This window comes from Pangasianodon hypophthalmus, chromosome 16 (assembly GCF_027358585.1).
Source record: "Pangasianodon hypophthalmus isolate fPanHyp1 chromosome 16, fPanHyp1.pri, whole genome shotgun sequence".
Lineage (NCBI taxonomy): Eukaryota > Metazoa > Chordata > Actinopteri > Siluriformes > Pangasiidae > Pangasianodon > Pangasianodon hypophthalmus.
In genome coordinates, this window is record NC_069725.1 from 5,760,071 (window position 1) to 5,897,566 (window position 137,496).

The 137,496-nt window shown below is 39.5% G+C and overlaps 4 protein-coding genes and 1 long non-coding RNA gene across 17 annotated transcripts; 2 read left to right on the forward strand and 3 right to left on the reverse strand.

The window, feature by feature from the left end:
• Window positions 1–459: 459 nt before the first annotated feature.
• Window positions 460–51,434, reverse strand: huwe1 (HECT, UBA and WWE domain containing E3 ubiquitin protein ligase 1). 8 transcript variants are annotated; one of them, XM_053240538.1, is made up of 82 exons: window positions 51,354–51,434; window positions 45,572–45,621; window positions 45,321–45,390; window positions 44,831–44,929; window positions 44,541–44,747; window positions 44,299–44,451; window positions 44,033–44,095; window positions 43,364–43,441; window positions 43,186–43,233; window positions 42,922–43,090; window positions 42,703–42,803; window positions 40,121–40,271; window positions 39,895–40,022; window positions 39,669–39,809; window positions 38,631–38,736; window positions 38,323–38,430; window positions 38,130–38,231; window positions 37,291–37,371; window positions 36,725–36,831; window positions 36,141–36,333; window positions 35,306–35,397; window positions 35,001–35,203; window positions 34,815–34,872; window positions 34,429–34,605; window positions 33,384–33,629; window positions 33,083–33,216; window positions 32,238–32,362; window positions 31,867–32,055; window positions 31,095–31,311; window positions 30,871–30,993; window positions 30,528–30,765; window positions 29,758–30,096; window positions 29,244–29,366; window positions 29,013–29,108; window positions 27,804–28,073; window positions 26,707–26,859; window positions 26,429–26,556; window positions 25,826–25,907; window positions 25,548–25,724; window positions 23,945–24,095; window positions 23,402–23,811; window positions 22,781–22,976; window positions 22,089–22,256; window positions 21,819–21,967; window positions 21,220–21,286; window positions 20,854–21,077; window positions 19,800–20,011; window positions 19,162–19,344; window positions 18,885–19,057; window positions 17,999–18,138; window positions 17,784–17,859; window positions 17,582–17,680; window positions 16,895–17,022; window positions 16,625–16,784; window positions 16,267–16,495; window positions 15,218–15,396; window positions 15,023–15,112; window positions 14,303–14,460; window positions 14,065–14,110; window positions 13,108–13,458; window positions 12,455–12,662; window positions 12,216–12,340; window positions 11,801–12,024; window positions 11,212–11,606; window positions 10,463–11,117; window positions 9,386–10,061; window positions 8,704–8,795; window positions 8,418–8,574; window positions 8,201–8,333; window positions 7,741–7,943; window positions 7,028–7,278; window positions 5,073–5,175; window positions 4,698–4,847; window positions 4,373–4,618; window positions 3,969–4,086; window positions 3,739–3,879; window positions 3,299–3,586; window positions 2,953–3,058; window positions 2,739–2,856; window positions 2,431–2,612; window positions 1,515–1,705; window positions 460–1,314 (listed from the first exon to the last, which is right to left on the reverse strand). In XM_053240538.1, exons 3-82 carry the CDS (start codon window positions 45,363–45,365, stop codon window positions 1,212–1,214), a joined length of 13,704 nt encoding a protein of 4,567 aa, XP_053096513.1. In that variant the 5' UTR covers window positions 45,366–45,390; window positions 45,572–45,621; window positions 51,354–51,434; the 3' UTR covers window positions 460–1,211. The 8 variants fall into 8 exon arrangements, with proteins under 8 accessions (XP_053096513.1, XP_053096517.1, XP_053096515.1 ...); XM_053240542.1 differs by lacking the exon at window positions 51,354–51,434 and adding an exon at window positions 49,144–49,302 and having other exon boundaries at window positions 32,259–32,362; window positions 36,141–36,318; XM_053240540.1 differs by lacking the exon at window positions 51,354–51,434 and adding an exon at window positions 49,144–49,302 and having other exon boundaries at window positions 36,141–36,318.
• Window positions 51,435–58,146: 6,712 nt separating this feature from the next.
• tmem107l (transmembrane protein 107 like) lies at window positions 58,147–62,597 on the forward strand. Of its 2 annotated transcripts, XM_026921237.3 has the most exons (6): window positions 58,154–58,338; window positions 58,598–58,688; window positions 58,898–58,965; window positions 60,195–60,295; window positions 61,430–61,526; window positions 62,219–62,597. In XM_026921237.3, exons 2-6 carry the CDS (start codon window positions 58,602–58,604, stop codon window positions 62,286–62,288), a joined length of 423 nt encoding a protein of 140 aa, XP_026777038.2. In that variant the 5' UTR covers window positions 58,154–58,338; window positions 58,598–58,601; the 3' UTR covers window positions 62,289–62,597. The 2 variants fall into 2 exon arrangements, with proteins under 2 accessions (XP_053096522.1, XP_026777038.2); XM_053240547.1 differs by lacking the exon at window positions 60,195–60,295 and having other exon boundaries at window positions 58,147–58,338; window positions 61,419–61,526.
• A 25,070-nt stretch (window positions 62,598–87,667) lies between these two features.
• Window positions 87,668–96,565, reverse strand: LOC117599212 (uncharacterized). The gene is made up of 4 exons (XR_004579659.2): window positions 96,452–96,565; window positions 96,158–96,204; window positions 95,377–95,526; window positions 87,668–87,749 (listed from the first exon to the last, which is right to left on the reverse strand). It is a non-coding gene; the product is annotated as an uncharacterized LOC117599212 (long non-coding RNA).
• c1ql4a (complement component 1, q subcomponent-like 4) lies at window positions 96,434–113,116 on the forward strand. The gene is made up of 3 exons (XM_026920087.3): window positions 96,434–96,946; window positions 97,664–99,169; window positions 109,680–113,116. Exons 2-3 carry the CDS (start codon window positions 98,633–98,635, stop codon window positions 109,857–109,859), a joined length of 717 nt encoding a protein of 238 aa, XP_026775888.1. The 5' UTR covers window positions 96,434–96,946; window positions 97,664–98,632; the 3' UTR covers window positions 109,860–113,116.
• Window positions 113,117–117,703: 4,587 nt separating this feature from the next.
• Window positions 117,704–129,396, reverse strand: zgc:153867 (uncharacterized protein LOC337226 homolog). 5 transcript variants are annotated; one of them, XM_026920088.3, is made up of 7 exons: window positions 129,205–129,396; window positions 126,040–126,067; window positions 123,258–123,401; window positions 122,933–123,106; window positions 121,371–121,448; window positions 121,132–121,174; window positions 117,704–118,253 (listed from the first exon to the last, which is right to left on the reverse strand). In XM_026920088.3, exons 1-6 carry the CDS (start codon window positions 129,379–129,381, stop codon window positions 121,146–121,148), a joined length of 630 nt encoding a protein of 209 aa, XP_026775889.1. In that variant the 5' UTR covers window positions 129,382–129,396; the 3' UTR covers window positions 117,704–118,253; window positions 121,132–121,145. The 5 variants fall into 5 exon arrangements, with proteins under 5 accessions (XP_026775889.1, XP_034167639.1, XP_026775891.1 ...); XM_034311748.2 differs by having other exon boundaries at window positions 121,106–121,174; XM_026920090.3 differs by lacking the exons at window positions 126,040–126,067; window positions 129,205–129,396 and adding exons at window positions 126,254–126,281; window positions 126,734–126,904.
• Window positions 129,397–137,496: the final 8,100 nt, after the last annotated feature.

The following is a 137,496-nucleotide window of genomic DNA, read 5'->3' on the forward strand; positions in this document are numbered from 1 at the left end:
ATCATTTAGATCAACATACTTTCCCTACAAATCATATTTAAATTGAATGTCTGAACCCACCTAAAAGTAAAATCTTCTAGCATGTAAGCATAAAGTCACACAAGACAACTCACATCAACATAAAGGAAACTTTTATAGACAAACCTCCTGTCCAGGGATGCTTCGGCTTTGACCTACCCAAGGGGAACTCACTGTAATGAAAAGAGGTACACAGAAGAGTATCTGGTGTTGCCCAGAAGTGGATGGGTTCCATTTTGAGTCTAGTTCCTCACAAGGTTTCTCTCGTTTGCTCAGTGAGGAAATTTAGATCAGGATTTCTAGAAAGCTGCTTTGTGACAATGACTATTGTTAAAAGTGCTGTACAAAGAAATTTAATTGAGTATGCTTCTACCTGTAATTTGTGATGTGATGCACAGTCAAATCAACAATTTTAAAATAATTTTAGTAGACACAACAATATCCTTTTTTATGCATTTATTTACGTAGCAATTTATTCTCTGTTTGGCTGCTGTTTCAGCAGTCTCATAACCACATGTCAGAAGGCCCGTGGTTCTTATCAGTCCTTCACTTTCACTAATCTGTGTGATCCTTCCCAAAAATACCACAAAAGTTGCCTAAAAATGTCACCTTTTGAAAAGTCCCTGCATTTTCGCAAGTTCATCAAAACTCTAAACTCCAACCCCCCTCCCCCCAGCTCCCCATTTTCAAAGCTAGTGAGGTCACACATTAGCAACAGAGGACAATCAATCTTCTCCATCCCACCCCAAAGTTTTATAACCATCCTTTTCACACACACAAGCAACCTTCTTATTTTAACAGCCAGAGAGGAACAAAAATGATTAAACAATAAACTCCCAAACCTTTTTTTTTTTTTTTTTTTTACAGAGAAGAAAAACTAAATGGGAAAAGGTCTTTGTATTAGTCCACGTAAATCCTCCAGACCGTCTCAGGCCGGCATTTTAATTGGGATGGGAGACACACAAATATACCAAAAATACAGTTCTGTGTGTCGATGAGAGGCTTTGTGTGTAGTAGGCAATGTCAATATGTCTGTCTCACTCACTCAGTCGTCCTTTTACACGGATTAGAAAGAAGTAGGTCTTGGCCGTCTCTACAATAGTGTGAATATGTCTGTGTGTGTCATAAGTTAACATTATGTGAGTCTAAATCAGTGTCGGGTGTGCGCGCGCATGTGGATTGAGGAAAAGTCCTTAGGCCAGTCCGAAGCCCTCTGAGCATTCCTGAATGGCCAGCAGCAGCATGTGTCTCAACTTCTCGTAGCTCTCATACGCTGGGAGATCCAGCTGGTTAAAGCTGGAGAGAGAGGAGACAGACCACAAAACCATTAACAACTTCATCTCAATGATTAATGCACACACAGTTTTCATAGATGTCACAATAAATGTTCAGCACAGATGTCATTAGATGATTTTTAAGTATTTGAGAGCCACAACATCTTTGCATTTTTGTTCATCATGTGTGTCTATGGCAGATACATTATTTTTAAATCTTACCAAGTGTGTGCAGAGGGCAGGCGGTCGGTGGAGCGGTCATCACGGTGAATCTGAAACTTTTGGATGCCGTTCATGCCCTCCAGTGCAGCGAAGCCCTGCAGAGGCACTTTGGACGTGCCTGTGACGAACTGCAGAAACTTAGCACGGTCTGCCTGGTCGAAGGAGCGCAGTGCACGCCAGAACCACTGGATCTGCACACACAATAACAGAGATTAACTCCCGAACCACCCCAGCATGTGCTCGCAAATTTAGGGTGGATGAAAGACATAAATGTACAATGTTTGCTGAGAAGGGAAATAGCTTGATATGATATTAAACGTATATATATATATATATATATATATATATATATATATATATATATATATATATATATATATATAAAATGTTGAACTCACTTTTTAAAATATTTTTTAAATCATGGTAACCACAAAAACACTGCATTGGTTGTCGGGGTGCAGTAGAACAGGCAGTCTGTATATGTTAACACACTCGCACTATAATTTTCTTGTACATTTGACTCAGAAGTTGCCAGCTGAGAAGTAAATTGCATCAAACCTGCATGCATAGCAAAATAATGGAACCAGAGAAGCCCTCTACATTACTTTTTGTTCCAACTTATATTGGTCTCAAATTATCAGCTTTTGGTGGAGCAGTTTCTGTTTTCTATTGCATTACATCTTGTTTTATGTTCAGCCTTGTGTGTGCTCTTAATCAGCTGGGTAGGAAAAAAAAAGGCTTTCACCTTCTATAGCAGTATAGAACTGCAGGCTCAATAATACTCAAGTGTACCTGAATATATAATCTATAAGTCTTTTTAATTTATAATCTTTAACTAAAAATCGCACATTTAAATGGATTTGACAGCTCTACTACTAATAAGCTGTATAATTTTAAACCCTGTGTGTAGACTTACTTGGATAGAGCTGGACTGGTACTTGTGGTACTCTGTATTGGCCTTAAGATCATCGATGTCAATGGTTGGCAGGCCTGAGATGAGCAGCTCCAGCTCCTGCTCTGTGAAGATGGAGATGAGCCTCTTGGGGATGATCTCATAGAAGCCCTCCAGAAAGGCTGCCAGCTGTTTACGAATTGCACCTTCAGCCACAACAGGAGAAAACAAGTAGGTTAGAGATTTTCTACACATTACACAGTTCTACACTTCCTGATTTGCTGAAAATCTGCAGAATGTGCTGACGCCAGTGTTGTGGATGCAACACTCACCAGTCATCTTCATCTGGCAGACCAGGTGCACATACTCCTTCTTATTCTCTTCAGTCACCAAGATGTTGGCCCCATTGGGCTTTAGATCTCTCACCTCACACACCCCAAACTCCTGGACCTGCAGAAGAAGGGAAAGGAATGATTCTGTCTACCTGTCCAGTGGTGTGGATCTCTACATATGTAATCACCAGTCAACAGTTTTTATAAGCAGTACCTCAGTGCTGAATGTCAGCTCATAGCCCAGTGTGGACACATCATTCTCCAGCAGGTAGACCAGGCCTTGGAAGAAAGGATAATCCTCACTCTCCATGTCAGTGTACCTGCACAAAATATCAACACAGCGGCTTAGTCATAACACAATGAGGCCAGTATTGCAATGAATTGTATTGTTTCTACACTCGTAATCTAAGTATGAAGCAAACACTTTAAAATGCATCATTTAAACAAATAAAAACAATATATGTTTAGTGTGAAATTTCACATTAACAACTATGACTTACATACAAAAATCATGTTTTTGAGTAAAATAGCAAAAAGTTTATTAAGTGAAAACAGTCTACCTAACACTCTTCCCCAGGATGTGTTTGTAGAAGCTGCGTGTGAAGTAGCATTCCAGCAGTCTGTTATCGTACACAGCCTTGGCCACCACCCTCCCCACAAACTTGAAGTAGCTGAGATGGTTGGGATTGCAGTGAGAGGACGGGTTGATGGTGTAGGTGACCCGGTCTCCAGGTGATGTGCGGAAAAGAGCATACATGGGGTTAAACATTTCTCGGGAGATGATCATGTACCACTCTCTCAACAGACCACCAGCATCCTGGCCCTCTTCTCCTTCAAACACAATGTACCTGAAGAGTTCAAAAAGATTATGTAGTTTGAGCAAGAGACAGTTAAAATTAAGCCATAATAAATTACAGTTGTTTTTTTTGTAACATGGTAAATTATAAGTAATAAAGTGAAGTATGCAGTTTGATAGAGCAGCTCCCTATTAAGCACTCACAGTCTGTTCTTCATGTCCTCTGGGCTCTTGCGGTGCAACTCTCTGTAGGAGTCCTCAAAGACATGGTCTCTCCTCACATGAACAGCCATGTCCTCCTTCCTCAGACCCTCATCCAGGCGCTCCAGTTCCTGACGGAAATACCTGAGGAACAAACACACATTAACCTAAAGCCCAGAGGCACTCAACAAGCCTGAAGGAAAACCACTACAGGCAGTGCATTCGTGACTTACTTGCGCTTGACATCAAAGTCAAGAATACGAATGTAGTCCACCAGGACAGCAAAAGGGCCATCAGCCAGGTGTGTGGTGGACTGGCGCAGGATCTGGTTAAGCACTGTTCTGTGGGTCTCTGTTTCAGGAAGCGAAAAAGGGAGAAAATCATTATAACCATAACTTGATCAATGATCAGTAATTACAGTTGCCACAAAGAACATTTAAGAAAATTAAGAAATTAATACTTTCTAGGAAGAGCTGGCCTGTAACTTCTAAAACATCCTTGTTTTCATAAAACTTCATCAATGGTTACAATAACAGCCCTATTAATGATCATTACCGACTGATCTCGTGACTAAGACTGTATTTCTTCTCAGCAGAACATTCGAATGATATTGTTGTGATGTATGTGCTGAACTTACCAGCGAAACGGAGAAACTTTTGGGTGTCTGGAGGCAAGTTGGAGGAGATGTGCATGGAGGAGGGCTCTCTGGAGAAGAAGGGGTCAAGCGAGGATGGGGTGGCGGGTGTGAGTGGGGCGGGGGACAGTGGAGGAGGCTCGTCTTTGATGTGGGACAGTTGGCTCTCTCGAGTGTCTCGCACAGGTGGTTTGCTCTCGCGCTCTGTAGCATGCACCAGAAAGAAGGCCTCCACCGCTGGCTGCAAGACTTTAAAATCAAACCATAGTGTGAATTTAAATCTGCTTGCATTATTTTATCAGTAAGGTATGTAGTGTTTTGTGATTACCCAGAACAGCATGCTGATCATGTGACTCCTCCAGCTCTTTGAGACACTCGCCCAGCATGTCCCACAGCTCGTCCAATAAGAGCTGCTCGCTCAGCAGGGGCAAATCGGGAAGCCGCTCCTCCTGCTCCTGCTGACTACTGGTCTCCTCACCTGAACACACACAAGTTCCTTAGACCTTTCAAGTTTTTTCCAAAAACACAAACACCTCATCAGGTAATAGTAAAACTAAAGTCTAAAGTAAATGAATTCTAAAGCCATTGACTAAATTTGTAACCGTACAGCAAAATGTACTCCAAATGTCCTCATCCAACAGTATACATGAAGGGCTACTGTCCTGAAATGTTAGCTAGATACCCCAGTGCAGTGAAAACTCACCAGACGGGGCCTGGTCCTGCTCCAGAGGCGAGGGCTGGTCCACGTCCATGGGAGAGTCATCCCTCTGTGCCGCTGGGGGCTCTGCTGCAGGATGCATCTCCGACTAGCCCAGAAAAAAAAAAAAATGAAACAAGATGAGATTCCACACAAACAGCTGCAAATAGCATGTGTAATAAGGGAACGAGGATGGATTTTATGCTAACAATAGTGTACATCCTCAGTGAGAGCACCATGCATTAATGGGAAGCGATCAGGGAAGGTGCTGGGGCGGGGGCCAAAGCACTCAGCCATAACAGCCAGCCAAAATCAACACAGGAGTGGAAAGCTAAAAGCACATTCAAAATTCATACCACCACAAAAGCCATAACATGTACACAAACATCAGGCTGTCAGTTGCTATTGCATGTACAATGCAGTGAATGTTTAATAAAATGTGTGGAACAGATTGCAGAGTTGTGTGCTGGAATAAGTGCAGTTAACCAAATAGGAGGCATAATGTCAACACATAGAAAACTGTGGTAGGAAATATCAGTCTGGCGTACGAACCATACAGAAAACTTGTAGGTGTATAGAAGTGGTTCACAAAGTGGGGTCCATGAAGCATAGCCAGGAAGTCCATGATTTTAAAAAAATTTCTTAAGTGGTGAAAATCACAACCCATCACTGTCAGAGTTATTATATTTATTCTTGAGTGTTGCAGATATTAGCCTGTTTGACTGGTCACGTGAATTAAATAAGTTTAATCCAAACCTCCATAACTCAAAAACAAATCAGCCTATAAATAATGTCTTGAATATAATGGCAATTTTAATAAAGATGTGTTCTGTGAGTGGAACAATCAGGAATAAAAACCTCTATGGCTCAAATAGCCACAATATTACTGTAGACCAGTGGTTCCCAACCTACAGGAGGGTCGCGGGAGCTGATATGATTTGAAGTCAAATAAAGATGCATAAAATGTTTGTATGTTTTTAAAAAAACATATTTTTGTATGTTTTTAAAAAATCATGTGCTCACAATAAGGCATTCAAAAAACAATTATATAAAATATTATTAACGATTCTCTTTTACAGTAGCCAATTGCGTTCACGTTCCAAGCTGGAAGGACTGTCATTGGCTGTTGTCGGTTCAGATAACTTGCGTGTCAACACAATATCAAAATCAAATGGAAAAATGTCAGAAACGAAAATGCGGTGATTCTTCATCAGATGTGAAGAAAAAGTTTAGACACTATGACAAAACCTACTTAAATTTAGGTTTTATTGAAGGTCAAGACAAGTCCCGGCCAGAATGTGTGTTCTGTGATGAAAAATTGGCAAATGACAGCATGAAACCAAGCAAATTGAAAAGACACCAGGAAACGAAGCATCCAGAGACAATCGGTAAAGATCAGGAATTCTTCGAGAAAAAAGAGATGGCTGTCAAAAAGACTGACAGACATCAGAAAGGTTTTCAAAAGAGCAGGTAATGATTATACTGTATACATGTACATGTGTGAGTAGCATTTACATATATTATATACACACACACATATGAGGGTTGGGGGGCTCAGATTGTATATGTGCGGGGGGGCCCAAGGAAAAAAGGTTGGGAACCACTGCTGCAGACATTTGAATAATGAGCCTAATATTTAAATAGTTGGATTATCTTCATAAAACAAATATGTGCTCAGGAAGGCCATGAAATTTATGTTACAGTTAACTGGATCCCTGGCTGCAAACTGTTTGAAAACCCCTGGTGTATGGAGTGCTGCACACTATCAAGTTTTGCTAAACATTTTGCTAATATACTTATTTATTTTTATTCCTGATCACAAATATTTTGCTAAAATATTTAGCAAAATTTAGCCCAATTTTATCATCCAGCTCAATTATTCTCCCATCTGCAAGGTGTTACATAACATGGTGATTAGTGCGAGTAGCAGTATGCCTGCTGTAAATGCGGCCCATGCTAACCGTGGCAGAGCTGGCTGAGCCGGCGGGCGGGGTGTTGCTTGCAGCAGTGCTGGGGACATGACCAGCCACCACAGACGATCCAGAAGCAGCAGCAGAGGAAGTGGAGGAGGAGGATGCAGAGGGCGGGGCAGCCTGCTGGAGGCGGCGTGCCCGCTGCCCCTCTCTCACCATCTGAATAATAGCGTCTGCTTCAGCTTCCAGTTGGCGAACCGCAGCCTGAATACTACTGGTAGAGCTCAGACTACTGGAACCTGCAACCGCAGAGCAGACAGAACACACACACAATCAATATTACAGTCAGAAACCGCACATCTGTTACTACACATCAGAGCCAGACTTGAGAGGGTAAGTACTTAAGCATGCCATTTTAAGCACTTAGACTATGTTTTGTGTAATATTACAGCAGTGGTGCCTCAGCAAATCGGGATCTGAACGACAGAACATTCAGAGTTAGTATTCCGATACTGCCAAGCTGTCACTGGTGGATCCTTTATAAAAGCCCTTAACTTTTCACTTGTAAGTTGCTGTCAACTTTCAACTTTTAATTGTAAGTTGCTGTCAATAAAAATGTCTACCAAATGAATATTCGTTATTGTAAATATATAATACAAATTAAATGTTTCTGATCCAATAGTAACGTAGTTAGAAAATAGTCACAGATTTAGTTGGCTTCAACAATGTGATGTTCCATTTTTCATTATGTTTAATCTCACTCAGTTTTCCAGTCTGCTTGGCCTTCTTGTTGGCACGGCGTGTGTCCTCCCTCAGCTGTATGATGACCTGTAGCACTCGCAGGAAGAATTTCTGCGTAGAGGTCTTAGAGGTAAGTGAGCTCATGCAGGGCAGCTGGAGCTCCCGGCCACCCAACGTGCGCTTCTGAGCAGCCACAATCACCACACTCTCGGATCCGTCAAACCTGCAAGCAGCCCATCGAGAGTATAGTCAGGGTAGTCCTATAGGGATGTCAAACTCAGTTTCTGAATTAACACTGGCATTTTGGTGAGGCGTTGAAGTGCCATAATCTAGAGAAGTGCATCGAGACGGCAAAAAAGTTGCAGAAGTCACCGGAAGGCCACGTTTGTTAAAATGGGAATGTTTACTGCATTCATTCATCTCCAGTAAGTGCTCTAGTCTGGTCAGGATCAAAAAGATTTAGGCTTCTTGAAATCTCACCTGCTGGTCATCTTGCCCTTGAGGCGAGCAGTGATGGAGGGGTCTTCATGAGCTGCCTCTGGAGACTGGGCATCAGCCCGTGCTCTCTTCTGCTGCTCCAGGTTATACTCCCGCAACTCCGCCAGTAAAGTGCCTAAACACACAAACAAACCAAGACATGTAAGTGGTTACTTTTAAGCTAAGGCTTTAACGAGTTAAAGAGTATTGCTGTACTAACCGATTTGTTTGCAGAGCGTGTAGCCTAGGTGGCGGGCCCCGCTGAGCAGCAGTCTGAGCACAGTGTCTCGGGTCTGGCTGTCCCCTCTTGACAGCTGCAGGAGGATGTTGGCTGCGTCCTCCAAGCCCTCCTCTGAACATGAGTGGGACGTCAGCACCTGGTGTAGAACACACACACAACAGGGGGTCTCCTAATCACACTGCTGTTGCTGGGTCAGAGAAACCTAGTAAGCCAAACATGAAGGTCATGTGTGTGTGTGCATGGGTGGATGTAAATTGTCACAAACCTCTACAGAGAGCTGCAGCTGTTTCTCTGTTAGTCCAGTGGAGGCCAACTTGGTGTCGATGTCTGTGCTGCTCCCACTTGCTTTCTGTTTGCCTGCATTGAGAACAGTTATATTCACCTCAGTTATCAGATCCTACCTTGGCAAAAACATATCTTGGCAGGCATTTGAATAAAGTGATGTAACGATGAAATTATAGATCTTTCAGTGTGTATACACAGAATTTCAGGGTTATTTTAGGAAGAAAATCAACTCTAACAAGCCTAATGAAGGACTACAATTAATCACATTTCAACTTTGGTTGCAATTTTTGCTAAACAATCACCTATGATATTAGAGTTTTTAGTGACTCCGCTACATTAAATCAGGAGCTCTTCATTCAAATGTTTAAACAATATGTGGTTGCATATGGTCCAATTTTGGTTACATTTATCCATCACAAGAGCCACTCACAGTTAATGTGCGGTCTTGTTTTGATTCAAAGATCTATAGATTTTAAGGAATACAAGTATGCTTCCTGTAGATTTCCTGTAGAAAATGTAATAAAACTATATGTTGCAACTGTGACATTATAATGGGAATCATCATGATGCACAGTTATAACTTCAGTTATATGAAAAATAATAAGATTTTACAAAATATACAACTTTTAGAAGGTAAACATTTGGATCTGTAGCCCTCATACCAGCTGTGGTTGTAGCTGCAGTAGCTGTGGTTGTAGCCGCAGTAGCTGTGGAAACTGGTTGAGATGCGGGCACCGCTCCTGCTGCCGCGCCCTGGCTAGCCGCCGTACCCACTGATCCGGCAGTGACCTGAGCCGTGGGAGCTGCAGAAACAGAAGAGGGTGCCTGAGGCACAGGGTGGCCAGCTGGCACCTCAGTGGCCTTGTTGTCAGGCAGAGCGATCGAGATGAGCGAGAGCAGCCGCAGGAGCTTCTCAGTGAGCAGAGAGCTGCGGCGGATAACAGGGTGAGACAGCATGTTCATCAGTTGGCCCAGTGGAGATGCTTCCAAACTCAACTGAGCTCCCTCAGTCTCTCCAGATGCCCCCAGAGGCACGGTCTTCATGGAAGCCTTGCCTTTACGACTGACATTCATGTTGTCCAGCTTGACTAGTAGGTCCCAGAAGTCGGTGGAGATGCCCAAGGACTGTGGGGTGCCTGTACAGGAGCTGAGGGAGTTGTGGGTAGAGGAGGGGGTGTTGGGTGTACCAGAGATATTTGTCTGGCTACCACCACCTGATCTGCAGCCTCCTCCAGCTGTGGAGGCAGAACTACTACACAGGCGAGAGTCCAACTCAGAGGAGGAAGAAGACGACTGTGGGTCCTTGCAGCGCTGCTGCGTGAAGTGGCTGGGGAAAACCTGCACAGAACAAAACAAAAAAATTAATTATATTAAGAAACCTCACACCGACCATATTACCAGTTAACAAAACAAAAAAAAGGTTTTTGTACATACTGAAAAAAAAAAAATCTACAACCGGGAAGCAACCTTTTTTTTTTTTTTTTTTTTTTAAAGACATGAACGTTTTTCTTTCGTTCATGTCAGAAGTTCTTGATGTCCTCAGGCACAAAATAGCCCTTTCAATCTGTACTCAAACTAAAAATTACTAAGAACAGAAACTAAAATATAGAAATACAATATGAATATCTTTAAAAATAATACTAATACAGAAAGCTAATCCATAGTAAGATCTAAGCCAAAAAATATAAATAAATAAATAAATAAATTTAAAAAAAAACACCACACTGAAAATCACTCACCTTGGCCAGCTGAATAAGGGTATCCAGTACGTGGCGACAGACAACAGGGGCAGCTTGTGGGTGAATGTGCACTGTAGAACCTCCTCCTCCTGCGCAGCCGACTCCTGCTCCAGTTCCTGAAACTCCTCCACCCAGACCCGCAGAGCCCACAGCTCCTCCTGCCGAATGTCTGTCTGCATGCTTCCGGCCAGAGGCCCGCTGGATCTGGAAGATGTTGGTCCTGCAGCCCAGCGCCGCATCCATGGACACAGAGAGCCATGAGAGCTGACTTGAACTGCGCGACTCCACTCGGTTCAGAAGCTCCAGAGAGGAAGAGGAGGATGAAGAAGAGGACACTGAGGTTGAGGAAGAGCCCTTGCTGGCACCAGATGGCCCCTGACCTTGTGTGCGTTTGCCTCGAGCCTCATCAAGTCGGGCTGTCTCCAGACAGAGCTCGCTCTCACTGCTGCGCTGAAGGATGGAGAGCAGGCTGCGGATCACCCAGCCACGTGTCTGTGAGTGGTAGCACAGGTTCCTGAGCACACGGTGCAGCCTACTCGTGTTCAGCTTGGGTTCATCCACAAAAAGAAGCACCAGGAGGCATGACAGAGCCTCGTGGTCCAGGAGGAGACGCCCTCTGAGGCGCAACAGGGAATCCACGTTGGAGCTAGATGGGCTGCAAGCAAAGTTCATAGATCACAGATTAGTAAACAGGTATGAAATGAAATGACAAAATTACCCTCTGCTTTCAACCACTTCTACACACTGACCGACTGTGGTTGGAGCTGCCGCCCATCTGGAAGGTTCCGCCTCTCTGCACAGCCAGGCGAGTGTACTGCACACCACGGTTCCCACCTAGACGGCTAGTGAAGGCAGGTGAGCGCAGAATAGCTGAGAGGGCAGAGGAAGAACTGTGGCCGAACAAGCGTTCATGCATCATTTGCCTCTGACGAGCTTCCTGCTCCCGGCGCAGCGCTGCAGCCTCGGCCGCAATGTCCGGGGGCATGACGGCCAGCACGCTGTCCTCCATGTCCTCCAGAACAGAGCGACGGAGTTCGGACGGCAATGTCTGTATGAACGTGACTGGGTCCAGGGGCTGGTCTCCCTGAGGGGGCTGCTGGGACTGCTCACGCCGCTGCTGCTCTGCCCTCTGCTGAGCCAAAACCTGACCACACAAAAAAAATAAAAAAATAACAGGAATCAATCAGTCTCAATCTTCTGGTTTTGAGGGAAAAAAAAATGGAAAAATGGACATGATCATTTATGCAAAATAAAAGGTAAATTAAGCTTTAAAAACTGTACAAGTCTTTCTTTCTACTTTTTCAGCAACCAAAGGCAAATTTGCTCAGTGTATCGCACCTCCTCCTGAATGGCAAGCGGCAGTGCAGCCAGAAATTCACGGCTGACTTCGGTCACCCCAGGGCTTCCTCCCAGTACTGCGGCTGCTGAGGAGGACATGGAAGAGGATACAGAGGGGCGAGAGGGGGGTCTGATACCCAGTTGGTTCTGCAGCACCTCTCGACGGATGTCCTCGGGCAACGCAGCCAAGAAAGAGGGATCCACACCTTCTGGCAGACTGATTCCTATGCACACAGAAACAAAAGCAAAAAAATGTTGAAGGGAGACAGGATGGAATCTACTAACACAGGGTTCTTGATCTTTCTTCATAAAAAGTTCCATATTCTGGATTGCTTTAATATCTATACTTTTTCCAAAATATTTTCTGAAATTTTCCAGGGTCTGGAAATTACACAAGTTCATTTAAAACACACACCTGCAAGTGGATCATCTTCCACGTTGCTGGTGGATGGGAGGGGCTCCTCTTGGATGGCCTGGGACTGGCTATCAGCACTGTCACTCCGAGGCATGGTCTCACCAGGAGAGGACACAGAAGTTGAGCTAGGAGGATTGAGATTTCAGATTTATCACAGTAGAACAAAAGCTCTGATTCACCTCTGATCAAGCATTCAAATATGGCCCGTAAACAAAGTTTAATACATATAGGTTGCTTACCCTGTATCTGCATCTGTTTGCCTGTCAGTCAGCCCACTTTCGCCACTTCCTGACAGTTCTTGAGACATGTGATTGGGCTGTGCTGAACTGGGGGCAGGTTCTTCCTGTGTTGCAGAGGCAGGGCTGCTCGTATCCATAGGTGAACCCTCTAGCTGCGATACCACTGGCACAGGCTCAGAACTCTCTGCTATATCTGGGCTCAGAGAGGCTGAGGAATAAGAACAGACTGTGTTAAGTGACAGGGTCTAATTATCATTCCTTTCCTAACAGACAGATATGATGACAGTTTTTCAGGAAGCAAAATTTTACATGGAACACAAAAGAGTGATAGAAATAAACAGTATAAATAATAAAATTCACAGTATGAGAAAAGAGTAATAAACTTAATAAACACAGTAAACACCAAACTCGCCGCACAGTATTCTTGAAAATGAGTAAACAGTTAAACAGTTAGAGTGATTTTCACATCTGGAATTGGTTCAGTGACCAGTGCAGTAGGTACAGTAAGTAGAAGCTCAAATGGCCTAAAAACTAACATGGACAAATTCCTTTCAAAATACAAGAAAAAAAAATAAATAAAAATGCATATGAGGAAGAATGATCTTCTGTTTAACAATGAAGTAAAATTATACAAGCTTTAACAGTTAATCTACCTTCTCTAACTGTGTCCAAGGCTGCTCCTCCTGCCCTCTCACCCCCAGTGGAGGCAGGTGACATTTCCATCTGAGAAGCTTCTGCTTCGCAGTTTGGCCTATCAGGAGCTGAGAGCTGAGGTACAGCCCCCGCCAGTGCCCCAAGAGAATCAGCACGTGAGTCAGCGAGCAGGAGCTCTGCGATTGGCTGATGTACTTGCTGACTGATGGCCGTCTCTAATGAAACCAAAGCCTGTTCGTGAGGGGCAGTGGGGGTGACGTCTCCTGAAGGGGGCGCTGTGAGGAAGCCCTCAGAGGAGCGGGATGGATCCACACATGAAGACACCCCACCCTGGGCTCGCTCTCCCTCCGCTATTCAAGACAAGGAATATGTAAGTGGAACATTCAGAGATGGCTTTACATTTGCCTCATTTTAGTCAAACTGGATACATAATGTGTTGTTAAATGTGGCTCAAGGGCTGCAATGAGGAAGGCAGTAAGTTGTATAGTTATCTCCTTCGAGGGCTGCGCTATCCTGATCCCCAACAACACAACTTACTACCTCACCACAGCACAGCCAGAAAGACCTGCTATAACAACTTACACAAAACAAATCGCATGACATCAAGTAATTAAATATGAAAACTTGGCCAGCTAAAACCATAACAAACAAATTACTTTATAGCCTTTGAGCAAAGACAGGCAGTGTGGTGAGAGTTCATTCTGTTGACAAGCGAATGCCGTGGGAAAGACAGTAGGCTGTATAGTTATCTCCCAGATCTGGTGTGATCCTAAAACTATACAAACTACTACCTCATCCCACAGCCCGCAGAAAGACTGGCGCAGAAAGCTGGTCCAACACATTGCTGATTTAGCCTGGATGCAGCAGTAAGGGGACAGTTTAAATCTAGGCTTTAGGTTTCTAAATAACTAGATAACTTTTACTTTCTGATACGAATGTAAAAGTAACTAGAGTACCTGCTGAGTTTTCTCCTGCTCCATTTACAGTTCCTATTGTAGTACCCTGGAAGACACACACAGAGAAAAAATTCAGACACCTATATAATGCACATGACCACAAGGGTTTCTAGGTCTGGCTGAAACCCATGTTCTCGCTCTGATTAAATGCTGATACACTTTAACAGCACGAGTCACATCCCATCTGTGCCAGGAATCCCCCGGCTGTTACCCGTTCCCTGTTTCCCCTCTCCCTAACCTGCAGCGTTTGCTCCCTGCTCTCTTCTCCAGAGGTGCTCCTCTCATTCTGCTTGGCCTCTTCCTCCTCTGCCAGCTGCAGTCTCCTTTTCTCCCTGCGCTCCTCCAGCTCCTCATCACGCAGGCTCTCTAGGTGTTGCAAGATGGGGACCTTAACCACTAATGCAGAAAGAATGAATAAGTTTCAGTTATTTGAGAGTTAAAGCATTAAAAAAAAAAACACTTCACAAATCAGAGCAACAGTTTATGAAACATTTGGCACAAGAACACTGGAACTGTGAATTTTTTCCCCCACTTATCAAATACCATTTAGATGTCTGTTTTTGGTACAACAGAACCTATAAGGGACTAGAAGTTGGGGCTAGCCAATCAGATATGTGTAATAGATCATGCAAACTGAGAAAAACTGTAATACTGGCTATTTTTCCCCCGTGCAATGCTTTTTTATTCTTTTTTTTTTTGTATATGCTGTCCAAAGCACCATTGCGCTACTTTAATTCTTGATGTGCACACTTAATTTAAAAAAAAAAACAAAAAACAAAAAAACAGTTCAGCTGCAGATGTCAGAGATTTTTAAATGCACTTGTAACAGCAATGAAATGTTAATTTTGTTTCCTTAATATGGCTTGAAATTAAAATCCTTTGAACCTGTTTTTTATGCTGCCTACAGCAACAACCTGAAGAAAAACAGCATTTTATGAAACCTGTTTAGTTCTCCTACCTGCAACGCAATCATGCATGCTTTCCGCATCCAGCACTTTACATTCATCTGTCCATCTAGTTAAGGCTGTAGGAATACTTGAAAGGGTGCCTAAAGAAGAAGGAAAAAAGTGAATTAATAAATGCTGGAGAGAGACTGCAGGACTGGTTCACTATGTTTTTAATACTGGTTAAATATATTCCTGCTCTGACTCACCAGCCTGCCCACCAGCACTACTCTGCTCGTGGAAGAAATCATCCAGTAGCTCGTCATCGGAGCGGGCAATGATATGCACATCCTCATTGCCAACCAGTAGACGGGCACGTCCACGTGACTGCAGGGGCAAAGAGCTTGACAGCTGCAGGATGTCTGCCGCTGCACTGGGACCTAGCAACCTGCAACACAATCGGAGATTCATTCAGAAACCAGTGCACTTGATAAAATAATATAAATGCAATAATAGCACCTTAGAATTAATGGACATCCATGCTGTGCTTATGAAGTGACCTCTTGCAAGCTAAACACAAATCTTTTTAGGCAACTGTTTTCCACAACATTTTGACTCTGATCTGCCAACATCCTTAACATTAAAATGATCAACCCTTACTGACCAATGGAAACACACAAATTCTCAACCAATTATTCTTTGATCATACGGTTCACTGAAACATTATAAGTTTTAATCATAGGTTTTCCTCCAGTTTTTTCCAAGACAAAAGATGTAGAATTACTGATATGGTGAAGTTTTCTTGATACGGAGACATTTATTTGACTTTGCGGTTTCTCTGTAACATGACAAGCTACATTTTCTCTTATTAACTTCAACAGAGAGAGACAAAAGGGAGTCTGGTGAGGGAACAACTTGTTTCAACATTGACGTTCCACAACATAAAATGTAAATAGATATGGTTAAACATACAAAGTGTCACACTAAGTACTGTAACTGATGGCACATCTCAGTGGTATAATAGGAAAAAAACACTTTGAGACATAATGTGTAATTATTGGGAAATAATCAACTTTGAAATTGTAAATGGACTTTACATCAAATGACTCCATCTTTGATTATTTTCCTAGAAACAACCCCACCTCGTACAGTTCATTTCTTATTTATTTGGCATATTTCCACATAAATGTGTATACAGACATTTAAGTCATTTCTCCAGACACTGATATTTTAAAGGCAATTTTTTTAAACATTCCAGGGCATGTAGGAACAATAACAGTTTGTCATCACAGTACTTCACAACAGAAGCCCATCTCACCTCTGCAGAATGAGTGGAGGGTTGGGTTGGCGGTTTCCTGGATAGTGCACATGGATGGTGTGGCCCGTGTTAGCGGTAAGCTGGCGGAGAGTACGCTGGCTGCGGCCCATGCCCTGAGTCAAGCGGCTACTGGTGCTCGTTCCCCCCAGGGTGAGGGATCCGTGGTCAGCATGGCGCACCATCAGAGGGTGTGAGCTAGGGATGTTTCCTGGGGAGGGAGGGATGTCAGCTGGGAAAAAGAGAGAATCCACATTACACACATTGGAGGAAAATGAAAGCAGGAGAGCATTTCTGTAACACCTATAACTGAGATTGCAATAAGTATGCAAACTTTATAACAATAACTAAAATCACTTACCAGAATTGGAGAACATGTTGTCAAACTCTATGATGAGGTCATCATCTCTATCAAATCTCTCGAATCGTATATGTGGGGCTGCATTGATATCTGGAAAATCTTCATCCAGTTCCATCTCTGAGCCTTCATCATCATCATCCTCATCTCCCTCTTCATCATCCTGATAATAAGAAAATACAGCAAAGATTTAGAGCAAGCGAGGACGGAAAAATAAAAAACATTAAAAATGAACAAATAAAATTAGCCCTTTAATTTCTTCCAAACTCATACCGGATCTTCTTCCTCCTCCTCCTCCTCCTCTTCTTCTTCATCCTGACTATCTTCATCTTCATTACTGCCGCTCGAGTCTTCTTCCTGAGTGTGCTCCTCATCCTCTGGCTCCAGGATGTTCATGGAGTCTGAAGGATAGAAGGGAGTAAGAGGAAAGATTATTAATTCTAACAATATTTTTAGCTTCACAGAGTTCTAATATTTGATCAGATTATTCTTTAAAAGGTATAGTTAGCCTTTTTTTTCCCATTAAAATTGTGTTTCTTATGCCTGAAAAACAAGAATGCTAGTGAAAGAATTTCCTGAATTAACAGGCAACAAGTCTGCCAGGCAGGCAGAAACATTCTTATTGTGATCATTTGTTTCTTTCCCTTTCACAAAGACTGGAGCATTAAAGGGCCTGAACTTTTCCTCTTAGCAGACATTTTATTGTTAGCTGCTAGAATGTGACTTAAAAATGACAGCTCCTCTCTTTAATCCTACACTTAGTAAACCAATCAGTAGAAATATTCTGTAATTTTTCATTCTAGCAACCTACCCTAAAACTGGAAAAAGCATTAAAAATTTACAATAAAACCCAAGTTCAGATTTCATTTGTCCCTCTCACTTGCACAAAAACATGACACCCCTAACAAATATTCTGGAGGTGAGTATGATTGATTGCACACTTGTAAAAACCTGTCCTACCTTCTCTGTTAGCCTGCAAAGTGGAGGCTTGACTCATGTTGGAAGGAGCTTCATCCATCAGCACATCTTCCTGAGATTCTTCGTCTCCAGAGCGACCAACTTCAAAAAGATCACAAAACCCTATTTGGTGAAAATTGTCCGTCTACACCCATTTCACTGATGTACTCTTTTACACTGGGAATTTAATATCTGAAGAGCTTACCGATGATGGTGCTATTTACAGTTCCTGCATCCCTTTCTAAAAGTTCATCTATCAAATCTACCAACTCATTCTCCACCTGCAAAGCAAACATAAACCATATAGCAAATCACACAGTAGGAGAAAGAACTCATTTCAGCATATAAAGAATCCATTTTTATCACCCAGCTGCTGTCTGAACTGAATGATTCAAGACTGTATAATGAAGATGAACCTACTTGCATAGCCTGGGTGCTGAGCACCTCTGGCTGGCCAGCGATGACCACAGTGTCCCCTTCCGCCTCTCCATCCATCAGATCCCCATCTGTAGCCTGGCCTCTGTGACTATTTTCCACTGGCTCTGCCTCACCTGCCTCTCCTGTGGACAAACCATGTTTAAATCTCCTGTTAAAACCATTACACACATTTCTTCCACCCCACATGCTCTCATTGACTGTTACATGGATATGAACATACTATAACATCCCTATATAACATGTTTATATGTACATGTTTTTTTTTCCTGAAGAGAGAAACACTCATTCTTTTTATCATTTATTATTTATTTATTAGATTTAGAAATCGCTTGACTAATGTCCTTCATAGAACACGACCAACATTTATACTGTGCTGGAGAGCAAAGAAAACAAACAGCATTTTAAATCACTTTCTACAATTATTTTTAAAGCAGTAAATTTGACAGTTTGCTGTAGGATTATTGAACCTTTTTTTTTTTTTTTTTTTTTCTTTGGTCAAAATTTGCAGTCTTTTTCTCTTTCAGCCAAAATCCAAGTGCTGTTTTTGACCACCTTTGGCCAGAAGGGACTTCTGTGCAGCGTCAGTTAATACAGGAGAGACATTACCTATGATAAAATACCTATGCAACTGTTGATTCTTCTATATTCATATGTTGATGGCTCATCTGCCAGTCATTTTTATTAAAATGAAAATAAAGCCTGCTCTTATAGTGTTTGAGGATTTTTAAGTGATAGTGGATAGAGGATACCCTGCATGAAAGCTGGCAGGTCTGGCAAGTTAATTCCTAAATAAAGACATTTATTATTTAGCAATAGCACTTCAAGTACAGTGGTGCTAATATGCAGTGGCAAAATAGTATGCAGTTACCTTGATCCTGCGTATTGCTGTTGCTGTCCCTGGTCGTGCCCACAGTGTCATGTTCAGTCTTGCTCTTGCTGGAGCCTCCTTTCCCTCCAAACAAGCTGCTGGGCTGGTTGACAATGCGTGAGAGCGTCTCCAGTGGTTTAAGAGCAGCATTGACCGTGTTTGCCATGTTAGGACTGCAAAGAAGAAGAAAAAGCACGCCCACATCAGCATTAGAGTGAAAATAAATTAGATTGCACAATGCTCAAGTACACAAACAAGTGTGTGTGAGAAGCAGCACCTAGACAGGTCAAGGCTGTGGGGCACACGAGCAAGGTCGTTAACCAGGCCTTTCTTCAGGAAGAGACGGATGATATTGTTCATGCCATTGTGCTGCGTCTTGGCAGTGGCTGTGCTGTAAAAACTGGAGGTGGAGGGGCACGACTCCATAATGGTGCTGATGATGCACATCACCGCTTGAAGCCTGCAGAGAGGACAGAGAGGCGAAAAAGCAAATTAAGCTACAGGAAACTAAGAATGCTGACCAAACCTTCTGGAAGAATTCTGCACAGGAAAGAAAAAGAGAACGCTTATCTTCATGTACTATAGGATTATGCCTAGTTTGATTTTAGCATTATTTCCTCAGCTTGTGAATAGTCCTCAAGCTAAGTAGTCAAACACACACAAAAAACGAGAGATTGATTACTTTATCTAAAACAAAATATATGCTGTGCATATCCAGCACCACTGCTCCAAGTAATTTAAAAATTTTACACTGAGCCAACATTCATAAACAATAATCAAACATTTTAAGCTTCTGATGCTCAATAAGAGCAGTAGTTTTTGAATTTAACTATCTTTAACTGGTCAGTTAGGTGCTTATTAGGTGCTGATTTTTAGTGCTCGCTAGTAAATGCCATTAAAGCCAGCTGGACTCACCTAGCATGTTTCTCTGTGCCCTCTGCCATTGCCAAAGCTCGGCTCAGAGCAGCCTTCACCTCGTTGACCAGGGTCACCTGGGCCTCTGTGCCAGTGCCTGCTGCTGCCAGGCTGGCCAGGAATAGGCGTGCAAGGGCAGGGGTGTCCTTATCCTCAGAGTTCTGAGTGTGTGGGAGCAGATGATCCAACACAAAGGCCAGCACACTGCAGTCCTGCAAACAAACACACAGCCGCAGACCATTAGCCTAATTAAAGAAAAAAATCTACAGCAACCACAGGCATAGAGGTCTGCATTCCCACGGGACCCGATCAGATTTCTTGCGGTGCGGGATTAAATTTCCGAATTAAAGAAGGTAGTGGTCAGTGACTCTTGTGTATTTTGTGCAGAAGCGGGCGGTCTGACAATTTTTTTTTTTAAACAACAAATACAAAGCGTGACTCTGAAAGCACTCGTCCGTGCGTGCAACACGTGCATAATACAGTCCTCAGGGCAGGCTATGCAGGTGGTCGATAAGAACGACAGAGCAAAGCGCGGGTACGCCGTCGTCAAATAATGTTGAACTTGGATTGGAAAATGGTCAGTTTAGTGCTAAGAAGCTAACCTCAGGCAAGATGTATGGGTACCATTTTCACATGAAATAATCTACCCTTTGCATGACGTGATATATGTCTAAAAGTTGTCCCAAGTATACAAGATAAAAATCTCATATACACTTGTATATTTGTTTCTCCCCAGCGCTCTCTCTTTCTCTAGGGAAAATTAAAATGTGAGATTCTGGAAACGGGTCAGGGAGAAAATCATTCTAAGCAGATTGTGGGTGTACACAGAGTGAATTTTAAGCGGGAGCAGGAGGGTGCGGAACAGAACCTAGCTCGAGCAGAAAGGGGGGAAAAAAAAAAAAAAAAAAAAAAAAAAAAAACACAGTCCCGTATAGACCTCTAATTCTGTACACAAAAAAGCATTCTAGTGCTTTCAAGTAGGATATTAAATCTGGCAATTATTTTAAATAACTTTCCATTTCAGCAGATATTGCCTCTGCCTCTAACCACCCACCTCTTTAATGAGCTCGGACTGGCCAGCGGTGTAGTTGTAAGTGGCGATAAGTGTGGCAATGCCCACATATGAGCGCACCAGCTCTGCTAGCAGCCGCAGAATAGTGGAGGTGGGCATCAGGGGTTTACTGGCCTTGGCCTTTGCCGCCCTGCTTTCTTCCGAAGAGCCTCCCCTGTCACCTTCCTGCTCCTTCTTCTCTTCTCGCATTTCCTCGGGAGTTGAGGCTAGTGAAGGGATTGGGGAAAAAGCAAGAGTCAGAAAACAAAACCACAGACAGGGCATTGAGCGGACAATGAAATTTTAAGTTAGATCTAACCAAGAGGTGCATCACAGAGGGCTAAAAATGTACATGGGCAAAGTTATTACCCTCTCCCTGAGGTGTTCCAGACTGGGATGACTCTGCAACTGCACCATCTGCAGCAAATACCTGAGTCTGAAAAAAAAACAGAATATTGCTTACTTGCTTCATCATGCACATGCAACAACACAGCAAGAGTTGGGTAAGATATCACAATATCTCCCTGGGTTCTGTCTTGGTATACACATTTAAACAGAAATGAGATTAAAGAATGACTACCAAAAGGCTGTTTGGGTTTAAATTTAAACCAAATAAGTTAAAAAAAAAAAAAAAAAAACTTTTACAAAGTTATGGGATCACACACAATAAACTGAGTTTTTATAATTTTTATAAACAGAATGTACATCTGGCAATAAAACAAACCAGAAAATAAATTTATCAAGAATTTTTTTTTTTAACTATTTTGCCACAGCAATTTATGGGAAATCAATCTGTTGTCTCTTTGTTTTTCACTCAAACATGATTTGAAATTCCCTACAGGTTGAGGAACTGCTGTCTCGTATACTGGTATACGACCTACCACTTCACACAATTATATAAAAACAAGGGTAAAGCACATGTTCTACTGAATAATGAGTGAATTTTCTGTGCTCACATGGAGACTCACATTTATGTGGAAAGCAGACTGAGAGTCAAAGTCGCTCCCTTGCCGTGTGAGTCTGTACTGCTGATAAACATCATCCCCAACATCCTGCAGGATCTGACAGAGGTCCTGGCTGCCAGGGACCGTCACCAGTCGCTCCTCTCCTCTCTCTGCTACACCCAGGAGTGATGAACGTGAACCAGAAAACAAAAATAGCAAAGGTATTAGCATTGTAATGTTTCTGTATCATAGGCATATCAGAATGACACTTATAAAAAATTCTACTGATGTTACCTTCCTCAGGAGCATGGTATGCTGCCAAGGCATTAAGCATGTCATAGATGACGTCTTTAATGGTTTCTGGGATTTGTGGCAGTGGAGACAGTTTCAGAGGTGTTGTCTTCACCAACTGTACAGCATTTGGACCCTTAATTCTGAAGTTCTCAAATTCATCATCTGAAGCTAAGGCAATGGGATGGGAGGCAGATTAATAAATAAATAATAAATAAAAATCAATAAATAAAATAAAAACATTAAGTAAAACAAATTACAAGCAAACAAACAAATAAGCAACAGATAAACAGATAACGAACATACAAAACACATAATATTATACTGCTGTTGTCCCACATAATGTTGTTCAAACATGAACGGTTGGGTATCGCTTTAAACAGTTCCAACTCTGGAATCATTTATGGTCATTATTGTTAGAAGACATTATAGCATGCATTTTCAATAAGAAACTCGGCTCACTACTCAGCAGTAGCTTGTTGTACTGTTAATCTCTGGCTTCCTTCTGCATTAGCAAAAATAAATAACTAAATAAATAAATTATCTATCCCGCCAAGAAATACCCACCACTACAAAAACTTTTGCATTGCCACTATAAGAAGGAAATAAGCACTCTGAACAGATGTACTGATGGGCCAGAGTGCCTCTTCAGTTGATAACGAAAAGGCTGTTTCTGTTATTCTGTAATCTCATACCTGTTCCAGCCCCTCTTGGAGCTGGGAGAGCGATGCGGACACAGCTGTTGGCAGTTTCTGTGAAAACTTCAGGGTTCCGGCAGGCCGCTGGTCCCAGCACTCGCAGAATGTAATTAATCTCCCGAGACCCTAAACTACCAGACACCACACCAGACGTGGTGCTTCCTGCTCCACTGGTCACTGCAGAACGAACCACCTGAAACAGGACCAATTCAGAAAAACAATGTGAGAAGACAGCACACACAACTCAATATTTGAAACATTTAAACACCCTTAATTTTAACTGCCTACAGAAAGATTATGGTAAAAATTATCTTTGCCTTCTGATTTAGGAAAAGCATAAATACATGGCATTTATGGCATATTTTCACTTTTTTTTTTTTTATTTCTGCACAAGCATGGCTTTATATAGCTTTAATGTATTGTATTGTAGTGTTGTACTGTGTATGACATTATGTACCTCATGTAGTTAGCATATACAGTAAACAGGAAGGCATTTGTGATTCCTTATATTATCAACTGATTTTCAATTAACAAGTTTCATATGAATGAATTCTGTATTGCTACTGCATATGCTGACTCTGGGTGCTGCAGAGTAATGACAGAGAATGAGTGAGGCACCTTTTCCATGGTGTGGCGCAGCGTGGCTGGGTCCTCAATGATGTGGCGGAAGAGCAGAGTGACGAGCGGTGTGAAGCCGTTGAAGCCGGAGCTTTGGGTCAGGCCCAAGATCATGCGTGTACTCTTGAGCTCAGCGAACATCATGGCATAGTGGTGGACACGTGTGAGGCGCAGGCATAGGCGAAGCGTGGCGTGCAGCGTGTCTGGGTCCACAGGCACACTGATCATGCTGACGCAGGCACGGATTAGGACCGTGGTCATCTCCTCAGTCAAACCCTGCACTACTATGCCACTGGATCCAGATGTGGAGTCCTGTGAAGCAGCAGGAACGGTGGAACTGGATGAGGACGACTCCTTCTGCTCCGTTTCCTCTTTAGGGGGAGCCATCTCGACAGCTACGGGTGCTGGGTCTGTACCAGCAAAAAGATTCAGTATTAGCAGAAGAAAACAGTAATAATTTTATTTTATTATAATTTTAAAGTAAAGTTATTGCAGAGCTGCGGTATATGAAGTGAAATGCAGGAGTCCTGGTTTGGTTCTAACCTGTATCAGCCTGGGTCTCCTCACTCTTAGCTCTCTGTTCTTCCTCTCGCTCAGAGTCAGCTGCATTGCCAGATTTGCTGGGTTTGGGCATTCGAGGTACTCTCTGCACTGTTAGCATGACAGGCCGCCTGTTCCCTGTCTCCTCATTCACCTGCACAAGATGGATAGAGAATGTTGGTTATAAATCGGAAAAATGTTTAGGATAATACTGAATTGACATCATGCTGTAATCACTTCAAATGTGCAGCTAAAGAGTCTTTGAGCTGTAAAGGATTTATACTAGACATTCTGCAGACTTACTCAATCCTTTAAACAACGCACACCAGCAGCTGCATACATAAATATGCAAAATAAAAAGCAATTATTCAGTGAATGCCTTTAACTGTAGCGGCCCAAGGGAGTCAGTTTTGTGTTCCCAAATCGCATTTCAATTTTTCCTATTTTCCGGATTTATTCAGAATGTAATCTAGATTTTAATTTTGATCCTCTTATTTTTACTTTTATTTATTTCTTTTTTTACTTTTTATTGTTTTGTGAATCTGTTGTAATCATTATTCTACATTTCTGTCTCTTAAATTTCTGTCTTGCTTGCCCCTTTATTATTTATTTCTGTTATTATTGTACTGCTGTAGACTGCCTAAGCCTCACAAAAAGCATTTCAAGTTACATTGTCAGACACTTGTATATATGACAAATAAACTTGAAAACTTGAAATGAAAAGATTTAAAAATGTCAACGCTTCCATATCTTTACTTTTCAATAAAGCATAAAGTAAAATAGATCACATGATATCTGTAGTCCCATACAGCCAAACACAAAGCGCTTAATACATACATATGTATGTATGTATGTCCATATATATATAGGGGGGTGTTGATCAGTACTGTTTTGGGATGGGCGTCATCACGCATCTCAACCAATGAGAGCATTTGGGGTGGGTCTAAGACTGCTGAAGCGCGCACATGAACCAGGAAAAACGGAAAAGAAAAATGGAGAAAGGTACCGAACTTTTACAGGGATATTTTCAGTTCTCTTCCCAAATCTCTTCCCTGACATGTTCAGAACATGTTCATTTATAAATGTTAACTTGCTGTTGCTCTGAAGGTGTTATAATGTTATGATCAGGGCTCTGGGCTCTGAGCATAACTTGTTTTTCTGTAACAAACTAGACTAAACGTTAATGCCCTGGCAGTGGCAGATAGCTTTGGTTTTATATTTAAATTGATTACATTAATGTTTAAGTTTTATTTTAAATTAAAATTTTTAACTGCTACTATGTAAAGGGAATACTGCTGTAAAAAGCATCTTATCGGTTTAAAGTGTTTGCAAACCAAATGTTATTGCACTTTTGTTCATATAGTGCAAAACAAAAGTGCACAATACACTAATTTTGAATTCATTATTTAATTTTACGCTTAACAATGCGATTAATCGCAGAAAAATTATGCGATTAATTGCGATTAAAATTTTTAATCGTTTCCCAGCACTAATGAATATATAAACTTTTTTTTGGTTTATATTTGTAATTATATTTTTATTTCACAAATACAGCAAATACAGTCAGTATTATCGTATTATAAGCTATGTCTTTAGCTTTAATCACCTGAACCATGGTGTTGAACTGTACAGTGTATCTCCTACGGCCTGCAGTGAAACGGACGCTGGTCTCGCCCGCTCTCCAGGCTGAGTCTATGGTGCTGTTGTTACTGGCACTGTAGCTGCACCAGCGGCCCGAACGGTCATCAAACCACCGCCAATTATTCCCATTGGGCTGAAGGTACTGATGAGGGAAAAAATTTCAATTGTTTAAGGTACTGCATCACTGCAATCCCACAATAAATACTGTACCTTGATAAGAGATGACATTTCAACTGCACACACCTTGCTCATCTGGGCTCTTCGTTTGGAGGAAACGGCCATTTTCTCATAGAAATCAATGAGCAGGAGCACTGGAGTGATCCATCTACAAAAATGAAAATGGTAAAAGGTAAATAAGACTCAGATATTCGCAAACTGGACAAGTAAAGTGTAGATATGTAATTAGAATGTCAGGACAGAACCAAATTAATCAAATTACACCCAACAGTGCCAGTTTGCATAGACTTCTAATGGACAGATGATGACAGGAACACATAATAGCAAAGTAGCATTAGATAATGGCTTTGATTCAAAAAGCTAGGGATTTCAAATGAGTAAGCACCCAGGTGACCACATTATGAGTGTTAATATTGTTAAGAGCAACATTTTCCAGCCACTGTTTCTGCAAAAGTTGTTAAACTTTACACAAGTGCCACAATGTCTGCCCTGCCCTGTACTGAGTTGGCCAATGGGAGTTTTTTTTTTTGACTCCTAGCAGTTGCTGTGGAAAAGTGGTAAAATATGTCGCCTTTAAGGCTCTGAGCTGGTAGCTAGGAAACACCATTAAAACCCTTGTATGTCCTTCTATCCTGGACTACTTCCAGCCGCATGATGGCTGGCACTCACTTAGGTGTCTGGATGTCTTTCTGCTCCTTGGCCGCCTGCAAGCAGGGCTGAACCACCTCCAGCAGCTTTATCAGCACCGTCAGGACTCCACTACTCTCCACAATCCGTGCACACGACAGCTTCAGCTCCTGCAACACAACGTTTCAGTACTGTTACAGCCACATGATCAGTATAGGCATCAGAAATTTATGAAACATGCAAAAAGGTGAGGTGTTTCAGTTCCTATGAATACTTGTTTAAGTGAGAGAATTGCAAATGAAAATTGCAGTAGCATGTACCTCGAAGAGCAAAGTGAGGAGGAGAATACGTGTGGCCAGGTTGGAGGCCTGGGGCAGCGTTGCCATCTGTTTGGTCCACTCAGACACTGTCTTCGTGTCGCTGGTGGTGAGTGGCACAGCAGCTTTTATTAACACATCGGCAGCCTCCCACACCTACCAAACGGGCACAGAGTGATGAAGACAGGTGCTAACTCACATATGAAACCATAAGGCTGTATTCAGGTGATAAGTTGCAATGTCATCGTTTTGCTGGAGATGGAGAGATTTGCAACTTTGCCACTGCTCTCAAAGCTTAATCAAACTGAACTCCGACACGGATTTCTACTGATGTTTCATAAACCAGCCAATGAGATAAACTGCTGAAACTGCACTGGTGAAACGCAGCCTCACAAAAAAGAAAGAAAACCCTCATCTGAACACAGCCCAACATTTCCACTCACTTTAAAAAAAAAATTGCTTTCCAAGACGTTTTACACAACTGCTAGTCATGTGAGTTATCGCTCACGGCTCATTTTAGAATGACTCATCTGTCCACAGCCTTAACATTCAAGTCGACATACAACTCTTAACAACACATTCCTCACAATAATCACAACTTAAATATTAAAAAGTATACTGGCTTACTTGCTGTTACTGAACTGTAGCAAAAGAACAAAAGAAAACATCCTTAGATTCCATGCCTTGCATAACCCTGTAAGAAAAATTTGACACCCAAATCTGTTTAAATAATCTCAGATCTGTAAATTTCATCTTTGCGGCCTCTTGGTCAGGTCTGCTTTTCTAAAGATATCTCAGCAGGATTCACCTACATGTATGATGTAAGCTAAGAAGGGAAGAAAAAAAAAATGTGGAAATGTGCCTTCTCAGTGGCTTAATTGCTTAGTTTTACACTTCCCACATTTATTCATAACGTCTGGGTGTTTTCCAGGATGCATGGAAGCCCTGCATAATCAAGTCTTTAATAATTAGATACTCAGAATCCTGGCTTTGGCTGATTTAATTATAACTTATAAAGCATTAGATATTCTGGCTCCCTGTAAGTGTTATGTATGAAATATTCTCATACATTACTTTGTGTCCATCTGTATGTGACTGACCTGGTTGACAACTTGGCGCAGGATGAGGTCTCTGTACTCTGGGCCGTTCCTTTTAATGGCGGTCATAAGCAGGTCACAGAGGCGATAGACGGTGTCTGGCAGCTCGTCCAGCAGGTGGAAGCAGCCTGGCAGCATTGTGTCAGTGAAGGTATGGAGCTCGGCGCTGTCCAGGGGCTCAGCCTCCAGAAAACGCTCCAGACAGCGAGCCTCCTCTTCCTCAGCTCGTTCTCGTGCTCTCCTCTCCTCCTCCTCACGCCTGCGCGCTGCCTCCTGAGAACACATGCACACACGCCGAACAGAATTATAACAACACTGTTTCTTATAAGAGCTGGAATACCTGAAAGGCCTGCTCATGTGTGTTTTTATAACAATGTCCACAGGACAATTTATGACTTGGTATGGAACCAAATGACAATTCTTACACCCTACATACTAAAGTGTAGGAATAGAATGTAGTACACAGTGTATACCAGAACCCAAGTAGACTCACATTTTCAAAATGACAGTTAAAAAATCTACTTGAGCTCTCGACTAAGTAATAGTGTTTGAAATAGCATACTTATATTCTGCACCAGTATATACTGTATAGTACATTCTATTCCTACAATTTAGTATGCAGGGTGTAAGAATTGTCATTTGGTTCCATACACAGTCATGTCAATACCAGCCATTTAAATTCACTTGTGAATGCAGTTCCCTCAGAACTACACTTTAAATCATAAATTGTGTGAACCTTTGGTGTTTAAGGCTGAAATTGACATGAGGAGGTACCAGAGAATGATTTAAGGCAGTCAGAAACCACATTAGTCTTTATTTTAGAGCAATGGAAATACAGGAGTAGTCCATTTAGCTAATTTTCTGTCTGTATCAAATAATTTTTAAGTAATTACAGCCAATGTAGAAAATAATCAGCTATACTTTTTTTGTTATGTGAAAAAATTACATGAAATCAGTATAACCACGGTCATTATACATATATAGGGTTACTCCGGCTGTTGGCCTTTTTGCCAAGATTTGTCTTGAAAGTGGTTATACAGCTGTGGCTGCATGCTAAAATACAACCTATGGAGTACGTCATCCAACCATCTGCTGGAAATATTCCATGCAGTTCACATACTATACACTCCCTAAAAGCTGTATGTTGTACACAGTATAAGTCATATGCAGAGTATGCCATTTATTTGTATGCATGTGTGTCAGTCTGCCCACCTCAGGAGAGTCTGAGCGCTGCTCCATGCTGACTTCCTGACCCAGAGACATGGCAATGGCCCTCATCATCTGGTCCTCTTCAGACATGGTGAATTCCTTCAGTGACAAAAGCCAAAATGACTAATTCTAAGCCTTATGTGTATGTGTCTATGCTTGCCTGTGTGTGTGTGTCTGTGTGTGTGAGAAGCAATAATAAACTCATTTTTATTTAAACATGTGATGGTTTCTTACCCGAATGGCAGCACTGAGTAACGGTGGTGGATGGGTGAGAAGGTACTCGGTGGCCTGCTCCATTGTGGTGGTGTTGAGCAAAGCCTCCATAGCATGCTCTCTGGAGAAGCCCATGTCTATCAGCTGTACAAAAGAACATACATCCAGTATTTTATTACATAGTTTTGAAAAGATTCCAACAGTTTAGAGCTATGTGAATCAGATTTAGGAATTTAGGTCAGTTAAAAAAATAAATAACTAGAGGACCTTAAGTTGTGTTTCTGACTTCAGGAAAAATATTTTAGAAATAATTTAGCTTCTATACACAGCACAAAAGACATCACGGCTACTGTTAGAATTAGCACTCTGTTTTGTAGACTCTATTTTTGTATTTAATATTTTAAAATATTTTTTGCATTGATAATACTGCTGGCTTCTTTTTCAATGGAAAATAGCAGCACCTTACAGGTGGTAAAAACCTAACAAACAACTGCGCCAGAGACAGAAATTGTCAGCCGTGAAAAGGACCCGTTACCTGTGTGAGTTGAGCCTGGTTGACCTGTGGTTCTCTGCGGGTCGTGGAGCTGCTTCCGTCATCTGCAGTGCTTCCACCCGTAACAGCACCACCTCCAGACCCAGAAGCACCTTCCCCCACTGCTCCAGTTCCTGGCCCTCCACTAGCTCCTCCAGCCCCTGTGCCTCCATCCTCCTCAGCACGAGAGGTGCCTTCCCTCTCCTTGGATAGACGCTCTTGAATGACTGGCTCTCCGCGTAGTATGTGGCAAAGGATTGCAAGCATGGACTCGGCCATGCGCCCGCCATACACCTTTAGTGGCTTGCGGTTCCACAGGCTGCGGATGCAGTTAAAGGCGGCCTGGATGTCAAGGAGTCAAACAATTAGCAGTGTGTCGTAAAACATTCATTGCAGCACACTGCTGTCACATTCATTTTTGCTGACTCCACAAGAGGTACAAAAAAAAAAATAAGTGTCTGAATGAAAAGGTCCAACTTTTTACTATTCTTGGAAGTTTTCATCTATATAGAGAAACAGTCATAGACTGTTTCTAAATACTGAACTGTACAATACCTGTAGTTCTACACAAACAAACAAACAAACAAAAAAAGGAAACTGATCCATAATTCTGTCCAGATCTATTGATTTTTCAGAATTTTTCTGAATTTGTCCACCCCTAGTGCCACATTGAGTCATTGTTGTCACTTACAAGTACTTGTGCTTATTTCTACCAAGTATATTGACCATCGTCAGAAATTTCATTAGAACTTTATTCAAAAAGGTTCTCTCACTTTCTGGGTGACGATGAGGAAACGCAGGGCGCTGAACTGTGGTGTGGTTGTTGTTGTTCCAGGCACCTTGGCAGGCAGAGAGTGGGGAGAGTCCAGCACTGTGCTGGGGTTCACCATCTTCTCCACAAGCATTAGCCAGGCATCTAAAAACTCCCCAGTCCCATCAGGCAGTTCAGCATGCTCCAACCCCTCAGACACTGGCACCTTACCTCCCATGGACAATGCCCAGTTAAATGTCCTGAGCAGCACAGCACACAGGCACAGGAAATAGGAGTTAGAGAATTATAATGACACTTGAGTACCATACCAGGGTTAGGAATATAAAGACACTTCCACCACTCACTCAAACAGAGCATCATGGCCTCCAGAGCAGAAGAACTTCTGCAGCATCAGGTGGTAGGGGTACTTCCTCTCGTCAAATAGCATAGGCGAAGTGAAGCCAACGGAACAGATGAAGAACGTCAGCCTGAATAGAACCATATACGTCAGTGTATTTACAGGCATATGAACACATGTACAGCAAGAGACTGGCTATTCACACTGTAGGTCTGGCTATTCACACTGTACCTGAAGCGAGGGGTGGGGGTATACGGAGGAGGCTGCCAGCTCAGGCCCTTGGTGAGCAGTTTGGTAAGTGAGGAAGCAGTTGCACGAGCAGCTGGTGTTGGGGCAGTGCCTGTGTTTGTTGTGTGGTGGGAACGGCGCTGACGGACAGGTGAGCCCACACAAAGCTTGACCAGCAAACCAAACAGTTCAGCCAGAGCCCTTCCTAAACGAGATGATGCTGCAGAAGACAAGTATAGGAAACAAAGTGTTTTAGCAAGACACTTAGTACTTACATACATGGTAGTCAAATTCATTTAACAAATGTATTCCAATTTTTATTAATAAAGAATTTAGCACCTGAAAGTTAACCTATAATTTTATACTGCCATAGACAGCGTGAACACTGATAGCAGCACTTCATATCAGATATATAACCATATAAGACAAACTATTATTATACTAGGAAAACAAAATCATGCAGAAGCGACTTTACCACCATCGTAAACTTTGATGATTCAGAATCATTTTTTATTTATTTAGCCATTGCAAAATTAGCCTTTTATGCCTTCAAATACATTAAGGACCATAAAAATTTAAATAGAGTTTAAAACCTAGAACTATTGAGCTTACTAAGATTGAAATGCTATTTTGTTAGTGCCAATTAATGTAGTAATAACACCAGTCATTTGGCCTGACTTTATGTATTTATTTCTCCTTAATGACAAAACTGCCAAAATATTTAGCCAAATAAAGCCATGCGGAAAAACTATTTGAGATTGACGCAGGGACTGACCAGAGAGCAGAGGTTTGATCTGCTTGATGCGCGTTGCCATGGCAGGAGTGAGTTTGGACTTGGCTTTCGGGTCAGTGGTTGTGGGCTCATCCGTCTCCATTGGAGCGAGGGTGTCTCCATCCAGACCCATGCCCTCCAGCAGCCCCTGTGCAGAGGGGTCCACTCCCACAGACAGAGCCTCCGCCTCAGCTAGAGGAATCACCAGCAGAGAGAATTTAGTCGAGCATGAAGAAACAGGACACTCACAATGGCAAGTAAAAATATAGGAATGAAAAGCATGCAAAAAAAGGAAGTACAACGATTCAAGGTAGAGAAAAAGGAGGACAGACAGATAAGCAGAGGTTTATAGGGAAGGATTTATGCAGAATCACCATGGGGCAGTGTTTTTTTACCGGTTCTCCGGCCTCCACTAGTCGCAGCGCTGCTGGAGGGTTTCTCTTCTTTAGGCACCAGTTTCTGCATGTCAGCCTGGCCGAATTCACAGCCAGGAGGGAGACTGCACAAAAACAAAAACAACTCAATACTTAAAACCCAGCCATCTCTGCCCTGGAACAAAGGCCCTGATTCATGGACAAGATTGTACATCAAGGACCCTAAATGTGGGCTGCCACAGTGGGTCTGTTTTCTAATTAATAGTAAAATCAGTGGGAATTTTTAGCCAATTGAGTGACCCCAAGCCCCACGCATGAGTGGAGCTTCCCAAGGATTTCATGTGCTGTACATCTTGAGATTCAAAATCAAAATATGTCAATGGGGCACAATGGTGCATCTGCCAAAGGAATTAGAAGAAGTTGTTAAGCAGTGACTGGGAGACCAACAAAATTAGTCATGGCTTGGAGTCAGTCAATTCAGTCAAAACATTATAAAAATATTGTATAGGCTCATGAGAAATAAAGATCATGAGCAAAGGAGACATTTTTAGCAATTTTCCTTGCAATTTGAGGACTGAAAATTAGGCATTACATGATCATACAGCACCAAAAATACAACATGACTAATCTAATGGATTTGTACTGAATCAGTGCTCCAGAAGCCATTTTGTCATTTGAGCAGGTACATTCTGATACAGGTTCAATTATTTTAAAAGTCTACTGGTTTCAGTTTTCAGTCAATGGCATGGCACCACTACATTCACAGTTTCAGCCACAAGAGGGCTGATGGCAGAAGGCTTGCTGAGTCTAATCCGAGTGTAAGCCGAGTGGAGTGCGGTGCTGACCTGTTGGGTGTGCAGAGGGACAACAGCACGGTGCTCTCCCACACCAGCGAGCAGTAGAGCTGACTCAATTTATTGAGTACACTCAGCCCCAGCTGAGAGCCCCACTGGTTCACGGAGATCGCCCGGATCTCACTCTGAGGGGAGGAGGGGGAGGGAGAGAGGGAGGGAGAGAGAGAGAGAGAGAGAAACACAGATAGAGTTACAAGAGAAGCGCTACTGCTCACTTAGGCAGGAAGGATAATGAATCCTTTCTGCCAAACAGTAATTTTTTTTTGTGTGATTTTCATGCTGCAAACTTCACCTGTCCAACTCTGCACGTGTGGACAAACATAAGGATGTATGCATGTGCAGCAGTGAGTGCATGCAGCAGAGGTGTAGCACGGGCAGACAGCGTGGCATCAGTAACATGACCAGCATTGGCCAGTTCCCTCAGTAGAACCGAACCACCCGGCTCCTCGATGGGCCGATGTAGTGGCTCAAGAGCTGACAGGATGCTGTCCAACTGGCAGAGCCCCTCCTGCAGAACCTTTGGCTCGTGGGATAAGGTCTGAGCCAGGAACAGAGTGAGTTTTACAGACTTATGGTCATAAAATTGGATTTATGAAAGAGACATTTTAAGAAGTGATGAAAATTTTTTGATGTACCCAGAACATGTTATTTGAAACCATTAAAGATGATCTACATAGAATAATAAAATATTTAATACAGGGTTCTTGCCCTTTGTTCATGAAAGAAAAAAAAAAAAGCCCTTTTCAATATTTTTTCCAGAAAGATTTTTTCAAACCTTCCAGACTTCATGTTCAGTTTACTTTTAAAGGTCAGTAACTGTATTATGAAAAGGGGGAAAACATGAAATATGATTCTCGTCACTAACACAGCCTCCCTAATGCATGAGCGAGGGAATGTCTAAAGACCACAGATTTATATTACTGTGAAAATAAATATTCACACTCAAAACATCCTTAGAATTTCCATACACTTAGAGATCTAAAAATGAAAGCCTTTTAATTTTCTACTTTTACAGCCCTGTACAAGAACCCTGTAATATTTGTAATTCTTAAACGATTAAAATGGCCCTAAGAATATCGCTACATCTTCTCCCTTATTAAACAAGTGACAGGATCTATTAATATGCATGACTTGTTAAGCTTCATAGTCCTCATTATATAGACTGACATTTAACTCAAATGCCAAATCTATAGAATCAGAATCAGCCAACCGAGAGGAGTTAACCATTTATTAATCACGCTTGAGTTCATGGGTACTTTCACAAGTCTCAAGCAACAACAGGCATATAAACATTCCAAATACATATTCTTGTAAATATTACGGATTAATTTTCTCACCAAAATAGATTTGCATACGCCAGCCACAGCCTGGCATGCAGCAGACGTGGGGAAGTCTATGGGAAGGTTGGGAAGCCCCAAGATTGACACCAGGGGTAGAAGGCCTTTCTGGTTCACAAACTCCTGACAGTGGTCGTCTGTTGTGTTGTTACTCAAAATGGACTCCACAAACTTCATCTTGATGTAAGAAACAGAAAACAGAAAATGCAATCAGTCTCAGGAGCTGGTGAGTATGTTCTTTCGTAAACATCTTTTGATGAATAGACACTGCTCGCCTGTGTACTTGCAAAGTAATATGCTGATTTAACATGCACTTCATGATAAAACTAGAAACAGGCTCAGTGATGTTGAGCAGCCATTTCACTATTAGCTGACTCAGCACTTACCACATTGAGAATGTAATCCATAAGAGGAATGGGAATCCGCTCTTCCGTGCCAACCACTCTGTAAAAACACAATCCAATTTATTCACTGAGGCCATGGCAGTTCCACAAACCCTGCACACACCATGAATCAATGTTTCTCTCCAAATACACTTATAATCAAGCCAGTCATTAAGTTAAAACACTAACTGCCTGTTGCTTTCTGGTTCCCCTTGCTGTTGGGTGAATGTGTGGAGAGCCTCTTCCTCCTCCTCATCTTCACTGGAGGCTTCCTCTGCTGCATGGTTTGAGCGAGCTGGAGGTACAGTAACAGTCCCGTCTGCTTTCTGAATGGAGGGCTTCTGACAGATGTACTCAGGAGCTCTGCCCAAGTTACAGATCTCCTCTAGCAACTGATGAGCAAATAGCAGTACATACAGACAAAGACATAAGGGGAAAAAAAAAAAACAACAGAAAGTGCAATAAAACAACATATGAATCATTAGCCACCCTACCTTGATGATAGCTGTGGTGGCATCAGTTTTCAATGTGGGCTGATGTCTCATGAGCTCATCCACAGCACTGCCCAGGTTAGAGGCAGTGTCCCCTGAAAAACACATACACAACCTTCACATCTGACTTTCATCTCAGACGACCGTCATTGACCGTCAAACATTGCATTGTTTGTTTTTTTTGGGTTTTTTTTACCGCCCAAATCACTACAGTTTGGTCAGAGTCAACAATCATTTTATTTGCCAAATGTACAAATACACAGAAAATTACCTTGGCAGATCAGTACAAGAACCTATAACAAGCAAATGTGCAAAAATACAAATATGCACACCTACAAAAGTGGAGACTATAAACAAAAATAAAAAACACAAAACAAAGTCGATTCAACTTATTTGTTATTGATGGCTTGTTGAGAAGTGCGACTGGGAAAAAGAAAATTGTTCTGCCAGTCACTCCGGACTTAATTTTGCAGTGGGGAAAAATAACGTTTCAATGTCTCATTGAGCCACCACAACAGTGCTCTTTAAATTCAGCTCAACTTTCTTGCCTCATTCAGACCTTTGCCAAAGGTCTCTACACCTTCGGTCACTGTAAATCACAACCCCACCAAAACAGTTCCAGACACGGTGTTATTCTGCTGCCAATGTAAACCCAGGGCTAAATGGTTTTGTTTATTAACTTATCTTACAAAAACAACCACATTTCTATCTGCATTCCTCTTTGATTTGCATCACTGTAAAAGTGTCAAAGTTGGTTAAAAGCTTGCTCTTATTTGCAGTTGCATGACTACTAACGCTGAGCTAAATCATTTCACTGCTCTCCTGCTGCGTCACTCACCCAGTGGGTCAGAGCTGCGGCGGCGTCGCATGGCCGGCAGGTAGTCGGGCGACAGTAAAACCTTGAACAGACGTTCGAAGGGCTGGCACTGGACGAATGAGTGCAGGCCACGGGCGTTTAGGCACAGGGCACTGAAGACATTGGGCAAGGAACCCAGCACCTCTCGGGTGGCAGGGACCTGCAGAGACAGAAACTGTGAGAGAGAGAAACGGAGAGAAAAAAAGCAGAGTAGGGGAGGAACATGAGCGAGAGGATCGTGGGAAGATGCCAGGAACAAGACCGTCCAACAGGTGTGGTGCGAGCTGCTGGAGTGTGAGGTTTTGGGAAGTTAATTAGAAAGAGCTGGCAAAGAAAGAGTGAATGAGACCGTGAAAACAACAAACAAAAGGCTATGAGTGGGTGGTGAGACAAGATGTCCGTTCACCCAAGACTCGCTAACAGAGACGCTGTTATACTCAAACATGCAGAACGGAGGAAACGTGTGGGTTAAACAGAACACAATAGAGAAAAAGAAAAGAAACTAAGGAAGGGAGGAGGAAGCAGAGTATGAGAGAGGGAAGGGGGGATTGATATGCCAGACTCACATCTTTGATGAGCAATGCATGTAGCATGACATCTGTGAGGCCGTTGTCCTGCAGGGAGGAGAGGAGAGATGGCTCCTGGAACACGAACACCGTCACCACCTCCGTCGCTGAGAGAGAATGAGAAGATTGCTTTCAGTGTATTATATCTTATATACAGAGTAGTATATTAAAAAAATGGCTTTAATTTTTCACTTCATGTCCTTCTTACTCATGTCATTCTACTTGTCCTCCATCAAAAAAAAATCTTTCGACTTTTAACCTCAATCTGAAGTGAGGGCAGAATCGAGTGAATAATCATTAGCATGCGTGCTTTTAATTTATATTTAGAAAAAAAAAAGTAATCTCAGTCTTGTCACACAGTCTAATCTCAAAACAAACATTATTTGATTAATCAGCAAAGTTAAAAAAAAAAAAAAAAAACATGAACACCAAACCTGTCGAGTTTAATTTTTACTACACTTGCTGTGTCATCGCCTATCCTAATCTGCTCAAAGTCCTTGAACCCCGCTACAGAGACAATGACACAGCTTGAGAAAACTACAGGTGCCCTTGCTCTGTGTGCTCACCCAAGAGGAAGAGTGAAGGGCCATAATACTCGGCATTACTGATGATGTGCTTCAGCGAGGTAGGCAGGGACCCATCCATCACTGTAGAGACAGGAGATGTTATGCCAGGCACTCATAGATCATAAGTTACTATCATTCAGATTTACATGATAAGCCGGCAGAACAGCAGTTAAATGAGAGTGTTTTCACACTTGCCTTTTTTTTTTTTTTTTTTTTTTAAACCAGAAAGCACATTTTACATGTAAGCCTGTAACAAAAGTGCAGCATCAAGCACATTTTTTTTTGTTTTTGTTTTTTTTTTAATCCTCGCAACAGAGTTCAGTGTCAAGAGAGAAAACCAACAAGGAGGACTAAGTACTAGTCAAAAAATAATCGTTTGCGGGTGAATGTAAGATTTATGACATGCTGATTCAAAAATATTTAACTAAAAACTATTTTTAGGACATTCACCAGTACACTAACTGTGGCTGAACACAGTCAAGTCACACAAGCAGCTCAATTTCCCTTGCTTTTCAGCCTTCAAGACTGTCATCACCAAAGTTAAACCAAGGTGAGGGCAGTCTTATGGTTACAGTGTAAGCGTCTAATGAGGGGTTCTTTTTCGTATCAGCACAAAAATCACTCTGGCCAGCACGTTGTGTGTGCATGTTTAAAAAATAAAAAAAAAAGGCAAGTGTGAAAGCTCTTTGATAATAACTTTTCTTATCAGCTGTAAGCTGCTTCGGAAAAATGTGCCAGCCAAATGAGAACATCTAAACATTTGTTATATTAATTTAAATAAACAGAAAATGGCCTTCCCTTGCACACTGTATTTCTCAGCATATCAAAGATCCTCTTACCATGGCGTATGCCATCTGAAAAGGCCGGGTCCTGAATGGCTTTCTTCAAAAAGTTCAACATGGATTTGAGCAGCGCTGCCCTCTGAGGGATGCACTGCACACCTGTAACACAGTAAAGCAAAGCCTGTTATTTAACCACCTGTTCGCTATTGTACATGGGAAATGAGGCAGTGGCTGTGAAGAGTTCATTCACCTGCTCTGGGTGCGCTCACTGTGCTGCTCTGTGCACGAGGGTCAGAGTCGGTTTTGGAGCCTGTGGAGGTCGAGGGTCCTGGGCTGCTCTCCATGGCAACTTCAGACACTGCAGTAACACAACCATTTAGTGCAACGTTAGACTAAGAATATGATATTAAGTGACATTAATCTATCAATATCCAAAAAGTGTATTTTATAATTCATATCAGCAGACTGCATCACTATAACAGTGACATCAAATCAGACAGGTAGAACATTTGAAATTCCACATAGCACAAACTGGAAATAAAGCAAACAGGAACTGACTGTCCATATCTGTGTCCATGTCCTCAGTTTCAGCAGTTGTACTAGGCCTCTGGATCTTTGGCTTGATGACAAAAGGGCACTCTTTTCTGGACAGGTCCACTTCATGCTGCACAGACAAAGTCATATGAGAGCAAAAGCATGCCCGATTTACAAAGAGCCAAGTGCCTGAGCTGTTAAACTGAGAACAGTACACACGATTCTGAGAAAAATAATTGATATTCATTGTAAATTTATGCTGAAATTTTCTACATTGAAGTACGCAGCTTCGAGAATAGTTTTTTCCATAAATGTTTAGGTAAATATAAATAGTAGCGTTTTAAGGTTGACATATTACTTTAAAAATTGCATTAAAATTTTAATTATTTAAGAACTATTATTTTAATACATAAGTCATTTTATTAAATTAAGAGACAATCATTTGGTCAACATCTTTTAAGAAATGTGCATTCCAACAGATTTAACGTTAGGCAGCTAAACGCTGAAGATATAATCTTAACCATTTCAATGTGGATATTTAGCCTTTAAAAGGTGCATTAGCCTGTTTTTTTTTTTTTTTTAACTTCTTATTTGTACAAATAACCTGGAAAATATGTAGAACATCAGAAAAAATAATAGTTTAAACCATGACCAAAAAGCAAATGGTTGGAAAACTGATGGGAAACTGATGGAATGCCTGTTTGTGTTTGGATGCCAAACAGGAGGCCCGCTGGTCATTTTATAGACGCTCTAGATAGTCACCATAAATCTGGGGCACAGAGCTTTGTGAACAAGAGTGGGAATGGTGTGGTGTGAACTCAAGGCCTAAAAAATTTAAAAAATAAATAAATAAATAAATTCAAATGTCAAACCCACTTACTTAACCGTTAGAAACCTAATCCTGAAGAAAAAAAATTACTAATCATACCTAATGCACCTTTAAATATATGAAAATTTAACTAGAACTCTTTTTTGAACAGTAAACTTTGACAGAAACACTGACACATCAAGCCTGCTATTTCCATGATGGATGAAAATTCTATTATGTTCTAAAGGAACTACCTCAAGTCTGCAGATGAAGATAGAAAGGCCGCTGTGGGATTGAAAGGCAGCCATGTCCAGATTGGTAATGAGGTCCACAACACGCACCGCCCGTGTCACAAAAGTGATCTGGTCCTGCTCGTCCCCCAGGAACTTGATCACCTAAAAAGGGGATATTGCTTATAAGACTGCGGTCATGGTACGAAGTTTCAGAGAAAAGTAAATAAGAAAGGAAACAAACACTAACCTTCAACAAGGCCTCCATCATCCCACATGAGACCAAGGCTTCGCCACCAGCATCATAACTGGCCAAGTGGTACAAGAAGGAAAAGAGAGCTGTGGCAAACTGGTGCGGATACGGCTCCATCAGTGGGTCTGACATTTGCACAAAATAGAAAAGGATGAATTTTGTTAGAGAGGTAGAGAGATTTATGTGAAATCTCAACATGACAACAGATAGACTTCTTTCTTACCAATCATGGCTTGTATGCAGTTGCGGACTAGCACAGGCAAGAAGCCGTGGTAGGAAGCTGTGCCGGTGCAGTCAATAATATTTGACAGTTTAGGAGTCCGCTCCAAGTGGACAATAGACGTCAAAGTACGCAAAGAGGCAGCCTTTATGTCCTGTCATAAAGAGTGCACATGTATATTCATCAAAACACTGCAGAGTTTACTTGTTAGTTTCATTTAGCATCAGTCAAATGTTTGAAAATTGTGAAGATTTTTTCAAGTAGAGATGGACTCCAGTACTGACAATGATGCCATCAAGTCACACATAATTCATTCTTTCATTCATATTCAGTACTTTATCTTGGCCTGGATAGCAGTGAACCCGGAGCCTATCCCGGGAACACTGGGCATGAAGAGGCAATGTCCTCTGAATGGGAAGCCCGTGCATCACAGAGCACCATTCACACTCATTCACAAACTCATTCACAACAAGGGGCAATTTAGAGTCACCAGTTAACTTATTGGCATATTTTGGGAGGTGGGAGGAAACCAGAGAACCCAGAGGAAACCCATAAGGTCAGGGAGAACATGTGAAACACTACACAGACAGAACCCAGAGCAGTGTCAACAATCTCCTATCTCACTCAAGCATATGTTTTTTACTATCAGTCATCAAAAATACCATAATGGTGAAAACACCTGAATGCACAGAGTAGTGTGAGTCATGGGAAAGATGGTTATGCTATTCACACACCCATGTTCAAATAACTTCTGGCTTTTTCTTCTGAAATTGCTTATAAATTCTAAAGGTTGTGGTTTTTGGGGATTTCTTTTGTTTAAAGGGTTGGTGCAGCTGGCTTTTAAGAACTCAAACAACAAAAAAACCCTCTGTACTGTACTTTAAATAGTTAAACCATCGCAGGAGACAAACACAATGAAAACAATCACCTTCACTCCTAGAACACACACTCAGAAAATTCATCAATCGCTCTCCTGCTCTGAAACTAAGAGCTACAGCCTACAATGACAGTCAAAATGTGAGAAACATTCCAGAGATGACCTGTCCCTTTTATAATCACTTCTGTACAAATCAACTTCTGTAGGCTGTGATGTTTCTTAGAACATCTGGCAAAGGAACACACTAATGAGTAGCTGAGAAAACACAGGATAAAGACAAGCAGAGCTAGCGAGTGACAAAACACTCAACTATAAAGTCACTACAGTCTTATAATGAACATGGCTGACAAAAAGACAAGTGTACAGTTTGTTCAACACACTTTCCAACATAACGAACACACTAGCTTAAACACACAGACACCACAAAGAAATTCACCCCAGCAAAGATTTCACCTACAAGCCAGATCTCCAATTAGAAATGAAACAAGTCATCATTACTGTGGATCTCTAGCCATTTTCAGTAGTAGAAGAGACAGACTTTATGCACTTAATTACTGAAGTAAAACAAAGACTGTTAAACAGATTTCAGTTTAATCATTATTCTGCATAAACGCATGCTACTTTGCAATTGTACGTTTTGAAATAAAAATTTCTTTGGGCCAAAACAAGCTGTGTAGTACGTGAAGAACTCCATCATACATTTTCACACACAAAAAATGTCAAATCAAATCAATATTGAGTGCAGAATTAAAAATCATATTAAAGCTGAAAATGTGTGTACTATTACACCCTCATTAGAACTGCATTTCACTTTTTTTTTTGTTGTTGGTCATCCTGTAACGGCAGCATTAGGAGCATCTATCTAACGATAATGCAGAGATGACAGATACAAATGTCAGTGAGAGACTGGAGACAGTTTTTTACAGCCAGAGCTGTACTACTAGCTCTCTAACAACATCTTCACCAACCAACACGCACTGAAGCGGACAGAGTCTGACAAAACTGAGCGAGAGTGAATACAGTACCACAGTGCAAAGCTCTCACATTACTGCTAGTACAACATGCCAAGAACAGTACACTATTAGGAAAAACAAGTACAGGACTTAACAAACAAGTAGCAAGATTTAAATACTGTCTTTTGCTACTGTGAGGTATAGGAGAGATCAAGAGTAGACAAATCAGTAGCTTGAACACCTGGGAAAAGCAGGTTCAACAATCCGGAAAAAAGGGGGGGGAAGAATCCTTTTTCCCTTTAAGCTGTAATAATGCACTTATCCAGCTAACTAGCTTGTCATATGTTATTACATTAAGTAAGCTACCACTTTTTACGTTAATCAGCTAGGTCTCCAGGCAACTAAAACATGAGACTGGGCAGCAGACTGAGCTTTTAATTGTCCAGTGGGCTAGTTAATGAATTTATGATTTGTCCACCTCTTGTCCATTTAAACAGTGAGAATAACACAACTAAAATGCTTAATTCCACCAAGTTTAACAGTTTATATAGGATCAACCTGAGATCAACTGCCACCTAATGGAATTCAAGCACTCATGCATTTTCTCTGTCACATCCCTATTTCCAGGTCATATGGTTAAGATGAAAAATAAACGCCAGTTAAGCTCATTTCCCAACTCTTCCGGGATAATACAGCGATAATGCGACAGCTGGCACATTATGAGACAGGGAGTGAGGAGCAGAGATGTTTCTCACCACCAGCTGTTTGTCTGTGATCTGAAGAACATCCACCAGCTCCTCAATCAGCCCGTTGTAGAGTATACTGTTGGCTGATTCCTGGAGGGCATTGGAGTACACTACAAAAATACCAACACAAAACATCCACCTCAGCACATGTGCGGCGTGGGAGCCTGACACTCTTTGATGAAAATAAATGGCGCCCTTATTTCGGATGGAGCCTGAGATGGCACTCACCTAGTATGGAGATGGCATGCAGTCTGGCCTGCACGGCCTGCAGTCGCTTCTTGTGGTTGGAGAAGCCGTGTGCCAGGCGGATGTGTGTGAACAGCAGGGTCTGCTTGTCTTTAGGGATGTTGTACATGACCGTCAGCGACTCCATGATCTCAGACGGACTTTCAGAGATCTAAGCACACACCAGAGAAAGGCAATTAAACTGAAGTGGGATCAATAAGGGCATTAAGGCTTCCGGCACAACAAGCAGCAATAACGGGAGCTCACCTTATCAAGTTGTTCAATGTGGATGTAGTGTAGAGTGTTGCTGCTAGACTGTTAAAAGAGTGTAATGAAAAATACTTATGTCTTATGCGTTTGAGATAGTAAAGCCAATAGCAAATTATCCTTAGTTGTGTTTAATAGAGTAGGAGTAAGAACTGAAGAAAAAAAAATATATCCATACCTTTTTCTCCACTTTGACCTCAGAGCTAGGCTCAGCATAGAACTCAAAGTGCAGAGTGGTGGCACTAGGTGGATATTTCTACACAGACATGGAGGAAATCATGAGAATGTGCAACTTAACATATCCTAAAAACATTATGAAGGGCCTAAAGTAGGGATGAGCCAATCAACAGATAGTAATCCAATCTCTGTTCTTACTGAATTCCTGTGTAGTGAATTCACCCTAATAAACTACACATTGTGTTATTTTCTTAATTTAAATCTCCATGCATGTTTTGAGTGCAAAGACATTCATGGTTTTATCTGTTTGGCAAGCCCAGACAAGTAAAACTAAGATGTATCAGAGAAAGATGTTTTGTTGCTCTATGCCAAAGTCACACAGCAGATTATTAAGTTTCATATAGGATACAAAATAGGTGAAAAGGAAACACATATTATGAGCTACAGCACACTTTATTTTTGTCGATGTTAAAGCTGCAGACACCAAGTTTTCCCACAGACATTTAAATTGTCCAGCTTGATAGCCAAAGCAATAGTTGGAATCCACCAGTGATTCTCACTACTATAGTAAATCGTCCCAAGCCTCCTGTCTAGCATATTTTCAATCAGAATATGTCTGATTTACACCGGAAATCAGTCGATCATTCCTTCCAGTCCTGTCATGGCTTACCGTCATGGGCAGATCTCTACAGCACTCAGCCAGGCCAAAGCCATTCTCCTTCCCGCCCCAGCTCTGTGGAGAGATTGGGTAAAACATGCTCTCAAGACATATAATGGATGAAGGAAAACAACTTTCAGCCCCAGTAAATCAGTGAACTAAAACCTGAGCATGCAGAATACATGTAACCCATGTAACCTGAACCACATCAGGGGTTTACTAAAGTAAACACTGAAACAGTTTTGAACAGTGTTACACAGAGCCTGTGATGATCCTACCTCAGCCAGGTGCTGCAGGCGTGCGAGCAGAGGGCTCCTCTTGTCTGAGCCTAACCTGGTGATGTAATTGGAGCGCTTGCTGAACACATACAAGAGGTTCAGCACAGACAGCACCACCTGCATGTCGCATGATGCTAGAAGCGTGGTCAAGTGCTGCAAACAGAACAAACAGGCACATAAAGGTTAACTGATAATACTGAGAACAGATGGTGTTCATACGGGATGCATAAATTCTGGAGTACCTCTATGGAGCTGTAGAGGTGCCTGGAAAAGCTGTACTCTATTAGCAGAGCCGTGAAGTTGAGTACTGCCAGCAGCAAGGCTTTGAGCTGCCCGTTGTCTGGTCGGTCACATACCAGCATCCAGGACATGTTCTCCACCGTCTGGCCTGCATCGCAGAGGATCCCGTCGAAACGGTCCAAGAGATCTACCCAGTGGTAGAGCTCACACTACCAAGAAGCAGAAAGAAGTATAAGAACACGACAGGCACAACACAAGTACTGCTCATACGAGCTCTGGGTTCTACATTTACCTTTCCAATGTTCCATGTTTTGATGTGCTGCAACTCCAAGAGCAGTTGATCATCGCTGCATCCCTTCAGCTTCTCTATGAGCGCTCTGCAGTCAGCAGGCTGAGGGCAGAGACAGGCACAGCATTAAACACATGGATAAGGGAAGGCAGACTTTATGCCTACATCATGGGGCTGCACAATATATTGTACACTAATCAAGTCAGAATAGTAACCTGTACAATATGGATATCAGAGAAGCCTGCAATATGCAAATAGCCACATTTTTATATAAGCATTCTTTAAGCATTATGTAACTCTCCAGGGTTCTAGACAAGATTATCATTTTTTGTGGGATAACTAGAGAGACTGGAAAAATTAATGCAAGCCGATCTTAAACTATGACCATACATTGCCAATCATATCACAATATGTTCTTTCTGTCCATAACATGTAGTCCTAAGATGTACATCACACACAGGATTAAAGGATACAAATCTCTAAGCATACTGACCGCTTCAGTGGGGGTTTTCTTCAACTTGCTTCTGTCGACCTTCATGGTTACTAGTTTCTAAACTCTGTTCCTGCAGTCAACATAATTTACAGCTGTGTCAATATTCAAGTGCATAAAAAAACAATATTTTAATGAATTAATGTACAGCAAAGTGCATACAGGACAAACAGCCACTACAAACCATACATCAGCATCTTGCACTTACATGTATATGATCGCACACAACAGAAACGGAAAAAATAATTACTTACGGTAATTATTTTGGCAATTCCAACTTAACAGCATCTTTCAGATGTAATACCTATAAAGAAAGTCAAACTTAAAATGATGCTGTGACACTGATTTTTTTTTTTTTTTTTTTAATGCATTTGGATTAGGACAAAACTAGTAAAACCAACTTCCTGCTCAAATAACACTCTCAGAAATGCAAGCATTTTTTTTTTTTTTTTTTTTAAATAAACACCTACAGTTACATCACAAAGATTCAGATGTGAACCTGTAAATTTGCCCTCCAAGGGCTGGAGCAAATCTGCTTGTTAATGATGTGAGAGTGATATCAGAGTAAGCTCATGCAAGTCACTCTGAATAAGAGCGCCTGCCCACTGACTAAATGTAAATGAATGCCATTTAGAAAATCAGTGCGCTTTGCTCTCTAAGTGATCAGAAAATATCTTGAGCACTGTAGTCTAAAAGCTCTGATGCGTCAACATAGGTAATTTATTGCGTCTCATCAATTTTGACTGCGTTAAACTTATATTCCCTTTAATCTGAACTCATATATAAGCATAAAATATGGTACATTGTTTAGGGGAAAAAAAAAAAGTTTTCTATTTTTGCTTAAATTGCTGATGGTGAGTAAAGAGTTTTCATTAGAAAGAAGAACCAATTTGCACCATTCTGGTCTCATTTCTCCTAATCGGGGAATTAAGGCAACCCATTAGAGAATGTAGCACTGCAGGCTTTTTCTGACAAACGCAAATACAGCAAGCAGTGTAAAAAGCAGTTAGCCAAAAACAGAATGAAGCTTTGTTTGGGTTTCGGTCATTGATGATGTCCCTAAAACCTCCCAACAATTCTGCAAACTAAAACAAATAACTCTACATGGCCAAGAGTTAAAATTGATGTGCACAGTGATTAGGAGTGGGCAAGATTACAAAAATACACTATGGCCACAAGTCTGTGGACACCTGATCATCACATCCATATGTAGTTCTTCCACAAACTGTTGCCGCAAAGTTGGAAGCACAAAATTATATAGAATGTCTTTGTACGCTGTCGCTTTAAGTTTCACTGGAACTAAGAGGCCCAATCCTGTTTCAGCATGACAGTGCGCCTGTGCACAAAGCGAGCTCCATACAAACATGGCTTGAAAGGCTGGAGTGGAAGAACTCAAGTGTCCTGCACAGAGCAATGACCTCAACCCCACTGAACACCTTTCAGATGAACCTGAACACCGACAACATGTCAGGCCTCCTCGCTCGACTTCAGTGCCTGACCTCACTAATGCTCTTGTGGCTGAAAGGACAAATTTCCACAATCACACTCCAAAATCTAGTGGAAAGCCTTCCCAGTAGGGTGGAGGTTATTACAACAGCAAAGGGCGACTAAATCTGGGATAGGATGTTCAACAAACACATGTGGGTGTGAGGGTCAGGTGTCCTTAAACTTTCAGCCATATAGTGTATCATATCACAATACCTGAACACGTTTCTACGATACATGATATGTAAACTGCCAGCAATGAAAAGAAGGGAAAAAAAATCTGTAACTAAATGTTAACATTTTTACAATTTTAAAGAGTCAGTACAAAATTTTAAACACCAAATCACATAGAAGAAATGCACAATGTATTAAAAAAAAAAAAAAAAGATACTGAACTCTCTTCAGAGATACTGCAGTACTATGACATAATTTATTATGATATTGACATTATATCATAATATATCCACACATATCATACATTCATTAAGAGTGTACCTACTTTAAAAAAAATTTACTCTGGTAAAAATATCACAGCTCAACCTGGTTTCAGTTTCATTTCACAACACTTCAGGATCACATGAAAGGGGCTTGATTTAGCCATGGCGGTTGCACACCATGATACAACATGATAAGACAGTCTACATCGGCGGTTCTCAAACTCTTTCAGTCAAGGACCCCTTTACCTGTAAAATAAATTTCAAGGACCCCCTCAGTACAGTTTAATGAATATAGTCCAAATATTAGGCTCATTATTTAAATGTGTACAATAACAGTCTAGCTGTTTAATCGAGGTATGGAGCTTTTTGTTTGAACTTTCCACTCACAGAAAACAGTAGGTCCAAGTTGACCTTGTTTACAGGTGACTTGTTATTTGAGTTACTGAGATTTAGATTAAACCCGAATCACTTCATGGAACAGTCAAACAGGCTAATAACTTAAAAACCTAAACATAAATATATTAACTTTGTTAATGATGGGTTACGATTTCCACCACTGTGTTTCCTCCATGGACTCCACTTTGAGAACCACAGGTCTACTTCATAATTCATAATACTTCACAATTTACTGATCAGTGTGTCAGTAAAAACAAAAGCAAACATGGACTCAAACCTAATGACAAAGAGACATGTGACAGCTGGTACTGAAACTAAAATTGGAGACAGTGACATTTCAGAGGATTCAGTATTGTATTCATAAATATTTCAAATCTATTAATTGGTCTGTTATTATAAAGAATGCATCCATAAATCAAATTTTACTTATGAACTATGAGATGTGAACTTCACTGCGTCCAGGAAAAAAAAAAACACTGAGATTATACAATATTCATAAAATAAGGACTGGAAATGTAAATAACCACTAGTCTAAATGTTACTGCAATGTTTACATGAACAAGAGAAAGGTTTTAGTTAACACCATCACTGTAAAACTAGCAGAAATGACTGGACTGGACTGAAAGCCACTCTTTCTGTGAGTCCTGAAAGCAACACAATGGCTATTATGCTAGCTGTTCACTCCACTGCAGCTAACGTAACTGCAATGCAACAGCAAAAATGCACTGACGTGCTCTGTTAGCTTAGCTAGCTTAGAGTTGTCACTGTAGCATTTCAAAAAACGACATGAACTCTACCGACTAGCCAACAATCTTATTAGATGGTCGTGTAAGATATAAAATATCTATATTTATATCTATAAAATAAATATTCAGAAAACAGCATATAAACCTACACAGCGTACTCAGAATGAAATTTCAACGGCGCAAACTAGCAAGCAATGCTACAGAATACGATGTCACTCAGCAGTAGCTAGTTTTAGCTTAGACGCATAGCTAACGCAGTTTAAACATAATAATAAACAAACCAAAACTGATCATATGAAAACGCAACAATACATTACAACAGCCCGACTCAGAAATGATGTCTAGCACAATTCGTGAACAAGCACATCTTGCTAGCTAACAGTTTAAACAGTTAGCTTAGCATGCTAGCTAGCGAGCCAAAAGTGCAACCGAAAATTGATCTCTAGGATGTCAACACAAGCACAGAAATTCCTCAGACTCCCGCGTAAATATATATATTTTATTAAGCTAACTAAATAAATGAAACGCACCCCGACTACGGTGGGGGAACAGCAACTCATGATAAAACGCCGATACCTCGGTCACGACAAAAGCCGTTTCCGTCTCACCAACACGCGCTGGCTGTGTAACTCGAGCGGCCGGCTTACACTGAGGCCTACTGAAGCCTGCGATCATTAGAAACCATTTGTCCTAACACACAGGCGCACACACTCCCTCAGCAGCGAGGGGCAAATCGCTGTATGATGCATTAGTTGTACATACTCGGCGAATGAAATCTGCGTGTGTTGATGAGAATCTCGCGGCTTATTTGCAGGAAAGTTCGCCAGAAAGATGCTCGTACAGACGGCTTCCGACATGCGCGCTCTCGCCGCTCTGCTGGTGGATTCAAGTGAGAAACGCAGAATATCTCGCTGAATCATTCCGCACACAGGCCTGAGCAATAACACACACACACACACACACACACACACACACACACACACACACACACACACACACACACACACACACGCCTTACTGTCCTCCTGAGGACCTAACATTGGCATAATAATTAATACTACTATTATGCTACACATAAACCATAACCTTAATCTCAGTAACCAAAAGCAAACCTTTTAAATCTTCTGTCTTTATTGTTTTTATTAAAAGCTGCAGTTTAAGTTTAAACAGTTTTGCTCATAGGGACTTGCCAAATGTCCCCACTAAGTCAAATCTGTCAGACATGTCTATCATATAGTCCACCCAAGATATAAACACACACACACACACACACACACACACACACAGCTTCTCTACTACTGATGCAATAGTGCACATTAGTGTCTAAAGGCACAACAGCACTGTCCATCTCATGAACCTCTGTTGAGTATCCAGTCGAATAATTAAACATATTTGACAATTTATAAAACAAATTAGTTTTTTTTTAGGAGTAATGTTTGAATTTCAGATGCCAGCTTTCCTCAGAAAAGTTACTGCACATCTGCACCAGGACATTTTTAACAGTAAAGTTGTTTAATATAGTTAAGCACTAAGAACCTCATCTGAAACTGTAGTACATTTTAGATTTGTTCAAATGCATTCATAAGCCAGCTTTTATTAACTCACATCAGTGTTTCTCATGCAAATCCACTGAGATGTGTGCAATTGTTTGTCTTGCTTCATTAAAATAATTTGAAACGTACACTATATGACCAAAGGTTTGTGGACAACTGACCATCACACCCATATGTGGCTCTTCCACAAACTGTTGCCACAAAGCTGAAAGCACACAACTGTATTGGATGTCTTTGTGAGCTATAACATTACAAATTTCCTTCACTGGAACTAAGAGGCCCAAACCTGTTCCAGCATGAAAATGTCCCTGTGCACAACACGAGCTCCATGAAGACATGGTTTCAGAAGGTTAGAGTGGAAATCTTGAATGGCCTGCACAGAGCCCTGACCTCAACCCCACTGAACACCTTTGGGATGAACTGGAATGCTGACTGAACCCCAGACCTCATTACCAACATCAGTACCTAACCTCACTAATGCTCTTGTGGCTCAATGATCACACATCTCCACACTCCAAAATCCAGTGGAAAGCCTTCCCAGAAGAGTGGAGTTTATTATAACATTATAACAGCAAAGCAGGGATTAATCTGGAATAGGATGTTCAGTAAAGACATATGGGTGTGATGATTAGGTGTGCACAGACTTTTGACCATATAGCATACATTAGTGCTATGATGTATAGTCATAATGCTCATATGCAATATTCAATGCAGATATGCAAAATACACAATTATGATATGATACAGCTCTGAATCATATGTGAATGTATGGATGAATTATGGGATGGATGTAAAAGAGTAGATGTTATTATGAGAGTGAAATGCAACACAGCTCGCTCCTGTTTGTGCAAATTTAAGAATAAATACAGTCTACATACATGAGTAGTAGTACATTATAATAATAATGCCAGGAGAATAATTGTGTCTTCATTCAGGGCTCATGGCTAGCACGAGCACATGCTTCAGACCTCCTCGCGAGCTGTCTCTACAAAACTACATTTCTTCCGTTATCTCAGAAAGAAATCCCGAGCAGTGACATGCCAATATTCCCTCCTGACCACCCGCACTGCAGTCTCCGCTTATGTAAAATAAAACAAACCCACCCTGAATCGCTATGCTCAGACTGTGCTGAGCGGCCGCGCGCGCACGCAGCGCGTGCATTCCCCCCCCGACACAACAGCGCGCTCGCGCTCCCTCTCTCTCTCTCTCTCTCCCCCCTCCTCAGGCAGACCGCATATTAAAAATGGCGGTTTATACAGTACAATGTCCAGACCTTTGCGCCGCCAAAAACACTCTCGTTATGAACGCGGTCTGTTTGGAAATTATAGCGCCGAATCCACTTCCCTGTCGTTAGGAGTCGTTCAAACTAGACGACGTGAATCTCAGGCTCACACGCACACACGTATTTTGTCTACTTACCGCGTCGCGTCTCAGCATAACTTCACCATTTTACAGCAGCAAAAGCACAGGGTGTAAATCTCGCGATATCTCGCGATATCTGACTGGCGGAGTGGCTGAAGCGGTGGTGAGGGCGTCCCCGCGCTGTGTGGCGCCATAACAAATAGTCTGATGTGTTGACTGGGGCATAGCTTACACATTTAACTAAACTTTTAACTAAACTACCTTGATAATTAAACTGTCTTTATGTTAGATGTATTCTCTGAGCTCTTGTTGACTCTAACATTTCTGAGTCTTGAGCGTGACAAGTGGCAGGAACATAAACTCAATGTCAACTACTACACCACTAACTGGGTGATTCTGCCATTGCAGTGCCATTTAGCCCTTCTAACTCTGGAAATTAAACTTTTTAAAAATTATTATTAAAAAAATTACATAATTGCGGGCAGTACAGTGACGCAGCAATTCTGAGCTCTGGTTATTGTCTGTGTAGTGTTTCTGTGCATGTCCTCCTCCATGATCACGTGGGTTTCTTCGGGGTTCCCTGGTTTCCTCCCACCTCCCGAACCATGCCAGTGCATGGACCGGCTACTTTAAAATGTCCCAAGGTGTGGATTAGTGTGTGAATGTGTGTGTGTTTGCATTATTGCTATCCGGGGTGTGTCCGTGCCTCACACCTGGATCCACCGCAACCCTGACTAGAATAAAGCAGTTACAGGATGATGAATGAATCAATGATGCTGTAAATGTTTAAAAATGGTCTTACGCCTTCTGAGTAAATAACTTTGCTGATATTTCCTGCATTATACTGTTGGATTAGTAACAGGGTTGAGAGTAACAGTATTTTAAATACACAGAGTGTGAATAATGAGTGTCCATGCTATCCATCCATGATAATGGAATAAGGGCATTAACAGCTTTCTAGTGATTGCTTAAAATATATTATACACAGTGATCTTTTTATCTAAAATGATATTGTGTTGATGATCTTCAAAAAACTGAAATTATGCAATGTCCCATTGAATGGATTTATACATTAAGGCAAAAATAATATGATTTTTGAAGTATTGAATGCTTATATTTCAAGGTAAAGTGTAATTATAAAGTGTAGGCTTTGACAGGCAAAATTCTGTTCTATAAGTGTACAGAGGGTTTATTAATGTTTCAAGTTATGAATCTGAAACATGTACATGACTTGTTGTGAAGGACTTTATCTGTGTTTAAAATGTCTTTTACCTTTACTGTACATATACAGTCAGGTCCATAAATATTGGGACAGTGACACAGTTTTGGTAATTTTGCCTCTGTACACCACCACAGTGGATTTGAAATGAAGCAGTCAAGATGTGACTGAAGCGTAGACTTTCAGCTTTAATTCAAGGGGTTTAACAAAAATATTGCATTAACCGTTTAGGAATTACAGCCATTTTTTACAGAGTTCCTCCATTTTCACAGGCTCAAAAGTAATGGGACAAACTAATATAATCATAAATATTAGGATTATTTTTATTACTTGGAGGTAAATCCTTTGCAGTCAATGACTACCTGAAGTCTGGACCCCATGGACATTACCAAATGCTGAGTTTCCTCCCTTGAGATGATTTGCCAGGTCTTTACTGCAGCCATCTTCAGTTGCTGCTTGTTTGTGGGTCATTATGCCTTCAGATTTGTCTTCAGTAAGTGAAAAGCAGCTCAGTTGGGTTGAGGTCAGGTGACTGACTCGGCCATTTAAGAACATTTAATTTCCAAGCTCTTGGGCTGCTTTCACAGTATGTTTTGGGTTGTTATCCATCTGTACTGTGAAGCGCTGTCCTATCAGTTTTGCAGCATTTGACTGAATCTGAGCAGAAAGTATAGCTCTGTACACTTATGCATCATCCTGCTACTTCTGTCAACAGTCACATTATCAATAAACCCCAGTGACCCAGTTCCATTGGCAGCCAAACATGCCCATGCCATAACACTGCCTCCACATGTTTGATGGATGATGTGGTATGCTTTGGATCATGAGCCCTTCCTTTCCTTCTCCATACTTTTCTCTTCCCATCATTCTGGTACAAGTTAATCTTGCATCAGAACTGGTCAGGCTTTTTTTTCGAGGTTTTTTAGCAAAGTCTAATCTGGCCTTTGTGTTCTTGAGTGTTACCAGCGGTTTGCATCTTGAGGTAAACCGTCTGTATTTACATTCATGAAGGTCGCTCTTGATTGTAGACTTTGACAATGATAGGCCTACCTCCTCCAGAGTGTTCCTGACTTGGCTAGATGTTGTGAAGGGGTTGTTCTTCAATAAGAAAAGAATTCTGCAATCATCCACTTTAGTTGTTTTCTGTGGTCTCCCAGGCCTTTTGGTGTTGCTGAGCTCGCCAGTGCATTCCTTCTTTTTATGTACCAAATTGTTGATTTGGCCCTCCTAAAGTTTCTGCTATCTCTCTGATAGGTCTGTTTTGGTTTTTCAGCCTAATGATGGCCTCCTTCACTTGCATCAACACCTCTTTGGATGGCATATTGAGAGTTCCCATGAACAGCTACCAAATGCAAAATCAACACTTGGAATCAGCTCCAGACCTTTTATCTCCTTAATTTATCATGATATAAGGAGGAAACAGGCCACAGCTGGCCATGAAACTGCTTATCAGTCAATTGTCCCATTACTTTTGAGCCTGTGAAAATGGAGGAACTCTGTAAAAAATGGCTGTAATTCCTAAACGGTTAATGCAATATTTTTGTTAAACCCCTTGAATTAAAGCTGAAAGTCTACGCTTCAGTCACATCTTGACTGCTTCATTTCAAATCCACTGTGGTGGTGTACAGAGGCAAAATTACCAAAACTGTGTCACTGTCCCAATATTTATGGACCTGACTGTATGTTTGTAAATGTAATACCAGTGGGACTCAAAAGGAACCCCAATCATGGATTAACCCATTTGTTTATTTGTTCAGCATGTCTTAAAGTGAAAGTAAAAAAAAAAAAAAAAAAAACTCATAAAACATTTTAAGGCCTGTGGGAAAATTGCATGTCAAAGCCTTCACTTTGCAGTCAAAAGTGCACCTTGGCATCAATTCTTCAAGTCTCTGGAACTGTACTGGAGCAAAGAATAGTGTTCTTCCAAAAATATTCACTCAGCTGGTGTTTTGACAGTGGCGATTTTTCAAGTTTTGTAGATCGCTCAGATGTACTGTTTTAACTGATCACTCACTTTACCTCAGCATTTGGAGATAAAAAAAATTTTAAAAAGCTGTCTCTCAATGCCAAATTTCTCATTATTAAGTTGCTATTATGTGTTATTAAATGCTGAATGTTCAATTTAGTACATGTCTGACAGCAACAACAGGAATAGAAACAGTAGCCTAAATGCAATTCCCTGTACACACTGTATTAGCAGCAGGAAGAAATGTGAACTGAAAGTAACAGTGGTGCACACTTAAGTGAACTTCGAAAATATTTTATTCGTAACATTAAAAGCTGTAGTTCAGTTATTTAACTGAATAAGTGGCATCCTGAAGAAGAAAAAAACCACTATAAAACATAGTTCTCCATCTTCACAAACTGCATTCAGCCCTGCTAAAAAATGTAAGTACATCTTTGGTGTCATTCATGTTTAGCCATCCTATTTCCTGCATAGAATGTGGTTTGGAACACATTGAATTTTTCAATTTCTCATTGAATGTGTATTATTTGCAGCCATCAGATTAATCCGCTCGGTGGAGAAGGATGCAGCACAGTGCACACTGTTCTTACATCCTGCAACTTTAAATAATATATCTCTAATTAAATACATAAATATTAAACATGTATATTAAAATGTTTAAATGTATAAAAAAATAAGTGAATAATTATATTAACAAATTAATTGCCCAGGGGGCACGATGGCTTAGTGGTTGCCTTGAACCTCCAGGGCTGGGGGTTCGAATCCTGCCTTTGCCCTGTGTGTGTAGTTTGCACATTCTTCCCATGCTTTGGGGGTTTCCTCTGGGTACTCCGGTTTCCTCCCCCAGACATGCGTTATAGGCTGACTGGCATTTCCAAATTGTCTGTGATGTTTGTGTGCGATTGTGCCCTGCGATGGACTGCCAGGGTGTCCCCTGCCTTGTGCCCCAAGTCCCCTGGGATAGGCTCCAGGCTCCCCTGTGACCCGGTGTAGGATAAGCGGTATAGAGAATGGATGGATTAATTGACCAATTTCTACAGTATATTGAAGCAGATTTATTGATGGATATATTTTTAAATTTGTCACCCTCCATACAAATACACATCAAAGGCTGAATTATTCACAATATACTTCAGGCACACCTGCTTAATATGTTATTTCATTACTCCTTCATCGTCTCTTAGAACATGTAACCTGCACATTATAGTATCAGAGAGACTTTTTTAATCCTCAAGGAAAAATTTGCAATTGTTGTTGACTTTACCTGCTGCTTTACCTCTCATGGAAAAAGTAGATAATTTGTCCCTAAAATTAGTACTCGTTACAAGAAGATCTCATCTAGCCAGTGACAGTACGCTATGCATCAGTCAAATGGGCTCAGTGTAGCATCCAAACATTTCAGTTTAGCATCCAATCAAATTCATCAATGTAGAGTGTCAATCCATCATCAGCCGTGATCTTCTCATGCTACACAATGTAGTTAAAGCTATAGTTATCCGAGTGTGCTTGAAGATGAATAAACTGCTGGACTGCAGTGTGGAACTTCAGGATGAGCCTGCCTGGTTCTACCTCAGTAAAATGTTTAAATATGGTGGAGTAAGCAAAGACTCGTATAAAATTATGCATCTCCTTCACTTCCCTAGAAGGCAGGAATGCCATCAAATTTGAAAAAGCACACTGAAGTTGAAGTTTTGCTAAGATTAACTAGCTTTTTTTTTTTTTTTTTTTATCTAATGCCAGATTAGACTAGTATCAACTGCATAACTGAAGCTTGATTAGGCTGCAAGTTACATTCTAGCTAATGGTAAATATTGCAATATTGCAGAGATAGAATGATGTTTTCAGGCAAAACAGCAGAGTAGTTTTAAAACAAAAGTCATCTTTTAAAACAAAAGTCTTCTAACAGTTTTAGATAAGTAATCAAAGTTACTTTTAACATGAAAACATGACTAACTTAATTTTGTCAGTTAAAAAATTTACTTTTAATACTTGAGTACATTTTTGGCTGGATACTTCCACTTTCAGCTGGGTAAGATTTCAACACATTATCTATACTTTCACTTAAGTATAATTACTCTCCCTGCCAAGCAGTATATGGCTGAAGTATGCCAATCTGACCAGCAGGGAGAGCTGCAGGCGAGTGCAATAGACAGCTAATGCAGAGAGATGTACAGATTAGATACACATCTAACAGGCCTGTTTATACGGTATAGATGCTTGTCATGCACACAGATTTTCTCATAAATAAGAAAACCTTCTAGTGTCCATGGATTTCAAATGCCGCAATCACTTGTGGTTCAGTAAATCTGTTCAGAAATCTGAACAGGCTCCTAAACAGCATACTGCAGTATGAAACAGGTATCACCTCCACAGGTGTACTACTTTCAGTATTTAGCACTGTATTATAGTTATCTGCCTGTTTGCTCCATAGAGTCTATGATTTGAACAATGGACATGGAAGGCCAAAAGGGTCACATTTTGCCATACATAAGCACATTTTACTTTTATTATAGCATTAACACTGGCATTTGACTGTTTTTTTTTTTTTTAACACCATACATTATGCTCTTTGGGGCTTTGGAATTATTTAAAAGTTGTTAAAGGTGCTATTTGGTTATTTTTGTTGTGATGCAATGATCCCATTTTGACAGCTACCGAATTTAATCGTTATCTTTCGTTATTGTTATCTAGCTCCAGACCAGATAAAAGTTTCTATAAAGCTATACATTTGTGTGAACATTTACCAGTGTGTGTTATTTCTTTTGATAATGTTTTTATACATTTTGAAACCACTTTTCTATTCAATTCGCAATGGACTGTTTGCCATTTTCCCAAGTTTGCCATTGCCAGTCTTTATTTAAAACTGTTCCAAAACAACAATAATGCCATGGCTCAGTGGGAGAGCATTTGTCTCTGTGGTTATACATTTGAATTTTCTTTGCCTTTGGGCTTTTTCTTCCTTTTTTACGACATTTGCTTTAAATTGATTAAATCAATTTAACAATGTCCTTATACTTAAAATTAATTCATTTGTTCTTATACTTAAAATACCAGTGGATAGGCTACTGTAGAAACTGTAATGATGATTATGAAGATGATTATGATGATTAAATACGGCGCTTATAATAATTTTTGCAGCGTTTCTTTTTTACAGCGCTGTCAAATGCTACAGTGTAATTTACGGCGTAAACTTGTCGAACTCAGGTTGCCAGTAAATTACTGTAAAATTTACAGCAATTCTTTACAGTGTAGGCTGCGATTCAAATCCTAGCAGAGACAGAATGATGTTTTCAGGCAAAACAGCAGAGTAGTTTTAAAAACAAAAACAACTTCTAACAGTTTTAGATAAGTAACCAAAGTTACTTTTAACATGAAAATATGACTAACTTAATGTTGTCAGTTAAAACGTTTATTTTTTAATTTATAATACTTTAAAAGTATCAACTTCTTTTTGTACTTTCACTTGAGTACATTTTTGGCTTCCACTTTTAATTGAGAAACATTTGAACACATTATCTATATTTTCACTTCAGTATAACTGCTCAGTAAATGTGATGTAAAGTCTCAAAACGCCTGTTTTCACGCTGTAATCAAAGCAAACCTCTCTTGTTTTGTAGAGAAATGTGACCCTTTCGGCTTTCCATACATGGGCGCCATGTTGCAGCAGCGCCTCGTGCAGCTACCGCGAGCGCGTCGGATTTGAGTTGTCCATAGCAACGCCAAAAACATTCGCTCTTCCATGCGTCACTTCCGGCTTGGTTTCTATTCGAACTGTGTTTTGTTTAGCTACAGACCGGCAATCTAATCTTTGCTCCTGTACTGAATATTTATATTTCAGGAAGACGTTATACGCGCAGGTACGTTAGTCTGATTACATAAGTAGCTGTTTGCTAACTATCTAGTTATCACTTTTACTGGAGGCATTATAGCTTACTGTACTGTGCTTATGGCACTGCATAATAACTGCATTATAACTGATAGTTCATGCACACTCTGTATCTAGGCTGTAACTTTAACTTACACTGGTTTAAATAGTTTCCCCTAGGATGACAAGCTAAGTATCCAGTTAAAGTGAAATAGTTTGTTAACTGGTAACATGTGTTTTATTCCTTCTAGTGCCATGTGGGCGATAAGCAGCCTGGTCCCAGCCCGATTCCTCACCCTTATTGCCCATCTGGTCATAGTCATCACCATATTCTGGTCAAGGGTGAGTCTCCTTCAGTAGGGCTGAGCATCATTAATTACTTAATTAATTAAGTAATTGCACACACTACCTGATTAAACTCTATACAGGAAACATTATGTTGTTTTCCTACATAATCTTTACTACTTCTCAAAATTGGCTAAATAAATGTCTCCTATCAACTATGTTTATGAAAGGCTGTGATAATCTTTTTGTCTCTGGCTGTGTTACAGGAGAACAATGTGAAAGCTTGTCTGCCACTGACTTATACAGTTGAAGAATATAATATAGAGGATATAAGGTAAGAGTTTGTTGAGAAAGATGTCTAAACACATCACAGGGCCTTAACACACGATCAGTCGAAAAGCATCTGTAGCCGACCGTCACTTACAGTTTTTTGCCATATGCCACTTGCACTACTAGACCCTTGTCAGCCCCTGTTCAGCTAAATCGGCATCGCAGGCCTGTAAGAGAGACGGTTCTGTGGCTGGTCAGTGACGGAGATGAGGAATGGAAGTAAACAAAACAAGTTGACAATCAGAAAAGATGAGCATGCACATAGATTATCTCATTTTCCAGCTTATCAGCATTTCCCACTTTCAACTTCAGTTCGGATCTCACTTCGGCTCTGCCTGATCTAACAACCATCTGCCTTTGCATCGGTGATGCTGTGGTGTAACAATGCTCATTGTACAATAAACAGCATATAACCCAGAGAATTTACTAATTAAAATACACTGTAAGCTCTAGTTGAAAGGGAAACGTTTGATCTGCTCTCTGTAATCTCACAGCATGTTTATGGCGCTGCACTGTGTGATAAAAATAGGCACTTTCCTTGAAATTACACACATCTCATAGGCAAAGAATATTAAGCTAGCCTGCTAAATCTAGCCAACTAGCAAAAAATACAGTACAGAGAACAACTTTATCTCAAAGAACTTCACAACTGGGTAACAATACAAATTCCATAGCAAGGATGACTCAGATATCATTTACTTACTTTCCACCAACTTAAGGCTATTAGAACAAAACACCTGTTACCTGTTGCTCTCATTGATAATAGTAGACTCTCTCTCTCTCTCTCTCTCTCTCTGATTGGCTGCCAGGTCTCACCTTTTACTGTGTAATCATGTTTTTTTTTTTAATTTAATTTTTAACAAAACATCTGACATACTGTCGCTTTTAAATAAAGAATAAGTCATAAGCAGATTCATAGTGGCATGAAAATGTCTGTTTGGTTACATTTAAAACTGCATATTACCACACTAAGTAGTGTGCCAAAATATTATGCCATTATAAGTCCTAATACTAGAAAACCATGCGTGGCGTGCTATTCTGACATACTATTGTTATAGTCATGATTTGACCTATTGTTGTTTCGAATCAGGATGGCAACAGAAGGTTTTTATCAGTAGTCCTTGTTTGCTAATAGTTCTTCGGTGTTGGCTTTGTGTGTTATAACTGTATTATTCCTTTTTTTATGCATGGTCTGCGCTTTTTTTCCATTTTTCCATTCTCTCTTCTGTGCAGTCTGGTGGTGGCCTTATCCGTGACCCTGGGTCTGTTTGCTATAGAACTTGCTGGGTTTTTCTCCGGAGCCTCCATGTTCAACAACAACCAAGGACTTTTATGTATCCTTACCTGTAATGTCATAATTTCAATCCATCATCACTGCTGAATCAAAAACTGGATTGGGTGCACTTTCACTATCATGTAGGAAGAACACACAACCAGCTGCATCAAAGTTTTGCACGCAAAGTTATATACACACACACACACATACACACACACACACACACAGGTGAGAAATTAATAATCCCCCCAAAAACAAGAAGTGTCTTCTTAAGGTGTGGGGATGATGAAAGATAATGCTGTCTCCTCATATGGTTTTCATCATTTTCATACTCATCAAACTATTCAGTGAGCCCTCGTGCCCTGTAGATGGGGACAGGGTCATCCTGGATAGAAATGTTTCATCGTGGGATAAAGGTGATCAGTCAGAAGAATTTTGTATTGATTTGTTCCTTCTTATGGGACATGTGGACCCAAACCATTCCCCAATGCATAACAGATCCACCGAGCGCCCTAACTGCAGCAGTCAAGTATTCAGCCCTGTACTGTTCTCTTGGTGTATTCCATACATGCACTCATCCACTTGTCAACAATATAATGAAGAATAATTCATCTGATCAGATCACTTTTTTCCACATCACTGTAGATCAGTGCTTATGATTTTTGCAGCACTGAACACTTAAATGCGCATTCATCTTTGTAATGAGGGATTTATGCACTGCAAATGTCTCTCTCTATGTACTGTTTTTTTGCTGACCACCTGATCACGTCCGGCATTTACATTCTCTGTTGCTCTTCTGTTTTTCCTCACATATTGCACTAATGCACAAGCAGCATGGTGACATCCCTATTTACTGACATCTTTCTCATAGATCTAAATACAGACGTCACTTTAATCACTGCTGAAACACAGTCAGTTGAGCAGGCTTTGTGGCTAAAACTCCTGTATCCAAACTCCATCTTGATCCCCATGTGTGTGTGTGTGTGTGTGTCAACACAGCCAGTTTTCACCCCAATATGCATAATGGGTGACCTATATGACATGCTACTTAGATTACTGTGTAAAATTGGTAGTAATGACTTAGTAATGGTACAGTAATGGTAATTACTATAGTACTGGTACACAATAATCATAGAAGTGTAACTGGGTAATTATAGAATGCTATGTTACTTTCCTGACAGTGAATATTCAGCTACAGCGTGTCATGCAAGTGGCTCTGTTGCACTGCTTTTCTTTCTGTTTGAGGAGTGGACTTGCAGCATCTACTGGTGGATCTTTGGCTTCTGCAGGTGAGTTGGCAGTAGGGGTTGTAACAGTGCCGCTGTCTTTGTCTGTTTGGTGCTTCAAATATCCATTTCTGTATCCGTATTTGGATTTAAACCCAAAGGCCTAAACCAGAAAGTTTTTAAATGAATGAAGTATGAACCCTACCACTATACACTTGGAAACATTGGAAAACACTGAAAAAGCCCCAGAGGTAGAAATGCCAGCACTGTCAACATGGTGGTGCTTAGAGTTTCTCAACCTCAGCTACATCACTCGAGTTCATAATTAATCTCTACTAGAGATGTATGTGGGACTTTTTAATCTTTGCACAAATTTAAGACCTGACCAGGCAGTTACTAAGGATGAATGACTAGCGCAGTACATACATGTTAATGAACACGGTCATAGTTTGTCCCACAAGCTTCTTATCTCACCATTCGCTCATGCCTGCATGAAAGTAAAAACCTCCCACTCGCACACCTCTAGTCTCAACCAGAGGCCCTGTGAACCATTCTGTGTTTCCATTTAGAACATGCTATCTGTTCATTCCGAATAATGTATTCATAATACAGTATATACATATTCATATTCAGTTTCATCCCTTGTCACATATTTGTTGCACATATGCAAATGTTTCTATAAAAACATAAAACACGCTCTAATATGCCTTTGTCCTGAAGATTTCTCTATCTCTTTCTGTCCTTTGCTCTTTCAGTGTAATCCCAGCCTTGTATGAGATGATCCTGCTTATTGCTGTTTTTGGTCTGAAGAAGAAGCCACTATGAATGCATCAGTGCTAAAAAAAAATCTCCTTCATGGGATAAGTGAAAAATATGTTGCCAAGCAACAGGGTTATCTGTGGTCTATATAAAATTAGAATATGAATAATTTCTTCTTCTTCTTTTTCTTCTTCTTATTATTATGATAATGATGATGATTATTATTAGATTCAGAGTTCTAGTTCTGATCGAATGATTATCACACTAAGTGGAAGTTGACTGGTGAGAATTTTGTACCTTGTGCTTTATGTGTTGCATCAATAATGTGTACTGTTTTTTATACATTTTGTAATAAAATATTTTTATTAGCAGAAACTGCTATAAGTTGTTTCATTTTTAAATTATTCTTAAAGCAGTGGACTGCTTCTTTTCAGGAAATATGTACATATTGTTACGTATTTTGTAGTAATCTGTGTAGCTCTTACCAACATTAGAGTTTTCAGTGAGGTGTTGTGGCCATTAGAAATATTCTCTGAAATACTTTTTCCTTGATATGGTAAAATACTGAGATGTTTTCCTGTTACAACAGGACAGCTCTTATAGCTGTTTGACTTTAAGTATTGCTTTTTGGGATGTTTATGGGATTATATTTATGTATATTGTAGTCAGAACTTGTATAGGGATGTAATGACCCTGATGTTTATGACATTAACTGTGCTCTTCACTCATAGATCAATGATCAGTGAAGCTCACACCTGATACATAGTTACTGATTGTGAATATGTTGTGATGCAGCAGGAAGTTTAAAGAATATGTTTATAATGAATTCTAACAAATTGAAGATTTATACTGCAATATACACTGACCATCCACTTTATTAGGAACACCTGAACACCTACTCATTCATGCAATTTTCTGATCAGCCAATCGTGTGGTAATGTTCACATTAAACATTAGGATTTGGGGAAAATCTCAGTCATCTTAGTGACTTGGACCATGGCCTGCTAATAGGGATTTTCACATAGAGATCTCTAGAGTTTACACACAATGGTGTGAAAATATAAAACATCCAGTGAGTGGCAGTTCTGTGGGTGGAAACGCTTTGTTGATGAGAGAAGTCAGAGGAGAATAGCCAGATTAATTTAAGCTGACAGAAAGGCTGCGGTACCTCAAATAACCACTCTTTACAGGTGAGCAGAAAAGCATCTCAGAACACACAACACACCTTGAAGAACCTTGTGGAAGATTGGATAAAGACAGGGCAATGTTTTTTTCCAATCTTCAGCTGTCCAGTTTAGGTGAGCCTGTGCTCACTGTAGCCTCAGACTGCTGTTCTTGGCTGAGAGGAACTCTTTTCCTGCCACAAAACCACTACTCACTCAATGTCTTTTTTTTTTTTTTTAGTTTTTTATTAATTAGACAGTTGCATGAATGAGCAGGTGTACAGGTGGCGCTAATAAAGTGGACGGTGAATTATCATTGCATTGTCTACCACAAGAGTGTGCCACAACTGTATGATGTTGCAAGTGCTGCAGACAACCTGTCTGAATGCTGTGTGTGTTTGTGTAGCTAAATTGCTGTGTGACAGAGCACTGGGTTTGACCTCAAAGCTGCTGTGTCACAGCTCTTCTTTGCACCTGCCACCGAGGATTGTTCCTAAAGCAGCCCATAGAGTTGTCTCTCGTGCAGTCGTGTCCCATTCCTATCTCAGGAAAACTTAATTTATGAGTTTAAAGCTAGATCTAACACAAAACTTGATCTGTTAATTTGTCATTTGAACTGTCAGACCTACCTCAGATTTTAGGGTTTGATGGTTCCCCTTTGCCCTTTCTTGTGATCAAAGTTCAGCCAAAAAAAAGCAACTGATTTCTCATTACCTGTTATTGATGTTATATATGTAGATGATCAAGTCGCCAAGACTTAAGTTTCTTAAGTTTTGCACTGGATCTGTGTGGCTAATCAAGGCAACAAGGAAGTGAAAACTTTCTGATGCTAAATTAGCATCAACTACACATCTAGATTTATAGTTCACGTATTGAAGACTGAGACCCGCATGGTTCCATTAAGAATAGCCTAGGGGTTTGTTAATTTTTATGTTACTACAGTTATAAGCCTAATTGGCAGGTTGCTTGAATGATATGGGTTTAGTTCAAATTTCAATAACTTACAAGAAAATTTTGCTTTGCTTTGAATGTGAAACAAAATATTTTGATGCTGCATTTTAACACAATGATTTTTTTCAGGAATAAAAAGTAACTATGTAAATTAATTATATTACAAAAAAGCCAATAAATAAATTAGATGGTACATATACAGTGGATATAAAAAGTTTACACACCTTTTCCTTTTTTCCTAAAATGTATCTATTCATTTTTCACTTCGAATTTGTTCGTTGCTATATTAAAGGTAGCAGAAAAATCTGACACGTTTTTGATCTTTGTTTCACATACAGGGAGTGACCGGTACTTGCTAGATATTCCTGCAGCTCCTTTAATGTCACCGTAGGTCTATTTACAGCCTGACATCCCTGATAAGTTTTTGTCTTGTACTTTCATCAATTTTTGACCAAATTATTGTAAGTTTTTTCTTTTTCTTTTTTTTCCCCTAACACATTTCTATTTGTTTATCACTTGAATTTTATTGGTTCCTTTTTCACCTTCAAGGTAGAAAAAGACCTGAGGTGATTTCTCTTGGTTTAATTTTTTTACATAGTGAAAACCTGCAATTTTACAGGGGTGTGTAGACTTTTTATATCCACTGTATATGAAAAGGTTTAGAGGGTATAATTCCAGAAAAAATAGAGCAGTCATCATGTGCAATAGCAAGTGCAATTTCATTATTATTTATTATTTTCAAATATTATTTTTTATATTACTGCTCAATAGTAATTTTGATTTCAGGTTTTTGTATTTAAAAATAAATAATAATAAAAAAAAATGCATGGTGCCAAATTATTGTAGTGCAAATTTTTGTAGTGTTTTTTTTGTTTGTTTTTTTATACATGTTCTCCATTTCTGGTTGTTTTCTGATTTATGTTTTATAGTCCCTTTAGGGTTAGAGTTTAATCTAAATCAAAATGCAAATATCTTTAAAAAAATTATAATGTCTAATGAAGAATTAAACACATGTCTGTTATATATAGTAATATACCACAGCACTGTTGAATTCTGGAATCTGAAGGTGTTGATAAATTTTCTAAAACAGCAACTCTGACAATAGTTTTGATAACAGAAATGATGAGTTATATTGTTTCTATAGTAACATCTCATTCACAGGGAGGACACGCCACATAATCTAAGCCTAATAATAAACGAATAAGAAAATGTGCTTTTATATAAAAAGAAAAACATTTAGACATTGATATGGTGACACATTCTGTAAGGAGACATTTATTTAACATTTATAAAAGGAGTCTCCAGTGTCAGTGCTTTGTAACAGGACTGAGGAGTTTGTGATCTGAGGTTTCTTGGTACTGCATTTTTTTATCATTAAATTCAAGAGACAGAAAAAAGAGAGGCTGGTGAGGGAACGACCATTTAAAGCCGCTGTAATGTAAGTGATAACAGTAACTAACTTGTCTCACAGACTTTCAACAACATTAATCTATACAATAAATGGCTTAAATTCATTCAATAAATTCATTAATAAATGTAAAACTGTAATTGTTGGCAAATCGCTGTGGTATAAGAGGAATAAAACGCTTTGAGGCAATGAAATAATTCACTTCCTCTTCACATCGCCCTGCATCAGACCACCCCAGTGTGAGTTTTATTCCCTACATAATGTTACTTTGTTGGTCATATATCTTATAATAATATAAAGGAGGCCAACACTTTTTGAGAGGGGCAACAAATCTCAGATCTCTTCTGGTGGCTCCCATTTATATACCCTGATCTTTCTTGAACAGATCAATACTTCCATTTTGAGGAAATCCTGCCCTTATATTCTCTAGATAGTCCAACCACTTGTCACAACTTAAATAACCCATAAAAATCAATAAGCCAACTTGAGCCAAGAGGCGGCATGGTTGGCTCATTAATGAGCTCCAGTGAGTGCATATACACAGCCCATTTCCTTTGCTCCTCATGCACCTGTCCCCTCACATATTACACACACTCATTTCTCTCTCCTTTGTTATTTCTGTCTGCTGCTTTGCTGTGACACACCCCTGATTCTGACCCCTCCTCTCTCTGCATGTCTCACAGTGAGAGTTCTCTCCACCTTAGGCCAATTAGTGTCAACCAGACACTAACAACGTCAATGACCTCTGGCTTATAATTAAGGCCAACTGGAAGTAGCTAGGCATCCTGACAAAAAAGGCACCTCTTATGACTGTGCAGGAGTGTTCTGCCATCAGCATTGGAGTGTACTATTACATAGTGTGATATTTATAATGCATTGACTGACTGAAAGATTTGAGTGAGTGAGTATTATTTTGTATGAAGTGCTCTTATCATTACAGTGCTACAGGTTTCTTATATCAAATCAGCTTCATAGTGGAAAAAACTCTCACGAACACTGTTTAAGTTATGGAAAATATCTTCAGTTTTGTGTGTGTAACAATACTCATGGTGTGTAACAATACAGTACAGTACTGCAAAAGCCTCCATCCTAACCACCAGGGAAGGTGAGAATCCTTCTTCTACACATGTCTTCAACAAAGACCTTCAACAAAGTCACGGACCTTATGATGTAACATATCATATAAATACTGATGCCATATGGCTATCATCCCCCTTCTGCTTGCCTTGCACACATCAGACTTCATATATACCTTGGTATTATCCGAGCTTGCTTCCTCCAAAATTGGCTATAGACTCCAATCAGCTCTGTTTGTCTCTTGAGGGCTGTCTGGATTTCATATTTTTGGAGCCATTCGTGGCTTATAATTTGAGTTGGGTTCCCATGTTAGCTTGCTTGACTTGCTTTTGCTCAATATGGTGCTGACCTCTCAGTCTCTTGCTGGATGTTTCTTCACCAAACGCTCTAAGGTTTTTGCATCACCCGCTCTTTGGTGACCTGCAGGCCTGTGAATATGTGCCAATAGCATGGTTGAGCAGTTCTTCCTCACCACAATATGTTGTTGACCACTGAGCCTGTGAAGTTAGCTGGACTCTAGCTCAAGCCTTTATCCTCCACAGTCTCCTGATTAGCTGGGCTGTCTAAAGGTATTCTACTGCCTAGCCAATTAATGGGCCTATGGCACCCTCAGTCAGGTTATCTGCACTATGGGTTTGCTATTTATATGAGATATGATAAAATGTTGTCACTTTTCTTGACTTTGTAGAAGGTGCCAAAACTTGCCATCCATTTGGGACAATAGATCAATTCAGGGAGGAAACTACCATGATATTTCATCCAGAAGTGAGAGCAGCAGTGGAAACCAAGTTCTCACAGGCCACTTTGGGGTCATGAGCAGGAATCGGTGGTCTGATCTACCCCCAAAGAGCTTGGTGTGGGATCTCACCCTTGTAGTGGACTTCTGTAAGACCTGCCCTTATGAACCCATGTAGGATGCCAAATTGTAATGGGTCTCCCTAAAGACTGCCTTACCGCTAGCAAGCACTTCACCAGAAAGATTGAGAGAACTACATGCCTTGGTGACGAGCTCACCTTGCCTGTGTTGGTGGCCACATGACTAATTGTGGTTCATCCCAGGGTTACAGCCTAAAGTCATATCTCCTACATTTGTTAGCATAAACTGACCTCACAGCATTCCATTAAGAGGAACCTGTTGAGTGTTGCCAAGTACATCAGAAGACCCAAGGAGCTCTCATATCTAATTAGAGACTAGTCCACTGGGTAGTGGATGTCATCACTATGGCCTGTTCAACCAGCTCCTACCATGACATACCACTCTACAAGAAATGACTACTCCTCAAGGGCATTACTTAGAGTCATATTGCTCCAGGAAGTCTACATTGCTGCTACCTGGGTATTACCATGAACCTTCTCCAGGTTCTACAGGGTTAATAAATCCACTGTCAGTTTTGTGAGTGCGGCAGTTATATCTGAACACCTTTCCAGTCAGGCCTAAGATTGGTCAGTTCCTCATTACATTGTGGTATAGGTTATCTAGGTCAATCTCACTCCACCTGACAGGTAGAATAAGTGAAATAGTGCACTAAATATGTATGTAACTGTGGTTGTACAAACGCCAGATAACCACCAGGGTTCTCTGTCATTTGGAACTAGTGACAATCCGGTGCGAACTCGGCAAGAAATAAAAAGGGAAGGATGGCCATATGACAATGGTATTTGTATAAATACCGTCATACAGTAACTTTGTTGAAGGTCTTTGTATGTACCCACACATGCACAAGAAGGTATTCAGATGACTCTCATTGTCCTTGGCATTATCCGGTGTTCATAGAGCAACAGTTACATAAGCATTCTATTAGACAAAAAGGCTAGACTGAACAGAGCTGTGAATAAAACAATAAAAGGTCTCCATATACAATATTTTCAGCAGATATTCTACATAATCCAAAACTATGTAAAAGGCTGGTGTATTCTTCAGTGTTTCATTGTGGAGAGCTGATTATTTTTCTGCGATACCACACAATGAACAACAGGGAGCAGCAGTATGTGTGTTTATCTTATGACATCTCCTTGCAGAACATTTGCATTTACTTGACAAGAGGAAATCAATCCATCTGAACCCTAAATGTTAATCAGCCCTGTGCCTCATCTGCAACCAAAATATTTCATGATTGGAATACATAAGTTACATAGTTCAGCCTGCCTATCGAAAACTGTTCAAATCAGAAAAATCTGAAATGCTTAAGCCAATTATTTTGACCCAAGTGCAATTTGCTATAGCATTATGAACATCATTCTGCAGAATTTAATCATATATAGAGATCAAACGTTTTAACATTAGATTGTGGACTTTCTTTTTATCTATGTGTGTCATGTCTATAGAAATAAATCAGATAGACAGACAAATAGATACTGTACGAATACAGATAGAAAAACAGATAGATGTACCTCATGAGATTAAATGAGATAGGGTCTTCTCAACGGCAGTACACTAAAATCATTATGTCTTAGTCGTTTGTGACTGTTTTGATTACTTTTCATCAATTTGATGTATTCCCCTCTATCACCCTTGTTGTCCATCATGATTCTAGTTTTTTCCAAATGAACTAGCAGAAACTGACCTGGCATTTAGAGTCTACATGTAGAATTGTTATATTTGGCTCCGCTTCCCTCCTTGGCGATGATGTATTATGCTTAGTGTGACTATTCTAATAAACACACTTGGGGTAATTAAGGCATGGACGGGCAGCAGACAGTGGTGGTCCAGGGACAGCGCCACACTATAAATCACAAACTCCTGGTTCCGCCTTCTCAAGCGTGGCCGATCACACATGCCCAGAAAGCAATTCTGCCAACCTGTGTTTGCACATTTGTCTTCATCAGCCACTGGTTGTTTAGGGCCCGGCTGCATTCGCTGGTTCCCATGGTAATCAAGCAGGCCAAAGATATCAAATGTGTCCATTTCAATGTCAGTAATAGCATGATATTTGAGAGAAGCTTGCAAAGGAATGCCATTGTGAATGTAAATAAGCAGGTGTGATTGACCAAATGGAAAGGTGAGCTGGAAATTCAGAGGGCACTGAAGCGGAATGAGAGATTAATTAAATTATATGATTTCAACTATTTCTGGCACACGGGTTTATTTGACATGTTAACACCATTACTCTGTTCAGTTTATAAAATAGATCTTTCTCCACTTTGTAGTGGAAAAATAAGGCATTAGCCAGACAGATGAGTCATTTTATTTTATACAGTACATTGTCTTTTTTGTCTGGCAATCTAGAATTGTAAAGAACTTAAGTCAGTGGTATAAGTGTTACTTTTGCTTTTATATTCACGTAATGGCAAAAAAGCAACTATAAAGTGAGTTCTATGGATGGACAGACTAACTTAAAAGAAACAGCCACACAAGAGTGAATGTAAGGTGAGGAACATGGACTCCTCAGAACAGTCCATGTTCATATTTCCTAGACATGTGCCTAATACAGACAGCTAAAACACACACACCTGTGAGAGAAAAAGAGAAGCCAGCAGGACAAAAAGGTGTGTTTGTGATGCATTTCTATATTTGTAATTGGATTGCACAAGGAGGATCTAGAGCAGCTTGGCCTCCAAGGGACAGAGAGGCAGAATCAACTGCTGGAACAGGAGATTCAGTCGGACAGAACACGAAACCCAGGAGCGGCCATGACACATGACGGACACTGAGAGGCCATGAGAGGTTGTTTTCTTCTCTTCCTCAACATGTTATCTATTCTGATCAAGCAGTGCTGGAGCAATGAGACAGTGGGGCTGCAAGTCCATCTAAATGAAGCCTGAGTTTTTCCTGTGATTCAAACAAATAAAAAAGAGAAACTGTGCACCATTCTCAGCTCACACACCATCATATAATATTTGTCCTTGTTCTCACTGTAAGGCCTTCAAAGCAGGTTCATCTGGGTAATCTTTGTGTCAGTTCCCATTGCTACATCACATCAATAGGAATGGCTGAATGCGAGCTGAATGATGCCCAAGTGCCAAAATTATTTGATTGGTCTTTTCAAATTAAATCACAGCACAGTTCCTCTTAATCTGTAAGCAGATTTAGTCTACAAGCTTAGATAAAGGCCTGAAATCAAATTCACTGCACATGCAGGCTCTAGGGAGAGACACCAGGGGAGCCTACTTGGAAACAATAGGAGAATGAAAGCAAACATGCATAAGAAAGCAGACAAATTGCCGGAGGAAAGGATGAAACTTTGTTTTTGAAATTAAAGGATGGGTTGGAGGCTTTGACCTCTTGGTACCCGTTGGATTAAAACAGGGAATTTTCACAAATTCATGAGAAAGTTAACTAGATATCTATCAGTTTATTTTTTTTAAAGAAAGAACATGTTTAATGCAAATTAAAGCTAGAGGATGCAGGATTTGGGAATTTTACCCTCTTTGGCAAAAATAATGCTGTTGTTTTGGACCAACAGAAAATGTTCACCTTTCATCAGAAGATCACAAGTTTGATTCCTGATGATGGCACAAGCATCCGTGGCCAGGAGCCAAGGGAGAAAAATTGGTCATAATCTCTGGGTGGGAGGGATGGCATTACTCTCTGCCCTGTCAATCACAGCAACACTAGCCAATTGTAGGCATCTGTGAGCTCATGTATGCAGCAGAGGATAAATAGCACTTTCCTCAGAGTGTGTTGCACTGCCTTATGATGCAGCATGAGCAGCAGTTTGAAAAGATGAGGTTGACTGGCTTCACGTGTCTCGGTGGAAGCACATGTTAGCCTTCACCCTCCCCAGTTGGTAGCTGTTGTGTGATAGGGGAGATCTGGCTGGTGGGTAGGACTTGGCAGGTGAGAAAATGGGGAAAAAACTGCTATTGCAAGATACTTACAGAAGAATATTCTGCAACAAGGGTTGTTGGATCCCAAACCACATTCTATGCACTCACTGGATGCCTAAGTTTTATAGACACCATTGGTTTACTAATATACTACTTACCAAGTTACTATATGGTTTGGGATGCCACCTAAGCCATAAGATTCTGTATAATTATACATGCCACTTGTAGCACCATTATTCATCATGTTGTACCAGAAATTTTGGGGTGGGTCATTGGCCATACCAGTTTCAGACATGATCACATAGGATGTATCTGAGCTGTTCTTTTTTTATAACCAAAAAATCCTAAGCACTCTAGCTTTTTTTCCCCCTTTTTTCACTCATTTTTTCTTAGTCACTGCATTATTTCATTACAAATGTTAAAATGCTTCAAAATTGTGAAGAATTAGATGTGAATTGTGAAGCTGACACATTCTTCTTGGCCTGCTGAAAAAAACAGCATACTAAAAAAAGAAAACAGATTATCAGGATATTTTTCTTCCTGTCCTTACGACAAACCTTTCATGAGTGAGAATTTGAATTTCAAAGCAAAGGAACTCTTCCTGAGTGCAGTGATTCAATATGGAACTCTGTTTCAGACACACTGCATCTTTATACACATTTAAAAACATGTTTGCATTTACAAAGATTGACAAACTGTATGCCTAGACATGCACACACACACACACACAGGGTCTAGTTCTCCACACACCTTCTCTTGAACATCTGTATCAAAACAGACAAATGCAGAGTGAATCCACAAGACTCTCGACCTTAATGTACTGTTTCCTCAAAGTCAGGTTATTATAAGCTAAATTATAAATTAGGAAAATTTAAGTGTTCCACAAAAATAATTTCTTAGGCATTGACAATAAGACATGAAATTTTTTCATAGGATTGTCCAATTGCTGTCCCATGTGAGTACTTTCCTTTGATACAAGCTGTTACTACTACTACTACTAGTACTAACAATAATAATAACAATAATAATAATAATAATAAACAGTATGGGGTGACATAGTGGTCAGTGGGTAGTGGTGTCACCTCTCAGCTCCAGGGTTCAATCCTGAGCTCAGGTTATTATCTGTGTGGAGTTTCCCACGTTCTCCCCATGTTCATGTGGGTTTCTTCTGTTGTTCTCAGGTTTCCTGAAATTGGCCAAAAAAATACAGGTAGGGGGAATGGCTACACTAAAGTGGTCACTATATAAGGTGCGAATGAGTGTGTGTGCATGGTGCCCTACGATTGATTGGCATCCCATCTGGACTGGATTAAATTTTAAACAACTTTATAATATGCATTCACATTTAAACCCAATGTTTCTCTTTAAGCTTGGAATTGTCTTGTTCTATTGGCAGATAGTTAGATGCTTATTTCAAGCATCTAGAAAGAAGCAAAATTATCTGCAAATAGAATAAGACAATTTATGCTTGAAATGAATAAATATGTCAAGAAATAGGTTTGATGGTCTTATATTTGTTATATAATAGTCTTTAACTTAACTCTATTCAAGATATCTTTACTTGCTAATTTAAAATCTTGCAGTGTATCCTTATATTTTTCTTTTTATATAATTAACAATATGTACAAGGCTGATCGGTGTACATAGCCGTAGACCAGTCAGAGTGCTCATGCTGACCCCTGTCTACTGCAGAAAGCACCTACAATGGACATGTGAGCATCAGAACTGGACCATAGAGCAATCTCTATGTCTTTCAAACCAATTTTTTTAGCATCTAAACTTAGATGCTTTAATGCTAAGAGACCTCTTAGCTCAGTAATACACCAAATCAAGTACTTTATCACATGTAGGCTACATGTACACATGAGCTGTCGACCTATTTGTGGCCAATGATCACAAGGGATGTAAACCTCAGGCTTCCACACAATAAGACATAAGACAATGATTGATATCATTGAATATGGTACAATAGGATGTGATTTCGTAGCCTTTTCCGATATGTGACCAAATGTATTCTAAATGAAAATGAATCTGGGCTGTGCTTACCATTAATTTGTGAAAGATGATGACATAGTGAAGTATATTTAAAAGTATTAGATTCACAAGCAAATCAGCTTGCTAGCCCATTAAATACTCTATACATCAGTTTAAATATATGCTTTTTTTTACACACCAGTTGTTTGTCTTATTTCTATAATAATCGATTTATGATTTCAATCAATGTTTTTTGATCAACGCATCATTCCAAAATGAAAGAAGGTGGCCTGGTCTGATAAATCACGTTTTCTTTTACATCATATGGACGTCCGTGTGTGTGTGCGTAGCTTACCTGGGGAAGAGATGGCACCAGGATGCACTATGGGAAGAAGGCAAGCAGGTGCAGGCAGTGTGATGCTCTGGGCAATGTTCTGCTGGGAAACGTTGGGTCCTGGCATTCATGTGGATGTTTCTCTGAGATGTACCACCTACCTAAACATTGTTGCAGACCAAGTACACCCCTTCATGGCAACGGCATCATTCATCAGGATAATGCACACTGCAAAAATTATTCAGGAATGGTTTGAGGAACATGACAAAGAGTTCAAGGGTTTGACTTGGCCTCCAAGTCTCAATCCACTTGAGCATCTGTGGGATGTGCTGGACAAACAAGTCTGATCCATGGAGGCCTCACCTCGCAACTTACAGGACTTAAAAAATCTGCTGCTAACGTCTTGGTGCCAGACACCACAGCACACCTTCAGAGGTCTTATGGAGTCCATGCCTCGACAGGTCAGAACTGTTTGGTGGCACAAGGGAGAGCTACACAATATTAGGCAGGTGGTTTTAATGTTATGGCTGATCGGTGTATATTGCCATATTGAATACTGACAGTGCGTAACTTTTAACAATAAAAATTACTAATGTTAATAATAATTAACAATATAAAAAATAACATTTATATACATGTCACTGACCAGAAAATCAGCTTACAGTGTCTCTAGGCCAGAAACATAAAATGTTGCCTACTAAAGCTGTACCTGGACTCAGGAAGGCATTGAGATAACATACATATATCCTTCATTGATCTACATATCCCATAATTCTGTGTGTCTCCAGCCTGCAAAATACACTGGGGAGGGAGCAGTTTGTGTGGAAGGTATTTGTAACTCTTTATGACTTTTATTTCCAGTGAGAAATAGCTGGTAGTCACAAAATATTTGTTCTATCTTCCCTTACACCATCTCTCCTGTTCAGCTGTGCCGCTTGGGAGCCTAGATTAAGAAAAATGACTCCTTGTTGTATGAAAAAAAAAAAAAAAGCCATTGATTCTGACAAAGAAAAAGAAAAGTTAAAATCATTGAAATACAATGAAAAAGTATGTATAACACAAGGATTATTGCCCCACTGTAGTAAGTCTTAATTAATACTACATCAGCTCTATGCCATTTGTTGAGCTATAAACCATGAGATACCTAGTAAAAAACAAATTTGGATGTAATACAATTACTATTGAAAAAATCACATAAATTAACAGAATACAACAAAAACCTAATACGAACAGGTTTACAGCTGAAATATTCAAATTTAGTGCTGATATACTCTTTAACTCTGCTGTAGAGATTTTCTTCCCAGAGGCACTTATGTATGTATGTCTGCTACATGGGAATAAGGCAATTTAAACAGAGGTGCACCGAAGCTAACACCTGCACAGAATAATAAAGAACAGATATGATTTCAACATGGTCGATTGAAATTCTGTTCAGATGGATATGCTGCGTACACTATAGAGCACGCTTACTTGACCTCAGTCCTTAACGTGCAACAGTGTCTTCAGGCTTCACTCCAAGCAGAAATCTAAGTCACAGAGTTCAATCAATAATCGTTTGTATAAATCTTACACAAGCCTGTAAATCCTATAGATACTGACAGTTCCGATGGCCAAGGACCAGTGGTGTCTTTAGGGTCTATCTTTCAAACCAATTTTTTAGCATCTAAACTTAGACGCTTTAATGCTAAGAGACCTCTTAGCTCAGTAATACACCAAATCAAGTACTTTATCACATGTAGGCTACATGTACACATGAGCTGTCAACCTATTTGTGGCCAATGATCACAAGGGATGTAAACCTCAGGCTTCCACACAATAAGACATAAGACAATGATTGATATCATTGAATATGATACAATAGGATGTGATTTCGTAGCCTTTTCCGATATGTGACCAAATGTATTCAGAATCTGGGGTGTGCTTACCATTAATTTGTGAAATATGATGACATAGTGAAGTATATTTAAAAGTATTAGATTCACAAGCAAATCAGCTTGCTAGCCCATTAAATACTCTATACGTCAGTTTAAATATATGCTTTTTTTTACACACCAGTTGTTTGTCTTATTTCTATAATAATCGATTTATGATTTCAATCGATGTTTTTTGATCAACGCATCATTCCAAAATGTATTGTTACACTGCTAAGGATTACAAAACAGCTCAAACTACGTTAAAAAAAACAGGAGATTAGGTGCTGATAACAAACATTTCTACATTTTTAAATACAGCATAACAACATTATGTCTAACTCTAATGATATATTAACTAGTTAATATAACTCTCTCTCTCTCTCTCTCTCTCTCTATATATATATATATATATATATATATATATATAAACATATATATATATATATATATATATTTATATATATATATATAAACATTGCTACCTAAATTTCTCCAAAAGTTGCTTTCAGTCATCTGGTGTGTTTAAATTGATTACACATAAGCTATAAATAGGCTAATGTTAGAGAAGATCTCCTGTTATCTTGTGTTATTGATGTTAGAAATCATTTTTAATTTCTTACTTTTAGGTAAATCTACTAAGAATCTAAGTCTCTGAGGTTATCATGGGCACAGACTGACCGAAACTGGATAGTTGAAGACTGTAAAAAGACCAGGTGGGTTTTTTCTAATCTGTTTTTCTAATTTTCTAAAAACTGTTTTGGGTGAGCCTGAGCCCATGACAGCCTCAGATTCATGTTCTTGACTGGCCAGAGTGGAACCTGATGTGGTCTGCTGTTGTAGCCCATACACTTCAAGGTTCTACGTTTTGTGCATGCTCAGATGCTTTTCTGCTCACCACGATTGTAAAGAGTGATTATATGAGTTACTATATCCTTCTTGGCAGCTCATACCAATCTGGCCATTTTCCTCAACAAGGTGTTTCCACCCACAGAACTAATGAATTCTTTTTCTGTGTAAACTCTAGAGACAGTTGTGTGTGATTTTTTTCCCCATTCTGATGTTCTTGTGAACATTAACTGAAGTTCTTGACCTGTATCTACATGATTTGATGCACTGTGCCGCTGCCACAGGATTGGCTGATTGGATAACTAATGTTATTAGATTAGAAAACTAATATTATTAGCTAATGCTCCCACACTGCTCCAGTCATTGTTTGTGGATTTATTATTTTATTTAGTATTTCATTTACGTGTTTAATTTACAAATCTGTAGGAACACAAAAAAATGAGGTATTGTTAGACCACAATGTATAATTATGAGTTTATGATATATTTTATATCAGACAAGATATTTTATTTACTTACTTTATTTTATTAAATGAATGGTACTACATTTGAATTCACGAAAAGGAATGTTTTTTAATATAAAAAACTATGGTTTTCAAAAGTTATGGTTTTAGCTACTATTTTAGCTAGTATTTAATTGACACACTATCTAAAACATACTAAAACCTGTATGGCATTTTATATTAGATAAGGTATTTTATTTTATTTTATTAAATGAATGTCACTTAAATGAATGATGTTTAAAAAAATAAAATACCCTAGATGTATAGATGTATATTTATGTTTTCTATGTAAAATGTTTATAGAATCTGAGATATAGCTTATTACATGAAAGAGAATGAAAGAGAAAAAAGCCACATTACTACAAATATTTTATATGTTTTATTCGCTAAAATTCATTAAAAAAAATATTTAGAATTTGAGAGTCAGGCTATCACCTATAGTGAATACATATTTTTAATATGAGGTACAGTTTATTTCTATATTGGTGCTAAAATAAATTAAAAACATTTGACATACATAAAGGTTATAGGCTATGTATTTATTGGCAATCCTTTGTGAGTCAGCTCTCAATTTTCAAAATAGTGCTGTCGATCTAAAAAAAAATCTCTTTGAGTAGGATACCCTCACTTCTCTGGACTGAGCCCAGAATGTCTTCAAATCCTGCCAGGGCCATTTAACGGTAGTGGTATGGGAATATAAAAATGACAACGAGAGAGGTAAATATTGAGCTTGACAGGCTGCTTTCTTTTCTGTGCGTAATGCTGCTGTCTGATGTTCCTCACAGCCCAGCAGCATTTGAAAGGCTCATATTTAAATCTACCGTTATACTCCCTCTCCCCCCATCAGCTTCACCTTTTCTCTGACAGTCTCAGCTGAAGCCTGAGGCGTACGCCGCCAGCCTTAGCCTGTCCTCTTCTCCCTCTCTCCCTCCCCTCATCCCTCTCCCTGCCCCTTTCTCTAAACCTCCCTGGCTCTCTCTTCTCCCTGTTTGTGGAGGCTGAAGGCTCTGCGCACTCGCCCATGACCGGCTCCATGCATGTGGGGGGATCAGAAGTGAGAAAAAAGCCTTGATCAGTTTCTGGAGCTGAGAGATGACTCAGGCCTCGGCTGTGCCCCTTTACAGATCGTTTCCAGGAAGCAGCCGCACTTTAAGTTCTAGCTGACAAATTGTTTTTGCATGTACACTGGCATTTAGGTGATCAAGTAGCCCATAACATTTTGGAATTGTGTGTAAGTGAATGCTGATGATTCCTACGTTGTGTCAGAGGAAATCAATCTGAGCCTTGTGCGAACTGCTATTTGCACTTTTGTGAGGTGAAAATGTATGTGAAGGCGAGTGTCCTGCCATACTATGATAGTGTGAGGCAGTGTGTTTCAGAAAAGTGAATAACACACTTTGGTGTGTGTGCGTGTGATGCAGCCCCAGTGGAAGCTTCTAGAGATGCAGCAGCTGAATCAGTTGTTGCAGCGCCTGCTCAGGGAAAATGGTGTGTGTGAGAGATAGAGAGAGAGCAGGAGAGAGAGAGAAACCAGGCACTGCCACAACTGATTCACCTGCCGCATCTGAAGGTGAGACCTACACGCACACACACACACACCCACACACACACACTTTCCACCTCTGACTGTCTGAAGTGCTGCAGCATTGCAAGATTTTCCAATCCCTGTAGCAAACATTTGAGAGGGAAGTGAGAATGCTGCTTGTGTTTCTGTTTGTTCACTTGATCAGATTTAAATCAGATCTAGTGGCCTTGGACTGTGTTAGCTGTTCCTATCATCATTACGGTGTACCATTTGGTATCCCATTCAGGGCATATTCCAGCCTCGTGCCAAGTGTCCCTGGGATAGGCTCCACATCCACCATGACCCTGATTAGGATAAAGCAGTTTTTTTAACTACTACGAATTATTCAGGAACTATAATGAAACTAATAGGAAAGGTGTGCAGTTTCCAGAATGAGCAATATAAGTATGGAGTTGCCAGCAAGCCCTGGGACTTCATGTGTTATCGTATATAAAGTTGAACGAGCATTAAATTATGTATTAGGGGTATAACCGAATATGAATATATTATTTGGATTGAACAGATAATGCATTCTAAATGAATACAAATACAGATACAAAAAATAGCCAGTTTTTTTTTTTTTTTTCAGAATGCTTGCCTTCAGGGACAGGAATCCTACCGGACAAAACAAAAAAGAAAGTCGTGCAAGAATGAGGTTTTTACAAACAACTTAGCTCCTCAAAGAAGAGTCTCTTAGAAATGGTGCAACTAACTTTGCCAACTTCTGTCACTCCTTTATACAGCAAACAGCTAAGCCAAGCTCTGTTCACCAAAGAGCCTTTCATCTACATCTTGGTGTCTCTTCCTCTCTACTACTGACTTTATCAACAGAACTGTAACAGGAGAAAAGTCAGATTAAAGCAGAGTGCCAAAGACAGGATGAGAAAAAAAAGAGACAGAGTGCACGAGAGAGCGTGCCTGTCTGAGTGTGAGAGAGAAAGAGAGATTTTGTATGTGTGGGTGTGTGTGTGTGTGTGTGAGAGAGAGAAGGAGGGTTAAGAAGGAGACGCTCCACTGGTTGGCTGACAAACAGAGGGTCCCTCCAGAGCATGCCAGAGGAGAAGGGGAGCAAAAAAAAGAGCGGTACAGAAAGAGGAGGAGAGTTTGATGTGGGTAGCTGTGCCCGACCAGGCACCATCCCCCTTTCCCTCCTCACCACCCCACTGCAGAAAATCTATGCTTGCTCTCTTAGTATTCCTCTCCTCCTGTCCAGAAGCCTCCAAAGAGGCAGAGACAACGGCTGGTGAGGCATGGGCTGGGTGAGAGACAGAGGCAGGCTGGGAGGCTTTTTTAGGTGATAGGGGAGTGTTTGCTTGAGGCTGTCAGGAGTGACAGCAGGCCCAACACTTTCAAACCTCACCTTAGACCTCAGCTGGATGAACCCTGCCTTCTATCCTTTTTATTTCTCTACTTTTCCCTATTCTCTTTACAGGGATTGTATGTGTGGTCATTTTGCATGTTCTGAGGTAATGTACACTGACTAACTCATTTTCCTCTACTACAGCTCACACTGGAAACAGTCATACCCTCGTGACAGCATCACTCCTCTGATCACATCTCTGTCTTACAGAATGTAAGACTTTCTCCTTAAACTCCTCCCTGAAGAGAAGAAGAAAAGCCCCCACCCACCCATTCAGTCACCTTGAGCTTTGCCATCATGCTTCTGTGATTGCTTTAAAGGTCACTGTGTGTAGCCACTGTCATTACCTGTCACTGTCACTCTCTCCCGTTCCCTCGCTCCCTCCGTCCTTAGCCTGTGCTCTGCCATGCATTTCAGCGATTCGCTCTGCAAGACAGATCAAAGTGCCATCGTTAGTTGGACTTTGAAGGTTACAAGCAAATAGGAGTGATCCCACAGCAGCACCTGACGTCACAGAAAGGGATCATCACCAGCTGGAACAAGGGTGCATTAAGGGATTCGGTGTAGGTGGCAGGACGAATTACTGGCTATTTGAGTTTAAGTGCAAGTATCAGTCAGTCTCTAGTAGCATTAGTACTGGTTGTTAGCACTTACATTTCAGTCTGCATCGGGGGCACTCTTTCAGAAAGTAGTGACGAGTCTGTTGTAAGTCTATGTGTTAGCAATCAGCTCATTGATAAAGTGAATGGCTACTCGCATTTATCCAACAAGTGGAACAGGATTGTAGTGAACATATTACACAGCTTTTTTTTAGGGATGCCCAGACTTGACAAGAAATCAGGCCATATATATTTTTCCCGCCATTTTCTCCCCAATATGGTCATCTGCCAAATCCTACCCACCTGTCATTTCACCCATATCACATGACAGCCAACAACCAGGGATGGTGAAGGCTAACACTTCCTTTGAGACACATGAAGCCAGCTACTGCGTCTACTGCTCATGCAGTGTCATAGGGCAGCACAACACACTCAGAGGAAGGTGCCATCTGCCCTCTTCCACATACATGAGCTCAAAGACGCCCAAAGTGTCTCTTTGATTGACAGGGGAGAGAGTATGCCATCTCTTCTACTCAGAGAGCACGGCCAAATTTGCTTCATAGACTTCCAGCCATCATCGGGATTCAAAGCTGTGATGTGGACCATCATCAAAAAGAAAAAGTATATCAGATATAGCCATATATTATCAAAAGGCTAGCAAGCAGCAAAAGTCAAATCTACAGTTTATCTCAGTTTTTAAGTGTTACATTAAATCAGTATTTCTGATTCTATGATGTGATGTTATCACAAAAAAACATACTTCTGCAATTTTATCACAAATGATAACGAAAAGAGATAGGCACAAATAGGCACTGATTCAATATCCAGTATCAGTATTGGGCTCATACCAGCAAAAATGGTGGATCAGATATCGGAGAAAAGATATCGGATCCTGTAAGAAAAGGCAAAGATTGGAATTGGATTTGGGGAAAAAATTATTTTTGGAAGTTTACATAAAAAGAGACTTGACAGTTTTTTCTTTTATTAGGATTTATTTTATTATATTTACACTCTAGAATATTTAAGTATATTTACAATATAAGGGACTTTTGTGTGAAAGAATGCTTCAGTAAAAAAAAAAAAAAAAAGATTTTAAAGGTTAGTAGTTTGTAAAGAAAACATTATCAGATGGGTATTGGATTCTCAAGTGTTCAGTATCTGTATCAGTATCAGGAAAAAAATTGGTATCGTGCCATCTCTAATTAAAAAATATAATAATGTGGAGGTAATAAGGGTTTCCAGATTGTTTAGTTACTACTGAAAGATGAAACAGGAATGTAAGTACTTTAAAGTGTAAATAAAATGATACATCAGACAAAAAGACACCTGAATGGTGTTCATGCTCTTCTTATTTTTCAGCTCTTCTAAAGCAGTTATTCTCAAACATTTTGCAGTCAGGGATTGATTTTAACTGTAAAATAAGTTCCACACACCCCCACAGTACAGATTTATTTTATGAACAAATATCATTTAAATGTGTACAATAATATTGTGGATATTTATTGGAGCTAACTTTTCACAGACAAAACACATTAGGACCAACTTGACAATATTTACAGATCTACTTGAATTTGAGTTACTGAAGTTTGGATAAAACCCATTCTATTCAATTAACAAGCCAACAAACCTTTTTTTTTATTATTATTATTATTATTACCCCCTGGTTTGCTTCATGGACCCCTGAAGGTCTCTAGACCCCACTTTGAGAACCACTGTTCTAAAGGACCACTATTATATACTGAAGAGGGATTCGTACTATACATTAGTATATTTACACTACAAACTCCAATATCATTCCTAAACTCTATAAATATGTTTTTTAAATATCAATTTAAAATCCCTGTCTAAACTGTATTAGTTCTACTATAAAGTAGAAAGGGTCATTATTTCAGCAGATATGATGGAAGAGGTGGCAAAGACAGTATTATACCAAGGAGACCACAAACACAGGTGTATCTTTTTTATCAACTCTGAAGTCTGGACTAATCACTGGCAAACTTTAATCAGATATGATCAATTATTCATGGCCTGAGGCCTAGTGAGAATGTCTCTAAAACGCTCTCATACAGACGGCCCAAGATGAATAATTCAAATGCCATTTATACAAAACCAAGTGCCTTTTTGATGCCACATGACTGCACTAGAAATGTTATGCAACAAAGGATGTAAATTAGTTAAGACCAAAGATGATTTATACAGCAACTGAATCAATTAATCGATTAACTGAACAACAGGCTTTCAAGCAGTCATACTGTTATCGGGTTGGATAGATCATCGCTTTATAAACACCTTGTGGTAAGCTTTGTATACATGTCACCTGCAAGTACATAAGTGCATCAGAAACACAACATATACCAAATATATATTTTCCCCTGCACATTATATTACTTTACAAGGTAGTGGTAAGAATTTACAGGAGGGGACAAAGGGATAGCTAGAGGAAGACAGACAGAGAAAGAGCAATTCCTTACTGTCACAATCTATCTTAAAATCCCTGACAGCAAGCAAGCATTAGTCACCAAACAATCTGTCAATACTCTTTTTTAATTTGCACATCCCTTTTCCTGTCCTTTCCTTTCCTTTCACCTCAGTAACAATGAGGAATGATTGAAATGGGGCTTGTTCATAGATGGGCAGATCTCCTCAAGTATACATCCATGTCAAAGTAATATTATTTGACAAAATTCTCCAAGCTTGTGTGTGATAGTTAAAATGAGACACAGACTAAAACAATACTTTATTCCTTACATTCCTTTAGGAACTCAACGATTTTGGAGGATACTGGAGGCCTGAATTATAGTTATTATTATAATCATAATTCAGGCCTCCAACATCCTCCAAAATCATTAAGTTCCTGAAGAAATATAAGTAATAAAGTATATTTAAATGTTAAACTCTCTGCCTTTTTAGCATTTGCTCCTCCATATTCTGTATTGAAATAGCTTGGCCAAGAGGGGAGAAACAGTATACTGCAAAGATGTAAATATTTGTTATGTGAATAACATGAACATCTGCATTATACAGGTTATGCTAAAGCCCCCACAGCTGGTGTGCATTTATTAGACCAAGACTGCATTTTCAGTTTAAAAAAAAAAATACAGTTTTAGGGAATAATACAAACTGGAGAAACAGGTAGAGAAAATAGAAGGATTCTTCCTGCAGTCCAGCATTTGCTAATGAGGGCATACGGTATTGATATCTCCATGGGAACACCATGGGCATCACTAACAAACCATACTCTTGTGATTTGTAGCATTTCACTTAATGCTGAGATTAACAAATAGTCTAATAAAAGGCAAGCCTGTAATGCGTTACATATTTGAAAATGCAGGCACCAGTGAGGAACATGGTACGAAGGAAAGGATAGGACTAAAGCAAAAAATAAAAGATGGAAATGAAATTAATTAGGTGAAGGATTTAATTACTACTACACCATTAACAACCAAGCAGAGACAGTGAACCAAACAGACCAGGAAGGACAAGATGGTAAGCAATCAATTATTTGCAATGTTAAATAAATATTAATAACTGTAATGAATTATGAAAAGTGTATATGCACTTTTTTTTTTTTTTTTTTTTACAGATTTTATACTTTACCAAAACCTTCAAGTGTCTCATATTGTTTTGTAAATTGTGAGCCGAGTGTAAGTGCGTGTCACTCAGCGTGTCTCCTGCAGAGCACACCCCCTTGTCATGTTCCTGTCAGATCTGAAGTTAGAAAGAAAGATGAGCCCTCTTTAAGGATGACACAGTGTCCTGTTGTGACAGATAGAAAGGTCTGTAACACTACAGAATTCAATCTTTCCATCCTTCTCTCTCGCCTTCATGTGGCGTCTAACAAATAGATCCCTCTTTCATTATGTCATAAATACACGCACTGCTTGGCGATAGTTTTAGTTTAATATAAACTTCCTTTTAGCACATGTATTAACCATTTAACTGTACTTCTCTTTAATCTCATAACAAGGAATCCACTAACATGCAGACATTTTTTAAAACTAAATTTTTCAGACATTGAGACTAACAGAAAAGATTTCTCAGTGACATGCATAACTCAGGGTCAGGAGCAGAGCCAGGCACCGGGTCACAAACAGAGGATTATCCTGACATGGAAAAGGATCAGTGACTGAGACAGACACAGGGTCACTGATGGAGACTGGAATGGGACAGGTAACAGAAGCATCGGCTCCTATGGGAGAAGAGCCTGGGGCAGAGGTAAATGCAGAAATAGAGGCTGAGACAGGAGATATCTGGGGCAGATAACAGGTCAAAAACAGAAAGCGGATCAGAGACAAAGACAGAGGCAAAGAACAAGATTTCTGTTTCTGTTTCTAAAACTAGAAACAGAAACAGCAACAGGTATATAATCAGAAACAACAGTGTCTGAAAAGATGCTGAACTAAACACAGAAATCAAAGCTAAACAGAACATAAATCTGAACTCTAAGCAAATCCAGAATTGAACTAGAAGCTAACATTGACATGCGATATCTAGAAGAACCTACAGAGGCTACATTAGGTGCATGTGCTGAGGTTCATTTAGCAGAAATAGAGACAAAACTAAACTGCTGAGGCTTTATGAAACTCATGACCATGTCCCTGCTACCTCACATCCTCAGGTCATCCTCATTATCAACACATGTGACCCAGATGGCAATCCTCCACTAAGTCACAGAATCACAAAAGTCGTCAAGGTCGTCACAAGGGTTAGTAATGTCCTCATGCCTCACATCGCCAGACAATAATAGACAGTGCTTATAAATAGTTTTATGTAAGTTGCTGAGTCCCAAGCACAGGCATAGTCTACAAACATGTTATAGACATACTAATGATCATGTATAACTTGTGCAGCTACAAGCCCTACAACAAGCGTTTATAATAAAGGTCAAAACAATGAGGTGTACATAGTTTGCATGGATTTTTTTTTTTTTTTTTTTTGTGACAACATTGCATGCACCCAGACACTTTTGTATGTGAGATCACTAATCCTGTGTGAATCAGTCATAATTGCTACAAATATACTTAACAGACATACGTATGTCCGTAAAGCTTTCCCTGCCCAAGCAAATTCCACCTACTTTTCTGATCAGAAATTATCTAGAAATTGCATGTTTCTAGAGTAGCTAGATATGTTTTGTTCATGATCGACTCAGTCTTATGAGTGAGTCACTAAGGTGAACAATGCGGTATTAGCCGCTTCAGTGCACTGAGTTCAGCAAGTCACATTTGAGTCAGTCTGAGCTGGAGATTTCCAGCATTTCAGTAGGTGTAACATAGTGCTGGCTGCATGATCAGTCTGCACATTTGTGCAAACCATGCGACTGAATAAACGGTTTAACTGAACAGAACTAATTCATTTAATTCACTCAACGGATGCAAGAATTTCAACTTTAGTGATGGCAGACAAGGGCTCTTAAAGGTAGCCTGCTGCCTCAAAATGCCCAGTTTGTATATTTAACAGAAGGAGATGACAATCAAATGCTTCCCAGGCCTGTTTGGCACGCACATTGCTCTTCCTCCTCCATGGAACTGATCAGCTGAATCTTCTGCCTGTTTCTGTTCCTGCCACTGCATCTTGGCAGAGGAGCTTACTTCACTTTTTTCCCTGCTGGGCTCTGCAGCTGTATCTGCTGCTCAGTTCTCTCCTTGCTGATGAATAAAAACAAATCATCATGACCAGGACTTTGGCTTAATTTAATAATACGATTTTCACACACATTAAATGCTGATAGATACAGCACATTTTTGCATGATAAGCTAGATATATAACTAGTAAAATATTTTGTTCTAGCAGAGGCAAAAAAAAAAAAAAAACACAACAACTGTTGTGTTCTTAAATTCTTTGAGGCACTCCAGAATAGTGGTTGCATATGAGCTATATCAGGAAAAATTTGGTAATTTTTTTTTGTTTTTGTTGCCAGTTTAAGTAGAATCAGCAGTTCGGGAGATACTAAATAAAGATCGCAGTCTATTTTATTGTTTGTTACTTTGCTGAAGTACTGTTTATTCTCTTCCAAGTTCTACTGCCACAATCTTTTCATACAGTTAGGAACAATTCATACGATGATTTATTTTGTAATATTATATTTGCATAATTAATATTAACTTTAAATAACATTCCATGGTATATTTTGAGTGTATTTACTTTGCCCAAAATATAAATTTTATGAAAATTTTGGTGAAATGTGGTCAGAAATGTACAAAACTAAGACACACCTATGTTTCGGACAAACTCTGTCCTGTACGCACAGCAAATGACAATTGTTCAAGTCTCTAGTTACATCTGAGATCTGAAAACTGATATGCACAATTATAATATAATAACCTCTCAGCGTGTGCTTGAACTTAATGCTGGGAAGCGGGAAGTGTCAAAAGGGTGTGCAGAATATGGGTCACCCACTCAAAACCGGGGCGAATGTGACATCTTCTCTTGTACTCTTTTTATTTCCTAGTTTGTTGCAGCATGCAGTGTTTGCTGGGATTTGTTCCTCTATTCTGCTTACTGTATCACTAGTCTCTATGAGTCTCTATGAGAGTATGTACAGCCCTGCATTATTCTCCAACGAGTGAATGTGGGTAAATGTTGTTGTGCTGTTTTTGTGTGTGTTATGACACTGTTTGGACTGCAAGACTGATTTCCATCCCCTGTGAGAGCTTCCACTTCGTCTGCCTGGAATAGGGAGCGGTAAATAAGTGGTAATGGGAGCGAATGGGAGGGAGCTAGGGAACACTTTCTGTCATCACTTTAGAAGGTTGTGACCCCAGAGCCCAGTGACACTGAGCTGTTAAATAATTCAGCGGCTATCTTGCACTGGGCCTCTGGAGAAGCTGCGGCTGTGATTGCTTGGAGCTGACTGACTGACATTTGCACATGAAAATGGGCTTTGTTTTCCCCCAAACAGCAGGACAGCTTAAGGAAAACAGTGCAGGGCCTCAGAGGAGGGTGTAAGGGTGAGGAAAGAAGGGCCAGGCACAGGTGTATGGCATACTCACCTTACAACCCCTTCACCAGCAACCTGATGATGAGAACCTCTTCTGGAGTGGTGCAGCACATATCAGGAACACATAGCCTGCAATAATTAACCAATTCAAACAAACGTGCAAGTTACATTAGAAATAAATACATCTATAGATTTTAATTAAGAAAATTCGGCAATAATGAATTCTGACAAAACTCTTAAGTCATATGCACACTCAGGCTAAGTACAGGTTTGTGTAAATGTGCATGCTCCTTGGGTACGTGCTGATAATTTAGAGATGGGTTTTTGCAAAATTGAATGGATTGTTGGCAATGTATGGTTTCATTACTTCTACACTGACTCCATTTAGAGTTTAATTAGCTAATTCTCTAAGCTCTGAGCCAATAAAGCCAATATTCAGGTTATGCTGGGTGAGAAATTGACTATAAATAATCTCCTATCCATCTCTTGCCAAATTCGAAAAACGTTCATTGTACAAACTCGTTAAACTATGAAAATGAGAAGTTTCATAATAGATAATAGCCATTTAGGGGACTATAACCTCATTTGGTTATGGATTATTGCTACTGATTCAGATTAGCTTAATAATAATAATAATACTGTAGTATTAATTTTCCAAGCTTAGTCTATTGCTAGTTATATATTCATATTATACACCAGGAAAAAGTTGAATGCTGCTTCTCTTGCCAGTAACATACAATAAGGTTTAAAAGGTGCACTGCAAAAAACATTACGTGAAAACATCTTTATCAAATGTATCATTCTGAAATTATTATAAATACTATTCAACCTACAGACATGAGACAAAGGGTAAAGGGTAAACCGGTGGCTCTGTTATGGGATGGCTTTTGCTGACATGGTTTGGCACAACTTAGACATAATCTTCACTGCAATCAATACACAGTTCTTCTGACCTTATCACCTTTATCCTGCAATAAAACATTTTTATCCCTATGGGCGTGGTCTCTTCCAGGATGATCCCGCCCCCATTCACAGGGCACGAAGGCCCACTGAATAGTTTGATGAGGATGAAACTGATATAAATCATATCCTATGGAATTTAGTGTCACCAAAGTTCAAACTAGTTAAACACACATGGGAGATTTTGGAGCGATGTGTAAGACTCCACCACCATCATCAAAACACCGGCTGAGGGATCATTGCAGTACAGTTCCAGAGACTTGTAGAATCTGTGCTAAGGAACATTTCCGTTCTGGAGGCTCACGGTAGCCCAACACCATACTAAAATTTAAAATCGTTTGATGTTGGTTTTTCTTTTAGTTTATCACCTAAACAAAGTTAAGATTTATCCTAACAATTTTAAGTGAATTCTTCACTGGAAGGTTAATTTTACTTCAAGTAACTATTATCATTTTTTTAAAGATGCAAAATGAAATGCCAGTGCAGTACAATAATATTAGATACAGTTAGTAAATTTGCTTATATTCAGTGTTTCATTTGCAAAGATATGCACTATATGTTTTGCTGTGTTTAAAATTAGTAGGCAATGTTCATAGCTAGTGTTTTCTTCTTGTGATTAGTAGATTCACCCATCAAATAAGTGCTAGTTTACAAATTAATTAAATGGCACAGTTTTATTTTTTAAAGTCAGTGGAGCGCAAAGCTATAATCAAGTAGGCCTACAAATGTAGAAATATGTGAAAAAGCTGTTTGTTATTATACACATTAACTATATGGATGTCCACAATATCTGAAGGATGTTATCCTCTTATTTTAAATATATGGCAAAACATCCCCTTGTAAAGCTACTTTTCCCATCTGCTCATAATTAATGTTATTGTGTAATATCACTTAATATGTCTATCATTGTTAACCTTCAAAAATCCCAAACAGGTATGTTAATCGCTGTTCAACAGTTAAAGATGCCCATTAATACAGTTATTGAAAGTATAGTAATAAAATGGTCAGTATAAGTTGATGATTGTCTTAATATTTAATTACGCCATTTCACATTAACCAGGTTATTAGAGATGCCAAAACTTGAGGTTTCTTCTCATCATAAGATGGGTTTTTGTATATTTTCAAATAAATCTAATGCCAGTCACTAGATATGCAAGAATATAAGGATTTAAATATAGCCATCATTTGAATCCAGCACCCCTGAGTCTTATGCAGTGAAAAATATTAGCATATCTTTACAATCTTTCCATGTTCCAGATAAACGTCACTACCACTTAGCACGAACACTGGCACAAATAAATATGCCATTCACATTTGAGTGAAAAGCTTTTGTTTAATCCCTAAACCCTCACAGAAAATGAATGTGGACTTAAAGAGGAGGAGTAGTGGGGCTGCATGCTCTCAGTATGCTTGACCATATCTCTCAGCTTGAGAGGCGGAAAGCAAGGGATAAGTGGACAGCGAGGGGGCGGGAGGGAGGGGGAGAAACACGAGCACGGGTGGGGCGCAAGACAGCTGACAAATTGTGATTAATAAATGTGGTCCGGGATGGCAGTGTGGAACGATGCTTATTAATAGAGAGAATTAGAGTGGCTGTGCAACTCAATCTGCACACTGTCACTCTGCATCAGGCGCCATAATCAGAGCCTAATGAAACAGCACAGCAGCACCTCCCCGCCCATCACCCCCCACCCCCTTTACACCACCTCCCACCCTCCAACCCATTCACTCTCTCTCTCTCTGTAATCACTTTCCAGGATCCACCCTTCCTTACCGGTAAATTGATACATCACCCTATATGCATACACGTCCACGTCCTAACATAGAAGTGAATCTACTTATGAATATTTTACTCATGAAGTGGACATGACACTAAAAATCAGTCTTTCACTCAACTTTTCTAACCTCACACAGGATCGTAAAAGTATCAATCCAAACGCTATCCATAAGATTAGCCTTCTTTTCATGTCTCTGAGATACAATTTTGCAAGAATGTAAGATAATGAATGTAACAATTTAGTTGCTTAAATTTTATTATTCATCTTAGAGCATATTATTCAGTAAGTGCTATGAATTATTCACTAACTACAGTAAAACTAATAGGAAAGATGTGCACTTATGTATAAGAGGGAGGAATGTAAGTCTAGATCTGTCAGTGTGACCTGGCACTTTAAGAGGTTAATAATTTTACAGACAAATCTTATCTTACTGTTATAACTTCTTGTATTAAAAACACCATGTTTCTCTCTAAACTGCACAGATCAGAGCATGTGCTAATGTGCTACACTCAAAAAAAAGGTGCCAGAAAAGATTCTTTAGAGTGATACCATACAGAAACCATGTCTTGTCTTCCTAAATTATGTTTTGATTTATGGATCTTTAACCCATTTTTGTTGGTGCTACAGAGAACTAAAAGAAAAAACCCTGTCGTTACATAAATTTTGTAAAAATTTATTTAGTTTTTTTGTGGTAACAACAAAAATGGATAAAGAATTATGGACTGAAAGGTTCTTTACTGAACCTAAAATGGTTCTTTAGGGAACCAAAAACAGTTCATTGATGGTCTAATGAATCTTTTCTGGTATCTTTATTTTTAAGAGTGTATTTGGTTTTCTTTGCTCCCAACAGTGTCTTTCCAGTTTCACCTGAGTGCTTTGTCGCTTTTCTGTATTTTTTTATCTCTGTCCTTTGGGACAGTGTTTGTCAATCCCAGACAGCCCTGTTGAGTGTGTTCCCAGTTCTAACCCATTCAATTCGACTCATTAAAGGATCTGTAATTAGATGAGTCGAACCATGTGTGTTAGAGTGGGGAAAACACTAAACCTTTAAGTAGTGCCCTAGGTCAGCGTCTGGTAAACACTGCTCTAAGGCATTGGTCATTAACTCCAGATTTGTACTTAGTTCAGTTCCAGCAGTCAATTAAAAACTTTGGAAGACAGTGATTAGTCAGATCAGAGGTAGTGGGTAAGATAAGAATTAAACTTAAAGAACGTAGGTCTTTAGGATGAAGGTTGATGAATTATTTTCTGTTATTGGGATGCTTCAAGAGTCATTATTAAATTTAGGCCAGAAGAAAATAATCAAATAATTGAGGTTAAGACTAATCAAATTCGAAGTTAGCTCAAGAATTATTGGCACTCTTGTTAAATATGGGTAAATTAGGTTATAAAAAAAAATGTCTTTGGGGTTCATTAGCTTAATCTCAAATTGAAAATATGAGAGTAAACTAACCTTTAATTACTGTAAACATATTTTAAAGAAAATAAAAAACCCTTATTAAAAATCTATAATATATAATAATTATATGTCATGATTATTGGCACCCCTGCATTTAGTACTTTGTACCTCCCTTTGCCATCATGATGGCACTGAATCTTCTCCTATTACGCTTGATGAGATTGGAGAATACAGAGCAAGGAATCTTCAATACAGAATTTCTCAAGATCCTCCAGGGACCTAGGTCCTCTCTTGTCGACTTTCCTCTTCAGCTCACTCCATAGCTTTTCAGTGAGGTTCAGTTGACTGGAATGACCATGCAAATTTTTTATTTTATGGTCACTGAACAATTTTTTTGTGGATTTGAACATATGACTTGGACAATTGTCTTGTTGGAAGATCCAACCATGACCAAGTTATAGCTTCTTGACAGAGACAGCAAAAATTTTTCATTTAAAATCTCCTGATACTTAATGGATTAAATGTATACTAACAAGGTTCCCGGGGCTTTTGGAGAAAATTCGGCCTCTCAGAATCATAGATCCATTTAACAGTATTCGGTTCTTTTCTGTATAACAATCCTTTGGGGACTTTATGATCTCAAATGGCTACCATCTTCTGCAAATATCCAACCGTGATTCTTGAAGAAATTTTCCCTCTCTAACCATCCTCCTCTTTGTGTGTGGGGGCAAAATACACTTGCATCTTCTATGCAGGTCCATTACAGCTCTGGTTGTTTTCAACTTCTTTATGTTGCCCCAAATCATTTAATTTGTGTATTCTCTAATCTTCCCCATGTTGATGAATGACTAAATTTGGAAATTTGGCCTCTGTGTCACCTCTCATTTACACCCCAGTGAAAAAGCAAGCCATGGGTAACCACTTACAGAGTGTCTTATAGAGTCCCAAAAGTTTCCTCGGACTTAAAATAAAAGTAAATAAAAACATGCTTATGTTGCATTGTGTTTATGCGATGAGTGCCGGTAATTGTGACACATGGTTTTGTTAAAAAAGTATAGGTACAGTGTATACACATGACGTAATGTATGGCGCTCATTACTTAATTTAAGGCAGAGGACACAGGGAGTGTGTTATAGCATCAAATAACATCATGAAGTAGATCCTCACAGCTGTGATGTCAATGCTTTGAATGTTTTTTTATATGCAAAAGTTTTCTTTTTGCAAAGTAAAAAGAAAAGTATGTTCAGAAATGTTTTAGAATGCAACACTATAATTTTTTTATACCACAGCACTGTTGAATTCTTGATATAGTGATGATATAGTGAAGAGACATATTTTCTGTGAACAGAGGTTTATTTAGTCTACAGTGTAAGCACTGATTGTAAGCATTTTCGATATCCATCACTGATCCACCATTTTTGTGTAACAGCATGGCCAATCGTGTTTTGTTCCATACATAGGAACAAGCTACTTGGGGTGGAACTACTTTTTTGGCAAAAGAAACAGCCCATGTTTATAAAAACATGGAAATAAATGTTGCTAGCTTGTAGCTATAACTGTAACTTAGTTACAGTTTTAAATTTATTGTAGTGCAAATCTGCTTTTTCTTTGTTTGTTTGTTTGTTTGTTTGTTTTTATCTTAATGCAGGTCTGGCAATGCAAGTCTAATGTTAAATATTTTCTATTTCTGGTGTTCATTTTGGTAATGCTAGCAGTTGGACAACAGTAGTGGCTTAGAACAGAGCAACTGTTACTGTTACCATAGCTACCAGTGGTCAGCAGAATGAAACAGGTATGGATGACCATGTGGAAAAATTATTTTTTTCCAGTACAAGAACGGGTAGAACACTTTTCAACCAGTCAGGTTGAGTGAACTAACTACTGTACACTAACATGCCTCTCTGATTATAAGAAGCATCATTAAGTTGCAGTTCTTGAGAAAACATGAATACATCTAATAACGTTATAAGTATAATGGAGGATGATGATGGCGCTCCACTGACGCATCAGTATTTAGCTCTTTATTCATTTTTGCTTGATATCTTCATAATCTCAGCATCCCAAATTACCTACAGGCAAACAGACACAGTACACACACCTCCAGTCTTGTTATTAGATCTATGAGCTCAGTAAAGTTTAAAAATGAGCTCAGTAAAGTTGATAAAAATTAATTTATTATTTTTAATTGCACTATTCGTTGTCACCCAGATGAGGATGGGTTCCCTTTTGAGTCTGGTTCGTCTCAAGGGTTCTTCCTCATATCATCTCAGGGAGTTTTGCCACCATCACCTCTGGATTGCTCAATAGGGGTAAATTTATAAGTTTAAAATGTATCTCCTGAATTTATTTATTTCTGTAAAGCTGCTTTGCGACAATGGCCATTATTAAAAGTGCTATACAAATAATATTGAATTGAATTGAAGTAAAGATTTGAAGAGTCTAGTAACAATTACAGCCTATTAGGGTTTAACAAGCCAACAACATTTCATACTATATGTCACAGAAAGCAATTACAAATCATAATTGATAAGATAGTGTAGAGCATGGGGGTGTTGTGGGCGGGAGAAATTAATATTATTGGATTTGTGTAAAAAAAAGACAAGACTGATTTACACAGATTTCCTTGGTTTAAACGGACATGTATGTGTGCATCTCTGAAATATGTGAGAGCAATCTGACACAAATTTTTTAGGAATTTCTATCAAGCAAGATCCCTCTCTCATGCTCTCTCTCTCACACACGCACACACACACACACACACACACACATCCATATATGCATAAGGATAGGTGATGAAAATGGGGGGCTAATTTAAATACCATAACTCTGTAATGATCCATGCTCCCCCATGCCCTTTACCTCCTTAGGTGCCTCTGGCTTTTATAAACAGCACCGTGAAACATTAATTAGTAGTGTAAAAATCAGTTAGAGACATAAAGCTATGCATGGCATGAATAAGAGCATACAGTGACTAATGGGCTGTTCAGGTCACACATCACTGAATAGATGTTTCGGTTAGCCTGACTGTGACCTGGGGCTATATTTATGGCTTTCATTCCAAAATATATGAGACGGGTCAGTGTAACAATTCAAAACAGGGATCATGGGCTTAGTAAATATGTAAGAGCAGATCAAAAATGAGCAAGCACTTTCAAACTCTTCCTTCAAATAATTCACATCAAGCCATCTTGCTAAGTCAAGCAAAATGCAACTAGCTAAACGAAATAGCAAAGGAGAAAATGAAAGTTAAAGGAGAACAGCGAGGACAGGGAGAGGAAAAGATGGAAAGTGGAAAAGAAAATGAGGGATAGCTTAGACAGCTTAGAGACGTGCATATTTCAATATTAATCAGCTCAGTAATATTTTAACAGGCACTAAAGATCCAATTCTCACTATATTGCCTGTGACTCCTGGCAATGATTATGCATCCGTAGAGGCCACAACTGTACTGGAGTAGTGTGTGTGTGTGTGTGTGTGTGAGCATGTATGCGTGTGTTTGTACATGTGGGTTTGTGTGTGTTTGTGTGTCTAATGGAACGGACTGACTGACCCACAAAGTGGAAGTGACATACCATTTAACTCAGACTGCAAAACACACACACAAACAACACACACTCACTCCAACTCTACGTGTCTGTTGAATCCCCCAAGATCCAAAGTCACTCCTGTCTCACTGCTCATTATTTGGGTCGAGATCTTCCTGGACTTCTCTGTCCTCTCTCCCACTGCACACACCCTTCATCCTCCATTCCCCCGACACTGGTCACATCTGAAAGAGGGAGGAGGGATGAGAAAAGAGTCGTCAATATGTATTCGCCCTGCTCCCACCTCCGCCATTAAACTTTAAAAATGCAGATGTGTGATTAAACCTGACAGGGAAGAAGGGAGATCGGATGAGTTACACAGAATTCTCAATGGAGCCGCACAGAAACTCCATATTTAAACAGTTAGTGGCAGCCCAAAGACACGCTGCATGCAAATGTACACACACCACAATTATCGATGCACAATTACTTTCACACAATGCCGCCCACCATTACTAATAGTCAGAAGATCATCTCACCTAATTAGATTATTAGACACATGTATGAATGAGTTAATATTTCACTCTAAAATGGGTTGTAGAATAGGTTTATGTGTGTGAAATGAGTGGGGAAAGGCATAAGGAGACAAATACTGCCTTTAAATGAGAGTCTGTGGAAGGTGTATTTATTATGATGTGTAAAGAACTGTACAGAATGCAGAATGCTGGGCAAGAGATGACAACTGAAAAGTGTTGTGTGTGTGTGTGTGTGTGTGAGCACAATGGTTTCAGTGTCCTTCACTAATGAGGTCTAAAAGACCTCACACATGGACACACACACACACACACACACACACTGGCCTTGAAAAATACTCACTGTTTCCTTATCCACAACACAGATGTGTTACTCTTGTTGAAATTAATCTTTGAAAAGAAAGAAAGAAAAACAGTTCATTTTAAATGGTTTTCTGTAACAGGTATGTAAACAGACATAGCCTACAGATATGAGGCTATCTATTAACATGTACATTTTAATAACAACTAAGCTGGTGGTTGAAGAGAGAGAGAGAGAGAGAGAGAGAAAGAGGGAGAGATGGAGGTGAAGGAAGGAAGGAAGGATGGAAGGAAGGAGGGAGGGTGAGAGCAGATCGAAACGTTGCTGAAATCTCACAGGTGTTGGAGAGAGGTTGACTCGGCGCAGTCCACTCAGACCTGTTTCGGCTAATCGGCTAAAACATTACATCTAATCAAGTTTGAACTCTTTTTATTTATTTATTTTTTTCTGAAGACTAGTTACTCCGTCTATAGCAGCGACAACTTTAACCTTTTTCACTATTTTCACGCAGTTTTTTATTGTTGTTGAGGGAATAATGTCTAGTCGTGTCGATTTTTCTCCATTAGCTATCAGAGATATCAGAGATAAGATAACCACACTGCAGTAAGCTAACGCGCGAGGGGGGGAACAAAGTCCACAGGAGGTGAGCGCGCGCTTCCCGCGCTCTGCGAGTGAGCGGCTTTCGCCCGCTCGCGCGCGCACAGTTACTAACGGTCGCTGCTGGGAATGTGTGTCGCTGACAACGACTGGAAAATTCAGTTTCTCGGTTAGGATCATCATCTTCATCATCACGAAAGAGAGAGAGAGAGCGGAAACGGACATCTTCAGACGGTAAGTGTTTTTAAACTTTTTTTTTTTTTTTTTTTTAAACAACGTATTTTGTTGAACGTTCGAAGTTGCGCGTGACGACGGAGGGTTGTTACCTTCACGTGCGTCACTCTGGGAACAGCCAGGTGTAAATGACATTGGTGATATGTTTGTGTATATATATATATATATATATATATATATATATATATATATATATATATATATATAGAGAGAGAGAGAGAGAGAGAGAGAGAGATAAACACTAACACACTAGAGCTATTTTCACGTTGATATTGATGTTACTTGTCTCTGAATGGCGACATGGAGGGAAGCCTGCAGGACTAGTAAAATAATTGTAGTGAATAATTGTTTTATTTTTTTCAACTTTAATAAAGTGAATTGTGGTAAATGTACATGTTTGTACTGCTTATAGAAATCTAGAAGTTACTGCAGACAGACTATACAGTTATGTGGTGTGTAGCTTTTTATACAGAGTACTGGAATACAGTGTAATGTTATGCATAATGAAATGAATGAATACCTTTATAAAGGTGTGTAGTGTAAGGAAATGTATAATGCACGAGCTGTATAATAAAGTTTACAGCGAAATAATATGCATAATGAAGTGGAATACATTCTACTATTTGATATATATACCTTTATATTGGAGTATAGTGTATAATGACATGTGTAATGGAGTTTCATTTGATTTAATCATTCATTTGTTTCTTTCTCCAGTTATGGATTTTTAACATTGCCCATGAAAAGCCGGGATCTGTCTCTAAATCAAGACATTTTCATAATCTCCTAAGACATCAAAGACTTTTTGCTCAGCCAAAACTCACAAAAACGAACACAGAGAGCCATTTTCTGGACAAGAGAATTCCAAAGCATTGGTTTTACTTCATTCTCATGCAGCATTGAAATTCCCACGTCCTAAAGTGAGCTCTTGATATATCTACAGAGAAAAAGTATTCCTGCTTTTGCAAACGTATTATTTTGTGACTACACAACCTGAAATGCACTCAGTTTGATAGTTGTTGTGTGTCAGTTACTGCTAACGAGGCTCTTTTCTGAGCTGTGAGACAACATTCTTACTGATCTGTGATTAAAGAGAGCCTTCAAGAGACTTGTGTGTCCGAGAAGAAGCTGTACATAACAACAAAGCTTACAACAGGGTGAATCAAAGAAAGGAAAAACAAGTCAACTTCTTTACAAGTCAACAAAATTTGTATAATACAACCACTACAGTAATTGTTGTGGTCATAGTATTGCAGTAAATCCACTATAGTAATTGATCCAGAGCTCACTTGTATTTTGTCCTCTTTTTTCCTGCCACTCCCTCATATTTGCAACTGTCACTCTTCAGTCTCTCTTACTCTCCTCCCCATAATCCCTCAGCACCATTTCCTCTCTGTATGCTCCACACTCTTCTCAGTCTGTTCACCTCATCCATAAATTCATCCATTATTCTTGTCCCCATTGCTCTTAACCTTCCTTAGACATTTTTGCTGCTGGCTTTAGTTTTTATACATAGAAAAAAACCCATAATCCCCTTTTTCATACTGCCAGTGTGTGTATTTCTGCACCACACCATCCACACTGGCGGGCACCATTCCGCCCAAAGGAGAGGAGGACTTTCTCGCGCTGGCTGCCTCCCGGCTCAGCCGCCGCAAGCGCGTCATAGGGGCGGCAGTGGGTGTGGCCATGGTCCTTATTCTCTTGGTCGCCATACCTCTGTTGGTCCACAGCACCAAAGGGGGTGGAGCTGGAAGTGCAGGAAGTCATTATGAAATGCTTGGCAGTTGTCGCATGGTCTGTGACCCCTACACCCCATCGCAACATGGCCAGGAATTGACATCTGTCTCACCACGGCCTCCTGAGATCACAAGCCGAAGAGGGAAGTCTGGATACAGAGGGCCTCCAGGACCCCCAGGTCCACAAGGACCCCCTGGAGAGCCAGGAAAGCCTGGTCCACAAGGACCCCCAGGACCTGGCCCAAATGGTTATGTGCCCTCCATCTACACGCCGAAGATTGCTTTCTATGCAGGCCTGCGGAAGCAGCACGAAGGCAGCGAAGTGCTCAAGTTCGATGATGTGGTCACCAATGTGGGCAACTACTATGAACCCACTACTGGCAAGTTCACTTGTCCCCTCCCTGGCATCTACTACTTCACCTACCACGTTCTCATGAGAGGGGGAGACGGAACCAGCATGTGGGCAGACCTAAAGAAAAATGGACAGGTGAGATCATTTTTATTAAACATTTGAGTCAGTTGTGGATGATGGTTACGAATATTGTTTTATCAAGTTTATTTTTAGATTGTGTTAAAAAACTGTGAAAACATTGTGACAGTCTGAAGCATTTGACAGTCTAAGGCGTCCATGCTTTGCTCTCCTATCTCTACTGTGGGTATTTTGGACATAATTTCTAGTGACATTTTATTAGGAGTTTGATGGGGGAATTGAATGAGGGAAAAGTCTGTGAAAAGGGTTTTGTTGTGAGTATTTCTGTCAAACCTGCAACCATGTCTAGGTTGTTGTCTATTGTATGCAAAATTTACACACCTTTTTTTCATTCCACAAAGTCTTATAGATGTAGTGCCTTTGTTCTAATATTCCTGACTGTCTGGTTGCTCACAGTGCCTTCTTTTCAAACACATTACAGAGGTTCCAAGGTGTCTCAAAGCTGGGACCTGGCCCAAAAGGTTATGTGCCCTTCTTTACACCTGGCGTTTTCATGTTCCCTAAGTATCATTATTATATCCATATCAGAATTATATCCATATCAGAATGATCTGTATAAGAATACGTCATAGTGCTCATGGGCCGTGATTGCTGAAGCTGGCGTCTATAAGCAGATTTATAATGCCATGCAAATTGTGTTCTTTTGCATGAAACAACTCAAATTGAGAAATAACTTAGGAAGTTGGTGATCAAATCTAATGAGCTGATTTGCATATTAGAAGGTAAATCTATCTACCACATATAAAGATACATTTTAACTGCAGGTGCAAAAGCATGTGGTTAAAATCTCATCAGGACACTATCCAGACACAAAAGGCATGAAATGACCGGGTGTAAGAAAATCTTACCATATGGGCTATTAGCTTAACAGAACCTAGAGAGTAGTTTGATGTACACCTTACATAAGATTGTAAGGAATTATAATTTTATTGTTTTGACTTGTAGCTTTCCTTTACTCAGCAGAGTCTGTGTCTCCTGAAAGGATGCAATGTATCAGCTGAGAGCATGGTGGAGATAAGCTCTTAGTGATCCTTTAACGCATTGACCCAGTAGCGAAAGAACTACATGAACGGGGTCTTGGCCTTACCTACAGATGTGTCAAGGAATTAGGAAGCGCCCAGCTAGTGTACTGGATAAAAATGAAAAACCTATCTACACTATATGGCCAAAAGTATGTAGACACCTGACCATCACACTCATATGTGGGTCTTCTTCAAACTGTTGCCACAAAGTGAAAGTGAAAGCACATAATTGTATAGAATGTCTTTGTGATTACCCCTAGATGTGAATGGGTGTGTGTTTGTGCGCGGTGCCCTATGCTAAATTGGTGTCCCACCAAGGTTGCATTCCCAGTGTTCTTGGGATAGACTCCTGACCTAGATAAAGTAGCTACTAGAGATAATTAAATGAAGTTATATGAACTATATATATATATATATATATATATGCATGTATATATCTATCTATATATATATATTCACCATCCACTTTAATAGGAACATCTGCTTATTTATGCAGTTATCCAATCAGCCAATCATGTGGTAGCAGCAGCACAATGCATAAAATCATGCAGATACAGATCAACAGCTTCACTTAATGTTCACATCAAACATCAGAATGGGGGAAAAAAACACGGCATGGTTGCTGGTGCCAGATGGGCTGGTTTGAGTATTTCAAAAACTGATGATCTTCTGGGAATTTCACACACAACAGTGTCTAGAGTTTACACAGAATGGTGAGAAAAACAAAAAACATCCTGTGTGCAGAGGGTCTGCAGACTGAAACACCATTTTGATGAAAGACATCAGAGGAGAATGATCAGACTGGTTTGAGCTTATAGGAAGTCTATAGCAACTCAAGTAAGCACTTTTTACAACCGGGGTGAGCAGAAAAGCATCTCAGAACGCACAACACATCAAACCTTGAGACCTCTCTTACAAGGCGTTTCTACCTGCAGAACTGTCACTCACTCAATGTTTTTTGTTTTTTGCACCATTCTGTATAACACTAGAGACTGTTGTGTGTGGAAATCCTAGGAAATCAGCAGTTTCTGAAATACTCAAACCAGCCCATCTGGCACCAACAACCATGCCACGGTTGAAGTCACTGAGATACATTTTTACTGAACTGCTGCTGCTACATGATAGGCTGATTGGATAACTGCATACAACAGGTGTTCCTATTCCAAGTTCCTGTTCCATTATTCTTCCATTCAGATGTCTGTAACAGGCCTCTTCTACTTTTTTTCTATGACAAGTGTAGTATCCCTATGTTTAGCAGATATGTAAATATTTGTAAATATAGCAGACAAAAATATTTCTTGGTGTTCCTTGTTGCAGCATTTCGGAAAGTTTGTAAATGTTGTTTAGAGGTGAACCGTTTTAAATGTGTTACCAGTTTAGCAGTTTCAGTGGCCATTTTACCATGTATACATAAGATATGGGGACATTTTATAGGTGTACAATTATCAACTACAGTCCATCTGTTGCTTGCCTTTAAAAGACCCCATTGCTGGGTTAAGAGTATTAGAGTATAACAGTTAACACACATTGTGCTTTGAAAAAGATAAGCTGTAGTGTACACCTACAAGGTGGATCAACAAGGTAGGTGTGTGTAATAAAGTGGGCAGTAAGTGTACATCTCAACCCCCACTGAGATTCGGTGTCTGATTCACTCGCACAAGCACCACACCCACTACCTAATTATGCATAGCTACAGATGAGCTACAGACTGCAGTTGTATACCTACAAAGGACACCTGATAATATGGCCAGTGAGTGTAACTGGAAAGTAGGTGTATCTAACAAACTGGTTACTCAGTATAGTTTATAATTTATTCATTGCTGATTATTGCTGTTGATAGCAAAGATTGCTTGTTGAAAATGTTGTCAATAAAATAAATCAGTACATCTTTCCAGTTTTAAGTCTTCAAACACTCTGATTCTTCACAGTTACATTTTATGACTGTATAATTAACAAATATGTTTTCTACTTGATTATCACCTTAAAGGAGGTGTAGTAGGCATAAGCAGATATGACTGTCAAGTAAATAAATAATGAATGCAAAATTGACGGCTTATTCATCCAGTTGTCTAGTCCCTTGACACTAATTAAAGACTAAAGGCAAGACATGGACAGCAGAAAAAAAGGTGTTTTATAAATCTACTATGGATTTGAGAGATTATACAACCTGTAAAATCAATAGTAATAAAGCCACCCCCACTTCCATTTGCTATCTTGAAGGGAAAATCTGAAGGCACACTGACAGATGTATATGCAAAACATAAAAAATACCCGTTCCTATTTAAGTAGGGAATGAAAGGTGGAAAAGTGCGGTTTCCTTACTGTCAGCTGTTCTGTCTGAATGTGAGGGTGCATCGTATGAAGAGCTCGGAGTGAAAGCACTTTAAAGAGGTCCTGTGGCCACCCTGCACAGTTTAGTATTGTCATGCACATCCACTCCTCCTATTAAATCATTCATAACCCTTAGATTGGATCCTCTGCCCACCACCCCTGCCCCCTCTTCTGTATTTCATTGATTGCCCATTAATTATCTTTTCACTCAATTCAATTATTTAACCATCTCCGTCTATCTCAAACCCATCAGGTGGCTCTACTTCACTAGGCTTGCTGGCCTTTGTGTCTTTATGACAGACAGATATATATATATATGTGTGTGTGTGTGTGTGCGTGTATGTGTGTGTGTAGCATTGGCTTCACTAGTGTAATGTAATGTGGAAAAAACCCTTTGCAACAGAAATGGACAGCAAAACACCTCAGGCTATACCAGTGAAGTAAATAGTAAATGAGTAAATAGCGCAGAATTTAAATTTGAAAGCACTCTCTGAATGTAGATATATCCAGCCCCACACTGTGCACGAATAATAATAAAAACTCAAGTGAATGATTTTGACAGATGCTATGAGAATTGAATTCCCAGAGGTGTCATCTCAAAGGAGGCACCAATCTTCAGGGATTACAAGAATTATGTTAATTTGTAAAAGGTAATATTTCTATATGAACAAGATAATCCTTCCATAAGAGTATTGCTATAACAGTGCCAAAGTTGGAGGTAAACCACAGCATAATTATACAATCTATGAAATACTTTTATTTCACTTTGGATAACAAGAAAGAGTTTTGCGTACAGTGCCATTGCATGCGTTGTATTGGAACAGATGAGACTGAGAACAATATGGCAGCCCAGTAGGTGTCCTGGGGACTGCAGTGTACGAGTGAATTAAGAAACAAACCAAGGAATTGATGCATTCGCATTAGTGTAAGCCACGATGGGGAGAGAAGGCCGAGGCAGACATGCAGTTTGACAGGAAAGAACAAGATAGATAGCTCAATTGAGACTTGTAGACAGTGGACTGAGAGAAGGGGCAGAGACAGATGGAGAAGCAGTCATGTCATGGCTAGACAGGTTAACAAGGTGTCTGGGAAAATAAAAAGTAACCAAGAAAAAACCTAGACTACTGGTAGACGTTAGAGTTTGTTTACAAATTATGAATGTCGATGGACGTCGGGGAGTTAATTAAAGCAGGAAGTCTCTGATGGCTCCTCCTGGGTGTATTCTGCACACTGCTTCACCTGGTTTAGAGCTGCAGCATGCATCTGGAAGAGCTGTCTGCGCCTCAGTCGTGATGGACAGTGAAAGCTGTTCTCAGAGGGACTCGGCCGTGTGGCTGAGACAGTTTGCTCGAAGTCGGACCCTAGCCATGGGAGGCTAAGGGCTCCCAAGGGTGTGCCTATGCTGTGACAGAGCTGTGCATCTGCCAAAGACTGCTAATCCATTGCCTTAAGTAAATCTTGCTGGCATTTCAGCTCCTTCAAATGACCTTTCGGCCATAATGCCCCGGTAGAGTTTCATCAGATGGGCCATGAGTTACGAGACTGAAATCAGTGTATTGGTCACAATTTGACACTGGTAAAATGTAAATAGTATTGATGGACAAGCGTGTAAAAGTCACAAGCAAGCATATGCTAGAAATAGTTTGAGCTGTGTGGAATTATAATTGCATGCTGAGGTTACCACTTTATTTGGATTCAGTTTGACTTTACAGTATGACTGGTAAGATGTGATGGAAGAAGCAGTTATGTTGGTGGTCACATGCTGAAAAATATTTCCTACACGTTTGTTTGCTGTATGTCAGCACCTGCTGCAGCTGAAGTGAATTAATTAGCAGGTATTAGGGGAACATGGATAGTTAGTGCCGCAACACTATCACTTCAGAGCTGTCTCTTTTGCTTGCCCATGTGTAAGGCTACCTAATCAAATAAATATGATTTGTCCAGTCAGATTTGCTTGTGCATTTTCCCCTTTTCCTCTCGTATCTGGTGAGGACAATTTTAACATCTGTGGTTATTCTCATGCAGAGGTTACATAACCACTATTTGAAGTCTGTTCTCTGATGATGGAGTAACAGCAGATGAAAGATGTGGAAACATGAAAAGATTTGTTCAGTGGCGATGACAGTGCAAGCGTTAGAGGTGGCATCTTTATTGTTCTGGCATGGTCAGAATAATGAGCTGTTTTTCCAGCATCTCTTTCTTAATGCTAATGTGGATTTGATTCACAATACAGCAGCGAGATTATATGTCATCTCTGGCTAAACGGGAACATTTTTTCATCCTCATCATTAACTTCCCCGGTGCTGTTAATCTTTTAATTCATAGTCCCCTGGCTCTGCTATGTATTTCAGAATCCAGGGAATAAAGTAGACTAATACACATTTTATCCTCTTTCATTTAACCATTCGTTTTTTTTTCTTATACTGTCATACACTCCTTTAATAGACCACCAAAAGGTCAAGCTTTCTTGCACTCTAGTGTAATAAATGCCATCGCCTGTCTGTTAATGACTGTAATAAATGTCTCCTCCCGCAGCATCATAGACATGATACAGTTGAGGTATAATGAGTGGCTGTGGTGAGTTGACATTCTGTAATGACCAAATATATTCAACTGGAATGACACTAATGAATGAAGAACTGATAATGATCTAGGAGTATTCTTTCCTTCCATCTGATTATCCTTATGCACAATTTGTAATACTAACCATATAGTCATTTACTATATAAGTAGTCATAATGTCTTACGGAAGGTATATTCTTGATCCATAAATATAAAACACCAGCCCAATTAAACCATAATTCTATGAACAACTCAAGTGATTGCTTGTCTCGGTTTAATCTTGTACACCCCATGGGGGACAGCAAAGCTATTCAATAAATGTTCCATTTCCAGCCCTTTGGTTTCCCCTCTCCCTCCGCTGCTATGCACTTGGTCCCTTAGGTAAGTTTAAGAGCTAGTTTTCCATTGTCTCCGCTCTAAGAGGCCTGTATATCACACGGAATGAATCCTGTCAGTTTTATTACCACTGGAGCACAGCAGCAACTGATAAAAACAAGACTTCATATACCCTCACATCTCTTTGGTCTTACAAAATAGCCTCGCTTGATCAGTCTGTTATCCCTACCCCCTCCCGGTCTTCTCCCCACTCTCTCTCTCCGTCTCCTCTCGCCTTGTCTGTTGTCTGTCTCTTGCTTCACATCTCTGCTTGTGTGTAAAATGCCAATGCAGCTGCGCCCCTCTTTCTCACCCTTCCTCATCTCCCTCCCTCCCTCCCTCCCTCCCTCCCTTTCATTTAATGGTGCCCCTGTAATGAAAGGCGCTGGCAGAACAAGCCCCCGGCAGGCCCGAGGGTCCTTGCTCACAGCCAGAGCCGAGATCAAGTCAGTGTGGTGTTTCACAAGCAGCTCGCTCCTGTGTCAATATCCATCTCCGCTCCAGTCCACAGTAATCCTGAAAGATCCCCTCGCTCACCCCCCCCCCCCCCCCCCCCCCAAAAAAAAACATTTCACTTATATTTGATAAATGCCGGAAAACACCGAACGAGCAAAAGTATGTTTCGCCCTGAGGATGGTTGATCCCGATGCCTGCTGCTGGTCCGAAGCACAAAACGTAACCCATCCCGAAAGTTCAGAGCAGTAATCGATAAGGGCACAGAAACAAGCTTAAATGTTCTACGCTGGGTGTTGGCTAATTAAAGTGACCACTTGCATTTTGGTATTGAGCGTGGAAGTATGCCTGAGGGAGAGAGGGGCCCTTTTCACTGTTCGGCAATCTTAATGAGCGCAATGACATGCTCTTGACGTCGATGAGATGAGGAAGCCAGGCCATCACTGTCACACACACACACACACACACACACACACACACACTGATGACATATTTTCTATATTGAGCATCTCCGCTGACAGCATTTCAGCCCTTTTAGATTTTTCATTTTTTAAGCTGTGCCCACATTCATATGTTGTATGCTCATGGTCAGTGATTTGCAAGTAGTCCATTTTATCAGTCTATTTAGATAACATTGTTTTGATTTCGTACAAATTTAACTCAACTGATTCAGAAAGGGAAATCTTTTAAATCACAAAAATCAGTATTCGATGATACGTAACTTACTGGCAGCACACTCCAGTCAATTTACAAATTATTGACTGAGCTGTTTTGCAGCCAGAGTCTGTAGCAAAGTGCTAATAGAGTGCATCTGTTAAATTATTACTGCGAGTATGAAGTTTGCCAAGTCCCAGTATTCAAAGTTTTAGGAATATTTGTGTAGCAGAAGCAAAGTTAGTGTTTTAGACAGTTTAAGGCCTGCAATGTGTTCAAAGATTCACACTAGTTTCCCAACAAAATATATTTTCATATATTTCAATCTAACAATGCACAATTTTAGAGAGCATTCTGCCCAAGAGCTTTCTCTGATTGGTTTGATAAATTGTAATATTACACCAGTTTGTTTTAATAAATTGCATAGTATAATGTGATTTCAATGTGCAGCAATGATCAGGGAAACATGTGAATATACATGTTCTGCATCTATGCTGTTATTTGCTATGCAAAAATGGCACTTGTTAAAATACACATCTGTGTATGTGCTTACAAAAATGGCTAGGATATATGGTAAACAATTAATCCAAACACCCATCTCTTGGTATATATTTTTTCCAGAGTGTGCCTGTTAGGGAAGATTGTCTGCAAAGCTTGACAGGGATTGAGTGGTGACACTGTAGTTAGTCACTGAGCAAAGCACTAGACAAATGATGGCTGGGATCTGGCAATGGATACACCATTTTTTTTTTAAGACTCTATAAATTAAGTGCAGAATTCTTCAGAATGATAGAATCATCTATCCTAGCATTTAGGAAATGAATAGATACGATTTCATGGTAAGTAAATCACCATAGTCATTAGAGCTAGTCTGTCTGAAATTCTGTGAAGCTTTAACTTGGGTGTGTCTTCAGGTTGCTTTTAAAGGGCTCTGTGTGGAACGTAATTAAATGTTTTCACCTGAAAAATCTCAGTGAGTCAGACAGATCAAATCACATCATGCCAAAGGAAGATGAAGTTTTGTCAATTGTATCACAGCTTTCTGAACCTTCTTAATTATAGAGTCTGTTCAAGTGTAGATGTCTGTGTGTCTACATGACTACGCCCAATTTAAATTGTTAACAAACAATAGATCCACTCCTGTGAGTCGATATGGCAGATCCTTGATGCAGAATTTAAATAAGTCCGTGCGTGTGGCGTGCAGTCTCTGAAAGATGGGCACAGGATGTGTTTCTCAATTCAACAGGTCGATACTGGAAAGAGATACAGTGTGTGTTTACACACCTCCATAGCAAGCCTTATTCCACAGGTTGGACCATACGAGCAGCGGCTTTACAGGAGATCGATACGAGAGAGTATGGAAGTAGCCTCGATCCATTTAGTTTCACCGGCCTTGCTGTCAGGCAGTCCACAAAACCACACAGGAGGAGAAAACCCGGAACACAATTAAAAAACCAATTTACAGGAACATGTAAAGGAGAAGCCACCAGACAAGTATAGATATGATTCACAAACACTGTGCACATGCTTCTGATACCTAAAGTGTGTTATTTTATGTATAGGATATATTTAGACAATTTAAAATCACTCACTTGAAAATGATAAGTAGCTGTCAAGCATGTATTAATATATACAAAATTATAATCACTTAATAATAATAATAATAATAATAATAATAATAATTTCATTATATATTATATATATAAACCTTTTAAACATGTTTTTTAATTCTTAAATCCTAGCTAATTTGCAAAGATGACCAAAGTTGTTGTAGAATTTAAATAGGTATTGACCAGGTATCGTTAAATAACTAACTAACTAAATAAACAAACGAATAGCAGGTACCACTGCAGCCTCATAGCTCCAGGGTCCCTCGTTCATCTGGTTCACCTTGAGCTCACTTTACTGTGTATATGGGTTTTTGTTTGTTCACCCCATGATCACATGAGCTTCCAACCACTGCCAAAAAACGTGATGTTATGTGGAGCATGCTAAATTGCCCCTAGGTGTAATTAAGTATACAAATGTGTATGGTTGTCCCTGAGATGGATTAGCGTCCCATGCAGGGTGTACTCTCACTCCCAGTTTTCCTGGGATAGGCTCCAGATCCACCAAGACCCCGAACAGGATAAAGTGGTTAATGAAGATGAATGAATGAATGAAAGGTAGATATATGTAAATCCACACCATGCAACGCTGGTGTAGCATGAAGAGGTATTGATGGTTTATCAAAGAAAGGGGGTCAGACTTCTTTGGAGTGTTTCCTAATGTTCACATCTACAGTATGTACACTATATGGCCAAAAGTTTGTGGACACCTGACCATCACACCCTTATGTGAGTCTTCCCCAAACTGTTGCCACGAAGTTGGAAGCACACAATTGTATAGAATGTCTTTGAATGCTGTAACATTACAATTTCCCTTCACTGGAACTAAAGGGCCCAAACATGTTCCAGCATGACAATCCCCTTGTGCACAAAGCGAGGTCTATGAAGACATGGTTTGTCTAGGTTGGAGTGGAAGAACTCGAGTGTCCTGCACAGAGCTCTAACCTCAACCCCACTGAACCCTTTTGGGATGAATTCGAACTCACAGCAGGCCACCAGATCTTCGTGCCCATCAACAGTGCCCGGCCTCACTAATGCTCTTGTAGCTGAATGGTCAAATTACCACAACCAAGTTACAAAATCTAATGGAAAGCCTTCCCAGAAGAGTGGAGGTTTTTATAACAGCAAAAGGGGACTAAATCTGGAATGGGATGTTCAACAAGCACATATGTGTGCAATAGTTAAATGTGCACAAACTTTTGGCCATATAGTGTAATATGGATTTCTTGATGAAGGCAAGTGTGTAGGTGCTTTTGTGACTTCAGTAACTGCTATTATTATTATTATTATTATTATTATTATTATTATTAAAAATGAATCTTAAATGACTTACAAAAATAAAAATGATATGTTATATATAGATGTGTTATACTGTTCTGTCTGGCAGACACGGTCATTTTGTTTGGCCCTGGTAAGTGCATGTAAAGACAATGACAGAGTGAAGTGTGGGCATCTCTCTCTGTCCTTCCTCTGACCGTGCCTCTATTTCTCTCTGTGTGACAGGTGAGGGCCAGCGCCATCGCCCAGGATGCAGACCAGAATTATGACTATGCCTCTAACAGTGTGATCCTGCATTTGGATGTAGGAGACGAGGTGTGCGTGCAGCTAGACGGGGGGAAAGTCCATGGGGGAAACACCAACAAATACAGCACCTTCTCCGGGTTCCTCATCTACCCTGACTGACTATCCATCAGCCCTGCCGCTCCTTCACCTCACAATGCTGCTCAACACACAGACACAGACACAGACACACGCACACTAAACAGACCTGAAAGGAGGGACATACACATCGTTTGATGCTGAGAGCAGAAGGGCTTCACTGACATGATATCATGAGCGAAGTGTTGCTTTCATTAAACAGGTTCTTTTCTGACATGTTGTTTGTACGTGTATGCAAATGATGGTAATATGCTCTACTTATATGAATGCAAATTTCCAAAAAAAAAAAAATGTGTATAATAGATATTGCATATAGAAATATATCTACTGGAGTGTTATCCTCCCTCAGCACTTGCAGCATTAGGTGTAAATGTGTTGATGTTATACAAGTCGCATTATTTTCGCGTGTCTCATTTCAGTATTTTCTTCACATGGCAATGAACACACATTCCTGAAGTTGGACAAAGCCGTTATACACACGGCTTGGTGGAAAAGATTTCCATGGTCTTGTTTTCACTAACAAGAGGACTGATTGGATAGCGTGGCGTAACGGGAATTCAATACAATGACATATGTATGCGCGCACACACCACCACTGTGGGCTTGTGATTAATCTAAGTTCCCTGGTTCAATTAATTTGACTTAAAGTGACTGCTTTGGCTGTCAGTGTGGAATTGGAGATATGGCCTGTGTGCATGGACGTGCAGGGTGTGTATGTGTGTGTGTGTGTGTTCAAACACACAAAGCCTGAGCTGTGTGAACATGGATTTTCAATGTGTCTAAGCACCCTGCCCCAGAATGAACCATTAATATACCAGCTTAGGGTAGTAATATTGTATTTCCAGCTTGACTAATGATAAAATTTGACCAAAAAAGCATAATCGTAAGATTCTGTCCAAGACGTGTTTTTTTTTTTTTTTTTTTTTTTTTTTGGCCTTACGTAAGCTAACAGTGATAAAGTGCATTGATCTAAAATTAAATGAAATGGCTGAAAGTATCTGTTCATGCTTCATTAAGCTCTTGTCATGTGATGATTGAAAAGGTAATGACTGGTAAATCAATAAGCAAATAAAAACTGAAAAAAAAAAGACATGCCCAACATTAGCAGCAATTTGTAATTTGTTAATCCTAATTTTGAAAGAGTAATATAATTACATTTTCCAACATAAATTGTGCCAGTGTAAAAAATATTCGATATCAATAATTACTATTAATGGATTTTTGAATTCTCTGATTATATTGTATTTTATGTATTCGTAAAATTAAATCAGGGCCAGATAAAGGGACCTTTCTGCAAATTAAGTATTTAAATTATTTGTTTTATTATTTGTATTATTTATTTTTTAACAATTAACATTTAGGGCAGTCCTGAGTCTGTGTGTGTGTGTGTGTGTGTGACAGTATGTTTCTGTTGTAGCAGAAATGATGATAAAGATTCTATGCATCATACAGTGTTCCTGTAATTCTACTAAACTGTGTAATTTTACATTACAGATCAGAAAAGGTGGATTCTGGAAATCTTATAGTAATTCTGTGCACAGTGGGATTTGGCAGGAGTCAAGTGCAAATATAAAGAAATTCAAATACACATCCATACATCCATAAAACAAGCTCCATTTCTTCTCATAAAACAACTCTAATAAAGAATGTGTAACTAGCCCTGACTCTTTTCTTCCCTTTGTACAGAAAATAATATGTCAAAGAAAAAGAAATCTGATTGGTCATAAGGTGCTGAATAATTTTGTATAACTGACAGCGCCACCTATACTTTTATATTTAATATACGTTTATATTAATGCACTCCTTCTGATATGTTATTGGTTCTATAGTAAAAAACTTCACAGGGACTTGTACAATGAACACTCCATGATCTGAGGCTAATACAGGACACAAAATACGGACACAAAATGTGTTGTTACTTAATAAAGAAAGCGTATTGATATGGAAATATATGAGCAAGGACTCTTGAGTGTCAGTGTTTTGTAAGTCAGTAAGTTTTCCACCACGGGAAGGTCTTCACAACAGTGGGGTTTGCACTTTCCGGTTTCTTTGTAACATTCAAACTGCGTTTTCTGACTTATTAACTTTAAGAGGGAAAAAAGAGAAGCTTGTGACTGTTTAATGCCATAACATAAGTAACAACAGGAAGTAACTTGCATCATTGATGTCCCATGGCATTAAATGTAAATATAAAACAGTTTTTTAAAAAATTTATTTATTTTTAATAAATTAAAAATTGTAAAGATTAGCAAGTTGCTGTGGTATAAGAGGAGTAAAACAATTTTGGGGTGGTAACAGTAACCCCACTATTAAACATTACACATCTCAACACCCCATCCTTGCTCATTTTCCTACAGCAGCATTCTCCCAAGTGTTTTATTCATTGTATAACCTATATACACACATACACATATTTGTGTTAATATTAGGAACTGAACTTCAGTAGGGCTGTATACATCCGTCAGTACCTCATAATGACCTTATGAAGAAAACCAGTGTCACTGTTTTTTTTTTTTAAATTAGACTCCCTAAAAACAGCAGACAGCAGCGGAAACTTTGCCACTACCTGTGACAGTGTTAAAAAGAAGGGAGAAATCTTTAATTAAGAGCGAGCGGTAATGACATTCTGAACTTGCAGCCTGTGGGGGATCGCAGTGTGTGTGTGGAGCCAGCCTCCCCGCTCTCTCCTGCTAGTCTACAGTTGAAAGTTAATTGGACCGGGAGAGGTCTGAGACGGTCTGCGCCGAGGCCCATTAGCGATTCCCCTGTCGAATGCAGAGCCACGAGGATCACAGACTCACAAATAGGAGGATTAAAATAATCAATACACTTCACTTACCTCCAACGCCTTCACACATGCGCACGGCTGCCCAAAGCTGCATGCAGACACACACACCCCCGCCCAACTGAATTCAGTAATTAGTAGAGGATCTATTCACCATTGGTATGATACCTGGCGCCTTACCTTCACCCACACAAATAGCATTAGCCGTGCTATCTAATGAGGGGGCATAGTTTTGACTGGCTGTGTGGAGATGAGGAAAAGGTCAGCGAGCTGTTGAGGGGCTGCTCTCGCCACACAATGCATCACACGATCTAGAGCTGATATTTCAGTTGTGGCATACACCCAAACAAACCCTCACTATAATCTTATTTTTTACTACCAAAAGTTGAAAGCACGATAGCAAGACTGTTCATACAGATTTATTGCTCACACAAATTTTACCCACAGATTTGCTCCTTATACTTGCTCTGATTATTAGGGAATCAACACTGCAAAGTCAGTAACTAATCAGAATGGGTTACCAGTTTCATAGTGGTTATTTTTAATAAGATGTTGCCACAGATTAATATATAGAGGCCACAAGATAAGCTTATTGTCTCCACAAGTTCAAGATACCTAATTTGTAACCTCTAAATATATAAACATGTGGTTTCAATGTATTAATTTGTGACTACACCTTGTAAAAAAGAACATCATCGCCACCTCACAGGCTCAGTCATGCTCTTGTTTGTGCATGAGCAAAGCAGATTCATGAATGAGCAGGATAAATTTTAATGTGCATGTTTTGACAGCAAAATAAAATTCTCAAAACTTTCAAAAAGGTTTGTAGTCATAATTGTGAAATGCCTACATATAGAAGAAATAAGGCTATTGTGTGTTACTAAAGGAACAAGATTGTTATACACAGCAGAATATGAACCCAAGTATTGCAGCTACAATAGTCTAAAAATAACAAGGCTGGATTAGATTTGTAAGTAATCTTTTTTTTAAAAAAAAAAAGATAAACATTTTTAGTTGTGATAATCAGTGCCAGATTATATTTCCTCAGGAATTTATCCAACAACATAACCAACCATTGCTGGCAAATTTTACTTCAAAAAATCTAATCCACAACTCAGGGTTCAGTTTTATAGGACTAACAGCTTACCAATATCTTACTTGAACAAAAACAAACAAACTAGATTCATACAAATTCAGAACTAAACATCATATAAAATCCTTTAATACCAGGGTTTAGATGCTCAGATCTGAAATATTATAGAGGAATTTCAGATCTGAGCTACACAAACAAATGATAAAACCTTAAGTAGAGCTCTGAAAACTACAGGCAGTAAGTACAAGGAAAGCCAATTTTACACTGTGTGATTTCAGTGGTCATTTAGGATTATCACTTGTCAAACTCTATGAGATGATCCCAATAAAATCATGGCTGAATTCTATAACAGATTGTGTGCTAAGGTGTTCTCCATGTCAAATGATATGATGAAGATCCCCTAACTTTAGACCTATGATTAAAGAAAATTAATATGTTTTGGTAACGTCATCAATCTGGGCTCATGCAAATACGGATACATTTCTGTGCATTAGCATCTTTCTTTTTATATTTTGCCATTGCCACTACTGTATATGTAGCTGTCCCATGAGTTTCATGTCATCCTAATCCTAAGTCTTCCTATTGGTGGCTTAAAGATGAGTGTGGTAGCAGTGGTCAAACTCTGAGATTTTAAGAAAAAATGTAGAACTTTGTCGTCAACTGTCTTTGGTCGCAGTGGCACTAAGATTAAGACTGCCGATCTCAATTCATGACCAAAGAATTCTTTTCTGATGTGTGATTTACAGCGTAAACCCAGCTTACAACAAACACATGTACGCTATATGGCCAAAGGTTTGTGGACACCTGAGCTTCACAACCAGATGTGGTTCTTCCACAAACTGTTGCCACAAAGTTGGAAGCACACAATTGTATGTGTCTTTGTATGCTGTAGCATTACAATTTCCCCTCACTGGAACCAAGAGGCCCAAATCTTTTCCAACATGACAATGCCTCTGTGCACAAAGCGAGCTCCATTGAGACATGATTTGCCAAGGTTCTCACTAATGCTCTTGTGGCTGAATGGGCAAATCCCCATAGTCATGCTCCAAAATCTTGTGGAAAGCCTTCCAAGAAGAGTGGAGGTTATTATAACAGCAAAAGGAGAACAAAATCTGGAAAGGGAAATTGAAAAAGCACATATGATAGTCAGGTGTCCACAAATTATTCACAAAGAATTCTGAAAATTGTGTCAATGTCCAAATACTTCTGAGCCTGACTGTAGCTCATATAGCAATAATTCAGACGAAATGACAAATCTTGAGCCTTGTGAAGGACTTGTGCAAACAGAACCATCTGCAGCTCAACATGAGCAGGACAAATGACTTGGATGATTTAAGCCCCACACCCCTTTCATTCCCAAACACCCATTACTATTGATGGAAGTGGTGAGGCTTTTGGGTGGATGTGGACGCTAAACCAGAGCGGTGGACAATCAAGATGAATGCAGTGTCAGAATGCTGTCCTTGTGTATGTACAGTCTTCTACCAGTCTACTGTTGCTCTTGTGTTGTTACTACAGAAATGATAATATATTAGAAAAAGCACCTTAATATGAACTTGTGATTCTGTTATAGAAAATTAATCAACACCTTCTGACCAATCACAACTTAGAATTAAACAGCACTGTGGTATAAAACTGAATATCAGCCACAGCAAGTTTTTTCATCCATAATTGGAAAAGCAGTAATTTTTTCTGAATCCTGTACATTTTAAAGCTTCACGTACAGAAAAGATAAATAGCACAGTATCATTGAGAGACTAGTTTGTGTCAGCCAGACAACTCAATTTTTTTTTTTAAGTAAGACTGATGATGGTTTCTATCTGGGTTTTACTCCCACTGAAGGATTATAGATGTGCTGTATAGAATTTCTTATTTATAATTTGAAGTTTGACCTTCATACTGAACACTCATTTTAAACTGTACATGTTGTACACTCAGGGAAAGAAAAAAAGTTTCAGGTGGCATTGCAGACTCACAACACCAGCTATGAGTCACAGGTATGACAGGACATATTTTCTGAGAAGTCACAGATTAAGGGGTTTGATTTAGTACTGATATCCTGAGAGCCTATACAAGCAACTGTTTTTCCACATTTTCAATCTCGGTCAAGTTTAAAAGATTTACTTATAACGGTGGTGTAATGGCGACATTACATGACTTTTTACTTATTCAGAGCTTAAATATTTTAATCTGCCTGTCTGTTACTAAACCGAGTAACCATGAATTTCCTAATTAGTACAGAAAGGGCCCAGAAAACATTAAGATATTGTGCTGCTGACCGTCCTAAACAAAATATCCTGTGTCTTTACTATTATCATTCATCACTTCATATGTACCATATACAGTACTGCATCTAAGTGTTTAATATTGTGTAATGATGTATGTTCCCTTGGCTGTAACATAGTCTCAGAACAATAAACAGCATTTAGGGAAATCTGTGCATGATAATTATGTGCAGCATGCTTCCTACAATCATCAATGCAGCTTATTGCAGCTACAGTAATAATACTTAGCTTTATGATGTGGCACAAGGCTCCTGGGTGAATTTTGGTTTTTCTTTAATATTGGCATTTCTGTAATTTCACCAACTCCTTTTATATGAAGGCTAAAATAATATCACCTTGTGTTTTTGGTGTTTTCACAGAAAATAGAATAAGCGAAAAACAGTTAAATAGCTTAGATGAGCAAGAGGAATAATGTAATTCATAAAAATCTAATTAAACGTTTTAAAGGAGTATTAAAGTGTTGAGATGTGTCTGTGAACAAAGTTAGGAAAATTGAATGATCCATATTATTTGAAGGTTTCTTATAAGTACCAAAACTGCAGCAAGTTCCAAAACCTTTAAATAGCTTCCTACACACTTTTAGGATTAAAAGATACTTTCTTTCTAGTTTAGGTCTAGACTACAGACCTACCTGTTTAATACAGAATACAGTTGACATTATACAGGGGTAAACATACAAGACTAGTTTTGGTGAACTGAGATATTGGTGCTGGCTCCATTCTATTCACAAGCAATCACTTTTTTGATGATGGACTACACAGTTGCTGGTGTCTCAGGGACTCGTCATGACTGAAGCCCACAGCTTTTTTCCTTTTAGTCAGTAGTTAGGACTGCCTGAGCACTATTACACTCAGATCTTAAAAGTTATGCATATGTTGATCCAACATACTAAGCAGGTATGTCTCTACCTCTTGTTCCTGAAATCATGTGCGCAAGCACCTGCTCTCATCAGGATCCTACTCATGCTGTCCTGACGCCTACAAACTCCTGCTTACTCTTCACTGTTTGCCTGCTGACTAGGATCAACCATCATTCACCTGCAAATTATAAATAGAGTTAAACCTATTCTGATTTTGGTTATAACTGGTATAAATGTTTTGTGTTATAATCAGTAACTTATAGTCTAATTGGAACTTCTAGACTACCTTATTTGTGACAGTGTGGCCAAGGAAGGCTAGACTCTCCCTGTTCAGTTCTTGGTTCCTCCCAATGTTTCTTCCTTCTTAGCTCTTTGATATCATCCCTGGTTTCCTTACTGAGAGCTAATGTTATTGGTGTCTGTAAAGAGGCTTTAGGACAATCGGTATTAGCGCAAAACCACTATAATAAAAAAAAAAAAAAAAAAAAAATCAATTATATGTTCTACTTTATTGATGCTTAGGTAAAATGACATAGACTATACGTGTACATGTAGCCAGTAGTAAATGGTCATACATTTCTGTAGTTCAAATAACTCTTCATCATGGAATAAGATAACAAATGTGACTATGGCGCCATCTATCTATGAGTTTTGTGCTACGGTTCTTTTCTAGCATCCTACCAAATTCATGTATCCAACAGTGTAATATTTAATATCAATTTTGTCTACAGGCCAACCACAAAAATAATTTTAAAGCATACACCAGAGAAAAAAGAAAAAAAAAAGAAAAAAGAAAAAAAATTGCATGTAAGCACACAGTAAATAGGACTAAAAATGCCAAGAAAATATATTTTAAAATGTATTTTATTTTAGGCCCAAACATTGAGAGGAAAAACAAAACTGAAAATGGTACATTTTTAAACATGACCTTTTAGTTCAGATGTTAATGTTTTCTGCATAAAATTGCCCCTTATTGTATGAGGCAGCTAAAGGAAGATGCAACTGCCCGGCAATAAAGCAATGTCCACCACTAAAGCGCCTGAGGATTGACTAGATATATTGCATCTAAGATGTTACTACACAGACCTGTGCTGCATGAAGAGGTTTTATTGCAGAGAGTTCTCCTTCATGCAGCTATGTGCTTTTTAATATCACTGCGCTTTCTGGACACTAGTGATGAGGCCATGTGGGACCTTAACCAGGGAAGATAAAGGCACTTTTGAAAATAAAAACATATGAGTGCAAATGTGCGAAGTAGAGAAGCAAAAGATGTGGAGAAGAATGAATGAACTGGAATGGCAAGAAATACAGATGATGACAAATAGACAAATGCACAAGGAGACAAAAATTTGTTGATTTCTTTATCTTCAACCATTCATGACCATCCTCACAAGTTCTGTAACAGAAAAAGGACAAAGTTTTAGGACACAATCACAGTAAATGCATCAAGAAAAAGGAGAAGGGGACCCCATCTACAACATGTCACACAGTGCACCTTTCATAATCATCACTTTCAAATCTTTTGAGTACAATGTTATTTGACATACTGATGTTTAACCTAAAACTCACTTAAAAATGACCTAAAATAAAGCAGCTTGCTTGTTTTTGATCAGGACAAAATTTGTGGCAATTCTTGCCTCTGCAGTTATCAGTAGATATAAATATATCACAACATATAGTGTGAGATTTGAACGATTTACATCAGAGACACATGCAAATATAAAATAAGACTCCAAGCAGAAACAGGGAAAAAAGACAGGGTCACATTTTGACAGATGTAAATCTCACACAGTTGGTGTGGATTAAGATGTTGGTTAAAATTGACTTTTGAAAGCCTTTCACTTCAAATTTGTCTTTGAATCATCTAACGGTTAGTCAGTTCTAACTTGACTGACTCGTCCCATGTGTCCTCACTGCCACTGCTGTAACATTTGGCTCATATGGCATGTTGTAGATAGGAATGACCCAACAATCCTCATTTATACCAGAGAAAGGCAACAGTGAGTGATAATCTCTACTCCTACTCAGCCAGAGCTTAAGGGTTTGACCAGGTCTATAGGATTCAAGAGAAAGTTAGAGAAGCTCCTCCAGGTTTTCCTCTACAACAGGTCAAGATTAGAGAACAGTACAGAGTCTATATAGCCCAGTTGTCAATCATCAGGGAAAGGAGAAAGTGCAGCAAATCCATTATAGCAACTCACTGCCACTGGTTGGTTAGTAAAAGAAGCACTGTGCTGCTCTGAAAGCTTTGGGAGAATGTACACCTCTTATTGTCTCAATTAATTAAACTTACTTAATGTGCCACATGCTAGAACAATGTCTCTAGAGTGACACATTACATAAGCTTCCAAATGAGACAATCACAGTGTATATACTCTGAAAGACTTTTGTAATTCCTTTAAACCGCACTGCCTTGAACTCGTAGATATACATACTTGAGACCTAGATAGCTGATGTCCTTCTCCACTACGTGGAAAAATCTGAAGGCTGTTAGAGAATTCAAGGTTGTGTCCCAACCTCTGTGTTAAGTGGTAATGGAAATTTGTGGGTGGGTTTTTGGCTGTACTTCTTTCAGGCACAATAACACAGAAAGGCAGTTTGAACCTAACAGCTCTGGTTATAAAAGACTATTGCAGGATTCCCATGGCTAATCAGAAGCTCAGGAATATCCTGTTTTAGAGGATACACTATATGGCCAAAAGTTTGTGGATCTGATCACACATATATGTGCTAGTCCCCCTTCGCTGTTATAATAACCTCCATTCTTCTGGGAAGACTTTCCACTAGATTTTGGAGCGCGATTGAGCCACAAGATGTCGGACGAGGAAGCCTGAGGTGCAGTCAATGTTCCAGTTCATCCTAAAGGTGTTCAGAGCCACTCAAGTTCTTCCACTCCAACCTTGGCAAACCATGTCTTCATGAAACTCACTTTCTGCACAAAGGTTTAGGCCGCTTAGTTCCAGTGAAGGGAAATTACAGTGAAGGGAAACATACAAAAAACATTCTATACAACTGTGCACTTCCAAATTTGTCTCAAAAAAGTTTGGGAATGGTCCACATGGATGTAATGGTCAGGTGTCCACAAACTTTTGCCCATATCATGTATATGATCCCCCGAATCAGTAACGCTTTTCTTTCATTTTTACCTAAAAATCTACACAATATAGCTAGAGCTCACTTGTACAGGGAGGGGGAAAAAGTTAAAATTTCTCATCCATCTAGTCTACATTATCAAGGTTGATGGAAGATAGAAATTTGGATATCAAATGTTGAGCAAAAATTGGGCCACTGCCAAAGACAAAATATATACCAAACAGCCTATATCTGAATAAGACAAAACAATTGTTTTATTTTTCACAGAATAATCTGGTGTCTTCACCTGTTCAAGTTCAAGTTCAGTTTATTTATATAGCACATATAAAAACAGCCACACAATTGACCTGTACTACCATTAGCTAAATAAGTTAGCTCGCGAGATAACCACTGACAAAAATACTTGACAAATGAAAACCTACTGTGATTAAGTTGTTATGATTAAGCTGATTCAACATTGCTAGCTGTGCCGATTTGTTGGACAATGGAAAAAGTAATGCTAATCTTCTCGTGTATTTGGTTATTAGCTTTGTATTACAGGTGCAACAAACGATGCTATCACCTTAACAACTTTTATATGAATCTTAAAAAGCATTAAAGAAAAGGCAGTAAAACAAAGATCATCTACGAGAAACAATATAAAAAAATAAAAAAGCAGTGGGAAGAAGCAGTGGTGCACCCTGTGTCACCTGTCTAGGTCTCTAATATGTATACATATGCATGAACCGCTTGTGGCATTGTGCAGCGTGGATGTAAACCAGCCGAGCCCTTGTGGCCAACGCAGTGCTGGGCCAGACGCATGCAGAGTGCATGCCACAGCCAGGGGCCCAGAGTGAGCTGCTGCTGCTGCTGCTGCTGTACAAACATGAGCGTAAAACAACGAGTCAAAACCTCCACACTAACACCAGCTTGAACCAGACCCTTGAAATACAGACATGCCATGCTTCACAGAGATTCTGAGCAAAAACAGGGCTTTACAGATTATATAATCTCTCCACCCATTTCAGATTATTTTGATAATAACTGGACCATTTCTAGTGTGGTTACCATATTAAATTTAATTTCCAAATGGCTGTAGTGCTAATGATATCCTGTGCAGGCATGCATGCTTGTATAAAGGAATATGAGTCTAGATCGAAGTGTCTTATTGTATACGTGTTGATGGCAGGAGGAGGACGTACGCCTGAGACGGCTCTCAGCCAGACATGATGTGACGAACAAAAGCTGCGAGAGACCAGTAAACGTTATGACATGTACCCCGCTAACCAAAATAACATTATATTGCATGAATCTTTAAGCATTATGCACTTTATACTGATACACAAGACAGATCATAATGCAGAACAAAATGCACATTAAATTCCTACTGTGGTCAAAACACCAGGTTTAGGGTTTCATTATATATTACCCATCTCTTTACCTTCATAATTGATGCAGCCATTGGCATCCTCGTGTCCAGCCAGGAGTGTTTCTACCTCATCCTCTGTCATTTTCTCTCCTTAAGGAAAAAATCAAAAGTCATTTATTTCAAATGACTTAAAAATAAAGCACTTCTGATATAATATCTGATTTGCATTACAAAAATTATACTCTGAGGAAAATAATCTAAATCAGTAGGGGTGTAATGATACACGCCGGTCACGATTCACAATACTGGCTTCAGGATTCAGTCTGACTCAATTATCAAAATATTTTGAACAAAATTTTAATGAAGAAAAATTATGACTGAAAAGACTTTTTATTTCTGAATCATAAACAATGCAAAACAGTGTTTTTTGTGTGTATAAAATTAAATAAATCAAAAATTGCTACAAAAATAAACAAAAAAATTACTATGAGGTTTAATATTGTAAATAAAATGTACTATAGGTTCACCATATCTTAAAAATAAATAAGTCTGTATATAAAATCTCCTAAAAACAGAGCTCCAAGCTTGTCCACTGCCTCTTTCTCGGGCAAGGTAAACGGCAGCTGCGCGGGGCTGGTGTCCTTTGAAAGCTACTGAAGAGCTCTTTTTAATGGTTATAACGTGGTTGTGTAACCATTATGTAACCTATAATGCGTGTCAGCTGTTGTGACCTGGAGCTATCGGTCAGCATGCTCTCTATATATTTTAACTCTAAGGGTTGCGGCGATTGGGACGTCTGGTGTTCAAACAATGCAACTGCATTAGACGCGTAATTAATAGAATACTCAACATGTACATGATGTGAATTACACACTTCTATGACGCAAACCGTCACATTTTTGCATACTACTAGTAATTAGCAATTATAAACGTCAGCACTGTCTGCTTGGAAAGCATCAGTAAAACGTAGCTGTATGAAGGCATCCTTCCTGCATGTCAGTTATTTTGCATGTGCATGGTCAACCCACAAAAGGGGAGGCTATAAGAGTTTTGAAAGAGAGGTTTAAATGGAAGGTGTGTGTTTGACAGGAGGAGTTGGACACCTGTGGTGGCTTCAACTTATTTCTAATGTCAAAAATCAGAAAACACAGGATTTCACTAGTGCTACTGATACTGCTGGATGAAATTACTGGACGAAATGACAGTGAAGGATCACATTCCCCCAAATGTTCTGGTTTCATTGTTTCCAAGAAAAAATTATACTACAAAAAAACCTGAAGTAAATATAGCATGCAGCAAAGAGTGCACACTGGTGTGGCTTTCTGACATTCTATGGATGGAGGGGCTTTGTAGAAAGCTTTGTGGGGAAATAAATTGAAGGTTATGCTAGCTAGAACTGCTAATATCATAATATCACTGCTTTGGATAAAAATCATAATTCAGTTCCACACAACACATTTCTCTTTATACTATACTGTCATATGCATCACAGTAGGTACAGCTTAAACAGGATTATCAGCTTGCATCCTTAAACTTAAATGTTAAATGTTGCAGGTTGTACTGTTTTATTCTGAGTGCACTAGATATGTGGGACAGCGTTATATATAATCTCCTCTAAAGAGAAGTCGGCTTACCCAGTGTGGTGAGAACATGGCGAAGCTCAGCGCCCATTACTGTGCCGTTGCCTTCCTTGTCAAAGACTCGCAGCCCCTCCACGAAGTCCTCAAAGGAGCCCTGGTCTTTGTTCTTAGCAATGGCCTGGAGCATGGGCAGGAACTGCTCAAAGTCCAGCATTTTGATGTTCATCTCTGGAACACAGAATATGCAACTGATGCTGCGGTTTCAGCAATTAAACCCTTACAGATCTTACAGCATCAGCATTTCTCTCTCTCCCTTTTTTTTTTTCTTTCTTGTAGGTGTATAGCAATAATACACAGAGCGCTGGCTCTGTATTCCTACCCTCAGCCTTGGGGTTGCCTAGAACCTTGAGCACTTCAGCGTTGACTGGGTTCTGGCCGAGGGCCCGCATCACGTCCCCACACTGACTGTAGCAGATCCTCCCATCTCCCGTCCGGTCAAACAGGAGGAAGGCCTCTTTGAATTCTGGGGAGGGGGAGAGAGACAGAGAGAGAGGACAGGACACGATAAGCATCAGGAACAAATATGGAAACGGGCAAGTGTGTGAGTGCACAAAGTAAAGAAAGAGAGGCGGGTGATAAGACACATAACGTGCAACAAAAAAAAAAAAAAAGAGGAGAATATTTTCTATTAAAAAGATTGTTCCATTAGGTCATGTTAAAAAAGACACATGCATTTCATAAAATCCAGTTAATTGGAGTAAAGTGACATTAAGAACAGAAACACAGATAAAGACTCCAGGTAAACAGTGGCGTAACCCGAGTACAAAGAAACACTGCACCAGCAATCAATATTAATGTTATTCCAGACTGTTTTCAGCATCCATTTTTAACCCTATCGGGTATAAAGCAAACTGTGCTGATGAGAAACCAAGCAGAAGGTACGTTCCCTGTCATAAGCTATTCCTTTTGCATAAGCTATAGAACATTTGTCTCATACAAGTTAAGAATATGAAAAACCAGTCTATTACCACACGGATTAAAAATAGCCTGAACATAACCAAATAATAATAATAAAAAAAGATCCTAATCACAAAGATAATGCTTAAAAATTCCATATCCCTAAGATCACATCTTGATACGCACACACATACATGGACAACAGATCATACGCTTGACATAACACACTAAAAGCACACGCCTTAACAATGTTGAGGGACGGCATTGCTTATATGATGATAAGCATCATTACAATGACAGAGTTCCTGAGTTTAACACACCTCTCACACTACACAATCAGAGGCAATCATTTGTGGCCTTTCAATAATGATGAACACACAGTGTGTCCAAAAATTATCTTTACAAATTAGATACTAAATGAAAAATTTACACATACATAGAATTACCAATCAAGGAAATTTAAATGCACAAAACCCAAATGGTTTTTTTTCTTCAAGTAACAAAGTTACAAACATTCAATATGAGCAGCATTAGTGATGCGCAAAACAATCAGGCGATAATCCGAATGCTGCCACATACCCTCCATATCAACGCTTTCAACAGGAAATGAAGATGTCAAAACCTGGTATTCAGAAAAACTTGGACAGTACTAGAACTTATACACCTCCTGGTTGACTTTTTACATTGGAGAAAATCTTCACAGATCATTTTTCAAACAGCCTGTATTAAACTAACACACCAAGGGAGAGAATATTAACTCTACTGCTAGATTACTCTGTCCTTTTCAGTTTATGATTGAGCTTAACCTCAGTCTATAATTTATTAAAAGGTCAGCACACTGATATACCTGGAGTATCAAGCATCACATGAGCACACTGCTGCACAATTCCTGGCTTCCTCAGTTAAATATAAATATAAATTTTGAGAGTTTGGCTAACATTATATATTTGTGCACCAAAACCACAAGCACATTAATCAAATTTTAACTGTATCTGGCTACAGACAGTTGTGGTGCATATTTATTAATGTCTGATTCTCACTCTCTCTTTTTTTTTTTTTTTTTTTTTTTTTTTTAAATTAGATTAACCCAGAACATGACAACTGAGCTTCTTATTGATTAAATAATTATAAAATAATTAAATAATTAAATAATTAAAAATAATTAAATAATTATACACTGGAAGTTATATCGAATTACACATGTACAAGAAGACACAACTTTTAAACAACAGGGTCTGTCTTGCATGTTGGTGATTAACAATTGTGATTTAAATAACGAGAAGAATGGCAATGATCTTTCTTATAGTATTATGTAAGCATAAAATAAAAAAAAAAATCTTGAATCCAACATGCTGCATTCAAAAACTCACTGTAGGTAAAAAAAAGAAAGAAATTCCATACTACTAATGATGACCATTATCAGTTAAAACGGTGTGTAAATAAACTAGTTTGATCTTTTCTTTTAGTAGTCAGCAGCAGAGTACTAAAGTTCAGCGTAACTGACTGGGACGGCCTTCCACAAATAACTCGGCTGTGCTGTGCTTCCTGCTTGCTGGAATGTGGCCGTTCCCTGACTGCCTGGAAACCTTCCCTTTAACCATATAAGGAGCTGGAGTGACTGGGAACAGGGGAACGGGGACCGGGGAACATTGTTATGCCAACCATCTTTAATCAAACAAACCAGACAAGGGATGAACCTGAAACGATTGGGCACCTAAAAAGGCCACTGCGTCCCTTTCAGAGACCAGGACTGGAAACTCGCATACCTGTCCTTAAGCTGTGTTGCATTTGAACGACAGTGAAGAGAACTTGAATAAGATCAAGAATCAAAATGACAGATTAATCTAACGTGGATATAATTTCAGAGTGAAAGTGCAAGTCAAAACAGTTAGTGCACACTTTAGTGTGAAGAAACTACAGGCTGTTTCCTGTGGGACACACCCTGAAATGTTCGACCCACAGACCCACACAGCTGGACTTCCTAAAGCACAACTAAAACCACTTCCCTGATATTCAAACTCTCACCAACACTTTCCTCATCGAGTAACTGATTCATGCACAAGACATTAAAACTCGACTGGGACTCAATTAGCCACATGCAAAACAAAAACACACACACAAAAAGCTCACAGGACAAACACACTACAAGTCTGTACTTGCACTAAAAAGGCCATGTACTGTGCTGAACCTTTCAGAGCACTCACCATGTATTTGCTCCAAGTTAAACTCAATCTGGAGATTTGCACAGATGCAAGAGAGAGGAAGAAAATAATACACAGCAATAAGGAAAGATGGCAAGATTTGTTTGCAAGAAGCAGGTGATGGAGCTACGCTAGGGAAATGAAAAAAGAAGAAGGTTCACGTTACAGATAGAGCCACATGCAGCTTTTTAAATGACATCATTTCGGATAAACTCACCAAGAATTTGGTCTTCTGTGAAGTCGCACTGTTTAAAGATAAAGCGTTAGGAGCCGGAGTAAACAGATAATCCAACAGGACGGGGAAAAGGCTTTGGAATTCAAGTTAGCTAACTGGCTAACGAGCTAATGCGCGAGAAGCAACTCTGCGCGACTAACGTCTGGTGTTGACTAGCCGTAAGTAACAAACTTAACCATATAAAAATGAAGCTAGCTACAAATACAAAGACTTATAAAACATTTTTTAAATTAATATTAACTAAATATTTTATATATTACAATTATATTGAAAAAACACTACCTTTACAATTACTAAGCTAGCTAACTAAAAACATATCGCTAGCTAACTAGTAATGAAATGCCCAGAAAGCTAATGCTACAAGTATATACATATTTTAAAAAATATTCCGTGGCTTGTCTTGAATAGCTCGAGTGTAAACTTTAGCTAACTCCTTTAGCCAAATGCTATGAAAAAGCCTACCATAGCTGCACCGAGGAATGAAGCGGGCTGCTGCTGCGGGCGGAGTGAAGAAATCAAGCGCCTACGCTGGCTTTTAGCTCTCAAACCCGGAAGAGACGCCGAATCTGAATCACAACGAATCTGTATATGCTACACGGACATTCATATAACAGCAAAACTAAGCATGAAGATGACTGTTGATGACTGTTAGATCTGGAAACGTGCGTTCTACGTCATCGCGTTGTACGCGCGTACGTTACGTCACTGTAGAGTACACGATATACAGTACAGGCTTCATGACTGCAGTGTGCTTACAGTGCTCCAGCCTCCATGCCAAAGCATGCTGAGTTCCCTGAGAAACTAACCATGGGAACTTACATTATAGCATTAAAACTGCTTAGCATACTCAGCATACACTGTAAAAAATTAACTGTGAATTTTGCAGTCATTTAAAAATTCAATTACTAAAAAAACCCTGAAAAACATTTATTTACAGTAAAGTAGTGTAATATCTTACATAGTATTATTTTATTTTACACATAATCTAGTACATTTGCTAATTTGTCTGACACGTTAGAAAAAAAGCAGCTTGCTCTTAATGGAGGATACAAATGAACTGAAAATTAAGGGTTTTGCTCAAGGACCTGACCATGGCAGTTTGCCAATGCTGGGATTTGAACACACAACCTTCTACTCTGTAACACAAAGGTTTAACCCCTGAGCCACTACAAACAGCTTGCTTTGATTCAATTGATGCAATGTTTTAGTTAATTCAGTGGTGGTGGTGGTTAAATCAATGCAAGCTAGTCGAGTTAGTTGTGGTGGCTCAGTGGTTAAGGCTTTGAGTTACAGATGTAACCCTGTTGCCAGTATATTACTGTAAAATTTACAGTAAATTGTTTACATTGTACAATTTATAAATAAATAAACCAGTGTTTCTGTCGTTCCCCAAGCTGTTGCCACAAATTTGAAAGTGCATAGTTGTCTAGAATGTCTTTGTATGCTGTAGCATTAAAAATTTCCCTTCACTGGGAAAAATACTAAGGGGCCCAAACCTGTTCCACCATGACAATGTCCCTGTGCACAAAGTGAGATCCAGGAAGCCGTGGTTTGCCAAGGATGATGTGGAAGAACTCAAGTGGCCCAAGCCGTGACCTCAACCTCACAGAACACCTTTTGGGTGAACTGGAACATGACTGTACCCCAGGCCTCCTCACCCAACATCAATGCTTGACCTCACTAATGCTCTCAATAAAGCCTTCCCAGAAGAGTGGAGTTTATTATAACAGAAAATGGGGGACCAACACCATTTTAATGCCCATGTTTTTCGAATCGGTGTCATAGTCAGTTGTCAACATACTTTTGACCATGTGGTGTATGAATGTTGTATTAATTTAACACAGGAAATTTTGATGTGTGAGTTTTAAAGATACACTACTCTCACTTACCCGTGTGAAAGACACATTGTGACAAGCAATTGTACAGTATAGTACCCTTTATTCTGAGAGCATATGGTATTTAAAGTCTGTCTGCCAAGTTCACTGAAATTCAGTTATAGTCAGATCACGGGTGGTTTGCCTTAAATCAGAGGTTGGGAGTTACAGTCATCTTGGGCCAAAGTCCAGCTCAGTTTGGTGATTCAACTTACTAGTTAATTACCTGATTTAACAGGTGTGTTATAGCAGAGAAATCATCAAAATATGTTGGACTGTGGCTCTCCTGGACCAAAACTGGTGACCCATGCTTGAAATATGGGAAAATGTTTTAATGAATGCAGATGTAAGCTCACTTGAGGATGCATGATGTACATCAAATTTCTGATGTATCTATAATGTTTTGCATGATAATGAAGACAAATAGATAGGTCTATACATTTTAAAGATTTTAAAGCTAACATGAGATCAGATTAAAACAATTCACACCATGTCTTAATAATACACTTCATACCATTCTATTACATTATTTACGTTTAATCCTACAGAAAGTCTGAACACACATAAAGAAAGAAATTATGCCTGTTGATTCCAATATAAGACCATTTCGTGCTGAAGCTGATAATGTTTCAGGGAATATACCATGTATATTAGGCAGCCTCCCTTACCAGTGTCCTATTTCAAGACCTTGATATAGCACTACTATTCTCTCTAGATATGGGGGCTGGGATGACACAGATTTCTGTATGCCTGGGAGAAATGAATTAAAATAGCAAGATAGCCAAAAAAAAAAAATGGTGCTCTAAAATATTTCAAAAAAAAAAAAAAAAAAAAAAGACTACATGGTGATTAATGCTGCCAGGCAACACCTATGATATTCTCAAATGATTTTAAGTCTTGTACATTTTTTTTTTGTTTGTTTATTTGCTATTCTTAGGAAGATTGTTGGCCTTAATTAATATGGAGTTTAAATACATCAGAACACATTGTAATATAATCCAAACTAAAAACTATAAAAGTGTTGGATTTTAGCTTGAATGTTGCAGGACCATTACTTACCTCCAGTGTACTGGGATCAAATGGGGAGTCAGAGGGGCGCAGTAGCCGAGGCTTGAGCTCTGGAACCGGCTTTGGGGGTGCAGGAGTCGAGGCAGAACAAGGGAAAGGAGGTCCAAGTCTTGGTAACGTTCCACCTGATGGAGACTTCTTTATCGATGGTTCTCTTTTCGGTGCCATTTTTAAATTTTTAATAATTATAGATATATGTACTTCTCTCTATCTTTTACTGTGGTTTTGTACAAGAAGGAGCGAGAGTAAAAGAGAATCTGTGTCAGATACACTGCATCCTCATAGAGAGGGAGGGGAGAGAGAAAGAGAGAGAGAAAGAGAGAGAGAGAGAGAAGCCCAGTGATGAGGAAGGCACTGTGTGTGAAAAGTGTAGGAGTGTGTGAGGAGAGAAGAGAGAGTGCGGAGGTGTGATGTCAAAAAAAAAAAAAGCGTTTCATGACTCTCAGCTTGTTTCATATATAAGTCATGTGTAGGTGTCTGTCTGTAAGAGTGAGTTGGAGAAAGTGAACAGTCCTGAGCCAGAGATATTAATAACTTCTCTATTTTTATACCATTGCATTTTTGGAGTAATAGGTGCTTATTTTGTCTGCCATGCTTCCTACCTAAGCTGACTGGTATAACTAAAACAGATAGCAAGGAAATTACAGTCATCTGTAATAATATAGTACATATCGATAAACTTTAGAAATATCAGGGTTTTTTCACCTGGAATAACAAAAGTGTGCATAATGTTTCTTATAAACTTGGTACAGCGGGTAGTGTTACTGCCTCACAGCTCCAGGGTCCCTGAAGAACATCCAAAACTTTGTGAACAGTTTTAGATGTTCTCACCGTGTTCATATGGGTTTCCTCTGGGTTCTCTGGTTTCCTCCTATCTCCCAAAAACATGTCAGTATATTTGTTATGCTAAATTGCCCGGGTGTGAATAGGTGTGTCACAGGTGTTCCTGGGATAGCCTCTGGATCTACAGTGACCCACACCAGGATAAAGCAACTGAATATGAATGAATTTCTCATTGTGCTTTTCTTGCCGAGATTTTACTTCATTAAAATTCCTTCATTGTTTTAAAACTAAATTGATATCACTTGTTTTACAACTGTATTATTATATTATAGTCCCACAAACAGGAATTAAGCAAGATAAATCTATAGCAGGGGTGTCCAATCTTATCCACAAAGGCCCAGTGTGAGTGCAGGTTTTCATTCCAATCAAGCAGGAGCCACTCTGGATTCCACCTGTTTAATCAGTTGATCTTGGCTTTCAGTAGACTCAGGAGTGGCTTCTGATTGGTTGGAATGAAAACCTGCACCCACACTGGCCATTTGTGGATAAGATTGGACACCCTTGATCTATAGGATCTCTCATACGGTTGGTTGCACTGTGAACGAAGAAACTGACCTTGTGACCATTCAGTTCCACCAATCAACCAACAGGGGACCAAAACAAACCATCATCTCTGAGGTCTCTATTGAAATGAATGTCAAAAATTTTGGTTAATTAAAAAGAATAACACATAAATTGAGCAGTTCTCTTCCATATTTTTGCATGCATGAAAGCAATGGCTCCTTTGCCTCCTAAATTCTAATATAACTCCTGCAACTATATAATAGCAAAGTTGTTAACATTATTTCCAGTGAAATAACACCAGAGTATTTCATCATCCATATTGCCCTAGCTTTCTTTATTCTTCACATGTCAAATGTGAGATAAATCTCCACATGGATAGCACATAAGTAACTTCTTAAATCTAAGAACCCTCAAAAGACAGCTTGTCCTTATGCTCCTTGTCCAAATGGGATATACTTAATACCTGCCCAGACATGCTGCATGCTGTCCACCGGGGGGGCCTCTCAAGTAGAAGAAGCTAGAAGCTGTGAATTTATATACATATTGTGACATACTGAATAGTGTATCGATGTAACAACGTAGGTCCTAACCAACATCAGACCGGAGTATCTCACCTTAAAGCAAAGCATACACACACACACACACACATATACATGCATGTGATATATATATATATATATATGATGGTAAACAAACAAGCAAGCAAAACAAACAATAGTGCTGTAAAGATGCAGAAAGACTGATCACTCAGTCAGTCACATTTATTTATAAAGCACATTTAAAAAAAAAATAACTGTTCACCAAAGTGCTGTACAATTAAAGCAAATAAAAAAGGACACAACAATACAAGTAAGAACACTTCATTTAAACAGATTCAAAAGCTGAAACAGAGAGGTGTATTTTGAGACATTATTTAAAAATCTCAAGAGTTGAAGTGGCCTAGGTCCTGCAAATGAAAAGGCTCTATCACCCTTCAATTTTAATTGTCATCTAGGGACAATTAATTGTAATCTATGTGATGACTGTGATGGTCTAGAGTTCTGTTGTTGGGAAACGAGGTCAGAAATATAAAAAAGTTGCCAAACCATGCAAACCCTTGTAAATAAACACTAACACTTTAGACTGGATCCTGTATGAGACTGGAAGCCAGTGGAGTGAAGCTAGTACAGGAGTAATACAATCACATTTCCTGCTTCCAGTCAAAAGCCTAGCAGCAGCATTTTGAACCAGCTGAAGGCGTGACACAGAAGATTGAGTAACTCCCATATAAAGTGCATTGCAATAGTGAAGTGTTGAAATAAAAGCATGTGCCACAGTCATGTAATACCAGACTGCGGCCACTAGATGTCAGCATTTCTTAAGTCTAGTTTATTATAGGCCTTTCTTAAGTCTTCTATTTTTTCCAGAGGACAAGACACACTTTTTCCCCTACTGCAAATCATTTATCACTACAGTCATGTGAAAAAATTGGGACGCCCCATTAAATATTCAGTTCTTTATTAAGAAATGTCAATATGTCAATTTCTGATCTTGCTTTAATTTGTACCTGTAGATGAAAGTGATGTAATTGCATGTAAACAACAAAAAATCACTTTGAATTCTTTCAGCTGTGTGATGTTTGACGGGTTTCTTGCATGCACAGTCCTTTTCAAATCACTCTACAGGATCTCAATAGGATTTAGATCTGGGCTTTGACTTGGCCATTCCAGAACTCTCCATTTTTTTACTTTTCAGCCAGTCCTTGGTGGATTTACTGGTATGTTTTGGGTCTTTGTCGTATTGCCAGGTCCAGTTCCGCTTCAGCTTCAATTTTTTTGACAGATGGTCTCACATGTTCCTCAAGCACCTTCTGATACAATGTAGAATTCATAGTGGATTCTATGATGGTGAGCTGGCCAGGTCCTGCTGCAGCAAAGCAGCCCCAAACCATAACACTTCCACCTCCATGTTTCACAGCTGGTATGAGGTTCTTTTGCTGAAATGCTGTATTTGGTTCACGCCAAATATGGCCTCTGTTATGATATCCAAATAATTCAATTTTAGACTCATCTGTCCAAAGCACATCATTCCAGAAGTCTTGGCCTTTGTCTATGTGTTCTTTGGCATACTTCAGTCTTGCCCTCATGTTTTTCAGACAGCAAAGGTTTCCTCCTTGCACACCTCCCATGATAATTAAAGTTGTGCAGTCTCTTTCTGATTGTAGATTCATGCACTTTGACATCAACTGTAGCAAGAGCTTGCTGTAAGTCCCGTGATGATATTTTAGGGTTTTTGGAGAATTCTTTAAGCATGTTGCGGTCTGCTCTTGGGGTGAATTTGCTTGGACGGCCTCACCTGGCCATGTTGGCAGATGTTTTAAATGTTCTACACTTGTAAATGATTTTCCGGACAGTGGAATGGCTGAATACAAATTCTACTGAGATCTTTTTATATCCCTTACCGGACTCATAAGCATCAACAATCTTCTTTCTGAAGGCCTCAGGGAGCTCTTTGGATCACGCCATGGTGATACCTCTCACTTCAACAATTAAGAGCAAACCAAACTAAACGTCTGAGGTTTAAATAAGGCAAGCCTCCTTCAAAATGCTCTGTAACGATGTTCTAATAATTTGCACCTGCTGTGATACACCTGTAGATAATTTTAGCCATTTTAAGTACAAATAAATGTAGAGGTGTCCTTACTTTTTCCTCACAAGAAATTGGATTTTTTTAAAATTACGTTTTACAGATCATTTAAAAAAGACTTTTCTTTGTTTTTATTTGTTTAGTTATTTTACTCGAATCTCCCAATATCGTTAAAATGAAGATCAAATGTCCATATGTTTAACTATGTTAAAAAAACACAGGTTTTCATGGGGTGTCCTAATTTTTTCACATGACTGTATATATGCTTCTAAGTTTAATTTCTCAAATTACATAAAAAGAAAAGCTTGGGAACAAGTCTCTGATAAAAACAAACAAACAAACAAGCAAGCAAGCAAACAAACAAACCAGCAAGCAAACAAACAAACACACACCTGTCTTACACAGTTTCTGACCACTTTCAATGCTTGTCCAGTGGAATAAAAAGATTTCTAGCAAAACAGTAACACTGAAAATAGTGGCTCGATTTTCACGATTTTCATAACTATGATGTGTAGCAGACCAAAATCTGGCATGAATTAAAATCAATGGTCTCAGAAACTTGATATGACATGCACACAATGGCAACCAAAGACGGGTCAAAAAATAAATAAATAAATCCTGCATCGTAGGACTATCGTTAGAGAGTCTTTAGTCTATAATCTGATGTGCAGCACACGTGAACATAACCGATATTGCACAATCTGCCAAGAACTGAACTAAGATTTTATTACCATCATCTCCAATAAACTTAAGACGTTAAAGCAAACTGTAGTAAACTGATGGAAACTACTGCTGTCTCTCTTCAGGATAATGGACGCGCTCAGTCTCCGCCCCCGATTGGATTTTAGGTCCAATCCATCGCGCGCTCAATGGGCCTTGAAATCGCCGTTTATGTGTCTCGCGCGACAGAACAATAGTGACACGCTCGCGCCCCCCACTGAGACACCAACGGCCCTGCGCGCGCTTCCGCGTTTTCTCATTTGGGCTTTAGATTAAGGCAAGGCTGCGTCCTAAACTACACATTACCGCACTAGATGGTGTGTCAAAACAGCATTGTTAGCTCTAATATTCTTAACATAGGTGGCGTACTGGTTTGACATACTGAATTCTAGAAAATATAAGCTCCTCAAATGTTATTTGGATAGTTAATGGTTGGAGTTTTTGTAAACTGGATCTGCTTGGAACCTTGTTTTTGAGATTGTACATAACCCTTATCTTACCATACACCAATATAAGCTTACAGCTAACCTTTTGGAGTGCATAGAGGAAGCCCTTTCCCCCTGAGAGTGTCTTATAGGCTTTGGTTGTCTGAGGAATCCATATTATTGGTCATAGAAACCCTTAAAAGTGTCCTCAAGAAGCTTGCTGTGAAGGTTGATAAAGCATGTGTGCTTCCAAAAAGAACATATAAGATCCTCCAAAGTTTTGTTTTTACAGTGTAGGCTACACAAAGGCCCACAGAAAACACTATGGAGTGACACAGGAACAAACTATACATTTTACTGAAGTCCAACATAATAAAAATAATAGTCTAAACATAATAGGTAATAGTCAGAAAATTAGATACAGGGTAGCTATAACTCTGTTATTTTTAATCCATTGTTGCAAAATTGACAAAAATATCAATTAAGATTTTTGACATTTAGTCTGGCAGCATAACAGTTGCTATTATAACTATTATTTCAAACATCACTAAAAGCGAACACATGTAGACTAAAAAGGAAAATATACTAATATCCTATGATTATTCAGAATTGAGCACAGTTTGTTGGTTTTCTAACATGCTGAGTAAACCCACTTACAGAGTGAATCAGATCTGTGAGCATAGAAATGTCTGTATCAGTATCAGTGTTACTCTTCCTGTTTAACCCCTTCAGGCTTTTCAGATTTTTGTCCACGATATTCAAACAACAACAAAAATCAGTTTATTGTTTTCTTGCACTTGATCAACCTTGATAAATAGGGCTGAAAAATAATTTTGACAAAACATATTCATGTCCACTGCAGGTTTAATTTGTTAACCAATCAGTCAAACTTCTCAATCTGAAAGGGTTAACGTAATGCTACCATCATAGATGTAGTTATATCTAGCTATAATGCATTAAAACAGAGCCATAACACTTCTCTGACCATTTACTTTTGGTGAGGGCAGGCTGGATTACAGGTGAGTGCATTGTAAACATTATTAAACATAATCTATATAGAGAATTTATTTGTTTCATTATAAGCTATATTTTCCTGGGGGAAGGTTGGGGGTGATGGTTGTTTGGGGGTGGGGGGTATGATTGGGGTTTAAGGGTTTAAGTCATTGAGGCAGAGCCAAATCGGCCTCACGTGCACACTTTAAAAAGTGTCCGGTAATCCAAAGAGGAGTCTGCTGAGCAGACACCGATTAAAAAGATTAATTTCTAGGCCTCACGTTTCCCTAAATCGCCTAGTCAACTCCACCGCAACTCCCTCTCCTCCCACTTCACACACACACACACACACACACACACACACAGACACACACAAAGCCTTGATCTAATATTTAGAAGAATGAACACCATTTGTAATATTCACTAGCCCGGGTTAACCACTGATTTATGTAAATAAAGAAGAGAATCTCTGCAGCTGAAAAATGTCAAAAAGGTGTGCACCTGCCTTTAAATCAGAAAAGCCCCTGAAATGATCTCCATGGGTGCTGATTTTGCAATTGAAAAAGTAAACTTCTTTCCACATTCTCCTCTTTATTTTTGTTAAGGCCAATGGTGAAAATAAATTTAATTATGCCGAATTAGGGGAAGGGCTTCAATTGTTCCTCTGAGCTTCTCCCAGAATACATAATAGAATTATAGCAACTGCCTCAACAAATCCCTCCACCATGCCAAATCATCAAACCAACTGATTTATTTTTAATGGTATTACACCCCTCACTCTGCAGTGTCATGGTAATAACTGGAGCTCCTGCAGCTGCCTCTATATCACATTAGCCAAGCTTAATATTGACTGTGCAAGGCTCACAAAACAATATGCCGGAGGACAGGCAGCTTAAAGACAGCCAACGAATCCATAAGCTTTTCAGGGGGCTGGAAGGGAGTTAACTAAGGCTCTGAAGTTGCTTTTGCCCTGAAGGAGTGGCACAATCAATAGGATGCTTAGCACCAGTTCGCCCGTGTGGACCCTCACCTTCCAGACCGAGGCCCTTCTCAGCAGCACCAAGCTGACAAGAGACCATGAAACCTGATGCAACTTGATTCCTTTTATTTAGTCTGTCTTTCTTTCATGTGGCCAACAAACAATCACTTTTCGTCTCACTTAAGCCCAAGCCTTTCCAGCTGCTTTTTCGGTTTCTGCCACAAACATCCATATGCGCGTGGGAATCATGTAGAAATAGTGTGGGGCTTCAAGAAATAAACTTTAGCATAGGACTTTAGCTAAAAAAAAAAAAAAAAAAGTTAACATAGTTGGTCTGCTAGTTTGACTCGCTCTAAAAAATGGTTACCCAAAGGTTATTTGGATGGTTAATGAATCTAGGTGGATTTGTAACGTGGATCTACTTGGAACTTTTTCTGTGTTTGAGGTTCTTCATTTAACCCCTTGTGGTACTAGAAGAAGGCTTAAGAGTATGCTCATATAAAGGCTTTGGTAAAGGCCTCTGGAGGAATCTTTAAAGGTTCTTCAGGTTGGGTCACTAGTGGAACCCAAAAAGAAAATATTTGAACATTTTTGTATTCAACCCAAAATAACAGACACTTTCCAGACCACACATTAAACATCACTGAACAGCAATGCTGTTTTACCAAAGAGTTCTTTTTAAGCCACTGAAATGAAATTGGACTAAAAGTAGCCTGTGTGTGTGTGTATGTGTGTGCGTGTGTGTACATGCTGTGTTCGCCTCACGTTTGCAGAAGCCCACAGTGGGAATCAGACAGTGCCACTTGTGGGTAGTGTGCACCTGATCACAACCGATTCATGGCCTCCTGCCAAATGCACAAAACTGTTTTAATTTGATGAAATAAATCCTCGCAAATCGGCTCGCCCCGGTGATTAATTGCAAAATGTCAGTCTTATTGCTGTTGTGTTTATGATACTTATGAATCTCTGTCTGATGATTAGGTTTGTAGCTGTGGGTTGCACCACGAACAGACAAAATCTGTGCATTGTGTTTGCTTATACAGATTACGGCCCTTGATTAGTGGATGGGTGCAATCCATTCAGGCTCTTTCCCTCCCACCCCGCTAAAGCCCCTTGGGGTATGCCCACATCCCAAAGGACAGCCGGCTTGGCAGATGGAATCCCCTCCTCCCTCCCGCCCTTTCTCTCTCTCTC

Coding starts and splice junctions, on each gene's coding strand:
- zgc:153867 (XM_026920089.3), bottom strand. CDS start 129,381: ATGGCACCGAAAAGAGAACCATCGATAAAGAAGTCTCCATCAGGTGGA. Junction 126,068..129,204: donor TTGATCCCAGTACACTGGAG/GTAAGTAATGGT, acceptor GCAAATCTCCAG/ATTGAGTTTAACTTGGAGCA. Junction 118,254..121,370: donor TGGCTGCATCAATTATGAAG/GTAAAGAGATGG, acceptor TTTCTGTTACAG/AACTTGTGAGGATGGTCATG.
- huwe1 (XM_053240538.1), bottom strand. CDS start 45,365: ATGAAGGTCGACAGAAGCAAGTTGAAGAAAACCCCCACTGAAGCG. Junction 42,804..42,921: donor GCATGCCATCTCCATACTAG/GTGAGTGCCATC, acceptor GTATTTTTGTAG/TGTACTCCAATGCCCTCCAG. Junction 30,097..30,527: donor TCCTCATCGTCACCCAGAAA/GTGAGAGAACCT, acceptor CTTGACATCCAG/GCCGCCTTTAACTGCATCCG.
- c1ql4a (XM_026920087.3), top strand. CDS start 98,633: ATGGTCCTTATTCTCTTGGTCGCCATACCTCTGTTGGTCCACAGCACC. Junction 99,170..109,679: donor ACCTAAAGAAAAATGGACAG/GTGAGATCATTT, acceptor TCTGTGTGACAG/GTGAGGGCCAGCGCCATCGC.
- tmem107l (XM_026921237.3), top strand. CDS start 58,602: ATGTGGGCGATAAGCAGCCTGGTCCCAGCCCGATTCCTCACCCTTATT. Junction 58,966..60,194: donor TATAATATAGAGGATATAAG/GTAAGAGTTTGT, acceptor TCTTCTGTGCAG/TCTGGTGGTGGCCTTATCCG. Junction 61,527..62,218: donor TGGATCTTTGGCTTCTGCAG/GTGAGTTGGCAG, acceptor TTGCTCTTTCAG/TGTAATCCCAGCCTTGTATG.